The 123,720-nt window shown below is 47.7% G+C and overlaps 3 protein-coding genes across 5 annotated transcripts; 1 reads left to right on the top strand and 2 right to left on the bottom strand.

Moving 5' to 3' along the window:
• Nucleotides 1-7,400: 7,400 nt before the first annotated feature.
• CDC42BPG (CDC42 binding protein kinase gamma) lies at nucleotides 7,401-80,316 on the top strand (the record flags this gene model as incomplete). Its single annotated transcript, XM_081340392.1, has 37 exons — nucleotides 7,401-7,572; nucleotides 35,090-35,181; nucleotides 37,531-37,614; nucleotides 38,515-38,610; nucleotides 40,203-40,351; nucleotides 41,151-41,244; nucleotides 42,224-42,424; nucleotides 44,432-44,680; nucleotides 45,907-45,986; nucleotides 47,054-47,169; nucleotides 47,677-47,772; nucleotides 50,116-50,237; nucleotides 52,679-52,921; nucleotides 53,942-54,052; nucleotides 54,137-54,300; nucleotides 55,303-55,384; nucleotides 55,631-55,743; nucleotides 56,660-56,774; nucleotides 57,436-57,588; nucleotides 58,670-58,754; nucleotides 60,908-60,951; nucleotides 62,387-62,491; nucleotides 64,044-64,088; nucleotides 64,209-64,314; nucleotides 65,178-65,311; nucleotides 65,887-66,017; nucleotides 67,177-67,258; nucleotides 68,428-68,644; nucleotides 69,006-69,068; nucleotides 71,247-71,834; nucleotides 72,246-72,343; nucleotides 73,956-74,040; nucleotides 74,875-74,995; nucleotides 75,494-75,611; nucleotides 77,571-77,688; nucleotides 79,078-79,160; nucleotides 80,266-80,316. 37 exons carry the CDS (start codon nucleotides 7,401-7,403, stop codon nucleotides 80,314-80,316), a joined length of 4,806 nt encoding a protein of 1,601 aa, XP_081196518.1.
• A 668-nt stretch (nucleotides 80,317-80,984) lies between these two features.
• On the bottom strand, nucleotides 80,985-111,932 carry SCYL1 (SCY1 like pseudokinase 1). 3 transcript variants are annotated; one of them, XM_081340393.1, is made up of 18 exons: nucleotides 111,742-111,932; nucleotides 110,452-110,592; nucleotides 106,871-106,993; nucleotides 106,135-106,355; nucleotides 104,101-104,191; nucleotides 103,263-103,418; nucleotides 101,643-101,801; nucleotides 99,522-99,629; nucleotides 96,037-96,150; nucleotides 93,182-93,337; nucleotides 91,758-91,946; nucleotides 90,366-90,441; nucleotides 89,559-89,747; nucleotides 87,487-87,623; nucleotides 85,855-85,947; nucleotides 85,025-85,279; nucleotides 84,280-84,346; nucleotides 80,985-82,419 (listed from the first exon to the last, which is right to left on the bottom strand). In XM_081340393.1, exons 1-18 carry the CDS (start codon nucleotides 111,856-111,858, stop codon nucleotides 82,295-82,297), a joined length of 2,517 nt encoding a protein of 838 aa, XP_081196519.1. In that variant the 5' UTR covers nucleotides 111,859-111,932; the 3' UTR covers nucleotides 80,985-82,294. The 3 variants fall into 3 exon arrangements, with proteins under 3 accessions (XP_081196519.1, XP_081196520.1, XP_081196521.1); XM_081340394.1 differs by having other exon boundaries at nucleotides 110,557-110,592; nucleotides 111,742-111,889; XM_081340395.1 differs by having other exon boundaries at nucleotides 110,452-110,585; nucleotides 111,742-111,889.
• Nucleotides 111,933-115,503: 3,571 nt separating this feature from the next.
• Nucleotides 115,504-118,884, bottom strand: LOC308675580 (gonadotropin-releasing hormone II receptor-like; the record flags this gene model as incomplete). The annotated part of the gene is made up of 3 exons (XM_081341022.1): nucleotides 115,504-115,970; nucleotides 116,702-116,906; nucleotides 118,375-118,884. The coding sequence occupies 3 exons, from the start codon at nucleotides 118,882-118,884 to the stop codon at nucleotides 115,519-115,521; spliced, it is 1,167 nt and encodes a 388-aa protein (XP_081197148.1). The 3' UTR covers nucleotides 115,504-115,518.
• Between the last annotated feature and the right edge of the window lie 4,836 nt (nucleotides 118,885-123,720).

Below are 123,720 nucleotides of genomic sequence, written 5' to 3'. Positions count from 1 at the left end.
ATCTGCCCTTGGACCTCCTGAATCTTGGAAAAGCCAAAGAGTAAACAGATCCCTTACACCACCTACGAGCTTGTGTTTTCTACCACCGTGGTTTTGCACATCCGTCAGCCCTGCCCGTTTCTCAGCCTTGATCGCTCTGCTTATTTAAATATTTGCGTTTTCCCCAAACAAAGCATTCATTACATTGCAGAAATTTATTACAAATATCTTTTAAAAAAAAACACGCCCAAACCAACCCATACTATACTCCCCAAATCCTTGGAAAGTCCCAATTTAGAAAAAAAAGTTCATTTATGGTCTGGCTTAAAATAAGGAACATCTGTTTGTCAAAGACAGAAGTGGCTTCAGTCACTCCTTAGCTTGGAAGTCTACAAATGTGTAGAACTCCAGTTCCCATATTCCTTTCCCACTGTGCTGGCTGAGGATGATAGGGACTGTAGTTCCACCTCCTGGTTAAATTGGAGCTTATATGTTTGGGAGCACGGCCATCTGTAGCTTGCGATGCATTTTTATTCCCTCTGGAAGAAACAGCTTTGAGTGTGATTCCTAAGCACTTTTCAAACTAACCTATGATTAAGGTTAACCATGTTAGATCCCGTAATCGATCGACCTGTTGAGCGAATGAAGCCTGCTAACTATTTTGTGGAGAGCGGTGTCAATAGGGCCATGGGGAGGACATAGGACCTCTGGGTTTGATGCTATTTACCGTACTTTATCCTGGTTTCAGTACATGGATCTAAACAATGCACCAAACCAGAAATTAAATCACCAGGGTTGGATTCTCACAACTGTCTGACTAAACGTGACAGCTGAAGTTTGGTTTAGTGGAGAGTTTTTCAAGCTGGGCAACTTTTCAGATGCATGACTTCAACTCCCAGAATCCCCCAGCCAGCTATCTTAAAAGTTGCCCAGCTTGAAAAACACCAGTTTAATGTGGGGTGTTATATTTGTACACTTTTTTTTGCCCTCTGTAGTACGAAAGAGGCACCCTCTGGTGTTACATAGCAGGCAGGTCCAAGACAAAGGTTAATTTCGATTAATAAGATTGTTCCTCATTTATTTGGGTGTTTTTTTTCTCCTCACAAAAGTTGCTTGATACAAATATTTTCCAAGTGGCTCACCGTTATCAACCCCTGATCTTGGCTGACCTCAAAAAAGCCAGCCAGGGATGGGAGACTATGGTTAATCCTCAACTTACGACCACAATTGGGACCAGCACCTCAGTCACTAAGAGATGCGGTCATTAACTGAGTCACATCTAATTGAATCCGGTTTCCTCCACTGACTGCTTGTCCAAAGCCCCCTGGGTAGGCTTCAGATGGCAGTCACATGACGAACCGTCGTAAATGCATACCAGTTACTAAGTGTGTGAATTTTGATCACACGTACAGGGTGATCTGCAGTCGTCAGAAGCGTAAGGACTGGTCGTAAATATGAGCACTGATCGTAAGTGTAAGGACCAGTCACAAGTAAACTTTGTTCTGCATCTTTGTAACATCAAATGGTTGTTAAAGAAACGGTCATAAGTCGAGGACTGCCTATAGAAAGGAACTCCAGAGTTGCAGTCGAGATGGAGAAGTTGGAAAATTGGGGGAAAAACAAAATTATCTCTGTTTTTAACACCCAGAGGTCACCAAATTTTTGAAAGCAGCTGGATTTTGCCTCCAAAGAATCATAGAGTCCTAGGGCTGGAACGGGGCCTTGGAGGTCTTCAAGCAGGAGACCTTATATTAGGGGTGTCCTTACCTTAGGTGGCAACTATAAGACCTACGGACTTCAACTCCCAGAATTCCTGAGTCAGCATGACCGCTGCCTTATACCATCCCAGACGGCCTAGAATTGAATTCATAGCCAGGCTTCTGTCAAGGCCGGAATTTTCCACAGTGTCTGCTTCAGGGAAGAGAGATGGAGGATAAGTAAAGCTACTTGGGGATCAACCAGGATCCCTGCCCAGCTTCCTCTTTGCCAGGAATAACCAGGTTCCAGGGCACAGTTGCCGTGTGACTCATTTCCCTCCCCCCCCATCCATGTATAGCCTGGGTTTCCGGCATTCTAGTTTAATGTCTTTCCTGGTTTCCGGGCTAGCACTGAATGGAGGACAAAATAGGAAACGCGTGGAGAGTCAGATGCCTAATTTGGGCAGCCTCTTGAAGCTGTTGGCATCCCTAACCCTCTGCTTCTCAGCCTTGTTCAGCCTTGAACATGGGTGGACTTCAACTCCCAGAATCCCCCAGCCAGATTTGTGTTTTTCAGCCTTGGTCACTGGAACATGGGTGGACTTCAACTCCCAGAATCTCCCAGCCAGATCATTGTTTTTCAGCCTTGTTCACTGGAACATGGGTGGACTTCAACTCCCAGAATCCCCTAGCCAGATCATTGTTTCTCAGCCTTGGTCACTGGAACATGGGTGTACTTCAACTCCCAGAATCCCCCAGCCAGATCATTGTTTCTCAGCCTTGGTCACTGGGTGGACTTCAACTCCCAGAATCCCCCAGCCTGATCATTGTTTCTCAACCTTGTTCACTGGAACATGGGTGGACTTCAACTCCCAGAATCCCCCAGCCAGCATGCTTTAAGGCACGGGTGTCAAACTCACCACGTCACGTGACATGTCACAACATGTCGCTATTCTTTCTGCACTGCTGGCAATGGGTGGGTGCAGCTTCGGTATGATAAAACCAGCCCATGGGCCGGCAGTTTGACACCCCTGCTTTAAGGGGTCTGGACTTCATGGCTAGCTGGGGAATTGTGGGAGTTGAAGTCCACCAGTCTTGGAAACCCCTGCCTTATACCCTAAGGTAAGACACTGAACTGGAAGAGTTGTTTGTGGAACTCCTAGGAATCTCTTTCTCATCAACTCATCCAGCAGTTGGCAAACGTCTTGCCGGGCGGGACCTAAAGCACCCTAAGAATAAGGCAGAAAACCGGAAGCCTTTTCTATAGGGGAAATACCAGGAAATGCAGAAGGTTGGAGTTGGATTTGAGGACAGACTCACAGAATGTCTACACTGGTGGGGGAATTCTGGGAGTTGAAGTCCACGAGTCTTAAAGTTGCCAAGTTTGGAGACCCCTGGTTTAAGGAAAGGTCAAGTGGCCGAAGAATCTTTGCCGTTTTAAAAAGGTCAACCACGAACTGGAGCAGGAAAAGATCTGGTAAGTTTAGCCAAGCAGATTCTCAGCAAGAGCCTGGGGAACTTGTGATGGGTAGTCCTCAACTTACAATGGCAACTGAAGCTATCGTTTTTGTCACTAAGCGAAACAGTCTCTGGAACTGCATGCTCTGCGACACAGGTAGTCCTTGACTTATGACAATAACTGGCACTGGAATTCCAGTCGTAAGTAAGGCACCATGTGATGGAACCAGATTTTTCAATGGTTTTTTTTTTTACGGTGGTTGTTAAAGCAGGTCTTGCAGTCATATGTTGAATCCAATGTCATTTTTTGTTGTTAAATAACCTGGTTGTAAATTGAGGACTGCCTATACTAAAGTCTTTCAACGGGGAATGGATGTTACCCTGGGGGTTGGGATAGATGACCTCTGGCTTTCTTAACAAAACTGATTCTAGGATTTTGTACAATTGTATGCTCCCTCTTATTTAAAAAACAAAACAAAACAGTGCCATCCAACAGAACGGCTGGTAAAAACAATTTCTCCACAATTGTGAGCAAGGGAGACGAGTCTTGTTGGATTTAAGTTCCAGGTGTACGTGGCCTTCCCAAGATTTCAGATCTCTGGTAAATCCTTTCCCCCTTTTGCACACACACGTTTCCCAAACTGGGTTTCGGAAGTGCAAAATGACTCACCATGATGTCATCTGCAAATGGCTCTTCCTTTCACCTTTGCTCAGAACAATCGTACGAGAGGAAACTTAGGTTACCAGGAAGAAATATTTGGATGTGGAAAGTGGCTGAAATTTTTGGCTCAGGGACTAAGTTTGCACAACACAAACACACCAGGCTGGGACCAAATAGGTGTGAGAAGCAGGGCTGCTCTCTCTGAAGTCAGCCAGTGAATCAGAGCAACTTACTCAATCAAAATTTGGACACAAAGCAGTGTTTCCCAATCTCCGCCGTTTTAAGATGGGTGGACTGCAATTCACAGCCCACCCATTTTAAAGTGGCAGAGATTTGAGAAACACTCATCTAGGTATGTTGGCTGAATGGTAGATTCTGACAAATGCTTAACTTGGTTATTGAATTGACCTGTTGTTGGACTTGCGTAGCAGGCCGTGTTGGTGTGTTTAAAACTCTCACAATCCCCAATTTCAATTCCCAGAATTGTCCAACCAGCATGCGCCAAGCAGGGTTGGACTAAATGACCTCGGAGGTGCTTTCCAATTTTATGATTCTGATACTAATTCAGATTTAGTACACTGTACAGCAGGGGTCTTCAAACTTGGCCCTTTTTTGACTTGGGGACTTCAACTCCCAGAATTCCTCAGCCAGCATGCCTGGCTGAGGAATTCTGGGAGTTGAAGTCCACAAGTCATAAAAGGGCCAAGTTCGAAGACTCCTGCTGTACAGCACGCTAGCTGGGGAATTCTGGGAGTTGAAAGTAACCCATCTCGAAGCATATTGGCTGGGGAATTCTGGGAGTTGAAATCCACACATATTGAAGCCTGCTGGCTGGGGAATTCTGGGAGTTGAAGTCCACAAGTCATAAAAGGGCCAAGTTCGAAGACTCCTGCTGTACAGCACTCTAGCTGGGGAATTCTGGGAGTTGAAATTAACCCATCTCGAAGCATATTGGCTGGGGAATTCTTGGAGATGAAATCCACACATATTGAAGCCTACTGGCTGGGGAATTCTGGGAGCTGAAATCCACACACTTGAAGCCTGCTGGCAAGGGAAGTCTGGGAGTTGCAGTCACCTTCAAGTGGACACAGTTGAGAAACACTGTTTTAGAGACCACCAGGCCAGAATTAGATCCGGGCACTGCTCCTTGCCTGCTTGGAGCTGCTGGGTTAACTATGGGGTGAGGCGCTAGCCCTTTTGGCATGCTGATCATGGTTTACGGAAAGTCCTTGATGGCAAAAGAAAAAAAACAACAAACGTTAGGTGAGGTAACCCCTTGTTTACCTCACACTTTTGCCTTTGAATCACACGCAAGCTGGAAACTAGGCTGAGCGAGTGAATCACCTTTTATCGGCGTTGGTGTCATTTCATTCCTAGATGACTCAGGGTCTGAATAATTAGAATCACGGGATTGGAAGGGACCTCGGAGGTCTTCTAGTCCAACCCCCTGCTCAAGCAGGAGATCCTATACCATTCCGGACACATGGCTGCCCGATCTCTCCTTAAAAGCCTCCAGGGATGAAGCACTCACAACTTCCACTGATGAATTAGAACAGAATATTGTTGTTGTGTAACTCACAACAAAAGTTGTTTTTTTTTTAAATTGTTCTCACTTCCAGGAAATCCCTCCTTAGTTCTAGGTTGGGCTTCTCTTTAATCATCCTGCAAGATGCAGGAGCGTTGAAAGCTTTTAAAATCACTAAAACTAACAAGACTATGGTCAATTCACGGAAAGGAGACAGACTCTCTCTCTGCAGGGGTTGTGTAGAATATCTACCCCAAACATCTGGCTAGTTGTGGAACGAACTGGGCTCAGCAAAACTGTGGCTTAAAGACACGACAGCAATCTTCCAACGTCTGAGGGGATGCCACAAAGAAGAGGGGGAATCTTCCTATTCTCCAAAGCGCCCGAAGGCAGGACAAGAAGCAACGGATGGAAACTAATCAAGGAGAGAAGCAACCTGGAACTAAGGAGAAACTTCCTGATAAGAACAATTAATGGAATAGCTTGTCTCCTGCAGTTGCATTGGAAAGAGTCCAGAGAAGAGCAACAAGGGTGATCGGGGGACTGGAGGCTAAAACATAGAAGGAACGGTTGCTGGAATTGGGAGTGTCTGGTTTAATGAAGAGAAGGGCGAGGGGGGACATGACAGCAGCCTTCCAGTATCTCAGGGGCGGCCCCAAAGAAGAGGGAGTCAAGCTCTTCTCCAAAGCCCCTGAAGGCAGGACAAGAAGCAGCGGATGGAAACTAATTAAGGAGAGAAGCAACCTGGAACTAAGGAGGAATTTCCTGACAGTTCGAACAATTAACCAGTGGAACAGAAGTTGCTTTCAGAAGGTGTGGATGCTCCACTGGTGGGATTCAGCCAGTTTGCACCAGTTTGGCAGAACTGGTAGCTAATTCTTTTGTTGCCCAGGCCCAGAACGGACTTCCGGAAGTGGCATCCACACGCAGAGAACCGGTTGTTCCCATGTTTGAATCCCATCACTCCTTCCTTCCTCCCTTCCTTCCTCCCTCCCTCCCTCCCTTCCTTCCTTCCTGTGGTGGGATTCAACAACTTCACACCACTTCTGCAGAACCGGTAGCTAATTTTTTTGTTGTTGCCCAGGCCCAGAATGGACTTCTGGAAATGGCATCCTCGCAGAGAACCGGTTGTTCACATATTTGCCTCCCACCACTGGGGTGCTCCAATCCTGGAGGCTTTTAAAGAGACCGGACAGCCATTTGTCTTGAATTGATACAGGCCGGGTCTCCTGCACGAGCAGAGGGTTTGGGGCTAGAAATCTAGAAGACCTCCAAGATCCCTTCTTTCTGTGGCTAATTTATGTCCGTTTGCCTTGATATCTCCATTTTATTTGAAGAGAGACCCCCGCTAGGGGGCAGCAGATAACCAATCTTGGCTGAGAAAAGAACTTGGATGGTTAAGTAGAAGGGAAGAGGGGGGACCATCAGGAGATCCCAACAGAGGGAAAAAAATTCTTTTGCGGAAAGCCACTTTTACTACGAGGGAAACCCGCACGGCTCCACTCGGACGACGCTTGGACCTTTGAGTGTGTGTGTGTGTGTGTGTGTGTGTCTGTGTGTGTGTGAGTGTGTGTGTGTGTGTGTGTGTGTGTGTGTCTGTGTGTGTCTGGAAAAAAAAGTGAAGCAGGTCCGGCTTGATCCACCTTTTGGACATCTGGGAGGCAGGAGGGGAAGGGGCGGAAGAAAAAAAAAATCACCCACCTGCGCAAAAGCCGCGAGCAGAGCGACCCTCACCTGGCTGCCAAAGCGCGCTGGTGGGGCGAGCGGGGAGCCTTCGCGCAGGGCTGCAAGCGGGCGCCCGCGGGGTCCCGGGGTCGGAGGGAGAGGGCGGCGCTGGTCCGGCTGCGGAGGATGGGCGTTGTAGTGCGCCCGGCGCTCTCGGCGGGGCGCCCTCCTACCTGGCCAGGTGTCGGCTGGCGCCCAACCCCCCCCCCCTCCGAGCGGCGGGGCGGGGCGGGGCTGCTGGGCTGGGGCTGCTCCCATTCTGCGCTCCGCGGAGGATCCGGCCAGGTGCCCGCCTCGTCGTCGTAGTCGTCGTCGCGGTCGTCGTCCTCCGCCGGGCCCCCCCTCCCGACCCACCATGTGCAGCCCGGTCGAGCGGCGCCTGGCCGGCCTGCGGGGGCTGCTGGAGGGCGAGGGGGCGAGGGCGGCGGGGCTGGAAGGGCTGCTGGATCTCTTGATCTGCCTCCACCAGGAATGCAGCGCTGCGCCTCTGCGCCGGGAGCGGACCGCGCAGCAGTTCCTGGACTGGGGTGAGTACCGGCCGGAGTTGGGGCTCCTGGGCGCGTGCAGAGTGCCGGCACCTTCCGCCCGCCGACGGAGGAGCTTCTGGCTTCTGCGCCTAAAAGGGCCAAGGAAGGGAGCTAAATTGGGGGCTGGGGAGGGGGTCTCCTTACTTTAGCCCAGCGTTTCCCAACCTTAGGAACTTGAAGATGCGTGGACTTCAACTCCCAGAATTCCCCAGCCAGCTATGCTGGCTGGGGAATTCTGGGAGTTGAAGTCCACGCATCTTCAAGTTCCTAAGGTTGGGAAACGCTGCTTTAGCCCACCCCGCTTTTGCGGGAAAGGAAGTCCGCCCCACACCTAATGAGGAGGAAGGACTCACTGGAGAAGAGCCTCATGCTGGGAAAGGTGGAGGGCAAGAGAAGAAGGGGACGACAGAGAAGGAGGTGGCTGGATGGAGTCACTGAAGCAGGAGGCGTGAGCCTAAATGGACTCCAGAAGATGGCAGAGGACAGGAAGGCCTGGAGGAACGTTGTCCATAGGGTCGCAATGGGTCGGACACGACTTCGCAACTAACAACAACAACAACAAAGTCCGCCCCAAGGGGACGGAGTGTGGTGTGTGTGTGTTTGGGGGTCTTCGTTGGAAGAGAGCCCCTCTTTTGAAGCGCTCTTCCCATCTCCCAGGATCTATCTCTAAGTTCCCAGGAGATGCCCCGGGTTGGATGAAGGAGATCCGAGGGAAAGGTGTAAAAAAAAAAAATCAGACTTGACATTGGCTTGCTAAAGAAACCGCCTTTCGTTGGGGCTGTGAATCACCCTTAGCTGGGAGCTGAGGTTTGCAAAGAGTAGTTGCCGGGTTCCCACAAACAAACCGCAGTGTGGTGCGGCCCAGGAGCCAACAAGCCTGAGTTAAGCCTGCATTGGCCGACACTTTCTGACTGCCCTGGGGAGCCTCTGTGGCAATTCCGGCTTCTGTGTGTCAGGATGAGCAAACACCAAAAGGGTAATCGAGGCCTCGTTATTTAATCCGGGGGTGTCCAACTCTGGTCACTTAAAAGACCTGTGGACTTCAACTCCCAGCTGGCTGGGGAATTCTGGGAGTTGAAGTCCACAGGACTTCAAGAGGCCTAGGCTGGACACCCCTGACCTAAACATCGGCACCATCAATTAAATTGACATGCTGCTTTGAGAAAAAGTTTTTATTGTGTATGGCTTCCAGGCCCCAAAAAGCTCTGTCCAAATAATAATAATAATAATAATAATAATAATAATAATAATAATAATAATAATAATAATAATAATAATAATAATAATAATAATAATAATAATAATAATAATAATAATAATAATTAGTAGTAGTAGTAGTAGTAGTAGTAGTTGGAAGGGACCTTGGAGGTCATCTAGTCCAACCCCCTGCTCAGGCAGGAAACCCTGTACCATTTCAGGCAAACGGCTGTCCAGTCTCTTCTTAAAAACCTCCAGTGTTGCAGCACCCACAACATCTGGAGTCAGGTTGTTCCACTGGTTAATTGTTCTCACTGTCAGGAAGTTTCTCCTTAGTTCCAGGTTGCTTCTCTCCTTGACTAGTTTCCATCCGTTGCTTCTTGTCCTGCTTTCAGGTGCTTTGGAGAAGAGCTTGACTCCCTCTTCTTTGGGGCAGCCCCTCAAATACTGGAACACTGCTATCATCTCTCCCCTCACCCTTCTCTTCATTAAACTACACATACCCAATTCCAGCAACCGTTCCCTATAATCTTTTCCTGCTTTCTTTTATTTTTCGCCAAGAACAATTCAGATTTCCCTGCTCTTTGTTTACTACCTTGAGTGTTACACCAGCTGATTCCCACACGCGCCATCCCAGAAAGTAGTTTTTCTTTTAATTCTACTGCTGTAAAAAAAATGGAACAAGCCAGGAATAGTCTATTTAAGCTTCCTTCCCCCAGTCTAACGCATCCTCTGGCCTTTGGCTTGCAAACAAGCAAGGATCCATAAGTCAAGGCAAACCTTTGCTTTGCCATCCTTGTTGTAAGAGGTCTGTGATCCAGCTGGGTATGCAGGCCATTCTGAAGCCCAGATCCCCCAGATTGTTGGCTTGTCGTATCTCCATGTGTGCCTGAGATGAGAAAGACGAGGATCAAAAGTTGATTGCCAAGTACAAATTCAGGATGTTTGTTAAGACAAAGGCAAAGTATTTCAGCATTTAGCAGTGTTTCTCAGATGTGGCCCCTTTGAGACCTGTGGATGGTAGAGATAAACCCCTTTGCTCCCTCCCATCCAAGACATGGCATATAAGCATCCCTTGAGAAGGATCCACAAGATTGTCTGGGATGCCACACATCCTCTTCAAGACCTGTTTTCCTTGTCACCTTTGGGGGGGTTCAAAGTGACAGGTAAAGGTAAAGGTTCCCCGGCACATGCGTGCTAGTCGTTTCCGACTCTAGGGGCTGGTGCTCATCTCTGTTTCAAAGCCGAAGAGCCAGCGCTTGTCCGAGGACGTCTCCGTGGTCACGTGGCCGGCATGACTAGACGCCAAAGGCGCACGGAACGCTGTTACCTTCCCACCGGCCGTCTTCCTGCAAGCAAAGTCAATTGGGGAAGCCAGGCCCACTTAACAAACTACACAGTTCATTCGAATGGCCACGTTATTCCTTTAACGACTGGTAAAAAAATGGGGTCCGGTTGTCTTTAATGATCCATTTCATGGTCCCACCACTTAGTAACGGAGGTGCTTCATTGTGACTGTAAGTCGAGGACTACCTGTATTGGTTCTGCAAGGTTGGTTGAGGAATTAGAATAGAATAACAGAGTTGGAAGTGACCTTGGAGGTCTTCTAGTCCAACCCGCTGCTCAGGCAGGGAATCTGACGACCATTCAGACAAATGGTTGTCCAAAAAGACTAAAGTCCTTTTTAATTCGAAGATGCGAACGAGTGGTTTGGCTGTAGTAAAAGTTTTGTTTTTTTAAAAAAAAATCAGTCTATTTGGGATGCATCAAGGGCATACACCAGGGACTCCCCAATCATTGTTTCCGATGTATGGTTAGTGAAAATTGGCCTGTTAAGACAAGGAGAAGTAGCCACCCTCATCTTGTCTTGGTGGCGCAGTGGGCTAATGCCTCCTTAAGTAACACCAGCTGCCTGCAATTAGTGCAGGTTCGAGTCCCACCAGGCTCAAGGTTGACTCAGCCTTCCATCCTTCCCAGGTAGGTAAAATGAGGACCCAGATTGTTGGGGGCAATTAAGCTGACTTTGTAAGAATGCCGCTTGGGGGGTGGGCGAAAGCCCTAATAAGCAGGCATATACATAGAATGAAGGCTACTGCTAAGCACATTGGTTTGTGCTTCTTAGATTGTAAGCCGCCCTGAGTCTTCGGAGAAGGGCGGGATATAAATGGGATAAAAAAAATTAATCACGGGGTTATCCCAGAACAAAGGGAGCGACTCGTGGGAATGCATCTCAGGGGCCTGTCTGTGCCAGGAAGGACACAAGTGGGTGCCTACTCTGCTTCCAAGTGGATTAGAGAACATAGAATAATAGGGTTGGAAGGGACCTTAGAGAACATTTAGACCAGCCCCCTTCTCAAGAAGGAGGCCCTAACCAGTGATGGCGAACCTTTTAGAGACCGAGTGCCCAAACTGCAACCCGAAACCCACTTATCTATTGCAAAGTGCCAACACGGCAATTTAATCTGAATACTGAGGTTTTAGTTTAGAAAAAAACCCCTCATATATTAACATCTTTTGTCTTAAAAGAAAAACACAATAACAAAGCTTTGAATGATAGAAACAACTTTTTACTGAAAGGTAAAAGTTTGCCTTTGGCATGCTTCTGAATAATTCATGTGATTTTTTTTTTGCTGTTGTATGCATGCTGATAATTTGTCTAACCTTGGCTTATACTTCGTAAGTTTGAGAGCAACACATGCAGCACTCAGGTCATTTGTTAGTCTGTTTCTGGTGTCAGATTTGATATAATTCAAAGCTGAAAACAGTGCACTCACTCCAGAGGCTTGTTTTGGCTAGGAAGGGGCATGAGAAACAGCTTTTTCCTGCGGAAACATAGCCAAAGAGCAAGGCGCGCGTGCCCACAGAGAGGGCTCCAAGTGCCGCCTCTGGCACGCGTGCCATAGGTTCGCCACCACTGCCCGCTAGACTGAGCTGGAGGCTTTTTTTTATTGAAAAGTTTTAGAGTACATTTTATCTTTAACAATCCCCCCCTCCCCCCACCCCTACCTATCCCTCCCTGCCCCTCCCCCCCATTTCCCCCTCCCCCCCCCCGACTTCCCAGAGCTAAGTACAAGGTATAAAAACAAAGAACAATCATAAACATCCATATGCTAACAACAATAAACTCTTAAATCTATCTCTCTAGCTCATATAAGATAACTACAAGCAATATTAATATTACATATAAAAAGAAAGAAAAAAGAAAAAAGAAAGGAAGACCTATTCAAATGCTAAATGAAACTTTTTAGTCCCATATTTGTTCTGGATATAATCAATCCATTTTTTCCACTCCATAATATAACGTTCTTGCGAATGATCTTTCAAATAAGCCGAGATCTTTGCCATTTCCGCCAGATCAGAAACCTTTAGAGTCCATTCCTCTATAGTCGGCAGTTCCTCCTTCTTCCAATATTGACCTATTAAAAGTCTTGCTGCTGTAATTAAATTCAACATCAACTTAGTGTCCACAACAGTAGCATCTGTAATTATGCCCAACAAAAACAATTGCGGACAAAACTTTATCCTTTGCTTGAAGATCTTCTGCATATTCCACCAAATTTTTATCCAAAAAGCCTTAACCTTTTTGCAGGTCCACCATATGTGAAAATATGTTGCATCTTCGCCACCACACCTCCAGCATTTTGGCTGATAGTTCGGATACATACTTGCAAGCTTTTTAGGATCTAAATGCCATCTATAAAACATTTTATAAAAGTTCTCTCTTAAGTTTTGAGCTTGTGTAAATTTTACGTTCCTCACCCAGATCTTTTCCTACGTATCCATTGTAATAACTTCTTGGATATTCTGGGCCCATTTTATCATACAATCTTTAACAAGTTCTGTTTCTGAGTCAATTTCTATCAATGCAAGATATATCCGTTTGATATGTGCTGGACCCTGATTTCTAATTTGCTTTATCAAATTTTCGTCAGTCATTGCAAAACCAGTTTTCTGATCTTCTTTCCACCTGGCCCGTAACTGAGTATATTGAAACCAAGTTTGAACAATCTTCTCATCTCGCAAGAGGTTATACGGTTTTAAACACCAGACATTTCTTTCCAAGCTTAAAATCTCCTTATACGTAGTCGTATCATGTTTGAAACCAACATTTATGTTTTCTATTGCGTGTTTTGGAATTGCCCACAACGGCATCTTGTAATCTAACTTATGTCTATACTTCTTCCAAACTCTCAACAATGCCTGTCTTAAAATATGCACTTTAAACACATTATCTACCTTCTTATCATACAACAAATATGCATGCCAGCCAAATAAGAGCTGGAGGCTTTTAAGAAGAGACTGGACAGCCATTTGTCTGAAATGGTACAGGTCTCCTGCTCGAGCAGCGGGGGGGGGGGGGTTGGATTAGTTGACTTCCAAGGTCCCTTCCGACCCTGTTATTCTATGTTCTCTTCTTCAAAGCCTCCAGTGACGGAGCACCCACAACTTCTTGAGGCAAGTAGTTCCACTGGTTAATTGTTTTTCACTGCCACCTCTCTTGAGTTGTTACTTCTCTCTTTGATTAGTTTCCATCCGTTGCTTCTTGTCCTGCCTTCGGGTGCTTTTGTAAAGTAGGTGGACCCCCCCCTCTTCTTTGGGGCAGCCCCTCAGATATTGGAAGACTGCTATCATGTCACCCCTGGTCCTTCTTTCCATTAGGCTAGACATAGAGTAGTGGCCAAAATTGTGGCAAAGTCCTTTTGGGAAAAGTGTACAGTAGAAATGCCACCTTTGGTTAAGTTTCCACCCCTTTTTCTTTTAATTTCTTTGTAACTGCAGCCTTGTTCGCTGAATAATACTATTTTACATCGCTTTCTGGGCAACCAGTCAGGTCTTTGCACCATTGCTTTAATTTTATTACGTGTTACAAGCTCACTAAATGAAAGAACACACACACACACACAAACCCAACCAACTTGATAGCGATCACATCACACACTGACAAATGTCCTCCTCTTAGCTTCAATACGTGATGACATCAATAACCGGATCCTGCTGTGATCTGATTGGCTCATTGCCAAAACAAGATGACCCCCTGATAGGCTCTCTAAACACTCCTGCTCATTGGCTACGATCCGATGTTGGAAAGCTACCCGATATCAACCTAAGCAAGTTGTGCATCCTTTTTCTGGTTATTTGGCTATCACTTTTCATAGAACACAGTAGAGATAATTGAACAAACTTTCTTGCATTATATTCTTGAATAAATTATCTTTCCATTGATATATAATTTTACGGTACTACTCCAAAAAAAAAAAGTGGTGTTATTAGCCATCAAACCTCAAAAATACACTTTCCCCAAAAGGTTTCCACAATTTTGGCCACTACTGTACTCAGTTCCTGCAACCGTTCTTCGTATGTTTTAGCCTCCAGTCCTCTGATCACCTTTAACCATAGTTGAAATTAACCAGCATAAGGTGTTAATGTGCCAACAAACTGGGAAAAACTATTTTGGCTGGTGGAAGACGGGTGCAAGTAGTTCACTTGTCAGTCAGCCTCCTGTTAAAAACATTATTATTATTATTATTATTATTATTATTATTATTATTATTATTATTATTATTATTATTATTATTATTATTATCTTTGCTTCTGGTTCTTCGCTCCCCTTCAGAGCAGACAGTGTAAGTTTAATTAATGGATGGATTTAATCTCTTTAAAAAAGAAATTTACCTGATTTAAGTACAGGGCAACCTTGGAGTTTGCTAAAAGTAAATGATAGATTGCACTGAGCTTGCAGTTGGAGCAGATGGCCACGCCAAAGGAAAATATCCTTTATTGTATATTATTTCCAGCCTTATGATGGTTCTGGGGAAGCTGGTTTTTCACTGGGGCACAAGAAAGTCCCATTTCGGGACCACGTCTTAAAACTGGTGAAGCGGGGTTGTGTAACCTTGACAGCTGAATTGCTAGGGAAATCACAGAATGTGTACAACTGCTAAGACCAGTCATTCTCAACCTCGACAACTTGAAGATGGGTGGACTGCAACTCCCGGAATTCCTTAGACAGCACGCCGAGGTTGAGAAGCAGATTGGCTGAGAGAGGCAGAGGTTCAGCTATAGAGTAAGGATGGGAGTTGGGTGGGTGGAGAAATGGTCAAAGCTTTCTGGAAACTGCCTGCCAGATGAGTTAGTGACAAAATCTATTAATTTCAGTTTTTTGTTTTTGCAGATTTATCTTGTTTGATTCTACTTTGCTCTCATTGATACGAATCATTGTTCAAGTTCAGTTCACTGAGAGCAAGAACTTTCTTAAAGGTTTGCACAACTATGTTTTTGTCTATCATCTATCCATCTATCTCTTTCACCTCTCTCTCTCTCTATTTCTCTCTCTCTCTCTCTCTCTCTCTCTCTCTCTCTCTCTCTCTCTATCTATCATTTCTATCTCTTTCATCTCTCTTTTCTCTATCTCTATCATCTATTTATTTCATCTCTCTTTTCTCTTTATCTGTCCATCCATCATCTATCTATCTATCTATCTATCTATCTATCTATCTATCTATCTATCTATCTATCTATCTATCTATCTATCTATCTATCATCTCTTTATCTCTTTACTCTCTTTTCTATATCATCTTTATCTCTTTCATCTCTCTTTTCTCTATCTCTATCTCATCTCTCTTTTCTCTATCATCTATCATCTATCTCTTTCATTTCTCTCTATCTCTATCATTTATCTCACCTCTCTTTTCTCTCTATCAATCATCTATTTCATCTCTCTTTTATCTATCTCTGTCTGTCCATCCATCCGTCCATCATCTATCTATCTATCTATCTATCTATCTATCTATCTATCTATCTATCCATCCATCCATCCATCCATCCATCCATCCACCCACCCACCCACCCACCCATCCATCCACTCTTGATTTCTGTCTGTCTATCTATCTATCTATCTATCTATCTATCTATCTATCTATCTATCTATCTATCTATCTATCTATCTATCTATCCATCCATCCATCCATCCACCCACCCACCCACCCATCCATCCACTCTTGATTTCTGTCTATCTATCTATCTATCTATCTATCTATCTATCTATCTATCTATCTATCTATCTATCTATCTATCTATCTATCTATCTATCTATCTATCCATCCATCCATCCATCCATCCACCCACCCACCCACCCACCCATCCATCCATCCACTCTTGATTTCTGTCTATCTATCTATCTATCTATCTATCTATCTATCTATCTATCTATCTATCTATCCTGGAGTATTTGTTTTCCATTGGAATCTGTTTCTGGTTGCAATTGTGGGTCCTGTATCGATGTTCTCCTGTACATTACCCCAGCTGTAATATATTCATTTAACTTATTTTTAGCAATGCATACTTGTGGACTATCTCTAAATATATCTTTAGAAAATAATAATAATAGGCCATCCACATGCCAAACTCTGGCAAACCATGATTCCTCCGTGGGAATGAACTTTCAGTCTGAACACCTGCAGTTCCATAGTTTTGTGCCACAAGGCAAACGAAAGAAGCAGCAGCAGCAGCAGCGTCCGTTTGATCTCAGCTAATCCCAGAAGGCTGCCAGACTCGGAGTTCTGAATTAGTGCTGGGGTGGGGAGGCCAACAGGAGATCCCGTCAAGAAAAAAACAACAGGGAGAGCAGATCTGCAAAGTCACCCGGAGTCGAGCTTGGCTGTCAACTAGTTTCCTCTCCTGGTCTTTGCCACCTGTGTGCAACGTTCGCCCCGAGCGCTGTGGGGAGTGAACAGTTCACTTCTGGGTTGCACAACAGCCTGGTGCCCTTTTTGCACAGCCAAATGTTTAGTCTTTCTTTCCTTGGTGGGGTGAGGGGGAGTCCTGGGGGAGCGAGTTCGCTGACGTAATCCTTATCACCCCCTCCCCCTTTCCCAGTGGCGTCTCCTTCACCACATGAGTGGCGCTGCCAGCCAGACCTGTTCCTCAGGTTTGGGTGCTCCGTGGGTGTGTGCCCGCCTTGCAGTCGGGATGTTTTTCCTGGGATCCCAGAGGTTCACCTTGGGCTGAAGACGGTCCCCCCCCTCCAACAGGAGCCCTTCCAGGCTGCAAAGAGAGAGAGAGCGAGGCAGCCAGGGCACCTAACCACGAGACGGACGTGGCCCTGGATGGAAAACCAAGGGGGGCCATTGCCTTACGACCACAGCTGGGCCCAAAGTTTCTGTTGCTGAGTGAGGCAGCGAGGCGCGCGCTACTTTTTCGGCCATTTTTGTGAAGCAAATCGCCGCAGCGGTTAAGCGAGGAACACAGATCTAGCCTTTCCCCCTTGACTTTGACCGTCAGGAGGACGTTCAGTTGTTAAGTGACCCATGCACATCTGGCTTCCCCCACTGACTTTGCTCGTCAGAAGCAGCTGAGTAGGTTACAAAGGGTGATCACGTGACCCCCACACACCCCGGGACCGTCATAACTATGAGTCAGTTGCCAAGTGAGTTTTGATCACGTCACTGCGGAGATTCTGCAAAGGTCGTAAGCGTGAAAAACAGTCACGTCACCTTTTTCAGGGTGACATGTAAATTCGAACGGCCGCTAAGTGAACTTTTGTAAGTCAAGGACTACCTGTATTGTAGTTCTTGTATACGGGCGGAATCCACCCAGTTCCTGGCTTCATTAAATCATAGAATTGGGTTCTTAAGAGGTCTTCTAGTCTAGTCCATCCCCGGCTTAGTGCAACATCTGCTAGGTCTTTCAGAGCCAGCCTCTGTTTAAACACCTCCGGAGTCCTCAAGAACAGCCTGGAGTACCTAGATTTGACATTTCATCTTGTAGTGTTCCTTGAAAAGTATGGGCTTGATCCGGACATACAACATAACTACCTCTGGAAGACGAGGGTGTTCGCGTGGGAAATTCTGAGTACCAGGAATAAAGTATGAGAGACATTTTGTAACATCAGAACCTGCTATGCTAGTGGTGGTGGCCATAGTTTATTGGATTAAATCACTGTTTCTCAACCTTGTCTGTTTGAAGACAGGTGGATTTCAGCTCCCAGAATTCCCCAGCCAGCCTATCCTGGGTGGACACCAAAATCTTCCAATGTTTGATCTCCTCTTTGTTTGTTTGGGTCACCTTCAATTTCCTTAGCACTTCACTTCCCCTTTTATATTCCTTTGTATTTTCATGTTTGACTTTGAAACTTAACAAAGTTATTAATATGGGTTAGACAGCATCACCACCAGATGGATTGGTAGCTGGCTGACCGGCCGTACTCAGCGTGTGGTCCTCAGTGGAACCGCATCTACATGGAAGGAAGTGTGTAGTGGGGTGCCCCAGGGCTCTGTTCTGGGCCCAGTGCTCTTCAACATCTTCATCAATGATTTGGATGAGGGGATAGATGGGGAACTCATCAAATCTGTGGATGACACCAAGCTGTTAGGAATAGCCAACACTCCAGAAGTTACAGGCTTAAGATACAGGAGGATCTGGACAGACTCGAACACTGGGCACTATCTAACAAAATGGAATTCAATGGTGAAAAAAGTAAGGTTCTGCATTTAGGCAAGAAAAACCAAAGGCACAGGTATAGTATAGGTGGTACCTTGCTCAATAGTAGTAACTGTGAGAGGAATCTCGGAGTCCTAGTGGACAATCACTTAAACACGAGCCAGCCGTGTGCTGCAGCTGCCAAAAAAGCCAACACAGTGCTAGGCTGCATTAACAGAGGGATAGAATCAAGATCACGTGAAGTACTAATACCACTTTACAATGCTTTGGAAAGGCCACACCTGGAATACTGCATCCAGTTTTGGTCACCACAATGTAAAAAAGATGTTGAGACTCTGGAAAGAGTGCAGAGAAGAGCAACAAAGATGATTGGGGGACTGGAGGCTAAAACATATAGGGAATGGTTGCTGGAATTGGGTATGTGTAGTTTAATGAAGAGAAGGATGAGGGGGGACAGGATAGCAGCCATCCAATATCTCAGGGGCTGCCCCAAAGAAGAGGCAGTCAAGCTATTCTCCAAAGCACCCCAAGGCAGGACAAGAAGCCATGGATGGAATCTAATCAAGGAGAGAAGCAACCTAGAACTAAGGAGAAACTTCCTGACAGTGAGAACAATTAACCAGTGGAACAACCTGCCTCCAGAAGTGGTGAATGCTCCAACACTGGAAGTTTTTAAGAAGAGACTGGACAGCCATTTGTCCGAAATGGTGTAGGGTTTCCTGCCTGAGCAGGGGGTTGGACTAGATGACCTCCAAGGTCCCTTCCAACATTATTATTGTTGTTGTTGTTGTTGTTGTTATTATTATTATTATTATTATTATTGAAAATCCTTAACTTACAACCGTTTACTCAGTGACCACAGTTACAACGGCACTGGAAAAACCGACTTATGATCACTTTTCGCACTTATGACCGTCACAGTATTCACCTGGTCACGTGATCAAAATTTGGACGCTTGGCCACGGACTCATGTTTACGATGGTCTCAGTGTCCCGGGGCCATGTGATCCCCTTTTGCGACCTTCTGACGAGCGTTAATCAAAGAGGAAGCCGGATTTACTTAACAACTGGGCCACTAAACTTAACCACTGCTGTGATTCCCTTAACAACGGTGACAAGGAAGGTCACGAAACGGGGCAAAATTCACTTAACGGCTGTCTCGCTTAGCAGTGCAAATTTTGGGCTCCATTCTGGTCCTAGGTTGAGGACTACCCGTACTTTTAAAATAGAAAAACAAAACAAAACAAAACACAAAAAGAGAGCCAGGATGAGGGGACCCCCCCTTAATGGTGTGACGATGCTCTGGCTGTTTTTTTTTTATTTATCCCATTTATATCCCGCCCTTCTCCGAAGACTCAGGGCGGCTTACAATCTAAGAAGCACAAATCAATGTGCTTAGCAATAGCCTTCATTCTATGTATATGCCTGCTTATTAGGGCTTTCCCCCCCCCCCAGCGGCATTATTACAAAGTCAGCTTATTGCCCCCAACAATCTGGGTCCTCATTTTACCTACCTGGGAAGGATGGAAGGCTGAGTCAACCTTGAGCCTGGTGGGACTCGAACCTACACTAATTGCAGGCAGCTGGTGTTACTTAAGGAGGCATTAGCCCACTGCTCCACCAAGGCTCTTCCTGCCCCTCCTGGCAGGAAACGGGGAGGGTGTTGACGCAGAAACAGTCCACCCGTCTTGCAATTGAGCTGCTCTGAGCCCCATGCCAGTATTTCTCCATCCCTGTTGCTGGGAGAGTGCGGTTGTGCTCCGGGGGGGGGGGAGTACAGTCATATCCAAATGACCTGGGGCCGTCCCACCACCCTCAGCTGCTCCTCGAAAGGGTTCAAATTCCAGCAGCAGGATTCACTCCCGTCTTGGCCCGTGATTGGAGGCCGGCACATCACTGCAGGGGAAAACACACAGCCCAAATGTTTGTTGTCCCCGTCAGCCCGGCAACCTGGCAAGGCGAACCTGCTTTGGTGGGCCTGGTTTGCGAGCGGCATCTCGGTTGAAGCAGGGCGGTGTTGCCAAGTGGGAGGGGGGGAGCAAACGAAGCGGCTGTGATTAGACAAAGTTGTGCCGTCACCTCTGTTTCTCTTATCTAACCTGTCCAGCCACAGGTGAAGCCTGACTCAAAAGCAGTGACTGTGAGAAGGACCTGGGGGGGGTCATAGCAGACGGTCACTTCAGCATGAGCCAGCCTCGTGCGGCAGCTGCCGAAAAAAAGCTAATACAATCCTTGGTTGTATAAACACAGGCATAGAATCAAGATCGCATGAGGTGTTAGTACCACTTGATAACGCCTTGATAAGGCCACACCTGGAATATTGCATCCAATTTGGGTCACCATATTATAAAAATATGTTGAGACTCTAGAAAGAGTACAGAGAAAAGCAACAAAGATGATGGGCTGGCGGCTAAAACAAATGGAGGAATTGGGTATGTCTAGTCTAGTGGAAAGAAATGGGGGACATGATAGCAGTGTTCCAATATTTGAGGGGCTGTCCCAAAGAAAAGGGAGTCAAGCTATTCTCCAAAGCACCTGAAGGCAGGACGAGAAACAACGGAGGGAAACTCATCAAGGAGAGAAGCAACCTGGAATTAAGGAGAAATTTCCTAACAGTGCGGACAATTAACCAGTGGAACAGCTTGCCACCAGAACTTGTGGGTGCTCCATCATTGGAGGTTTTCAAGAAGAGACTGGACATCCACCTGTCTGAATCTAGGATCTTCTGCTTGAGCAGGGGGCTGGACTAGAAGACCTCCAAGGTCCCTTCCAGCTCTGTCATCTTGTTAATCTACGTTCCCGTTTTGTGGGTTGGTTGTCGTGGACTTTACTGGGAATGAAGGACGGGCCCCCAAGCAGCAAATAAGAATCATATTTTGCAATTGACTGGTGAGGGTTTTTGTCAATGCCAGTCAATTGCTAAAATCAGAAATGAGATCATAAGAGGAAGAACAGGCATAGAACCAGTTTTAAGCTACAGGCAGTCCTTGACGTATGTTCATAATTCTGCTTACAATTCTGCCGCTGAGCGAGGTAGCTGTTGAGTGAATTTTGCCCCGTTTTATGACCTTTCTTGCCACGGTGGTTCAATGAATCATTGCGGAAGTTAAAGTAGTCACACGGTTGTTAAGTGAATCCCATTGACTTTGCTTGTGAGAAGGTCGCAGGAGGGGATCGCGTGATCCCGGGCACACTGCAGCCATCACAAGGACATGCCAGTTGCTGAGCTTCTGAAGTTTGATCACGTGACCCTGAGGACGCTGCAAAGGTTGCAAGTGTGAAAAACGGCTATTGTAACTTGGAACGGTCACTAAACGAAGTGTTGTAAGTCGAGGACTACCTGTACACAGTAAAACAGCAAATAAAGACGTTTGCTCACTTTAGAGAGGATGTCATGGGACTCCATATCTTACAAAGCATATACAGAAAGAGAAGAAGGTCGAAGAACACAAGGCAGTCCCAGAAGAGCATCAGAGACACAATACAACAGCAACAGGTAACAATGAGGAAGCAGCCAATCCCTGTATCTCCCTTGAAACCCTGAGCGGCAAAACAGGAAGTAAAGAAGAAGTCAGTTGCTGTTTGGAGTAAGGCTGCCTTTTGCATTTGACTGGCATTGACAAAATCTCCCTCAGTCAATTGTGAAGGCAGTTTGATTTGGACCAAGAAATGACTGGCATTGTCAAAATCCATGTCAATCAATTGCAAAGTCAGCTTGCCATTGTCAAAATCCATGTCAATCGCAAAGGCAGCTTGATTTGGATCCATAAAGGACCGCCATTGTCAAAGTCCTTGTCAATCAATTGCAAAGGCAGCTTGATTTGGATCAACAAAGGACCGGCATTGTCAAAATCCATGTCAGTCAATTGCAAAGTCAGCTTGGCATTGTCAAAATCCATGTCAATCAACTGAAAAGTCAGCTTGATTTGGATCAACAGAGGACCGGCATTGTCAAAATCCATGTCAGTCAATTGCAAAGTCAGCTTGATTTGGATCAACAGAGGACCGGCATTGTCAAAATCCATGTCAATCAACTGCAAAGTCAGCTTGATTTGGATCAACAGAGGACCAGCATTGTCAAAATCCATGTCAATCAATTGCAAAGTCAGCTTGATTTGGATCAACAGAGGACCGGCATTGTCAAAATCCATGTCAGTCAATTGCAAAGTCAGCTTGGCATTGTCAAAATCCATGTCAATCAACTGCAAAGTCAGCTTGATTTGGATCAACAGAGGACCGGCATTGTCAAAATCCATGTCAGTCAATTGCAAAGTCAGCTTGGCATTGTCAAAATCCATGTCAATCAACTGCAAAGTCAGCTTGATTTGGATCAACAGAGGACCGGCATTGTCAAAATCCATGTCAGTCAATTGCAAAGTCAGCTTGATTTGGATCAACAGAGGACCGGCATTGTCAAAATCCATGTCAGTCTATTGCAAAGTCAGCTTGATTTGGATCAACAGAGGACCGGCATTGTCAAAATCCATGTCAATCAACTGCAAAGTCAGCTTGATTTGGATCAACAGAGGACCAGCATTGTCAAAATCCATGTCAGTCAATTGCAAAGTCAGCTTGATTTGGCTCAACAGAGGACCGGCATTGTCAAAATCCATGTCAGTCAATTGCAAAGTCAGCTTGGCATTGTCAAAATCCATGTCAATCAACTGCAAAGTCAGCTTGGCATTGTCAAAATCCATGTCAATCAACTGCAAAGTCAGCTTGATTTGGATCAACAGAGGACCGGCATTGTCAAAATCCATGTCAGTCAATTGCAAAGTCAGCTTGATTTGGCTCAACAGAGGACCGGCATTGTCAAAATCCATGTCAATCAACTGCAAAGTCAGCTTGATTTGGATCAACAGATGACCAGCATTGTCAAAATCCATGTCAATCAACTGCAAAGTCAGCTTGATTTGGATCAACAGAGGACCGGCATTGTCAAAATCCATGTCAGTCAATTGCAAAAGGCAGTTGTACTTGGAACAGTTTCCATCATGCTTTTAAGCCATCAAAGATCCACATCTGCCTATCCCAGGTCCTGGGGCAGGACTCCAGAGGTGTACAAAAAGGCCAAATCCACTCTCAACATTTGGCTGACTGTGCAACCAACTCTAATTTATTAAAGTTATAGGAAATTGCCTAATTCTGAGCAATTTTGAAAAGAAACAAAACCAAAATAAATATAAATAAATCTATGTAGAAGTAGACAAAGTGAACCAAGGAATTACATTGCCAGGACTATACGGTTAGTGCTCAAGGTACTGCTGCTCCTCGACTTACAACAGTTCATTTAGTCACCGAAGTTACAATGGCACTGAAAAATGTGACCTATGACCGTTTTTCACACTTACGAACGTTTGTAGCGTCCCCATGGTCACGTGATTTACACTCGGGTGCTCGACAACTGACTCCCATTTATGACGTCCCGAGTCACGTGATTCCCTTTTTGCGACCTTCTGACCAGCAAAGTCAATGGGGAAAGCGGATTCACTTAACGACCGTGTGACTAATTTACCGACTGCAGCGATTCTCTTTAACAACTGTGGCAAGAAAAGTTGTCAAACGGGGCAAAACTCAAACTTAAGGCATTTCTCGCTTGACAGCATACATTTTTTGGGGCTCAGTTGCGGTCGCAAGTCAAGGACGACCTGTGTCGTTGATCAGAAATTAACCACAAAACAAGGACATGTAGCAATCTGAACCATGTGAAGCAGGAATTGTGAGCGAAGGGCCCCAAATTCCCAGCGGTTTGTCTTCAAATCTGGCGAGTTTCGCTGCTCTGTGCCGAACCGGCAATGCAACCAGACAGAGACCCAAGGAGGACTGTGCAGAGGGGCTGCTGTTTCGCACTCGGAGCCAGACCCAACAGCTGTTTTGGAGTCAGGGGGGGGCACGACCCAGAAGGAAGAATTCTGTCACTCTGGGGAATCCGGGACTCAATCTCGGCACGGTCCCCACCCTGCTGGTTCCTGGAGGAATGCCGTCTGGCTGGTTTGGTGGGGCCTGCCTGGGCGTGAGCCGAGTTGTCCGTCAAGATCCAAAAGCCTTTTCAAGAGTCAAGGAGCCGGATCCAGATTCACAAGACCCAGCAAACCGGGGAGTAGAAGTTCCCACCGTTTTGCACTGGGCTGCTCCGTTCCGCCACCACGCTGGAAACCAATGCTGGCTATTCCTTTGCTGAATGCGTCCCCCTGGCAGGTAGTCCTCAAATTACGACCGTTCGTTTAACGGCCGTTCAAAGTTACGATGGCACTGAAAAAACTTGAGTTACAACCGTTGCAGTGTTCCCACGGTCAAGGGAATTAATAATAATAATAATAATGATGATGATGATGATGATGATGATGTTGGAAGGGACCTTGGAGGTCATCTAGTCCAACCCCCTGCTCAGGCAGGAAACTTGGGCATTTGAGAACTGGCCTGCATTTATAAATAACATTGGCTGCATCCCGAAGTCACAAGGTAGTTGCAGGTGATCCTCAACGTACGACCACAATTGAGCCCACAATTTTCTGTGGTTAAGCGAGACATTTGTTAAGTGAGTTTGGCTCCATTTTACAAACTGCAACCGTAGTAAATATGAGTCAATTGCCAAGCGTCTGAACTTTGATCACACGATCCTGGGGATGCTGGAAAGGTTGTAAGTGTGAAAAATGGTTCTAAGTCACTTTTTTTCAGTGCTGTGGTAACTTTGAACGGTCGCTAAATGAACTGTTGTAAGTTGAGGACTATCCGTATTGGCGACTTTCCCAGCCAGCTTCTGACAAGCTGAGTCAATGGAGGGAAGCTGGATTCACTGAATGACCGTGGGATTCACTTAACAAATGCAGTGATTCACTGAACTGCCCTGGCAATGAAGGTGGTGAAATTCGGCACGGCTCATTTTTTATTATTATTAAATTTATTTGCCGCCCATCTCATTTCTAAACGACTCTTAACGACATTGAAGAACTGCATCACTTGGCAATGGAAGTTCTGATCCCAACTTCAGGTGGTCTCTAAACGAATCATCGTACGTTGAGGACTACTGGTACCTGCCCAGTGACTAGCTAAGATCAATGAGGATCACACAGCAAATTAACCCAATCAAGGAGAAACATAACTGCTTTTTTTGAGTCTGGCTTACAAAATACCATAAACCCCACTCTAGTGAAATATTTCCGGTTGGCAAATACAGTTAATCCTTGACTTACCACCATTTGTTTAGTGACCGTTCGGAGTTACAACACATCACTGACAAAAACGACTTATGACTGGTTTTCACACTTAACGACCGTTGGCGGCATCCCCGTGGCCACGCGATCAAAATTCGGACGCTTGGCAACTGACTCACATTTGTGACGGTTGCCATGTCCTGGGGTCACGTGATCCCCCTTTTGAGACCGTCCGGCCAGCAAAGTCCACTCCGGTGATTCACTTAACAACCGTGGCGAGAAAGGTTGTAAAATGGGGAAGACCCCTTTGACAATGTCTCGCTCAGGAATGGAAATTTTGGGTGGGTCGAGCTGTAAAGCCATCTCTATCCCCCAAATCAGATTTCCCTTACGAAATTGGAGCGGTGTCCCTTGATCTGACCTAGATTAAGCAGGTTATGTAAACTGAGTTGCAAGATATAAGCCAAATATAACAACCACCACAGGTTAAAAAAAACAAAAAAACACCCCACACCAGCTAATGAGTGTTGAAAGGAGCTGATTTAATTCTATCACACTTCCTAGGGGAAGTGTTTGATTGTTTTCGGATCAAACAAAAACACGCTTTATGTGTTTATGCTAATATTTCCTGTAATGAAGTAACCCCCAGGCTTGCTTGCAGACAGAGGGATCACTGCTTGGTGCCTTTTCTAACGGCCGACTGTAATGTTATCATCTAAAAGAAACCGCCTTTTGCCTGATCATCTAACACGGATGATATACTGTATATCTTAGCTGAAACTTCTGGGTATATAAAATGAGAACGGTACGTTGTTGTTGTTGTTAGCTGTGAAGTCGTGTCCGACCCATCGCGACCCCATGGACAACGTTCCTCCGGGCCTTCCTGTCCTCCACCATCTTCTGGAGTCCATTTAAGCTCAAGCCTCCTGCTTCAGTGACTCCATCCAGCCACCTCCTCCTCTGTCGTCCCCTTCTTCTCTTGCCCTCAACCTTTCCCAGCATTAGGCTCTTCTCCAGTGAGTCCTTCCTTCTCATTAGGTGGCCAAAGTACTTGAGTTTTAGCTTCAGGATCTGGCCTTCTAAAGAGCAGTCAGGGTTGATCTCCTCTAGGACTGACCGGTTTGATCGCCTTGCAGTCCGAGGGACTCGCAGGAGTCTTCTCCAGCACCCTAGTTCAAAGCCCTCCATTCTTTGGCGCTCAGCCTTTCTTATGGTCCAGCTTTCACAGCCATACATTGCAACTGGGAAGACCACAGCCTTGACTATACGCGCTTTTGTTGACAGGGTGATGTCTCTGCTTTTTAGTGTGCTGTCTAGATTTGCCATGGCTTTCCTCCAAAGGAGCAAGCGTCTTTTAATTTCTTGACTACAGTCCCCATCTGCAGTGATCTTTCCCAGCATTAGGCTCTTCTCCAGTGAGTCCTTCCTTCTCATGAGGTGGCCAAAGGATTTGATACTTCAAGAATGGTACAGATAGTCCTTTACTTATGACCACAATTCAGTCAACCAAAATAGAGCTGGAAGGGACCTTGGAGGTCTTCTAGTCCAACCCCCCTGCTCAAGCATACCGTTTCAGACAGGCGGCTATCCAGTCTCTTCTTAAAAACCTCCAGTAATGGAGCACCCACAACTTCTGGAGGCAAAGCTGTTCCATTCGATAATTGTCCTCACTGTCTTCCGGTGCTTTAGAAAATAAATCGACCTCTTCTTTGTGGCAGCCCCTCAAATACTGGAATACTGCTATCATGTCCCCCCCCCCCAGTCCTTTCTTTTCTTTAGACTGGCCAAACCCAAATCCTGCAACCGTTCTTCGTATATTTTAGTCTCCAGGCCTTTAATCATCTTAGTTCCTCTTCTCTGAACTTCTTCCCAAGTCCCGACATCTTTTTTGTAATGTGGTAGCCAAAACTGGATGCCGGATTCCAGATGTGACCTCACTAAGGTTTTATACAGCCGGTACTAATACTTCACGAGAATTTGATTCGATGCCTCTTTTTATACAACCAAGGATGGTATTTGCTTTTTTGGCTGCTGCCGCACACGCCTGGCTCATGTTTAAGCGATTGTCCACTAGTACTCCAAAGTCCCTGTCATTTTTTGAGCCAGGTTTCGCCCTATCTGTACGTGTACTTTTGACTTTTCTTGCCTGAGTGTAAGATTTTACTTTTCTCTACGCTGAATTTCATTTTGTTAGATATCTCCAGGGCTTTTTTTGTCATAAAACGCTCAGAATGGAGTTCCGGCACCTTTTTTGGATGGAACCTTGTAGGGTAGGCAAGGCGGGTGTGTGAGTTCCGGCACCTTTTTCTTTTACAAAAAAAGCACTGGATATCTCCCAGTGTTCAAGTCTGTCCAGATCCTTCTCTATCTTAAGCCTGTAACGTCTGGAGTGTTGTCTTTTCCTGCCAGCTTGGTGTCGCCTGCAAATTTGATGAGTTCCCCATCTATCCCTTCGTCCGAATCATTGATGAAGATGTTGAAGAGCACTGGGGTTAAGATGCAGCCTTATCCCACTGCTTACTTCCCTCCACGTAGATGTAGTATCATTAAGGGCCACTCGTTGAGGACGGTTTGTCAGCCAGTTACAAATGGATCTGGTGGTGATGCTGTCTATCACACATTTTTCTAGTTTACCAAGAAGTAGGATGTGGTCTACTTTGTCGAATGCCTCGCTGAAGTCTAAGAATAATATGTCCACAGCATTTTGCTGGTCTACTAATTTAGTCACTTTGCCCAAGAATGGAATAAGATTGGTTTGGCATGCTCTGTTTTTTAAAAAACCCGTGCTGGCTATTACATGTTTGCAGATGATATTATTATTATTATTATTATTATTATTATTATTATTATTATTATTATTATTATTATTATTATTATTATTATTATTATATTTTCCAGTATCTTCCCAGGTATTGATGTTAGGCTGAGTGATCTAGTTTCCTGGGTCTGTTTCCCCCCCCCCTTTTTTTTTTTGAAGACGGGAACCACATCAGCCCTTTTCCAATCCTCAGGTACTTTCCTGATGCTCCAGGATTTTTTATTTATTTATTTATTTATTTATTTATTTTTATTTTAATTCCATTTATATCCCGCCCTTCTCCGAAGACTCAGGGCGACTTACAATCTAAGAAGCACAAATCAATGTGCTTAGCAGTAGCCTTCATTCTATGTATATGCCTGCTTATTAGGGCTTTCGCCCCCCCCAAGCGGCATTTTTACAAAGTCAGCTTAATTGCCCCCAACAATCTGGGTCCTCATTTTACCTACCTGGGAAGGACGGAAGGCTGAGTCAACCTTGAGCCTGGTGGGACTCGAACCTGCACTAATTGCAGGCAGCTGGTGTTACTTAAGGAGGCATCAGCCCACTGCTCCACCAAGGCATAAATCCACCAAGGATTTATGAAAGATGTGGCGCAATGGTTCTGAGATAACATCTGCCAGCTCCTTCAGAACTCTGGGATGTAATCTGTTGGGTCCCAATGATTTATATTCCTCAAGGTCAGATAGGTGTTCTCAACTGAGCCCCAATTTTTGTATTGCTAAGCAAGACATTTGTTAAGTGAATTTTGCCCCATTTCACAACTTTTCTGCCCGCAGTTGTTAAGTGAATCACTGCAGTTGGTAAGTTATTAACACGGTTGTTAAGTGAATCTGGCTTCCCCATTGGCTTCCCTTGTTAGAAGGTCCCAAAAGGGGATCGCGTGACCCCGGGAGACACTGCGACCGTCATAAATAGGAGTCAGTTGCCAAGTGTCTGAATTTTGATCACGTGACCACGGAGATGCTACAACGTTTGTAAGTCATTGGTCACATTTTTCAGTGCTGTTGTAACTTTGCAGGGTCACTAAATGAACTGTTGTAAGTCGAGCACTACCTGTAATTGCAAATTGTTTATCCACACAATTCTGCAAATTCACAGGCAGAGAGTGAGACAGATCAAAATATATCTACATTAAAGTCTCTGATTAAATTTTGGAGCAATTCTTCCCAAGATTAAGAAGACCAATTAATTCAGCTAAGACCAATTAATTCAATGGAGATCAATTAATTCAATTAAGATCAATTAATTCAATTAAAATCAATTCAGTTAATTAAGATCAATTAAAACTTTGCATTTTGCACGATCTGCAGAAGTCTGCCAATGTTTCCCAAATGTACATAGTCTGACCCCTCCTGCCTGGCAGATGTAAGAATAAGCTATTGATTGAAGTCTACTTCAAGTGAGTTGAAATGGAAATACAATTTTTTTTTCCTATGCAGGTAAAACATTCCTCATCTCCTTGTAATATTAGCATAGTAGCTTTTTAAGAAGCTCAAGCGGGGGCCACACCCCAAAAAGATTTATCCAAATAATTTAATTAGACCTTCTATGAACTTCTTGTTGTGTAGCCTACATTATTCATGGCATGGATAAAACGTCTTTTTAAATGTTTTTTTAAATGAATTATTTTAAATAATGCTTTAAAAACATGCTCTTATTTCAGTCATTAATTTCTCCTTCCTGGATCCACGAGGTCAGCTGAGCCTCCAAGCTTTCGGTGATAGTCATTTGTGTACTTGTGTAACACAGATATTGTAGTGATTGCATTCTGATTGCACTACCACGTGAGGTGGTGATTCTGTATAGTGTTGCATAAACAATACATTACTTTTACATGGGGTTTTACATGTTGCAGGGACTTAGTTTAATCTTTTTTAAATTGGTCTTAATTTTTGTATTAATGTTTTAAAATTATACCCTGTAAACCGCCCTGAGTCCTTCGGGAAAGGGCGGTATATAAATTCAATAAATTAAATTAAATTAAATTAAATACACGCAGTCCTTGACTGAAGGGACGCGGTGGCTCAGTGGGTTAGGACGCTGAGCTTGTCGATCAGAAGGTCGGCAGTTTGGCGGGTCGAATCCCGAGTGCCGCGTAACAGAGTGAGCGCCTGTTACTCGTCCCAGCTTCTGCCAACCTAGCAGTTCAAAAGCATGTAAAAATGCAAGGAGAAAAATAGGGACCACTGCGGTGGGAAGGTAACAGTGTTCCGTGCGCCTTTGGTGTCTAGTCATGCCGGCCACGTGACCACGGAGACGTCCTCGGACAAGCGCTGGCTCTTCGGCTTTGAAACGGAGATGAGCACCGGCCCCTAGAGTCGGAAACGACTAGCACGCATGTGCGGGGGAACCTTTACCTTTACCTTTAGTCCTTGACTTACAATAGTTTCTTCAAAGTTACGGCGGCACTGAAGGAAAGCGATTTGTGACCGTTTTTCGCCCTTACGACCATTGCAACATCCCCGTGGTCACGTGATTTCCATCCAGACACTTGACAACTGACTCATATTTACGACCGTTGCAGCATCCCAAGGTCACGTGACCCCCTTTTGGGACCTTCTGACCAGCAAAGTCAATGGGGGAAGCCAGATTCACTTTTAACAACTGGGTTACTAACTTAACGCAAGAAAGGTTGTAAAAATGGGGCAAAGCTCACGTCACAAATGTGTCACTTAGCAACAGAAATGTTGTGGTCGTAAGCTGCGGACAACCTGCATCAACTGATCAAGGGTTTGTCCCAAATGCTAAGCTATAAAACTAAACAGACTTGAACCCTGCCAGTTCTTCAATGGACTCGGATCAGGGAGCTGTGTGAATGGGACCACTGTTCTCCTGCTTGAGCAGGGGGCTGGACTAGACGACCTCCAAGGTGCCTTCCAGCTCCTGTTCTGTTCTGTTCTGTCAACGCTGTGACAATGGGATCTTCCCGCTCTGACAACTGAGGGGAATTGCCGCCATTTTTCCTCTGCTTTTAGCTTGCTTTTTCTTCTCCTTAGGAATTAGCTGTAAAGGGGGGATGGGGTGAATGCTTGAGCTCGGCTAGCCATAATAATAATGCAGCTCCGTGGGAACTCAAGGACACAAACTGACCACGTTTTGGCGCTTCAGGCTAATTGGAGAATGTGATTTATGACTGCTTCATGAGGGTGGGATTTGCAACTTGTTCCTTTGTATCCGGAGGAAGGGAAATTAGTTTTGGGTTCAACTGTGTAGTGCCGATAACTTTGTTTCCTGAATAAAATGTTTCTTTAAGGAAGAATTTTTGCCTTGAAGTTGTTTTGATGGGTTTCATCTATCGGAACCATTCTGTTCTGTTCTGTTCTGTTCTGTTCTGTTCTGCTCTATTCCTATTCCTATTCCCATTCCCATTCCCATTCCCATTCCATTCCATTCCATTCCATTCCATTCCATTCCATTCCATTCCATTCTATTCTATTCTATTCTATTCTATTCTATTCTATTCTATTCTATTCTATTCTATTCTATTCTATTCCATTCCATATTTTCTATTCTATTCTATTCTATTCTATTCTATTCTATTCTATTCTATTCTATTCTATTCTATTCTATTCTAATTTTCTTAGTCTATTCTATTCTATTCTAATTTTCTTAGTCTATTCTATTCTATTCTATTCTATTCTATTCTATTCTATTCTATTCTATTCTATTCTATTCTATTCTATTCTATTCTATTCTAATTTTCTTATTCTATTCTATTCTATTCTATTCTATTCTATTCTATTCTATTCTATTCTATTCTATTCTATTCTATTCTATTCTATTCTATTCTATTCTATTCTATTCCCATTCCCATCCCATCCCATCCCATCCCATCCCATCCCATCCCATCCCATCCCATCCCATCCCATTCCATTCCATTCCATTCTATTCTATTCTATTCTATTCTATTCTATTCTATTCTATTCTATTCTATTCTATTCTATTCTATTCTATTCTATTCTATTCTATTTTCCATTATTCTATTCTATTCTATTCTATTCTATTCTATTCTATTCTATTCTATTCTATTCTATTCTATTCTATTCTATTCTATTCTATTCTATTCTATTCTATTCTATTCTATTCTATTCTATTCTTAAAGAGAGAACCAGCAATTGTAGTGTCATCGTTAGGGTTAGTCCTTGACTTAACACCATTTGCTTAGTGACTGTTCGAAGTTACAACGGCACTGAAAAAAAGCAATTTACAACTGGTCCTCGCACTTACGACTGTTGCTGTGTCCTCGCGTTCACACGATCAAAATTCGGACGCATCCCAGGGTCCTGGGATCATTATTTCTGATCTTCCTAGCCAACTTCTGACAAGCGAAATCACAGCTGGGATTACATTAACCACCGTTTGATTCGCTTTATAACTGGCTGAGGAATTTTGGGAGTTGAAGTCCACACTTCTCAAGGCTGGGACCCAATCCTGGCAGCTCTGAGAGTTCCCTCAAGTTGAGCAGAACCAAATCCTTGCCGGGTGTGATCAAGGCCTACCTGTCTCTGTGCCAGGAATGGCTTCGCCCGCGGGCAACTGATGCGCCTGGGCACATTTCGCTCCCAGCTCCGTTGCCGGCTGGGAAAGGTGCAAACCAAGGGCTGAGTTGGTTTCCCTAAACATCTTGCAAAGAAAAGTTGCAAAGGGCCCAGAGGTCTCCCCACCTCTTCTCTATGAATCTGGTTTGGCCCACTGGGGGGGGGGGGCTGTCTATCACCTTAAGGACTAGAACCTTGATTTTATTTTTTCCCCCATAGCAACCAGCCAAGCTGCACCGAGGAAAGTGGCTTTCTTGCTCTGACCAAGGCAGGGCGGTGGGGAGGTGGCCTTCTCCTACATGGGGAGAGCAGGTTCACCCAGCCAGGCAGGACAGGACAGGCCGGCCGGCCGACCCACCCAGGGCAGCGGCCGAGCAGCTGCGGGCAGGAGAATGGCTCAATTCACTATAATTCTCACCATGGCTTCTGTGCGTCCAGAATCTCTCAGGGAAGGAAGAAGAGCAGCAGATAGGACTCTAGCTTTTGGAAGCCCCAAGGGCCTAGTGGTTAGAGCAGGGTTTCTCAATCTCATCAGTTTGGAGACAAGTGGACTTCAACTCCCAGAATTCCCCAGCCAGCATGCTTTAAAACGTGCAGACTTTGACTCCCAGAATTCTCCAGCTATGCTTTAAGATTAATATATGGACTTCAATTCCCAGAATTCTGGGTGTTTGCACATTTTAAAGCTGCCAGGGTGGAGAAGTTCCCTTGTTCTGCAACTTAGGAATAGAATAGAAATAGAAATAGAAATAATAGAAATAGAAATAGAACGGAACGGAACGGAACAGAACAGAACAGAACTGAATTGAATTGAATTTTGGAGGTCTTCTAGTCCAGCCCCCTGTTCAAGCAGGAGAACCTTTGCCATCTCAAGACAAGTGACTGTCCAGTCTCTTCTTAAAAATCTCCAGTGATGGAACACCCACAATTTCTGGGGACAAGCTGTTCCCCTGGTTAATTGTCCTCACTGTCAGGAAGTTTCTCCTTAATTCCAGTTTGCTTCTCTCCTTGGTCGGTTTCCAACCATTGTTTCTCGTCCTTCCCTCTGGTGCTTTGGGGAATAATTTGACCCCCTTTTCTTTGTGGCAGCGCCCCAAATACTGGAACACTGCTATCACATCGCCCCTTTTCGTTTCTTCTTTTCTTTAGAGTAGCCAAACCAAATTTTGCTAAGGATTGGAAGGGATTTGGAGCGGAGGCCACCAGGCGATCACCTAGATATGAGCTAGGGCTGTGTATTCCACAAAGCAAAAACAGCCCAGACCAGAAGAAAGCAGCGGGCAAATCCATCCCATGTGGCTGCCAAGAAAACCAGGGCTTGGTTAGTCTGGGTCTTGCACTTGTGTGAAGCCCGAACAACCAATAGCCAGATTCACTTTCTTATGTGAAGCAGGCAAACTTTTAAAAACGGAGGTAAAAATTAGGAGAAACTTAGCAGCTTTTTTAGCTGGGCCTGGCAGGTTCCTTACGTGAGTACAAGAATTAACTCTCTGTTATAGATACTAAGTTGATGTTGAATTTAATTACGGCAGCGAGACTTTTAGTAGCGCAATATTGGAAGAAGGAGGAACTGCCTACTATAGAAAACTGGACTTTGAAAGTTTCTAACTTGGCGGAAATGGCGTATTTGAAAGACCAATCGCAACAGAGATACATTGTGGATTGGAGAAGATGGATTGAATATATTCAGAATAAATATGGGACTAAAAAGTTTCATTTAGCATTTGAATAAGTACTGGATCTATATCAGGGGTCTTCAAACTTGGCCCTTTTATGACTTGTGGACTTCAACTCCCAGAATTCCTCAGCCAGCATGCCTGGCTGAGGAATTCTGGGAGTTGAAGTCCACAAGTCATAAAAGGGCCAAGTTTGAAGACCCCTGATCTATATGATGTATAACTAGTTAGTAGTTATTTTATTAATATTTTGACAATGGAGAGTTAAAGTGCGACAGAATTTAATGTCTTATTGTTGTTAGCATATTTTAGATTATGCTTGTTTGTATTTTTATACCCTGTATTCAGCTCTGGGAAGTCGGGGAGGGGGGAGGGGAGGGGAGGGAGGGGTTGGGGAGAGGGGAGGGGGAGGACGGGGGGGTTGTATTTAAAAATGTATTGTAAAACTTTTCAATAAAAAAAAAAGAATTAACTCTCTTCTGGGGGCGCCTGAGTCACCCAAGCACCAAACGGGCTACAGAAAAAAACAAACACAAAACTAACCAAGTTTAAAATGAATCAAGCTTGACACGCAGACCGGCTGGATCTTGAACGCATCCGGTTCAGCAGGTTTTCGGCTGGTGCCGTTGTGGCGAACGACTCCGTAAAACGAGTTTTTGGTTGTTGTTTTTTTAAAAATTTCTTCTCTCTCAAGCCTCCCCGTTGGTGGCCCGTGCGAAACAGCTGAGTTTGCGTCGTGAGGACTTTGAGATCCTGAAAGTGATCGGGAGGGGAGCCTTTGGTGAGGTGAGTCCCCAGAAGCGGGGGGGGTGGGTGGGTTTAAAGCCATAGATCACTCTGGAGGCACTTTGGGGTCAGGAGATGCTTGCATTCACACAATGGCCTGACCTGCATTACATTCGACGTTGTTACGGCACTGGAAAAAAGTGACTTAATAATGATCCTCACACTTATGACCGTCACAGCGTCCTCCGCGGTCACACGATCCAAACTGGGGCACTTGGCGACTGGCCTACGATTTATTGGTGACATTTGCCTTATCCTGGATTCATTTGATGGCCGTTGACGGCTTTCCCAGCCAGCTTCTGACACGCAAAGCAACGGGCGGAAGCTGAGTTGACTTAACAATTGCAGTGATTCGCTTTATCAACCATAGCAAAAATAAATAAATAACCATCATAATTACCGGGCCTGATTCACTTAACCATCTTGCTTAGCAACAGAAATACCAGTCTCAATTGGGGTTATATGTCGAGGACTTATCTGTACTCATTTTTCTGGCCTTGCAGTTGTGCATTAGTTCTGGCTGGGTTCACGCAATGTCCTAAGCCAGGGGTAGGCAACCTTGGCTCTTTTATGACTCGTGGACTTCAACTGCCAGAATTCCTCAGCCAGCATGGAGGAAACTTTGGCCCCTTCATGACTCACGGACTTCAACTCCCAGAATTCCTGAGCCAGCCTGGCTCAGCTTGGAAACCTCTCCCTTTCCCCTCAGCGTGGCTGGCTCAGGAATTCTGGGAGTTGAAGTCCACCAGTCATAAAGCAGCCTAGGCGTAGGCCAGGGGTAGGCAACCTTGGCTCTTCTATGACTCGTGGACTTCAACTCCCAGAATTCCTGAGCCAGCCTGGCACAGCTTGGAAACTTCTCCCTTTCCCCTCAGCGTGGCTGGCTCAGGAATTCTGGGAGTTGAAGTCCACGAGTGATAAAAGAGCCAAGGTTGCCTACCCCTGTGACCTAAGCAGAAACACTGACCAAGATCTACCCACTATTGGTGGCTGGGGTATTTGCAGAGGGGCAAAATCTCGGTCCACCGAAGCCAAGTCCTAGGTTGCATGAACAGAGGGATAGTATCAGAAGAACAGAAGAACAGAGTTGGAAGGGGCCTTGGAGGTCTTCTAGTCCAACCCCCTCCTCAGGCAGGAGACCTTGTACTATTTTGGACAAATGGGTGGCCAGTCTCTTTTTAAAAACCGCCAGTGATAGCGTACCCACAACTTCTGAAAGCAAGCCATCCCAACGATTAATTGTTCACTGGTTAATTGGATCAAGGTCCCATGAAATGCTAGTACCATTTTATACTGCACTGCTCAGACCACACTTGGAATATTGTGTCCGATTCTGATGACCCCTGACAGGAAAAAAAAAGTTGTTGATACTCTGGAAAGAGTGCAGAGAAGAGCAACAAAGAGGAGAACTGGAGGATAAAACACACAAACAGTTGCAGGAATTGGGTCTGTCTACCAAGGCAACCTTGGCTCTTTCATGACTCGTGGACTTCAATTCCCAGAATTCCTGAGCCAGCATGGGGGAACTATGGCCCCCTCATGACTCGTGGACTTCAACTCCCAGAATTCCTCAGACAGCATGAGGGAACTATGGTCCCCTTCATGACTCGTGGACTTCAACTCCCAGAATTCCTGAGCCAGCATGGGGGAACTATGGCCCCTTCATGACTTGTGGACTTCAACTCCCAGAATTCCTGAGCCAGCATGGCAGAACTATGGTCCCCTTCATGACTCGTGGACTTCAACTCCCAGAATCCCTGAGCCAGCATGGTTCAGCTTGGAAACCTCTCCCTTTCCCCTCAGCATAGTTGGCTCAGGAATTCTGGGAGTTGAAGTCCACGAGTCATGAAGGGGCCAAATTTCCCTCATGCTGGCTCAGGAATTCTGGGAGTTGAAGTCCACGAGTCATAAAAGAGCCAAGGTTGCCTACACCTGGTCTAGTCTATTGAAGAGAAGGACCAGGGGTGACAAGATAGCCTTCTTCCAATATGTGAGGGGCTGCCCCAAAGAAGAGGGAGTCAAGCTATTCTCCAAAGCACCTGAGGGTAGGAGAAGAAGCAATGGATGGAAGCTAATCAAGGAGAGAAGCAACCTGGAACTAAGGAGAAACTTCCTGGCAGTGAGAACAATTAATCGGTGGAACAACTGGCCACCAGAAGTTGTGGGCACTCCAACACTTGAGATCTTCAAAAAAAACAACCCAATTATCCAGAATGGTATACGGTCTCCCACTTGAGCACAGGGTTGGAGTAAATGACCTCCAAGGTCCCCTCCAGCTCAGTTATTCTATGATTCTGCATTCTTATTCTGCCCCCCCTTCTCCATCTCTGTCCTGCTTTCTCCCCCCAGGTGGCCGTCGTGCGGATGAGGCAGACAGAGAAAATTTACGCCATGAAGATCCTGCACAAATGGGAAATGCTGAAAAGAACCGAGGTGCCGATTCCCGTGCCATGAAATCCCCTCTGCCAAAGTTAAAAAAAGTGATCTCAACAAGTTAGGGTTAGACCTCAGATGGGAGACCACTAGGAGATCACAAAGCTAGCCCGGAAAAGCAGCTGGAGAAAGGCAGGAGGAAAGCATTTTTCTGACATTGTCAAGAAAGTGACAGATATGGAATCTGCCTTTTTTTTTTGGATTCCCCGGCTGCCCTCTAATTTTCATTTGATTCCTTCGTTTCATAAACCCAGAAACTTTCTTAGCGATCAGGTGGGCCGTTTGGTGGTAGGGAGATGGGAAAAAGGGGACGTCAACCCCGCCATACAGACAACAAAGACCCGGCTTTTCTTCGAATTAAAAATTAAATTATTATAATTTCTTCCTTTGTGGTGAGCCATGCAGAGTTATCGGGAGTCAGCATATCAATTTAAATGATTATTGTGGGTAACGAACAGTTAGATTCACAATCGAAGACCGGCGAAAACTTAATAATTCAAGTCCTAACGATGGATCTAAAGAATTATTTTCATAATTAGGATTTATTAAGGTGTTTTTATTAGTTTACTAAGGTTATTCATTAATTGCTTTCATATTAGTATTTTATATTTTGAAGTGCCCCAGCCAGTTTCCGATCAGCAAAGTCAATGGGGAAGCTGACAGGGAAGGTTGCAAGTCACGTTCACGTGATCTCCCACTTGACTGTTCCACTTAACGACCGCATGACGACAAATCATCCTTGACTTATGACCACACTGACTTGCCGTCAAAATTCCAGTCCCAAATGTGGTCGTACGTTGAGGACTACCTGTAGGCTTTGTCTGCACCTGGATAGCAGAGGTTTAAGTTGTAAGCAGAGATTTGCACCCAGCACCACGTTTTGTACCTGTCTCTTTTCAGACGGCTTGTTTCCGAGAGGAACGCGACGTCCTCGTGCACGGAGATCGGCAGTGGATTACCACGTTGCATTACGCCTTCCAAGACGAGCACTACCTGGTAAGACGGGAGACATTTTCGAATCCTGCGGGGCAGGAAATTTTGAACTGGGTTTCTTCTCGGATGTCGGTCTGTTGGGAACTGGCATTGGTGGTTTCCCTCTCTGGAATGGAGAATGGGGACGAAGTGATCAGAGAAAGGTGTTTTGTGCAATGGCTTCTGGCCCCATTTTGGCCTCTGAATTGGGTGTTTGCTTTGCAAACCTGATTTCCTCCATTCACATGACACCTTAAACCTAGCCCGGGTTCCAGGTTGCAGATTTTGGGTGTGGTGTGAATCAAGAATGTCAGGTGCCAATCGGTGTAGAAGCTGTTAAAATTTTGGACCCCCCTTTCAAAGCGGTGGAAGCTCTGATTGTTGCAACAGATTTGTTAGTGTTCAACTAAGAGGGATAATAAGGGTTTTTGATTTTTGTCCTTTTCAATTCACTTTTTTAATGTTCTTGTCTAGTTTTCTTTCGTCTTCGTTCGATGTTTTTTTTTTCCTTTTGGATTTTGCCTTTTAATCTTTTTTGAATATATATAAAAAAGTGCACTCAGCCAGTTGCTTGTATCTTGCAAGCATGGAGAATTAGCTATGAGGCTACATGTGAACGAGGGTGTTGCGCATGTGTGCACATGGAGGAAAATGAGGGCCAATGTCTTTCTATCCATGGTACATCCTCTCTCAAGCCCAACCCTTACAAATTAGGAGCATTTGTGGTGTTGCTGCTAAAAGAGCTGGAAAAATGGTCATTTCTCTGGAAAATTTCAGAAAAATCACCTGTCAGCTCTCTGCCCACGGATTATGACTGCCCAATTCTAGCATTCAACTCTTAAAAAGCGAGGTCTCTTGATGCCCTGCTCCCCAAAATGTGGTCTGTCTTCGAGTCAGTAAATCTAGAAACAATTGAATGTCATCTGGCTTAGCAGTTTGATTTGTAGCATCTTTCTTCACGATGGACTAGATACCTGAAAAGGCCACTAGCTTCAGGTTCTGAGGTAACCAGGTAAACCTAAGGTGAAAATGAGGGATTGGCAATGGCTGATTTTCCTCACCAATGTTTTTTTTTCAATCCGGGCAGCTTTAAGACAGAAGAGGGAAGTGTTCTGAACCAGCCAACTACCGGCCTTGTAATAAGGAAGGGGGGGCACTCCAACTCCCAGAATTCCCCAGCCAGCTTTAAGACAGGCGGACTTCAACTCCCAGAATTCCCTAGCCAGCACAATTCTGGGAATTGAAGTCCACCTGTCTTAAAGCTTCCCAGTTTGAGAACACTATTCTACACTCTGGCCCATGTGCAAATATTATCCCACAATTCTGTTGGCAGTGCAGGCTGAGGATGCTGGGCTTTGCAGTCCCACCAAAACATCCTGGGAGGCCACCATTATCTGAAAGTCAGGGAGGAAACAGCTTCAGTTCATTCAGTTAATGGGCCACGCGAGGCTTCTGTGTTTACCTCACCTTCCCCAACCTAAGGGAAGGGGTGAACTTCAGCTCCCAGAATTCTCAGCAAACCCCTCGCTGACTGAGGGATTCTGGGAGTTGGGAAGTTCACCCTTGCAGAACTCAGGTTGGGAAGGGATGCTAGAGGTTGGTGGTTCTTTTGCCAGTATCTGGTGATGGATTACTACGCCGGAGGAGACCTACTCACCTTGCTGAGCAAGTTTGAGGACCGTCTGCCGGAAGAGATGGCCTGCTTCTACCTGGCGGAGATGGTGCTGGCCATCCATTCCCTCCACCGGCTCCAGTATGTCCACAGGTAAGCTTCTTCTACCTGTGAACCTTGGCCGGCGATTCGGAGGGTCCCTGGGATGGGTCAGGCGGTGACTTGTGACTGCACTCTTGCGCTTCACAGATTGTCCTTGACTTACCACAGTTTGTTTAGCGTAGTAGTAGTAGTAGTAGTAGTAGTAGACCTTATTGTCATTTCAGCAATATACAGTACAGTACACAGTGAAACAAAACAACGTTTCCCCAGGACCAAGGTGCTACATCAGACGACACGAATCAAAAGAAGAACAGAACACAAACTACACATAACTCTAAAAACTTTTTAAAAACCCTACATAATTCAAGCATTTATAGTTCCAATTTCTTCGTGTTGAGAATTCTAATGGCTTGTAGGAAGAAACTGTTACACCATCTGGATGTCTGAGCGACCGCTCAAAGTTACTGGAAAAAGTGGCTTATGACCGTTGTTCACACTTACAACTGGTCACGTGTTCAAAATTCAGACATTTTAGGTTTACTGAAAGTGAGGGAGAAAAGGCACACAGAGATGTTGGAACCACCGTTGTAGGTTTGTTGTCACCATATTTGCAGACCCCAACCCAAGGATCGCCCTGGCTGGGAATCCCTGATGTTAGATTGGGAAAAAAGCTGAGATGGCCAGCCGAAACTGACCGGCTTTCTACTTTTTCCCCGCTTGGTCCATAAACGCCCACAACCCCCCCTCCCCCCCACCTGGTCCTTTCCTGAGGGCCCCACATTACTCCAGTCCCCCATCCCTACTTTTCTGAGGTCCCACGACTTACCAAGGCTGGCCCTTCCCTCCACAGAGATATCAAGCCAGACAATATCCTGATTGACACCAGCGGGCACATCCGCCTGGCTGACTTTGGCTCCTGCCTTCGCCTGGCGCCGGATGGCACGGTGAGCTTGGCCGGGGGTTGGGTGGCGATCAGGGTCCTAGCCCTGATTGGGGAAGGCTGGCCTGGATGGTGATGGGGTAGATAGGGGACCCAGGCAGTGCACAAGGGTCAGCGCGAAGAGGGTCGGGTCTTTGCCAGTGTGTTGTGGGCACCAGCTTGGGTGGGAGCCAGCTCGTTTCCTGAAGATGCTCTCCTCAGCTGCATGCAGCACGTTTTGTTAAACTAACACCAAGATTAGAGCATACCCAAGTTTAGAATTAAGCCAGCTTTAGAGTTAAACCAGGTTTAAAATTAAGCCAGGTTTAGAGCTAAGCCATTTCAGAATTGAGCCAGGTTTAGAGCTAAGCCAGGTTCAGAATTAAGCCAGGTTTAGCTAAACTAGGCTCAGAATTAAGCCAGATTTAGAGCTAAGCCAGGTTCAGAACTAAGCCAGATTTAGAGCTAAGCCAGATTTAGACCTAAGCCAGATTTAGACTTAAGCCAGGTTCAGTGTAAGCCAGGTTTAGAGCTAAGCTAGGGTTAGAGGTGAACCAGGTTTAGAGCTAAGCCCAGCTTAGCTCTAAACCTGGTTTAGTACTAAGCCAGGTTTAGAGTGAAGCCAGGTTTACAGAGTTAAGCTGGTTCTGAAAAAGAGCCAAATTTGGGGCCTACAGGGAGGGACGCAGCGAGGAGCGTGTTTGTGTGTCAAATGAGAACACACGTTGTGATGCTGTCATCAAGCAAACATGTGACTTATGTACGGGGCGTCATATAGGCTGCAAATAAATAAGCATTTGTAGAAAGCGACGTTTTTTCCAACCTTGGCCGCTTTAAGATGTGTGCACTTCGACTCCCAGAATTCCGTGCTGTCTGGGGAATTCTGGGAGTCGAAGTCCACCTTTCAAAAGTTGAAAAGAGCCTGAAAAGGGTCAGTTTGAAAGATGGCGGAACCTGAAGTGGGCCCTGCTTTGTCCTCCCCCTGCCCATCCCGTCCCCCCCAGGTGCAGTCTTCGGTGGCTGTGGGGACCCCCGATTACATCTCTCCAGAAATTCTACAAGCCATGGAGGACCGAAAGGGCAAGTACGGCCCCGAGTGCGACTGGTGGTCTCTTGGGGTCTGCATGTACGAGCTGCTCTTTGGGGAGACCCCTTTCTACGCCGAGTCCCTGGTGGAGACGTACGGCAAGATCATGAACCACGAGGTGAGTCCTACCTGGCGGGGGGGGGGGCGCGCGTAGGTGGGAAAAGCCGTAGGAGGCAGAGGGATGCACTTTATACGAGAGAGAAAAACTTTTAAAACCATTTTACCGGTCGCCTTCCCTTGAGCACAAAATTTCTGACAGTTTCTACACGAGGCAGTTGTTAAGTGAGTTTTGCCCCATTTTGCGACCTTTCTTGCTACCGTTGTTAAGTGAATCACTGCAGTGGTTAAGGTAGTAAGGTGGTCGTTAGGTGAATCTGGCTTCCCCCATTGGCTTTGCTCACCCGAAGGTCGCAAAAGGGGATCGCACGAATCGTGGGACACCGCAATTGTCACGAATACGAGTCAGTGGCCAAGCGTCTGCGACGGTCGTAAGCATGGAAAAGGGGCACAGGTCGCTTTTTTATGTGCCGCTGTCACTTTGAAAGGGACGCGGTGTCTCAGTGGGTTAGGACGCTGAGCTTGTCGATCGGAAGGTCGGCAGTTTGGCAGGTCGAATCCCGAGTGCCGCGTAACACAGTTGAGCGCCTGTTACGCGTCCCAGCTTCTGCCAACCTAGCAGTTCGAAAGCACGTCAAAACGCAAGTAGAAAAATAGGGACCACTACGGAGGGAAGGTAACAGCGTTCCGTGCGCCTTTGGCGTCTAGTCATGCCGGCCACATGACCACGGAGACGTCCTCGGACAAGCGCTGGCTCTTCGGCTTTGAAACGGAGATGAGCACCGGCCCCTAGAGTCGGAAACGACTAGCACGCGTGTGCGGGGGAAACTTTACCTTTACCTGTCACTTTGAACCTGTCGGAGGACAGCCTGTGTCACCTGTTTGCAAGTGTCTATGCACACAAGATCCCAAAATGCTCCTTCGCCACTGGTTTCCTCCTGCACACAGTCTGGGAGACACAACACAAGAGGAATGTGGATCAGGCGGGAAAACAAAAAGTGAATTCGGCAGGAGCAGGAAGAGATACAGAGCGAAGGGATGGTCCTTCTTTCCACCTTTTCTGTGAAATCTTCAGATCTAGGATGGGGAGAGGCCGCTTGGCAGCCAGGAGGACTACAAAGCCCATCTTCCACTGGTCTGGCACAACAGCCTGATTTTGCACCCGTTCGGTCGCTGACGGACCTTGCTTTTTTGCCTGAGGCAAAACATTTAGGCAACTCCCTCCCTGAGTCAAATTAGCTGCCAGCCCTGGGTGTGAACGCTCCCATTTTTCCCTCCCAACGCAGCTTGGCTCGCTTTCACGAATCACCTCAAATGATCCCACTGCAGGGCCTTTGTTCTCCGTCCAGTAGTAACACAAAGTTACAGGTAGTCCTCAGCTTACGGCCACGATTGAGCCCAAATTTTCTGTTGCTGAGCCAAGGCATTGTTAAGGGGGTTTTGCCTGGTTTTACGACCTTTCTTGGCCACCGCTGTTAAGTGAATCACCGCAGATGCTAAGTTAGTCACCCGGTTGTTAAGTAAATCTGGCTTCCCGTTGACCTTGCTTGTCAGAAGGTCGCAAAAGGGGAATCACGTGAGTCTGGGAGACACCGCAACCGTCGTAAGGATGAACCACTTGCCGAGCATCTGAATTTTGATGCTGTGGGGATGCTGCAACGGTCCTAAGGGTGAACACAGTCATAAGCCATTTTTTTAGCGCCGTTGTAACTTTGAACGGTCACTGAACGAAGTGTTGTAAGTCAAGGACTAGCTGTAGTCCGTTCTTATTCATCGTCATAGAGTTGGAAGGGAACTTTGAGGTCTTCTAGTCCAACCCGCTACTCAGGCAGGTTTTTGGTGGCTGAACATGCTCCTTCACTTCTGTTAAGGCAGGATGAATTCTAACAGCTGTGCAGCCCTCCTCCTCTCCTTGCGTAAACCCTGATTGTTGGTTTAATGATCTCAGTTACTCCAGGAATTTGGGTTTCCGGAGTCCCCGGCAGAGCACAGCTGCCAAGGGTAGCAGACAGACCCCCGAGATCTCCGCTCACCTTGCATCCCCCCCTCCTTCTGTTTCCTCTTCCAGGACCACCTGCAGTTCCCCCCGGATATCACCGACGTCTCGGAGAGCGCCAAGGACCTGATCCGCAAACTCCTGTGCCGTCAAGAGGTCCGTCTGGGCCGAAAGGGCATCGAGGACTTCAAGTGCCACCCCTTCTTTGAAGGCATCGACTGGGAGGAGCTTCACAAGAGCCCGCCCCCCTTCGTCCCCGAGGTGACCAGCCCGGCCGACACCTCCAACTTCGACGTTGACGACGACACCCTGAAAGAAGCGGTAACGGAAGCCTCCTGTCTGGGACGGGGCTGCGAGTCGGTGCTGAGGCCAAGCCCGCCCCCCCCCAGTGCTAGACTGGAGGGGGATGCAAGAAGACAGGCAGGGGTGCCTTAGCTGGCTGCAGACCCCAGAGGGCCAAAAAAAGCAAGACCCACCAAATATTTATTTTAAAAAATGTAGGACATTTAGCGCTTGGAGCAGAGTTTCCCAACCTTTTTTTTTTAAAATCCCACTTATATCCCACCCTTCTCTGAAGACTAGGGCAGCTTACAATTTAAGAAGCACAAATCAATGTGCTTAGCAATAGCCTTCATTCTATGTATATGCCTGCTTATTAGGGCTTTCAGGGGCCCCCAAGCGGCATTATTACAAAGTCAGCTTATTGCCCCCAACAATCTGGGTCCTCATTTTACCTACCTGGGAAGGATGGAAGGCTGAGTCAACCTTGAGCCTGGTGGGACTCGAACCTGCACTAATTGCAGGCAGCTGGTGTTACTTAAGGAGGCATTAGCCCACTGCTCCACCAAGGCTAAGCTTGACCTTAGCTGGCTGGGGAATTCTGGGAGTTGAAGTCCACGCGTCTTAAAGTGCTCAATTTTGGGAAACCTTAACGGAATGGAATGGAATAGAAAATAGAATAGAATATGGAATGGAATGTAATAGCATAATAGAATGGAATGGAATGGAATGGAATGGAATGGAATGGAATGGAATAGAATAGAATAGAATAGAATAGAATAGAATAGAATAGAATAGAATAGAATAGAATAGAATAGAATAGAATAGAATAGAATAGAATAGACTTCACTTGTCAGATGGTCACAAAAGGGGATCATGGGACCCCGCAATACTGCAACCGTCATAAATATGAGTCAGTTGCCAAGTGTCCAAATTTTGATTGCATGACCCTGGGGATGCTGCAACGGTCATAAGTGTGAAAAATGATCCTAAGTCACCTTTTTCAGGGACGTTGTAACTTTGAATGGTCACTTAACGAACCGTTGTAATCCGAGGACTGCCTTTATATGTGTGTATGTGTATGTGAGTGCCAGAGAAAAGGCTCCTTCACTTAATCTTGAATACAGGTCCTGCAATGGCAGAGGAAGGCCCCGCGAGGTCGTGACCCCCCTTCCGACCGCTTCTGACTTTGCGTACCCAGGAGGGAGGGACATTTTGGGGGAAAAATGGCGCCTGATCTTCCTCCCCCTCTGTTCCTGATTTTTTAGGAGACGCTTCCGCCAATCCCCCACGCCACGTTCTTGGCCCAGCACCTCCCCTTCGTTGGATTCACCTACATCTCCGGGATGTGAGTATGGCAGCCTTGCTCTGATTTGCAGCTTCGCTCCCAGGCAGCTGTTCCTGGAGCCTCCAGCTTCAGCAGCAAGCTACCTCAAAACTGCCATCAGCCAGCCAATAGGGAGCTGCAGTTGTCTCCTTTCTGCTTGGCTTCTGGGATGATCCGAGGAGAGATGTCAGGGTGACTTGATCTCTCTCAACCTGATGGGAATTTCTGATGCTTTCCATTAGTCTGATTTTTGCACCCGGAGGCTGCCGTATTCAAACAGCCAACTGTGCACGTACGAAGTGCTCCTGTGCACGTGTTAAAAAGAGCTTCAGAGTGTTAGTCTGGGCTGGTGATCTGCTTCCCCAGTTCTTACAATGTACGAAGTTTACAGCGCTGAAAAAGCGACTTATGACCATGTTTCACCCTTACGACCGTCGCAGCATGCCCAGGGTCACGTGATCCAAATTTGGCAGCTTAGCCCCTGGTTCATATTTACGACGGTCGCAGTATCCCCCGGGGTCACCCGATCCCCTTCTGACAAGCAAAGTCAGTGGGGAAGAAGATTCACTTAACAACCGTTGTCATTCAGAGGGAGGGTCTTCAGAACTGTGGCAAGAAAGGTCGTAAATTGGGGGCAAAACTCACTTAGCAACAGAAATTTGGGGCCCGGTTATGGTTGTAAGTCAAGGACGACCTGTGTTACAGCACAATATTGTGATTTTTTTTTTCCTTTTCCTTTTTTTTTTTTTTGCTGGAGTTTGCAAATTTCAGGCACCTTGACTGGCCTGACCTGTTTCCCAGCAAATTAAGTTTCCCTAAAACGAATTTACGGGAGCTGCATTATTTGGTAGCAAACCTGAACTTCAAGGGCGACTGATGTCGATAAGGTGTATTTTGGCGGGCGAGGGCGTGATCCCGGAAGGGGTGCCACAGCACCCCTCCGGGGACCCACATATTTCCCATCCGTGCGCCCCGTATCTGCTTTTTCCGGCAAGGAAATCCGTTTTGCCGGCCCTTCGGTGAAGGTGGATTCTCGTGGTTTGCAAAGATCAAAGCTCTGAGTTCCGTGTCCCCCCCCCCACACACAGAGCCTTCCCCGAGAGACCCCCGGTGTCTCCCCCCACCAGCTCCAGCATCAGCAGGCTTGAGAAAAGGATCCGTCAGCTGGAACAGGAGAAAGTGGATCTGAGTCGGAAACTGCAAGGTAGGTAACCCCCACAGGAGGAGGAAGCATTGCTAGGAGCAGAGGCTGAGAAGGGACCTTAGAGGTCTTCTAGCCCAACCCCACCAATCGAGGTTTCCCAGCCTTATTGGCTCCTGGCGCTTGGAGGCAGTGCAATTTGGGAATCGGGTGAGCTGGGAATAAGAAAGCTAAGCACAGACAGAGTGCCCACTCAGGCCGGTCACCCCACCCACTCGTGAGACTTGCAGCTGGTTTCTTTATTAAACGTATTATACAGCCCACTGAATCGGGCTGAGCCCAAGACACAGGAACTGCATTTGCACAACACGTTAAGCTTGATTTATTTGGCCCTGTTTGGCGGGTGGGGCGGCTCCACCCCGCTGTGTTGGCTCATGGTTCAGGGCGCGCTGCCAACCCCAAAAGGGATCGGGTGAGTAAATGCTATCCTAGCTGGACTGCTGCTATCCAGAAATCCATTAGGGACCTCTTATTATTATTTTACCATCTCATTGCCCTCGCCCTGCGCAGGTTCTCTGGCAAAATCTCCTTCCAAGACCTCGGCCAAAGACGCGGAGATCCGAAGTCTCCAAAATGAGGTGGCTACTTTGAAGAGACAGTTGACAGGTACCGGTCAAACAATATTTTTGGGGGGGAAAAAAAACAAGCCTCTTTCGGGTTCATTTTACCACCCGGAATAATGAATGGCAGCCTTTGATTGACCTTACCTAAGCTGAGAACGGGACGCAGTGGCTCAGTGGGTTAGGATGCTGAGCCTGTCGATCAGAAGGTCGGCAGTTTGGCGGGTCGAATCCCGAGTGCCGCGTAACAGAGTGAGCGCCTGTTACTCGTCCCAGCTTCTGCCAACCTAGCAGTTCGAAAGCACGTAAAAATGCAAGTGGAAAAATAGGGACCACTCCGGTGGGAAGGTAACAACGCTCTGTGCGCCTTTAGCATCTAGTCATGCCGGCCACGTGACCACGGAGACGTCCTCGGACAAGCGTTGGCTCTTCAGCTTTGAAAGGGAGACGAGCACCGGCCCCTAGAGTCAGAAACGACCAGCACGCATGTGCGGTGGAACCTTGACCTTTACCTTTAAGCTGAGAATTTTTTTTTAAAAAAGGGATTTGGTTTAGTTAGTGGTTGGATGGGAGACCACCAAGCGATCACAGGCTGGAGGAGAACTCAAAAAAAAAAAATTCAGCCCAGAAGAGCTTAGCAACAAACCGCTTCTGTACGATTGGCGAGAAAATTCACAACAGATGCTGCTTTGGGTTCGACAAAAGTCAATCTTGACCTCAAGGTCCCGTTAGAGAAACGCCTTGGGAATTTTGACAATTTCCTCGGCTCTCAAATGGATGGAAGAAACAGCTTCATATTCCCTCTCTCTCTCGTTGCGGGGTGTCAGCGATGGCCCCGGCCTCCTCACGCAAACGACACAACTGCATACTTGCATCATGTCCTCCTCGACTTACAACCACATTGGAGCCCAAGATTTCCGTTGCTAAGCGAGACAACTGTTGAGTGAGTTTTGCCCCGTTTTACGACCTTTCTGCCCACCCTTGCTAAGCGAATCACTGCAGTTGTTAAATTAGTGACGTGGTTGTTAAGTGAATCCGGCTTCCCCCTGACATGGTCACCAAAGGTGATCCCCCCTGACCCACGGGACACTGCAACCGTCGTAAGTACATGCCAGTTGCCAAGCCTTCGAATTTTGATCACGTGACCCTGGGGAGGCTGCCGTGGTCGTAAGTGCGAACATCGATTGTAAGTCATTGTTTTAGTGGCATCGTCACTTCAAACGGTCGCTAAACTAATGGCTGTAAGTCGAGGACTAGTTGTGCCTGCATGCTCTGGGTAGGTTGGCCACTAAAAGGAAGATGTGAAGGATGTTAATGTTCTCTCTCTCCTTCTTTCCCTCTCTTGCTCATTTTCTCTTTTTCTTCTCTCCCTTTCTCTCTGTCCCTCCTTCTCTCTCTCTTTCCCTCTCTCTCTCTTTCTTTTTCTCCTTCTCTCTCTCCCTCCCTCTCTCCCTCTCTCTCACTTTCTCTTTCTCTTGCTTTCTCTTTCTTTCTCTTTCTCTCTCTCCCTCCCTCTCTCTCTCCCTCCTTTTCTCTCTCCTTCTCTCTCTCTCTCCTTCTCTCTCTTTCTTTTTCTCCTTCTCTCTCCCTCCCTCTCTCCCTCACTTTCTCTTTGTCTCTCTCTTTCCCTCCTCTCTCCCTCCCTCTCTCCCTCCTTCTCTCTCTCTCTTTCTCTTTCTCTCTCTCTCTTTCTCTTTCTTTCTCCGTCTCTCCCTCCCTCTCTTTTTCTTTCTCTTTCTCTCCCTCCCTCTCTCTCTCTCCTTTCTCTCTCTCTTGCTTTCTCTTTCTCTTGCTTTCTCTTTCTTTTTCTTTCTCTCTCTCCCTCCTTCTCTCTCTCTCTCCCTCTCTCTCTCTCTCCCTCTCTCTCTCCTCTTTCTTTTTGTCTCTCTCTCCCTCTCTTTCCCTCCTCTCTCCCTCCCTCTCTCCCTCCTTCTCTCTCTCTTTCTCTTTCTCTCTCTCTCTCTTTCTCTTTCTTTCTCCGTCTCTCCCTCCCTCTTTCTTTCTTTCTCTTTCTCTCTCTCCCTCCCTCTCTCCTTTCTCTTTCTCTCTCTTGCTTTCTCTTTCTCTTGCTTTCTCTTTCTTTCTCTCTCCCTCCTTCTCTCTCTCTCCTCTTTCTTTTTTGCTTTCTCCCTCTCCCTCTCTCTGTTTCCCTCCTCTCTCTCCCTCTCTCCCTCCTTCTCTCTTTTTCTTTCTTTTTCTTTCTTTCTCTTTCTCTTCTTTCTTTTTCTCTGTCTCCCTCTCTCTCTCTCCCTCCCTCTCTTTCTCTCTTTTTTTTCTCTCTCTCCCTCTCTCTCTCTCTTTCTCTCTGTTTCTCCCTCCCTCCCTCCCTCCCTCCCTCCCTCCCTCCCTCTCCCTCTCTCTCTCTCTCTCTCTCTCTCCCACCTGGCAGAGAATCAGCTGGAGAATGACAAGATGCAGAAACAGTGTCACAATCGCGTTGCGCTGAGTCAGGTGAAGGCGTTGGAGGACCGTGTGTCGTTTCTGGAACAGGAGAAGACGGATGCTCTCCAGGTATCCGAACCAACCTTGGTCCCCCAGGGTGTTTCCCAGGCTGCAGTCAGGGCAATGAAATCAGACTGAAATATCCTGACAAATTGGGAGATTTAGTAAAGGATCGAAACAGTTAATGCCTGATCAGCCCCTGCAGAAAGCGGCAATATAGACTAACATGTTTCATTGTTTCAATTCTTCTTTCACGCATAAACCAGGGTTTACCGGTTTTGGCAACTTTAGGATGCTGGTCTTCAACATCCAGAATTCTCCAGCCAGCCAGCCAGCCATGCTGTCTGGGACATTCTGGGCGTTGAATTCTCAGCGTCTTAAAAGTTGCCAAGTTGGACAAAACCAGGCATAAAATCATTTCATTTACTCAAAGTTTCTTTCTGATAAGCTGGACTGACCACTTGAGTTTCCTAATCAGCACGCTGAAACAGTCTAGACAGGATTTTGAAACTGACTAGATCACATTCCTGTTTCTATTCGGTTTTGAATTTGAACACGATGGGCCAAGTACTCAGAACTGGTGTGGGGGGGTCAAACCCAATCCCTGCTTTCCCCAAAGGAATCTTTCAGATTCTGTTTTTCTTAAAGTTAGTTGGCCACACAATGTAAAGACAGAGGCGTTCTTTCAAGGAAAGGCCGTGTCTCCTGGCAGGCATTTTTATTTAATTATTACATTAATACGCCACCCATTATAACTGATAAAGCGATTCTGGGCAGCTTACAAAATGGTAAACAGATTAAATTTAAAAACAGTTAAAATTAAGAAAAATAAGAACCAAAATCATGGGAATTGGACCCAGGAGCAAATTGGCAACGAATGCAGCTTGCGCAACAGTGGTGTTATATACACCACTTTAAGGGGTCCCCAACCTGTGGGCCGCACCCACCACCGGGCCGTGGCCTCTTGGCCACCAGCCACGTGAATGGCTAGCCAGTGCGCGCACATGTGCACACACTCCCCCCCATTCTCTCTAGCCCTTGCCCAGTGTGGCATGGGCACTAGTCCCACCCCTAGCATCATGCGGGCACTTGCACTGCTCCTAGCATCGTGTGCGCACATGCATGCAACCCCATGCCTGCCCCGGGCCACCAACCTAGAAAAGTGTGGGGGCCCTCTGCCTTAAGGGCCTCCAGAACTGTCACACCACTGCATTCTGTACTAGTTGTAGCTCCCAAATAGTCTTAAAGGGTAGCCCCATATAGAGCGCACAGCAGTAATCCAGCTGAGTGATAACCAAAGGATTGAGTGACTGTGTGCAGTTATTTATCGTATGGCACACGCACATCACATTTCGATAGAAACACAAGGGATTAAAAATACAAAACATGAAGTATAAAATGTAAGATGTTACAAATTACGGATATCATGTCCAAATTACAGAGAAAATTTTTGCTTCGTTGGTCACGGTCAGGAAATCGGCAAAGTCTCCATTAAAGACTCTGTTTTTTGGCACTCTGATCCTATATGTTGGATAGTTTGTTTTTTCGCCCTGCAGTCACAATTCAGCCGTGGTGTCTATAGAGGGGTCTGCATATCTACCACGGCCAGTGCGAATTTGGTCCAGTTGTTGTCCATGTACCACATGAGGCTGGTCAAATCCAGGTGGTTTTCATGCAAGGCAAACTTCAGCCTTGTGGGGGGCAATTTTCTATCTGTACCCAATTTGGACTCCTGATCCTGCTGTTCCTTACCCTGTGCTGTACCTGGACAGGCTGCAGAAGGTGCTCCAAAATCACAGTTGGCGCCTGAGGCCTGCGTGTTTCACTGCTTGGCGACCCAGATGGAGCCTTCTGGGGGGTCAAGTACTCAGGCCTGTTCTGTTCCAGCCTACGACCGGCCCTGTTTGTGTGTCAGGGACAACCCCTTTTTCCTTTTTACAGTCAAAAGGCTGGAAAAACCCAACCCAAATTTATTTACAGTTCAAACAAAAAAGCAACAAAATATTTCCTTCAATAAATGAATCAAAATATCAAACAAGAGTCAACAAACAAGAGTCAAACAGAAGTAGCAAGAACAGACCAGGATTCCCTTAGAATGTCTCCAAACGGTTGCCTTCAGCAACCAGCCCCGCCCACACCTTCCCCTTTTCTTATCAGTCCCAAGGTGTGGCTTCTCACTGCCTTCTCCTCCTCTCACCGAGTTGCCTCATTGATTTTCTCTGCTCTGCTCTGCTGGATTGCCTTCTGCTTCTAGCGTCTCTGAACAGATTCAACTGTGACTCCTCTGAGTCCGACACCTCCTCCTCACACAGCTGAGCCTCATGAGGAACACGACTGGAGGGGCCAGGCTGAGAGTCCTGCAGTACATCAGAGCCTCCCTCTGACACCGAAGGCTCTCCCAACCCCTCCTCCTCCTCCTCCTCAGATTCCTCAGACTCAGCTGCTGGGAGCACAGGCTGACACTGAATCACAACAGGGCCAGCTGCTGATAGGACTTCTTCTCGTGGCAGGGACTGACCGAGCTGCAGGAGCAGCTACAGGCTCAGGCTTGGGAGCTGCAAGCGGAGCAGGAGCGCCACCGGGAGACGGCAGAGGAACTGCAGAGTGCCGAGGCCAAGTGCGGGGAGCTGCAGGCCCAGTTGCTGCGGCACTCGCGCCTGCTGCGGGAACGGCTGGAGGAGACGGAAGCTGCTGCCCGACGGGTGGAAGGGCTACGCAAGGAGCTGGCCCGCACTGAGAGTGGACGCAAGGAGGTACCTTCCTCTCTGCACACGCACGCACGCACGCACACATACAAACGCACTCATGCATACGCTTCTCACTGAGGTCCTTCCCAAGAGTCTGGCGTGCTGGTTCTGAATGATCAAAATGTCGATGCTTGGCAGCTGACTCATATTTATGACGGTTGCATTGCCCTAGGCCAGGGGTAGGCAACCTTGGCTCTTTTATGACTTGCGGATTTCAACTCTCAGAATTCCTCAGCCAGCATGGGGGAAACTTTGGCCCCTTCATGACTTGTGGACTTCAACTCCCAGAATTCCTGAGCCAGTGTGGGGGAACTATGGCCCCCTCATGACTCATGGACTTCAATTCCCAGAATTCCTGAGCCAGCATGGCTCAGCTTGAAAACCTCTCCCTTTCCCCTTAGTGTGGCTGGCTCAGGAATTCTGGGAGTTGAAGTCCACAAGTCATAAAAGAGCCCAGGTTGCCCACCCCTGACCTAGGCAACCTTCTGACAAGCAAAGTCAGTGAGGAAGCCAGATTCACTCCACAACTGTGCTACCAAGTTAACAACTGCAGTGATTCGCTTAACAACTGTGGCAAAAAAGGCCGTAAAATGGGGGCAAAGCTCATTTAAGAAACTGTCTCACTTAGCAACAGAAATTTGGGGCTCAGTTGTGCTCATATGTCAAGGACCACCTCTAGGTTCCTTTCCAGTGGGCGTCCCATGTGCCTCGGCGGATAGTCTTGCCGGCCACATGAGTACGGAAGTGTCTTTGGACAACGTTGGCTCCCTTGGCTAGGAGACAGAGATGCGCACCGCCCCTTCGGGTCAGAGATGACCAGACAGGGGAAATCTTCACCTTTTTTCCCCATTAAGGTGGGTGGACCACTCAGGTGCAGTCCTCTGCTCAGGCCCTCAGCTTAAGTAGGCATCCGGGAGCATCCCAGATTGCCTTCCGCGGCCTCTGGGCTGCAGGAATAGACAAGACAGTCCCCGTAAACCACCTTTCCCCCCCAGAAGATGAGAGACATCTGTTCTCTTCCTGCAGCTGGAGCTCCGGATGGAAAACCTGGTGGGCGAGGTGTCCAAGCAGCGAAAGGGACGGGAGAGAGCGGAGCAGCTAATGCGGAAGTTGAAAGAGGAGCTGGAGGAGCTGCGGGTAAGGGTATGCCGACATCGGAGGACCCTGATCCTAATGGCAGCCTTCGCCGCTGCACCGCATTGATTCAGGGCTCTCTCGTAGGCCAAGCCAAGCACGGGCCTCTTCCAGCGCTCCAGCTCCAGGAGACGTCCGGAGCCGTGCGGTGCGTGGACGGAGGAGCTGCAAGCCAAGGGGCGGCAGGTTGAGGCGCTGAGCAAGCAGGTGGCCCAGCTGCAGGAGCAGCTGGAGAAGGCCAGGAGGCAGCGGTGAGCAGCAGAACCAGACGCTGCGTGAAGCGGGCGAGAAAAGAGAAGAGGCGTCCCAGGCTGACGACCGATTGCCGTTCGCAATCTTCCCGGTTGGCTTTCAATAAGCAAAGTCAAAGGGGAAAGCGGGATTCACTTAACGGCTGTGTGATTCTCTTAACCACTGCGAAATCGGGTCTGGTCATGTGATGACTGAATGACCACATGGTTTAGAGATGGAAGTGGTGATCCCCACTGTCGAGGGTCTCTCCAACCATGGTAACTTGAAGACTTGTGGACTTCAACTCCCAGAATTCTCCAGCCAGCCACAAGTCATCCACTAGACATTCAGCTGTCTGAGACGGTATAGGTTCCCCTGCTTGAACAAGGGGCTGGACTAGAAGACCTCCAAGATCCCTTCCGGATTCTATTCTATTCTATTCTATTCTATTCTATTCTATTCTATTCTATTCTATTCTATTCTATTCTATTCTATTCTATTCTATTCTATTCTATTCTATTCTATTCTATTCCAGTCCTGTCCTGTCCTGTCCTGTCCTGTCCTGTCCTGTCCTGTCCTGTCCTGTCCTGTCCTTCCATTATTCTATTCTATTCTATTCTATTCTATTCTATTCTATTCTATTCTATTCTATTCTATTCTATTCTATTCTATTCTATTCTATTCTATTCTATTCTATTCTATTCTATTCTATTCTATTCTATTCTATTCTATTCCAGTCCTGTCCTGTCCTGTCCTGTCCTGTCCTGTCCTGTCCTGTCCTGTTCTTCCATTATTCTATTCTATTCTATTCTATTCTATTCTATTCTATTCTATTCTATTCTATTCTATTCTATTCTATTCTATTCTATTCTATTCTATTCTATTCTATTCTATTCTATTCTATTCTATTCTTCCATTCCATTTCATTCTACTCTATTGTCTTCAAGTTGCCAAAGTTGGAGATATTGTGGCCGTAAGTTGAAGCCTCCCCTGTACCATGATTATTATTTTTTTTTGCCTAGATGCGAAAATACGGAGCCCAACAGAGGAGGCCAAGCGGCCCCTGGCAGTAGCTGCATCCCCCAGAGGCCTCCTGGTGACCAGGTAGACGTGCTTTACGGTTTCCCAAATTACCCACCTGTCCTCCCCCTCCCTTTTTCTCCAGGAGCACTTGCCTGGCACCTTGCTCCACAACAACAGCCCTGCGAGGAAGGCCGGGCTGAGAAAGTCTGATGGATCAGCCGAGCTGTTGTGACTGGGTGGGACATGAATGTAGATACCCCATTCCTGCTTTAGCCCCTTCCCCAGGGTACCCCCAATGGCTCTTTCAAAGGCTCTGATCTGCAACAGGTGGATTCTCGGGCTAATGACGCCTTGTACCCGGGACCAGGCAGCTGCACGTCCGAATCCCACAAAGCCGCCTTCACCAACTGGGAGATTCAGATCGCCGACATTTTGAAGTGGTGAGCGTCCCTCCAGAGTTCGAATTGGCAAGGCCGCCTCTGAGGATGAACAGAGCGCCTTTTCTTCTCTCATCAATGACCCCAGCCACATAGTGCAGCCTTTCCCCAACCTGGCGCCCTCCCTTCAAAGGACAAGACCTCCTTGAACCTTTTCCAGTGGAATTCTGGGATTTGTAGTCAGAACAAGCTTGAGAGAACATCAGCTGGCGGAAATTATATACTGCTGAAAAAAATAAAGGGAACACTTAAACAACACAATGTACTGTATTTAATAGTAGGATGTCTTATCTTGTGTTCCCTTTCTTTTTTTGAGCAGTATATTTTTAGTTGCACAGTACCTTGTGGGGAAGGGACGCGGTGGCTCAGTGGGTTGGGACGCTGAGCTTGTCGATCAGAAGTTCGGCACTTTGGCGGGTCGAATCCCGAGTGCCGCATAACAGAGCGAGCGCCTGTTACTCGTCCCAGCTTCTGCCAACCTAGCAGTTCGAAAGCACGTAAAAAATGCAAGTAGAAAAATAGGGACCGCCCCGGTGGGAAGGTAACAGCGTTCCGTGCGCCTTTGGCGTCTAGTCATGCCGGCCACACGACCACGGAGACGTCCTCGGACAAGCGCCAGCTCTTCGGCTTTGAAACGGAGATGAGCACCGGCCCCTAGAGTCGGAAACGACTAGCATGCATGTGCGGGGGAACCTTGACCTTTACCTTATCTTGTGGGAATTAACTAAAGGGCAGTCCTGGACTTATGCCCGCAAACTGGGGCCAGAACTATGCTCACTAAGCAATGTGGTCGTTAAATGGGTGGGAACGGGGGGGGGGGAAGGTGCAGGAGTGGGCAGCCAGGGGATGTTTCTCCCCTCGCGCCCCCCCCCGTGGATTCCCTTGACCTTCCCTGCCCTTTTGCCCCCCCCTCCCCCAGGGTGAGCGAGGAGAAAGAGTCCAGGGGGCACCTGCAGGCCATGGCGACTCGCATGATGAACGAGATGGAGGGCCTGAAGCAGGCGGGGTCCCAGAGCCCGGGCCCCAAGACCCCGGTAAGAGAGCCCTGGGGGGAGGGGGGAGGGGTGTAAGAGGAAAGGGGAGGGGGAATCAGATCAGGGGTCTTTGAGCCTGGCTCCTTCCCTTCCTCCCTCCCTTCCTCCCTCCTTCTCTTCTTCCTTCCTTCCTTCTTTCCTCCTTCTCTCTCTTTCTCCCTCCCTTCTTTTCCTTCCCTCCTTTCCTTCCTTTCCTTCTTTCCTTTTTCCTTCTTTCCTCCCCCCTTCCTTTCTTTCCTCTCCCTTTCTCCCTCCCTTCTTTTCTTCTTTCCTCCTTTCCTTCCCTCCCTCTCTTCTTCCTTCCTTCTTTTCCTTTTTTTTCCTTTCCTTCCTTCCTCCCTCCTTTTCCTTTCCTTCCTTCCCTCCCTCTCTTCTTCCTTCCTTCTTTTCCTTTTTTTTCCTTTCCTTCTTTCCTCCCTCGGACCCTCCATGGAGGGAGGGTGGGGGGCACCTGTTGGGCAAACCCTTTGCTGCCTGGCAACGCCTGGCAGTGCCAACTCCACCATTTCGCCCACCCCCAAAGGTGCCGGCGTGGGCCAATCGTGGCCAGGTCCCCGTGCGAATCCCTTTTGCCCACCCCACCCCCCCCAGCCCAAGCCTGCCTCTTGTACGGTCCGCCCCCTCCCTGCGGACTGAGGCCCCCGCCCCTCTCGCCCTGCAGGACGCCGTGTGGAAAGCCCGGCGGTTGCAAAAGGTGGAGGCCTCGGCCAAGCTGGAGCTGCAGTCGGCCCTGGAGGCCGAGATCCGGGCCAAGCAGAGCATCCAGACGGAGCTGGAGAGGCTGAAGGTGGCCCACCTGGGGCTGGAACGGTGGGTGGGCCCTTCTTTGCAGGGGCTGCCGGGCCTGGCCGATGTCCAGTGCCCCTCTGGGCTCTCGGCACGACGCTGGGATTCAGACACATACATGTACAGGCAGTCCTCGACTTACAACCGTTCATTTAGTGTCCATCGTTTGATGGACACTAGGGCCGTTTTCCACCCTTACGGCCATCGCAGCGCCCCCCCCAGGGTCACGCCATCCAACTTTGAACCTTTGCCAACTGACTCGCATTTACTGTTAGGAATTGTTGTGCAGAGGGCTCCTTGTGCTACCAAGGAGTTGCACAGACAAGGAAGGGTACTGAGAGTAGTAAGAGTCACACAGTAACCACAAGAGTACACTGAGTTGTGAAAACAGAAAAGTACTTTACTTTTGAGGCGGTGTAAAAACAAAAAATGCACGGTCAACGATAAACAGTCCAGGTCGTACACAATAGCAACAGTCCAAGGAGTATTCCAAATACAAAGTCTTCTTACCGGTCCAGAGGTCAATACACAGTTATTCAGGTTTATCACAGTAGTAAACCAACAGTACAGCAAAACAGCAATAGTAGAGAGAGCAGTGAATTCAGAGAGATAGAAGCTACGTTCCTAGCTCCCTCTTATGGCCATGAGAACACTTACACACCCATTGGCCAATTAACATCTTAAAGTCACAACATCATGGTTTATATATTTTCAACCCAACTATGTAGGCTATCACCATATGCCTAACATTTACGACAGCCGCAGGGTTCCCCCTTTGCGACCTTCGGGCGAGCAGAGTCAGTGGGGAAGCTTAATGGCCGTGCAAACTAACTTAGCGACGGCTTTGGTTTGCTTAACAACCGCTTAACCAGAAAGGTCGTAAAAAGGGGGCGAAGGCTGCTGAACAACGGCCTCGCTCAGCATCGGAAAATTTGGTCGTTAGGTCGTAAGCTCCTACCTGTAGCGGGAGGAGGGAAAACTTGTCCGAGCGCCCTTCCAACACCTGGCCGAGAACTTCAGCGGGGCCCAGGGCAAGGGATGATGGGAGTTGGAGTCCCAGGGAACCACTCCCCAAATAACCTTGCTCTCTTCTCTTTCCCCAAAGACAGTTGCAGGAGGCAGCACAGCAGAACCGGACTCTGCGCCAGGAACTGGAGAAGACGAAAGGAGAGCTGAAGGCCCGCTCTCTGGAAGGTAAGGGGCCAGTCTGGATGGCCACTGGGTGCCCGCTCCGAGATCTCCCCCCCCTCGCCCAAGTTGGGTTTTCCCAGCCTCGCCTATTCATTGGTCTGCTGAGGGTCTTCGCGGCTTCCATTGGTAAGCGCCGAGGGTCCATAAAGGTTGGGGAACCGCTGCCCTAGGAGACAAGGTGGCCTCAGAGCATCTGCAGAGTGCTCTTCTCCACCGAGGATGTGGATTTGGATGGCCAGGCAGACGTGTCGCATTGTTAAAGGCATTAGCTGCATCAGAGGTCCCCAACCTTTTGGGCACCACCAGAGATCACCGGTTCGGTGGAGAGCGGTTTTCCCACGGACCGGAGGGTGCGTGGTTTTGTGTGCTGCCTGCATCCCGCGGATGGGGCTTTGCTTGTTCGTGCAGACCGGTTGCTGGCATGCCACAGCCCGGTACCGTTCCACGGACCGGGAGTTGGGGGACTCCTAAGCTATATCATCGCACTGAAGCACTTCTGGCGAACCAGTGAAGTTTATCCAGAAAAGGGTTTCCTAAGGATTTCCTTGTGGTACCCTATCCAAAATATTAACCAGGCCTAGCCCTGCGAGCTTTGGGGATCCAACCAGCTTAGGCAACTGCTCTTTCTGCTCAGACTTGACGGAACGAGTACTTGGACACAAATTACAAAAACAAACAATCATTGTCTTTGTTATAAAGAGACAATCTGGTCTGGTGCTTAAAGCACCAGGCTAGCAAATGGGGAGACCCTGAGTTCAAATCCTGCCTTAGTCATGAAAGCCGGCTGGGTGACTCTGAGCCAGTCTCTCAACCCAAGCTACCTCACAGGGTTGCCGTGGTAGGGGAAATAGGAGAATGAAGGTGCGTTCGGATATGTTTGCTGCCTTGAGTTACTTGTAAAAACAATAAAGCGGGATAGAAATCAATCCCTAAATAATAACCAAAATAAAAGCACTTACTTTCAGCGGCCAAGACGAGTCACGTTTCTTAAATTAAAATTAAATTACATTAAAATGGGGGTTGGCCATAGTAGTGAGCAAAAATAAAGTGGGAAGTGAGGGGCGCTCCTGCCCTTAAATATTTATTTCCTTTATTTTTACAAAGGGAATGCAGCTGGGAAGCGATTACTTTCGTTCCAAGCGATTTAGCAAACAGAAAGACATTTTCTGTCTTCTTAAGATGAACTTGAGAAGGCAAATAGAAGTGACTTTTTCTACCCATCCCATGATGCTGCAGCAGGTAAACCGTGAGCAGCAAATAAAATCAAACAAAGCCCAGAAGTTGCCCTTTGGAAATTGTTCTTTAATTAAAAGCTTCCCGTCCTAGGAGAAGTTGCTGTTTTAAGAATTAAAGGGAAACATTTAATTCTAGTCACCGCTCCAAACAGAGGCAACTCTAATCTGACTTAATTTTAGGCCATCTGGAAAGAGTTCAATTTTTTTTTTTGAGTCTTTTAACTTAATGTATCTCAACCTTGGCAACTTTAAGATATATATGGACTTCAATTCCCAGAATTCCCCAGCCAGCTGTGGTGCCTGGGGAATTCTGGGGATTGAAGTCCATATATCTTAAAGTTTGATAAGTTGGTAAGTTTGACAAACATTGCTTTGACTCCTACAATTCCCCTCCAAAATGTGGTTGAATTCGAGACTTCTGCTGCTAATCCAGGAAGGCCCTGTTAATTCCATTATCAAGGGATTATTTCAAGGTGTAATAATAGTTCAAGAGGGACGTGGCGGCTCAGTGGGTTAGGATGCTGAGCTTGTCGATCAGAAGGTCGGCAGTTTCGCGGGTCGAATCCCGAGTGCCGCGTAACAGAGTGAGCGCCTGTTACTCGTCCCAGCTTCTGCCAACCTAGCAGTTCGAAAGCACGTAAAAACGCAAGTAGAAAAATAGGGACCACTCCGGTGGGAAGGTAACAGCGTTCCATGCGCCTTTGGCGTCTAGTCATGCCGGCCACATGACCACGGAGACGTCCTCGGACAAGTGCTGGCTCTTCGGCTTTGAAACGGAGACGAGCACCGGCCCCTAGAGTCGGAAACGACTAGCACGCTTGGGCGGGGGAACCTTTACCTTTTAATAGTTCAAGACAGATCCAGGATCGTTCGGCACCACAGTCCACAAAACCTCTCCATTTTCTCTGCTTTTCTGAACAGGTATCAAGTCCCAAACACCTCTGATCTTCTTCCGAAGCACCAGCGTAAGTTCTCACCTGGGTCAGATACAAGCAGTCCTCTACTTATGACCACAACCGAGCCCAACATTTCTGTCGCCAAGCGAGACTGCTGTTAAGTGCGTTTTGCCCCATTCGCTTGCCACAGTTGCCAAATGAATGACAGCCGTTGTTAAATGAGTCACACCGTTGTTAAGTTAAATTCTGGCTTCCCTTTTGATTTTGCTTGTCAAAAGAGGATCACGTGACCCCGGGACATTGCAACCGTCATAAATATGAGTCAGTTGCCAAACATCTGGATTTTGATCACCTGAGAATGGGGATGCTGCAACGTCGTTAAGTGTGAAAAGCAGTCACTTTTTTCAGTGCTGTTGCAACTTCAAGCGGTCACTACATCAACTGTTGTAAATCGAGGGCTATCTGTATAATGAATTCTCACAAAGTCAAATGAAAATGATATGGTAATTTTAATCTAAAACTGAAAGTGAAAATTCATCCTCTTTGTCTCCTGGTTAATCAATCAAGCAGAATAGAGGTGGAAGGGACCTTGGAGGTCTTCTAGCCCAACCCCCCTGCTCAAGGAGGAGAATTACAAAAATGCTGTTCAGGTTACATCCTAGTAAGAGTAGAGGGGACCTTAAAATTTAACTAATACTGCTATTTTGCATTTTAAAAAGGAAATGCAGGAAAATTTTGCGCTAATCTGGATATAAATGATAATCTGCTCAGACTCTTAATTGCAGAGCACCTTAAACGTCAGCTAGGATTATTGTTTATATATATATATATATATATATATATATATATATATATGTATGTATATATATATATATATATATATATATATATATATATATATGAGGTATCAGGGCAACGTTTCGACGAAATCTCATCCGTCATCCTCAGGCTGGTGACTTCAGCTTCGTTCTTCTGGGAGAAGTGTCGAAACGTTGCCCTGATACCTCCAATTCTACGTGGGGAAAAAACCCGAATGACCAAAGATATATATATATATATATATACCGCCTTTTTCCTGAGGGACTCAAGGCGGTTTACAGGGCAATTAAAATAATACAATATATATACAGATAAAATAAAATTAATCCGGTCTCCGTGTTTTAGATATATCGGTGTGATAGATTTCTTGTTGATTATTTTTCCCTCCAGCCATTTGATTGGGTGGCTTAAAAACTTAAATTTGGATGACCGTCACCAATAATAAAACGCAGATGAACAAATAAATAACTTTACCCAGATTTGGGACACACGGTGTTAACGCTTGCCCGGAATGGTGAAAACCATTTCTATCAAAGTTTTAAGAGGATGCAAAACGATTAGATTGTGGCCTCAAAATTGCAGAGGGAAAGAGAGAGAAGAAAGCCTGCTAAGATTTGGGGCCTTTAGTGACCCAAATCCAGACACTGGACAAGCAACCAGGCCTGTCTGGCCTCTTGTTTTTCAGAAGGACACCATCGCTTTTGGGAACGGCCCCGACTCCCAGGAGGCGCGGAGACCATCTGTGGAAGTACAGCTGCACCCCGAAGGCAGGAGAAGTCTCCGGTCCCATGTAAGTCCTGCTTGGAATAGAGAGAGCTTTCCCCATACGGCTAGTCCCTGACTTACGACTACACTCTCAGGTTATTTTTTTTATTTATTTTATTTTAATTCCATTTATATCCCGCCCTTCTCCGAAGACTCAGGGCGGCTTACAAGCTTAGCAGTAGCCTTCATTCTCTGTATATACCTGCTTATTAGGGCTTTCACACACACCCCAAGCGGCATTATTACAAAGTCAGCTTTAATTGCCCCCAACAATCTGGGTCCTCATTTTACCTACCTCGGAAGGATGGAAGGCTGAGTCAACCTTGAGCCTGGTGGGACTCGAACTTGCACTAATTGCAGGCAGCTGGTGTTACTTAAGGAGGCATTAGCCCACTGCTCCACCAAGGTTATAAGCTGCCCAGCGCTGCCTTGTGGCGAGATGGGCAGCAAATCAATCAATCAATCAATCAATCAATCGTGACTGGAACAGGTACTGCAAAGCAGTGCAGTTGTTCGGTGAGTCACACACAACTTTATGACTCCTTTCCCCCCACGGTCGTTAAGCGAATCTGGTTCCCCCCACCCCCCATTGACTGGGCTTGTTGGAAGCCACGATGATGTGATCCCGGGATGCTGTGGCCGCTGTAAATGCATGTCAGTTGCCCAGCGCCCAAATTCTGATGACGTGACCGTGGGGATGCTGTCAGGGTCATAAGTCTGATGAACTTTGAATGGTCATTAAACAAAACGCTCATAAATGAAGGACTACCTGTCATGGGAACCCACTCTCCCTCCCTCCCTCCCTCCCTCCCTCCCTCCCTTCCTTCCTCCCTCCCTTTTTCCTTCATTTTTCCCTCCCTCTCTTCCTTCTTCTATTCTTCTTCTCCTTCCTTTTCCCTCGCTTCGTCCCTTTTTCCTTCATTCTTCCCTCCCTCTTTTTTCTTCCATTCTTGTTCTCCTTCCTTCCTTCTCTCTCCCTTTTTCTTTTATTCTTCCCTCCCTCTTTCTTCCTCAATTCTTCTCCTTCCTTCTCCCTCCCTCCTTTCCTTCCTTCCTTCCTCCCTCCCTCCCTTTTTCCTTCATTCTCCCCTTGTCTCTTCCTCCATTCTTATTCTCCTTCCTTCTCCCTTCTCCCTCTCTCCCTCCCTCCTACTTGATCAGAGAGGGTTGGACTAGAAGACCTCCAAGGCCCCTTCCAACTCTGCTATTCTGTGTTCTGTATGCCTCTTATTTACTCTGCCAGTTCTTGAATCCTCACTTCAGGGTCCAACTCAAACCCCAACTCAAAAGCAGAGACAGAAAGAAAGAATTCCCTTTGTTTTCTTTCTTCACTCTCTGCCCAGCTGGCATGGCTTAATAAATAATTGGGGCAAAATAATTAGCAAAGGGCCAATAAAAAATGTTGTTTGGGCCAGATGTGGTAGAAGACAAGCGGGGAGAGATTTCCCCTTGATGAGCAAAACACAGAAACCAGGTTAGCATGAAGTATTTCAGTCTTGGTTTTCTCCCCACCCCACCCACACAGACACACACACACACAAACTTTTTAAATATATTTTTTTGTTTTTCTCATACAGGCAGGAGCCTCCCTTGCAGAAAGCAGCCATTCTGGATGCCTCAAGGTGAAGACCTAGGGCTTAATTGTGAATTTTTTTAAAAAAAAAACTGTTGTCATTTTTCTGCAAAGAAAAAGACGTGCATTGCATCATTTTGCAAACTTTCTCCCCGCTGTGTTTTCCCAGCCCAGAACGCACAGCTTCAAAACCCACAGCTTCTCGGCCCCCACCAAATGCATGCGCTGCACTTCGCTGATGGTCGGGCTGGTCCGGCAAGGCCTGGCTTGTGAGAGTGAGTAGACTCTGGTGGGGCACAAAATGTGTGTGGGGGGGCAAGGAAAGGGGGCTAGGTTGGAAAAGACCCTTGTCTGGAGTTTCAGAGGCCCCAAAACACAGCAATCTCTTTACGTTCCTGTTTAGCACGTTTTCATTTTGGTGCATGAGGACTAGAAGCATAACTTGATTGCTGGAGAACAGACCACACAGCTCAATTAAAAGGCAGGGAAACGATTGCTCAGCAGGCTGCACCATCTGGTTCTTCAACTACAGCTTAGCTATGATAGACATCAAAATGTTTTGGGCAATTTCAAGCAAGATAATGGGTGGCTGGGGAATTCTGGGAGTTGAAGTCCACGCATCTTAAAAGTTAAAAAACACAGGTTGGAAGAGGGGCTACCAGCCTCTCTCTGATTTTTGGCCACTCTAAGACAACGCGGTGGCTCAGTGGGTTAGGACGCTGAGCTTGTCGATCAGAAGGTCGGCAGTTGGCGGGTCGAATCCCGAGTGCCGCGTAGCAGAGTGAGCGCCTGTTACTCGTCCCAGCTTCTGCCAACCTAGCAGTTCGAAAGCACGTAAAAATGCAAGTGGGAAAATAGGGACCACTCCGGTGGGAAGGTAACAGCGTTCCGTGCGCCTTTGGCGTCTAGTCATGCCGGCCACATGACCACAGAGACGTCCTCGGACAAGCGCTGGCTCTTCGGTTTTGAAACGGAGATGAGCACCGGCCCCTAGAGTCGGAAACGACTAGCACGCGTGTGCGGGGGAACCTTTACCTTTACCTGAAGACAACATAGCTCTCTTCCTGCAAGAGGGAAGAAATTTAAACATGCTAAAAAAAATATTATTTTTTGCTTGCTTTTCGCCCTGCTTCTTCAGCCTGCAACTTTGTCTGCCACATTTCCTGTGCGGCCGGAGCTTCCATTTGCCCCGTACCTCCGGATCAGCTGCAGAAAACCTTGGGGGTGAATCCGGTAAACGGAACTGGCACCGCCTTCGAGGGATATTTGTCGGTAAGAGACAAGCCTTCCCAAACTTACTCAGAAATGGCACTTTTTCAACTTCAGGATTCTCATCCAACGTTTCGTTGACCTGGAGAAAAAAAAGCTAAGGCTTGGGCTGGATGGGACACCACTAAGAGATCCAAGGGTGGAGGCTAGATTATGAATTCGGAAACAAAAATGAGCAAGATAGGTGTAAACCTCTTCCAGACTAAACATGAAATTACAGGGACAAGAAGTAACAGGTGGAAGATTATCAAAAAGAGACCCAGCCTAGAACTAAGGAGAAATTTCCTGACAGCGGGAACAATTAAGCTGTGGAAAGATTTGCCTTCAGAGGTTATGAGTGCTCCAACAGGGGCGGCTTTTAAGAAAAGACTGAACATCCATTTGTCTGGAATCGCAAAGTGTCTCCTGCCTCGAGTTGGGGTTTGGACTAGAAGACCTCTAAGGTCCCTTCCAGCCTTGTTATTCTATGTTTTCCGTTCTAAGTGGATCTCCTGCCCTGCGGGAATGAAAATATTTCTTGGACTTGCCCTTGCTCCTCTGGAGAAAACAAGTTTGCCTATTTCTCTTTTTATCCCAAGGTGCCCAAACCCTCTGGGGTGAGGAAAGGCTGGCACAAGGCCTTTGTGGTTGTCAGTGACTTCAAGATTTTCCTCTTTGACGCCTCAGAAGGAAAGATCTCCCCGGGTGTCATGCATGTCACAGATATGCGGTGAGTATATATTCTGGCTAGGGAATTCTGACAGTTGAAGCCCACCTATCTTCAGGTTGCCAAGGTTGAGAAGCTCTGGGTTAGATCATTGGCAGCCTTGTGACATGTCTTAGGCAAACCCAGCGATGATTCGTAGAGTGGCTCCGAGGAATTTGAGGCATGGGTCAAATTGATGGGCCAGATTAGGCTCCTGAGATGGAAGTTCCCGACCTCTGTGGTGTTTACCTTTTGCCATCTTCTCTACTCACTTATACTAAAAAGATGTTGAGACTCTGGAAGGAGTGAAGAGAAGAGCAGCAAAGATGATTAGAGGCCTGGAAACTAAAACATACGAAGAATGGTGGCAGGAATTGGGTTAGTCTAGTCCAGGGATGGTGGCTCAGTGGGTTAAGGACGCTGAGCTTGTCGATCAGAAGGTCGGCAGTTTGGCGGGTCGAATCCCGAGTGCTGCGTAACAGAGTGAGCGCCTGTTACTCGTCCCAGCTTCTGCCAACCTAGCAGTTCGAAAGCACGTCAAAATGCAAGTAGAAAAATAGGGACCACTGCGGTGGGAAGGTAACAGCGTTCCGTGCGCCTTTGGCGTCTAGTCATGCCGGCCACATGACCACGGAGACGTCCTCGGACAAGCGCTGGCTCTTCGGCTTTGAAATGGAGATGAGCACCAGCCCCTAGAGTCGGAAACGACTAGCACGCATGTGTGGGGGAACCTTTACCTTCACCTAGTCCAGGGGTAGGCAACCTCGGCTCTTTTATGACTCATGGACTTCAACTCCCAGAATTCCTGAGGAATTCTGGGAGTTGAAATCCATGAGTCATAAAAGAGCCGAGGTTGCCTACCCCTGGTCTAGTCTAATGAAGAGAAGGACAAAGGGCAACATGACGGTAGTATTCCAGTAATTTGAGGGGCTGCCACAAAAAGAAACTAAGAAGAAATTTCCTGACCATGAGAACAAATAATCAATGAAATGACTTTATCTTAAGAAGTTGTGGCTCCTGGAGGTTTTAAGAAGAGACCGGACAGCCATTTGTACAAAATGGTACAAGGTCTCCTAGAAAACCTCCAAGGTCCCTTCCTACTCTGTTCTTCGGTTATTCTTAGTCACACTTCAGGAGAAAGTGGGTACATTTTTTTTCTCACTTGTTTTTATCCCGACGACAGGGATGAGCAGTTTTCCGTGGTTCCTGTCTTGGCCTCTGATGTCATCCATGCCAGCAACAAAGATGTGCCTTGCATCTTCCGGGTGAGAACCAAAAGGGACGGGAGATGTCCAAAATGGGAATACCTTTGTCCGGTGCTATCTTATCTCAATGGGGACTTTGCTGATGCTTTGAGTTGCGGTTAATGCAAGACCTCAGAGGAATGAATGAGACCGCTCGAGTGGCCGACGAGGGCATTCCAGCTCACTTGCAAAAATAACAGGGATCCTAAGCTGAGGTTTCTCCATGTGGGGCAGCTGTTGAGTTCCCTCTCAGGACCAAGTGGGGCTTCCCAGAGTTAAAGCTCAAAAAGGGGGTCTGTGCCAGGTTTGGGGGCAGGGAAGCCTCTGAAAAAGCAGGATTTGAAAATGCCTGAAGGCAGTACGGTCAAAAGAAAGGCAAGATAGTGGCCACAAGAGTGTGGTCGAAGCCTCTGCTGTTTTCGGACATTCAAATGTTTACTACTGTATCAAAATATGAAGTACCAAGAAAAATGAAAATAACGGGAAAGTCGAGGAAAAAGAGAAGAGGAAAAAAGTGTAGGGGAAAAGAAAAAAAACATTGCTTTCCGACTCTTTTTTAGCACAATAGTATAAGGTAATAGCGTACAGCCTCAGCTTTTTATTTTTGCAAGATACTATATACAGGTAGACCTTGAACTATGACCACAATTGAGCCTCAAATTTCTGTTGCTAAGCGAAACATTTGTTAAGTGAGTTTTGTCCCATTTTACAACCTTTTTTGCCACAGCTGAGTGAATCACTGCTGTTGTTAAATTAGTAATAAGGTTGTTTAGTGAATCTGGCTTCCCCACTGACTTTGCTTGTCAGAAAGTCACAAAAGGGGATCACAATGCAACCATAATAAAGACTTGACAGTTACCAAGCATTTTGATCACGTGTCCACGGAGATGCGCCAAAGGTCATAAGTGTCCAAAATGGTCATAAGTCACTTTTTTCCAGTGCCGTTGTAACTGTTGTAAATTGAAGGCTACCTGCATATGCCAGCCATTTCTATAGCAACAAACAGAACCAAAATTAAAGTTTCATTCTTTTCCAAGTCAAACACAAAATCCAGAAGTGACCCGGGCTGTTTTTAATATGTGTCCACATTTGTTCCTGTGTGCCGTCCTTCTCCTTGGCTTGCAGTGTCCAGCTTGGGGCATTGCTGGGCACCAGTTGGCACCTGCTTGCTCACCCCATTCCTTCCACAGGTGACGTCCACCCAGCTCTCCTGCCCTTCCACCACCAGCTCCATGCTCTTCCTGGCCGACAGCGAGGCGGAGATGCGGAGGTGGACGCAGCTGCTGAGCGAGCTGCACCAGCTCTTGCGACAGAACCGGCACTGCGAACGCGCAGTCTATGTGCTGAAGGAGGCGTACGACAACGGGCTGCCTTTCATCCCCCATGCCCTCTCGGCCGCAATCATAGGTGCTGCGGGTCAGAGTGGGTGGGTCTGTTCTGCTCCTCCGGGGCATTGTCTCTGGAGCAGGAACAACGGCCTTGATTTGCGGTGGACCACCCTAGGAGTCTCCAACCTATCCAGTTTACAGACTGGCAGGGGGGGTGAAGGGGATGGCTCCGTGCAAGCAGTGGGTGTACATGCTCCCACGCACAGCTCAGTTTGCACAAGCGGTGGGTGCACGCAGGTGCTGCTCACCAAACGCAGCTTCTCGCATGAGTGCCCGCCCAGCTGCGAGAGCTCGCCCACCACTTGGGTGGCCCAGTTCCAAACAGGCCACGGCCCGGGGCTGGACTGCACTAATTGTGATGGTGTTGTCTTTTTTTGCAGACAGGGATCGTCTCGCTCTGGGTACGGATGACGGAGTTTTCCTTGTTAATCTCAGGACAAACGGTGAGCAGTCCACTTGGTCCCAGCTGATCTGAGCTATTTTTCTCTCTCTCTCTCTCTTTCTTTCTCTCTCTCCCCCTTCCCTCCCTCCCTCCCTCCCTCTCTCTGTCTCTGTCTCTCTCTGTCTCTCTCTCTCTCTCTCTCACACACACACACACACACACACACACACTGAGAGTTGGTTATGGTTGATCTTGGAGAGTTGCTTTTTCAGGCTTAGCATACAGGTTAGTCCTCGACTCACAACCACAATTGGCACTGGAACCTCCATCGCTAAGCGATGCAGTTGATAAGTGAATCCCATTTTGCAACCTTTTTTTGCTGTGGTCATTAAGTGAATCCTGTGGTGATGAGGCAAATCCAAGGTTGCAAAGGGTGATCATGTGACCCTGGGATGCTGCAACCATCGTAAATACACGCTTGGTTGCCAAGCGTCTAAACTTTGATCCTGGGTCTGCGGGGCAGGGAATGACGGCTGTAAGTGCGAGGACTGGTTATAAGACATTCTTTTCACTGCTGCCATAACTTTGGTCACTAAAAAAATGGTTTTACTTCGAGGCCTATAGGTAGTCCTTGACTGACAACCATTTATTTAGTGATCATTCAAAGTTACAACAGCAGTGAAAAAAGTGACTTATGACCCTTTTTCACACTTTGGACCGCTGAAGCATCCCTAAGGTCACATGATCAAAATCCAGAGACCTGAGAAGTGGCCTGTATTGATGACGGTTGCCCAGCCTAAGGGTTAGAGTCACTTGTGACCTTCCAGGCTGGCTTCTGACAAGCAAAGTCAATGGGGGAAGCCAGATTCACATAACAACAACAACAACAACAAACAATAAAATAACAATAAATAACAACAATAAAAAACTTGGAAGGGACCTTGGAGGTCATCTAGTCCAACCCCCCGCTCAGGCAGAAAACCCTATACCATTTCAGACCAATGGCTGTCCAGTCTCTTCTTAAAAACTTCCAGTGTTGGAGCATTCACAGCTTCTGGAGGCAAGGAGTTCCACTGGTTAATTGTTCTCACTGTCAGGAAATTCCTCCTTAGTTCCAGGTTGCTTATCTCCTTGATTAGTTTCCATCCATTGCTTCTTGTCTTTGCCTTCAGGCACTTAATTTAACAAACGCATGGCTCACTTACCATTTTCAGGGATTCGCTTAACCACTATGGCAAGGTTGTAAAAAGGTTGCACAACTGGCTTCACAACGGCAAGCAAAATTTTTCGGCTCCATTGTGGTCCTAGTAAGTCAAGAACTCCCTGTACTTGTATTGTGTACGAATTGTTGTGTGCAATGCTAGAAACTAGTCGATTTGGCAAAAGCAAGCTAAATCGTCCCGCTTGTTTTTTTTTAAAGCAACATGATACAGGGAGTCCTCGACTTAACGACCATGACTGAGCCGAAAAATTTGCTTGCTAACAAGACAGTTGTTAAGTGATTTTCCACCCCCACACCTTTTACTTGCCACTGTGGTTAGGTGAATGACTGCAGTCAAGTTAGTAACAACTTCCCCATTGACTTTGCTTGTAAATAAGATTGCAAAAGGGGATCACTTGACTTCGGGACACTGCAACCGTCATAACTATGAGTCAGCTGCCAGGTGGCCCAGCTGGTCCTCTCAGGAAAACACGACTCCATTAAGGTTAATCAAAAGAACATTTACTGAGATAAAGTAGATGCAGTAAAGTCAGACAAAGCGCCAAGCAATTTTTCCCATTCCAAAACCCAGCCCACTCTGACCAGACCCCTGGCAGGCTATGTGATGCCACAAGTTTGTTTTGAGAATGTTGAGGTGCAAGGCAGATAACAGGTTACCCTCAGGGCACAGAGGCCTTGGAACCAGGCTGGAACTGGCTGGGAAGGAGTCTGCTTCATTTCTGAAGACAATCCCCCTCCCTAATTCCCAAGCGGTTACAAAAGCGAAAGCATATGATGAATGCCAGCAGAGCCCCCCCCCCCCAACAGAATGGCAGGACACCAGCACTTTTTTCAGTGCCGTTGTAATTTTGGTCACTAAACAAATGGTGCTAAGTTGAGGGCTACCTGTATTTCCTTCGATTGTTGGCACCATAATTTTCCTGCTCCTGATTTTCTGCCTGTCTGCCCGGAGGGTGTTCTGGTGGCTGCGGCTGCCGATCCCTGACCACGCGTCTCATCCCCTTTTCTCCCCTCCAGATGTGCTGCAGCTGGGCGACTGCCGGCGGGTGCAGCTCTTGCTGGTCTCCCCTGAAGCTCAGCTGCTCTCTGTGCTCTGTGGCAAGAACCACGGGGTCCGAATCTTCTCATGGGCAGAGCTGGAGACTCCCGAGGCACCGGGAACCAAGATAGTGGAGGCCAAAGGTTGCCAGGCGGTGGCGGTGGGGCTGATCTGCTGCAACACGACCCCCGTGCTCTGCGTGGCCTGCAAACGCCAGGTCCTCTGCTTTCAGCTGACCGCCACGCACCCACCCCACCGTCGTATCAAGGAGATCCAAGCGCCGGGCTATGTCCAGTGCCTAGATGTGCTGGGGGACCGGCTCTGCGTGGGCTACCCATCTGGCTTCTCTCTCTACCCTCTGCTCAATGAAGGGTCTCCGGTCAGTCTGCCCCACGCGGACGATGTCCGGGCCTCAGCTGTGGCCCAGATGGAAGCACTGAAAGCCATGGAGGTCAGCCTGAGCGAATTCATCTTGTGCTTCAGCGGTTTCGGCCTCTACGTGGACACACACGGCCACCGCAGCCGTTCCCAGGAGCTGATGTGGCCGGCCGCTCCTCTCAGCTGCTGTGAGTGGGTTGCAGATTTTTTTGGGGGGGAGGAGCAGCTTTGGCTGGGGATGATGGGTGCTGCGGTTCATCCCTTCACGTGGGATCTGTCCACGCCCCTGGGCTCCCATGCAGTGCTGAGTGTACAATCGGCGTCTGATGCCGCTCGTTTTGAATGCATAGGAAGGAGCGCTATTAGGATGTTCATTACCGAAGAATAATTCCAACTGTAATTCTAATTTGATGTCAACGAAATGAGGCAAAGGCTGAAGTGGCCCTCGATTCCTCGGCTACGAAGCCCAGTGCATTGTGGCTTATTTGATAAACTAGCATTAAGCTGATTGCAGTGTAATTGGCAGGATGTGGGTAGCTGCAGGAATGAGGGGCAGACTGAGCACACCGGCGTTAACCCCGTCCCCTTTTCCATTTCAGGCTATAACGCCCCTTATTTGTCAGTATTCAGCGAAAACAGCCTGGATATATTTGACGTCCGGAAGGCCGAATGGATTCAGACCATCTGCCTGAAAAAGGTGCCTGCCATGTTTTCTATCCCCCGAACAACAACAATAGGTAGTAAATGAGAGAGGCACTAAATCAGCAATCAGGGTGCAGCCAGCCGTGAGCGCTTTCACAAAATGGATGCCGTGGGTGCGAGGTGGCTGCCCGAAAGGCCTGCATTCCTGGACATAGTTTGATAGGGTGGATGCCTTTAAGCCGAGTCCTTGATTTACAGTCATCTGTTCAGTGACTGTTTGAAGTTGCGACAGCTTTGAAAAAAGGGATTTTTCACACTTACGACCGTTGCAGCATCCCCGTGGTCACGTGATCAAAATTTGGACACTTGGCAACTGGCTCACATTTATGACGGTCGCAGTGTCCCGGGGTCACGTGATCCCCCTTTGGCGAACTTTCTGTGGCTAAGCAAGTTAAGTGAGTTTTGCGACCTTTCTTGCCGCAGTTGTTAAGGGAAATCACTGTAGTTGTTCAGCTAGCAACACGGTTGTTAAATGAATTTGGCTGCCCCAGTGACTTTGCTTGTCAGACGGTCACAAAAGGAGATCACGTGACTCCGGGACACACTGCGACCGTCATAAATATGAGTCAGTTGCCAAGTGTCCAAATTTGGATCGCCTGACCATGGGGATGCTGCAACAGTCGTTAAGTGTGAAAAATGGTCCTAAGTCCCCCTTGTCATGGTTCCGATAAATGAGACAGTTCAAACAAATTTCAAGCAAACATTGACACTCATTTTCAGTGCCATGGTAACTCTGAATGGTCAGTAAATGGTTGTAAGTCAAGGAAGGTGCCATGTCGTTGTACCCGGTCCTGCTTCTACCACGACCGGGTGGCTCCGTCTGCATCCGAGGGAGAGTGAGGTGTCTCGAAGGAGGTGCCAGGGGTGTGGTACGCAACCCATCTGTTCCATGGGTAGGATTCAGAAATGTGAACAACTGGTTCTCTGCATGGATGCCGTTTCCGGAAGTCCGTTCTGGGCCTGGGCAACAAAAAATTAGCTACCGGTTCTGCCGAAGTGGTGTGAACCGGCTGAATCCCACTACTGCATCTGTTCCCAAAACGTTTTTCTCTTTGATTCTGGGTTGGTGTAGAGCAGGGGTAGGCAACCTTAGCTCTTTTATGACTCGCGGACTTCAACTCCCAGAATTCCTCAGCCAGCATGGCTTAGCTTGGAAACCTCTCCCTTTCCCCTCAGCATGGCTGTCTCAGGAATTCTGGGAGTTGAAGTCCACGAGTCATAAAGCGGCCTAGGCCAGGGGTAGGCAACCTTGGCTCTTGTATGACTTGCGGACTTCAACTCCCAGAATTCCTCAGCCAGCATGGCTCAGCTTGGAAACCTCTTCCTTTCCACTCAGCGTGCTGTCTCAGGAATTCTGGGAGTTGAAGTCCGCGAGTCATAAAAGAGCCAAGGTTGCCTACCCCTGGTGTAGAGAAAGGAGGGGTTGGCTTGCTTGTGATAGGCAAGGATGGTTGTCCTTTATGTGTGTCCATTTGAGGTGTGTGTGTGTGTGTCCCTCCTTGATGTTGAAGCCATAGCAGGAGAGTGGAAGCCGTTGGCCCACTGGGGGGGGGTTGGGATTTGGGAGAGGTGAACGACAGCCGTTGATCCCTTTGTTCTCCGGTCAGGTGCGGGCCCTGAATCCCGAAGGCTCCTTGTGCACCTTCGGGAGCGAAAAAGTCCGTCTGACCTACCTCAGAAACAAAGGCGCAGGTAAGGAAGGTCCACGAAGCAGGTAAAGCGGGAGAACCAGGACTTTGCAGAGGGAATGGGAGCTGCGTTTGCACAACATGCTTGACCTGGGTCTGAACATACCTCGTTTGTGGGTCCCCAGATTTGTTTATTTATTAAATTTGCTTGCTCAAAATGAAACCAGAAATAAATGTGTATCGATGTGTGTATCTCTGTATGTATATAATATATAAATAAAATCACATTAAAATTGCAATAAAGTACAAACGACAGGTAGTCCTCGACTTACCACCACAACTGAGTCCATAATTTATGTTGCTAAGTGAGAAATGTTGTTAAGGGAGTTTTGCTCCATTTTACAACTTTTCTTGCTTACCTCTGTTAAGTGAATCACTGCAGTTGTTGAATTAGGAACGTGATTCTTAAGCAAACTTGGCTTCTTCCCCGCTGACTTTGCTTGTCAGAAGGTCGCAAAAGGGGATCACGTGACCCCCGGGGACACTGCAACCGTCATAAATGCGAGTCGGTTGTCAAACACCCGAATGTAAATCACGCGACTATGGGGCCGCTGCAATGGTCGTTAAGTGAAAAATGGTCACAAGTCGCTTTTTTCCGTGATGTTGAGACTTCAGTCCCTAAGTGAACTGCTGCTAAGTCGAGGATTGCCTGTATCAGACTGCACTGCCTCTGATGCTAATCAAAGTGGCTGAGTTTGTGATCACAAAAAAAGCCAATCCCAGTCCGAACGAGCCAAGCTGGCACGTTGCACGACTCACTTGAATCATTCACTAACATAAGCGCGTTGTGCAAGTCTAAATTCGATGTGAGGATCCTGATTTTCCTTCCTTCCTTCAGACCAGGATGAGTTTGAAATCCCCAAGACCACCGACAACAGCCGACGGTACCTCATGAGAACTAGACACAAGCGTTGCTTTTCTTTCCGGATCTCTGAGCAGGATTGGCAACATCAGAGGAGGTGAGGCTGATCCGAGAGGGGCAGCCTGGGGATTTTGTGACCACCGCTACTCAGAAATTACACAGGCTGTTGCAAAATCCGGTGCCATTCTCATTTACCTAGATCAGGGAAAAGTTTGCATTGCAGGCCAAATTTGGTTAATTGCAATCCTGGTTGTCCCAAAGGTGCTTTTTTGTCAGGAGGCAACTGGACTTCCTTGTTTTTCTTTGAAGAGGTTTCGCTTCTCACCCAAGAAGCTTCTTCAGCTCTGACTGTAGGGTGGGGAATGGAAGGATTTATACTCCTTGCAGACAGCTGGTCATTTGCCTTCTTTTTAGAGAGTCGTTGAGGCCACTTGGGGTTTATCTGTGTCCTCAGGGTCGCCCGAGTGGTGCAAATGGGTGTGGAACACACAGTCCTTTCAGCAGTTCCAATAAAGAGTCCACACCCATTTGCACTACTCAGGGCACATCAGTCTGGACATCCCCATGCTACATGCTGCCCCTCTGTCTCCCGCAGAGAGATGATGCGCAACCCCAGCCTCCGCGCCAGACTCATTTCTTCCCCGAGCAACTTCAACCACCTGGTCCACGTCGGGCCGAGCGAAAAGCAGCATCGACTACAGGATCTGCACTTGGTGAGTCACCGCGGCTCTGCTTACCCTTTACATCAGGAGTCCCCCAACCCCAACTGGTACTGGCCACAACCCATTTGGAACCCGGCCGTGCAAGGCGTGGTGCGCGTGCTCACCTGCCACTCGCACAGAACCATTTCCTCCCCACCCACAGCTGGTCTGCAAAGCCAGAAATATTTATTTATTTATTTATTATTTTAATCCCATTTATATCCCGCCCTTCTCCGAAGACTCAGGGCGGCTTACAATTTAAAGCACAAATCAATGTGCTTAGCAATGTGCTTAGCAATAGAAATATTGGGGACCATTGCTTTGCACGGTTGATTTCTCCTAATCTCTCACCAGCTTCCCTCCTGTTGGATCAGCCAGGTGATCTGACGGCTCAATCAGAGTGTGTTGCGCTAAGCCGCAACATGAGTCAGCTCACGTTTGACTGACAGGGTTGTGGGGGGGCAACAGAATAAGGTGGATGTGAATCTGCAACTGCAGGTGCTATTTGCCTGTTAAAACAGCCCCCCCCCAATTTGCAAAGGCCTGGCACCTCGTTCTGGGAAATCAGGGGGTGCCACAAAAAGACATATTTTGTGCCCTCTTGATTTAATGCCAGAGTGAAACCAATAGCTGTAATCCACAAGCCACAGTTTATTATAAGTATCTTGTATCACCTAAACCGCTGGGTGTCTCCAAAGTGAAATAAACCTTTTAAAACTTCTAACACAATAAATATCAAAGACCACGCTGTTTGTGGTCCTCCCATCATTTTTAAGAACACAAAGGGGCCCCAAGTCCAAAATATTCAAGAACAGCTGGTCTAGACCACGATTGATAGGCAAAACCCACAGTTGACCAAATGATGTTTTGGTTGTAAAGAGGCAAGCCCAGCCTGCAATTCTTCAGTTTTGCAGCCCTAGCACAGGAAACGAACAGCCCTGTTGTGATCTATGATCCGTTGGGCATAGAATCCAAATCAGGTGAAATAAATATTAGTACCACTTTATACCTATTTTGGTCACCACGTTAACAAAAAAAGATGTCGAGACTTTGGAAAAAGTTCAGAGAAGAGCAACTAAGATGATTAAAGGCCTGGGAGACAAAAACATACGAAGAACGGTTGCAGGATTTGGGAATGGCCAGTCTAGCGAAAAGAAGGACTAGGAGTGTCATGATAGCAGTATCCCAGTATTTGAGGGGTTGCCACAAAGGTGTGTGTGTGTGTGTGGGGGGGTGTTAACTTATTTCCAAAGCACCAGAGGGCAGGACAAGAAGCAATTGATCAAGCAATCAAGGAGAGAAGCGACCTGGAATTAAGGAGAAACTTCCTAATAGCGAGAACAATTAACCAGTGGAACGGCTTGCCACCAGAAGTTGTGGATGCTCCATCACTGGAGGTTTTTAAGAAGAGACTGGACAGCAACAGGGCAGGAATAGTATATGGCAGGGGTAGGCAACCTTGGCTCTTTTATGACTCGTGGACTTCAACTCCCAGAATTCCTGAACCAGCCTGGCTCAGCTTGGAAACCTCTCCCTTTCCCCTCAGCATGGCTGGCTCAGGAATTCTGGGAGTTGAAGTTCACGAGTCATGGTTGCCTACCCCTGGCCTAGGCCTAGGCCGCTTTATGACTTGTGGACTTCAACTCCCAGAATTCCTGAGCCAGCCTGGCTCAACTTGGAAACCTCTCCCTTTCCCCTCAGCATGGCTGGCTCAGGAATTCTGGGAGTTGAAGTCCACGAGTCATGAAAGCGCCATGGTTGCCTACCCCTGGTATAGGGTCTCCTTGTTGCACAGGGGGCTGGACTAGAAGATCTCCAAGGTCCCTTCCAGCTCTACGCTGATTGATTTTAAAGTTACTGCATGCCAGAATTTGGGCCTTTCTTAAAACTACTGCTGCAGACAATTCGTCTTGCAGTCCTTCCAACCCAACCTTCTTTATTCTCCACCCTGCAACCTTGAACCACGTCCAGGCGCAGGAAGAGAAGAGGCAGGAGGCCGACGTTCGAATGCGCTGCAACAGCCTCTCCGAGATGGGACAGCCGTTGCCCGAGGGCCACAACGGGCCCCCTCTGGCCCCTGCTTCCTTCTGTAAGAAGCATGTTGGGAAATAAGGGCCACATGGGATGTGCGCGGGGGGATTTGAAGGGATCCTAGATCAGGGCTTTTCAACCAGTGGTACGGGGACCACCTGTGGTACCTTGGCACCTGGCAGGTGGTACGCGGCCATCCTAGAAAAGTGGCAGCGGGGGAGGGGAATGAGCTGAACCGGTGGAAGCACCGCACAAGCCTGAGCGAGAGACGGCTGGAGCTGCGGGGCTGTCAGGGCTCAGCGGAAGTGCCAGGATCAGCGCCAGGATCCAGCTGGAGCTCAGCACCGATCCTGGCGCTTCTGAGCCCAGAAGAAGCACCGATCAGCTGGAATCTTGCAGCATCTCCAGGGTCTTGGGATTTACGTTCAGATGTTTGGCAACTGATTCATATTTAGAACGGTCACCGTGTCCCAGGGTCATGTGAAGTGACCAAAACCTGCTGCAATCACCCAGCGGAGGGGGGGGAATAAAAACCAAACACCCCCCACCCCTGCTGCCAATCCTCAACAGAAATGCTCACAACCATGAAAACCTTGGACAGGAGGAAGAGCGCTGCCGGGCGGGTGGGCAGATGTCTCGCTCAGCTGTGGCTTGGGAGCCACTTTTTTCAGTGCCATTGTAAACTCAGTCACTAAGCGAACTGTTGTAAGTCGAGGACTACCTGTACTTCATCACTTTTTTCCTTTTTTTTTGTTTTGTTTTGGTCATCAAGTTTTTGACCCCTTGCTAGGCGACTGGTGGTCCTCGGATGTTGCTATATCCTAGAAGTGGTACGATGGGTGAAAAAGTCGAAAAGCCCTGGCCTAAAGCAGCGGGGTGGGAAATACGGGTAGTCCTCCACTTATAAAAATTGAGCCCGAACATTCTGTGGCTGAGTTTTGCCCCATTTTGCGACCTGTCTTGCCACAGTTGTTAAGTGAATCATTTCAGTTTGTTAGGTTAATAACACCGTTGTTAAGTGAATCTGGCTTCCCCCTTGACTTGGCTTGTCAGAAGGTCACAAAAGGGGGTCACGTGAACACAGGACTCTGCAAACCGTCGTAAATATGAGTCAGTTGCTTAAGCATGTGAATTTGGATCATATGACCCTGGGGATGCTGCAGCGGTCGTAAGCGTGAAAAACAGTCAGGAAGGCACTTTTTTCAATGGCCTTGTAACCTTTAAAGGTCACTTAACAAACCGTTGTTAAGTCAAGTTACAACTGGCTGTAACTGCAGTTGTGGCCTCCCAGCTGCAGGGACTTTAAATCCCAGCATTCTCGGTAGTAGCCATGGTCTCTGGGGAATTCTGGGAACTGAAGTCCACTCATCCAGGGCCTCTCTTGGAAGACAGACTCCTGCAGTTTTAATCTCGTGCTAATTGCCCTCTCTGTTTTTTTGCCACACAGTCAGACTAAAGTCAGGCAGTTCGCTCTCCGACAACACTTTGTCTCCGCAGTCTCTCTCCTCCGACGTTTCGTCACTGGGAGAGGTAAGGGACGCAGAAATGGAAACTTGAGTTGCAAAACTGGTGTGTGTGTGTGTGTGTTTGTTTCCTGACCTGTCACAAGTGGCGCTTGCGACAGGTTTTTGTGGCGGCTCTGCTTGTGAGCAGAGCCGCCACAAAAAGCCAACGCAACCCTAGGCTGCGTTAACCGAGTGACGGAATCGAGTCCGCGTGAAGTACTAGTACCCCTTTACAAAGCCTTGGTAAGAATTCCACGCTTGGAATTCTGCATCCAGTTGTGGTCATCACAAAACTGGTCTCCTGCTTGGGGGGGGCGTTTGCACTAGAGGGCCTACAAGCGTGGTGGCGAACCTACGGCACGGCCAGCCCTCTCTGTGGGCACCGCGTGCCGTTGCCCCAGTCCTAGGCTTTCAGCCCCATCCACGAGCAACTACCCGTGCAGGATAAGGCTGCCGCACCCGCCCCTGCTTCTCCCAAGCGTTTTTTTTTTACTAACCTGAACCTGCCTTTCAGCTGCATTCCGTTTCTCCGTTCACTTCTCAGCCGTCGCCGCGTGTTTGTGGGAATATCGGCTTGTTCCGCGGCCTCACGGCAGCTGCGTCACCTCCAATGCACAAGGTGGCAAACAGCCACGTCATGCCAAAGCGAGGGGCCGGCGGGCTGTGGCTGCTGATGGGACCCAGTTGGCCTCCATGCGCTTGCTGTGTGCAGGCCACAGCCGTCCCAGCCCCTGCCTCGTGGCAATGGCACCCCTGCTCTGCCCCCCTGCCTCGCCTCACCCCGCAGGATAAGCCTCCTGCCCACCGTCCCACCCGCCCGGGACCCCCTGGATCTCCCCCAACCCTGCCTGGCCACCACAAGTGTCTCTCCCCACGAGCGACATCGTGGTGGCCAATCTGCTGTGACCACCGCAGCCACGCCCACCCAATGGGCCACGCCCACCCGGCACCCGACATACCTAAGTGGGTTTTGGGTTGCAGTTTGGGCACTCGGCCTCTACAAAGGTTGGCCATCACTGTCCTCGGCCCCTTCCAACTGTGTTCTTCTGTTTTCAGTTGGAGTCTCATCTCTAAAATAGTGCAAGCCAGGCCACTTCCCTCTTTTAAGATCTTGCTTTCCCCCACAACAGGTCTCGGATTCCAGTCTTCCGTCCAGCCCAAGGAGCACCAGCACCACATGACTAGGAGAGGTCCACAGCTTCCGGTGCCCAGCCGCACCGCCCGTGAAACACGTACGCTGGTGCCAGTTTGCAATAGAACATCCAGTTCGTTTGATGCACCTGCTTGTTGCTATCTAGGAATGGAGGGAGGCGAGGAAGAGGAAGGACGGGCAGCGACTGGACTCTGGGTCTGCTGCAAGAAAGCCGCATCTGTGCCGCACTTAATCCTGTGGTGGGACAGTGGATCTGTGTCCTTCCTGCACTACCCCCTCAGGGGATCCTTGAATCTTGGAGGAAACGGGAACTGCTGCTTTGTGGATCCCACTGCTGACACCAATTCTTCCCTGCCCTGCTTGTTGCACAAATAGCCATGAGTCAGGACCTTTGGTCAGGACCCTTTTAAAGACCTTTTTAATGTTTACTTTAAAAAAAAAGCTAAGCTATTCTCAGCCGTCTTCTAAACAGAAGAGGTCTAACCTCTGAGTGAATGCACATTAAAAAAAAATTACATTAACTGCCTGAAGGGCTGTTTCTTGAAATAATTCTGGAGTAATCCGAGGAGTAACAGAAGGTTGAGGACATTTTTCCTAGCCTGGTTTTCACCAAAATTTCAGCCCAGACCTTTGAATTAAGTGTGTCATTTTCCTCAGGTTGTAAAAGCAGTAAAATGATTGTGCCAAACCATCTCCTAGAGTTGTTTGCAAGCTATTTTACTAAAAGAAAAAAAACATGAGAGGGATTGAGATTCTCACTGCTGCCCCCCCCACTCCCCACTTCCAGCCATAATTCTCAATAGCCCTGAGGGGAAAAAAAACCAAAATATGCCCCCCACCCTGTTGCTGAAAACCAGCCAAATTTATGCCTGGAGGGGAAAAAATGCATCACTTTTTCCCTCTTGGAATTAACCCATTTTCCAGATTTGCAAACTACCACGTCGAGGCAGCTGCACTTTGCAGGCAAAACCACCCAACGATTAAGACAACTTTAACCAAGTTTGCCATGCCAAGCAAAGGCATTTGGTTTGCAAGTGCACACCAGAGGTGGGGGGAAGGAGAGAAAGAGACAGAGAGAAAGAAGAGAGAAAGACACACACACACACACACACACACACACACACAGAGAGAAAGAGAGAGAGAGAGAGACAAAGAAAAAGACAGGAGGAGAGAAAAGAGAGAAAGGAGAAAGGAGACAGACACAGAAAGACAGAAAAAGAGAGAAAAAAGAGAGTGAGCGAGAGAGACAGACACAAAAAGGAGAGAAAGAGACAAAGAAAGAAAAAGAAAAAGACAGGAAGAGAGAAAGGAGAAAAGAGAGACAGACACAGAAAGACAGAAAAAGAGAGAAAAAAAGAGACAGTGAGCGAGAGACAGACACAAAAAGGAGAGAAAGAGACAAAGAGAAAAAGAAAGACGGAGAGAAAAGAAAGAGAAAGGAGAGGGACAAAGAGAAAGACAGAAAGAGAGAGAAAAAAAAAGAGAGAGAGAGATTGGCTAGGGATTGTGGGAACCCTCTTGCAGCTTTTCATTCAAAGTTTTTTCCCCTCTGCTTCCGTGTCATGGATTATCACCTGCACACACACACACACACACACACACACACACACACTCACTCACTCATGTATGTACACATCCGCCTGGTACTTTGCCTCTGTGCAAAAGTCTGATTTTCTTCGCACACAGGCAGAGAGACCGTGCGATGGATCCAGCACTCTCTTTCCACCCACCCCCATCCCAAGGCTTCTGGAAGTCTACTTTTTCACTACTTGAAACCAGAGAAATCGGCCCGCGAGGGGCAAACGAAGGTCGGACGCAGCCGGGCCTGGCTGTGCGGATGGCCGTCCCCACGTCGAGCAAAACCGGATGGGGGGGGAAGAGCTCCGCGTTTCCAAAGTGCGTTGGGGAAGCGGAGTTGCAGGCGCGTCGCCTCCTTCTCGCAGCCTCTTTGACGGCGTCAGGCCGTCCAGACGAAACAGAGGAGAAGGGCCGAGTGGAGCAGAGTCTCAGTCCAATTTCCGGACCCCCAACTTCATAGGTCCCTTGGCTGCTTTTTTCTCAGCTCGCCGGGCCTCGATTTCCTGGCGCCTCTCTTCTCGCTTCTTCCGGGCCAGCTCGATCTTGCTGGGACCTGTGGATCCAGAGAAGAAAGAGAAAGTGGCCTGGGGGGGCGGCTGCCAACCCCGTCCGACCGTAGCCAAAGCGGAGAGGAACAGAACTGAATAGATTAGAATACTTTATTTGGCCAAGTGTGATAAGAGCCACAATGAATTTCTCTCCGGTGCAGAAAAACTCTCGAGTGCAGATTCAAAGGAACAGAATAATGATGAACAAAAAGAGGAATGGTAAACAACATAATAAGGATAACAGTAATACAGGTAGCCCTTGACTTACAACAGTTCACTTAGTGACAAATGAATGAACCTTTATTGTCAAAGTACAACCATGCATACATTGAGGCTGTCGGCAGGCCCAGAGGAAGAGAGAGAGGCTTTTGGAGGAGTTGGTGGCGGCGGCAGCAGCGTGCTCCAGGGGCGAAAAGAAGCAAGGCCTCTTTAAGGAAAGGGTGGAAGAGTCAGGATCAGAAAAAGGAAAGAAGGCGAGGTTGTCAGAATACAAGCTAACTTGAGGGCTAATCCACATGCAGCCCCATTTCCATCTGTCCTGTGTGCCATCGTTCACTCCCTAGAGACTAAAATGGACAATGTGAAATTTGAGCGGGCCACGAACAAGGAGTATATATCGGAGGTGGTGACCCTTTGAGAGCTGTATGCAATGAAATTTCATTTTGATGTATGCCGATTGGTGTACATTCAAAGTGACAATAAAGTTATCCATCATCATCATCAGATTGGCTGAGCCTCCCTTCATGCCCCCACCCCCCCAACTCACAGTGACAACAAACCCTCCACCTTGTTACACCCTCTGAGCTAATTGCACAACGCACCGGCCTCGCAAGTCAATCATGCATAAAGTTTATAAAAAATTATTTCCCGTTCAAGAGCCTGACAGCCCATGGATAACAGCTGTTCTTCAGCCTGTTGGTACGGCTGGCTATACTCCTGTATCTCCTACCCCACGGTAGGAGAGTAAAGAGGTACCGTCCAGGGTGTGAGTCGTCCCTGAGGATTTTCCTCACTCTTCCAAGGCAGCGGGCCCTGGCGAGGTCATCCAGTGGTGTCAGGGGACAGCCCACCATGTCTTGTGCTGTGCTCACTACCCTCTGTAATACTTTCCTATCCGCGGCTGTCAGACCAGCATACCAAACCACAATACCGTACGAGAGGACGCTCTCTATGGTAGACGGGTAAAAGAGGGTCATTAGCTGTTGTTCTGCCCTGTTCTTTCTGTTCTTCTAAGGTTACAATGACATTGGAAAAAGCAACTTGTGACCCTTTTTTGCACACTTATGGCCATTGCGGCATTCCCCAGGGTCATGTGATCCAAATTCAGAGGCTTGGCAACTGGTTCCTATTTACGACGGTCGCCGCATCCCGGGGTCACGCGATCTCCTTTTAAGACCATCTGACGAGCAAAGTCAATGGGGAAGCCAGATTCACTTAACAACCGTGGGACTAACTTAATGACTGGAGCGATTCACTTAACGACTGTGGCAAGAAAGGTCATGGTTAGGATGCAGTGGTTAGGATGCGGCACTGCAGGCTAACTCACTGCTCTCTGCCAGCGATTCGATCCTGACCGGCTCAAGGCTGACTCCGCCTTCCATTCTTCCAAGGTGGGTAAAATGAGGACCCAAATCGTGGGGGGGGGGGCGGCAAGAGGCTGACCCCGTAAACCATTTAGCGAGGGCTGTAAAGCACTGGGTGAAGCGGTATATAAGTCTATGGCTAGTGCTATACAATGGGGCAAAACTCACTTAAGAAATATCTCAGCAACAGAAAGTTTGGGCTCCCTTGCGGTCGTAAGTCAAGGATTATCTGTACTACATCCATACTCCATGAGTAAATGCACGGATGGGAAGGAACCATACCTTGATCCGAGTCCAGCGTGGCCCAGTTTCCTTCGAGAGTCCACTCATGCAGGGTGTCGGCATTTTTCTAAGGAAACCCAGAATATATGAATTTAAAGGCTGCTCTGACATTTGCACCATGCTACAACTCTACATTGGGGGTTTAGGGTGTGGTGGTGATCTGCTCAATCATTAAGAACAGAAGAAGTTGCATTCTCGTGGTTTCTAGTCCCTGTGGTTCAGCACAAAAAGTTGATTTTAGCCCCTGTTTTATCCAGGGAAAGAGATTCAGTTGGCTAGGTTTCCACATGGAAGAGTTTTAACCAGGGCTTACCGGATGAAACTCAAGTGGCTGCATTCACACATCACGCTAAGCAATGAAACAGGGTTTACTAACCACCATGGCTAACTTCACAAAGGAGGCTGGCGAAGCTACACACTAAACCAGGATGAACAAAGACACCAGTGTTACATTCATGGAATAGGGACGCCCAAATTGATAAATGGTGGGCTTGAGGGGAAGACTTGGTTTGTGAACGTGCTGAAATATAGGCTGGGCCTCCTACAAACTAACTTTGTGTGTTGTGTGAAACCAGCCAACCCGACTAATAAACCATCCCAACCACATTCTGGCTCAGAGGAAAATGAATACCCAGCCTGCGTTTTCCTCCCTCGTGCCAATTTCAGCAATACAGGTAGTCCTCGGTTCATTTAGCGACCCTAACCCTAACCGTGGTTTAATTCACCCATCCCCACAGCCACGCACCTCCCTCTCTGTTGGTGGCTTCCCAGCCAGACAGGAAAACGGATCGGATTTGTCCCCGGAGCCCACGCTCCCCCAGTTGTATTCGCTCGCCGGTTTGGCGTCTTGGTGGGGGGCTGTAGCGGCTTTGGTGCCGAGGCTGGAGTGGAGGGGTTCTGTGGGGGTAGTCCCCCCCTTTGGGGGGCTCCAGGAAGGCTCCAGATCCCAGGCAGAGCTGCTCCAGTCGGACTCCTGCCTGTCAGAGAATGTGGGGGTAACCTACGAATCGAGTTAGAAAAGCTGGATGAGTCTCTTTTTCTGCAACTGGAGGGAAGGGGGAAAAGGGCCCCTGGTTTTGGGAAGTTCATCTAGAGAAATGTTTAAAGCGGGAAGTTTCTAGTCCTCATGAAAGCGGTTCAGGGCAGAAACCTCTGGAACAAAGAAACAAAGGGGGGTGCTTTTCTGTATCGTTTCCAGAGGTTTGAGGGGGACACTAGATCCACAAATGCCTTGTTATCCCTGGAACGTTCCCCCCCCGGTGTCCCCCCAACCTCATTTTAATGAAAACAATCTCCAAGCCGAGCTTTTTTTGGGGGGGGGGATTGACGTTGGCCCATCCCAGGCAGTTTTCACACCCACCATCCGGCTTTCCTACGGGCTGTTTTTTTTTTTTGTACTTCCCAGTCTAGCCTGCTGCTGTGGCTCACCGTGTGGTCTCCCATCCCAATCCCAGCCTTCTGAACCTGGGCAAGGCAAGTCCCATTCTGCCATCTGCTGGCACGTTATTCTAACTACACCCGTGGAGAACGAGGAAGCCAAGCTGGTGAATCCGAGGCAGACTGAAGCAAACTTACTGTCCTACCGCTGGATGTCTGGGTCGGTTCTGACCAGCCGGGGCTGTTCCAGTCATCTGGACTGGGCTGCCTCTTGGGCTGCTCCGTTTCTTGCTGTGGACACAAAGAGGAAAAGGGGCATTCAGCTGTGCAGCAGCCCCAGCCATTTATCCTCAGCCTTGTGTTCAGGAGAAGCCATGGCTACTTTCGCCAATCTCCCCTGGCGTGTATGCCTGAGGTTGCTTATAGTTCTGTTGCGTCGGTCCGCGCTAAATTGTCCGGTGTTCATTGGCTAAGGCTAAAGGCTCCACTTTAGGGTAGGTTTGCGCTCTGGAGGCTGCAGAACTTTTTATACCATGTCGTAAACATCGCTGCAAGCAGTAGATACGAGCTGAGCTGAACTGAACTATTTTAAGGGTTATTCTACTGATACCCATCTTTTAACTGTTGAATTGTAATGCGATTTTCATGCCCTCACATTTCAACTAATTACCAGTTTTAAAGTAAATTAAGAAGCCACTGTAGTTCAGTTGCCATTCCCTTCCAAAATCTCTTTCAAGCTTCTATATCTATTATCTATCACCTATTATCTCTCTCTCTATCATGTCTATATCATCTATCATCTATCTATCTCTGTCTGTCTGTCTGTCTATGTATCTATGTATCTATGTATCTATCTATCTATCAATCTATCTATCTATCTATCTATCTATCTATCTATCTATCTATATCCCTCCATCATCTATCAATTATCTATCTATCTATCTATGTCTATATTTATTATCTATCAATCTATCAATCTATCAATCTATCAATCTATCTATCTATCTATCTATCTATCTATCTATCTATCTATCTATCTATCTATCTATCTATATCCCTCCATCATCTATCAATTATCTATCTATCTATGTCTATATTTATTATCTATCTATCTATCTATCTATCTATCTATCTATCTATCTATCTATCTATGTCTATATTTATCATCTATCTATCTATCTATCTATCTATCTATCTATCTATCTATCTATCTATCTATCTATCTATCCTCCATCTATCATCTATCAATCATCTGTCTGTCTGTCCGTCCATCCGTCGATACATCCATCTATCCCTCCCTCCCTCTATCATCTATCAATTAATTTATAGAACATATTCAGATAGTCCTCTACTTATGACTGTGATGGAGTCTGCCCATGACAGTCATAAATCATGATGGTTGTAAAACCAGGTCATCATATGACCAGAACTGATTTTACAACTTTACTGCCATGTTTGTTAAGCAAATCATTGCAGTTCTTAAGTGAATCACATGGTCATTAAGCGAATGTGGCATCACCCACTGGCTTTGCTGGTCAGAAGGTGGTTGGGAAGGTTAGAACTGATAATCATGTGACCCAGGAACAATGAAATACATGCCAGTTGCCAAGTGCCTGCATTCTGATTGTGTGACCACGGGGACGCTGCAACAGTCATTAAGTGTGAAAAACGGCCGTAAGTCACTTTTTTCAGTGCTGTTGTAGCTTCAAACGCTCACTAAACAAACAGTTGTAAATTGAGGATTATCTGCAAATGAACCGTGATCCATCTCAGCTCTTCATCTTCAGCTCTTCACGGGGTGGGTTGGGGGTGGGGGGTGTGACCTTTTACCTCCAAGCTGCTCCAGTCTTCATCATCCCACTGGTCTGCCGTGCTCTCCTCCCCCCCCAACTCCCCCTCCTCCTCCACGTCCCACCGGCTGGGAGGGGAGGGAGCTGCTCCCTCAGACGCGGGAGGGGGGCCAGTGCCTATAGATATATAAGGAGATAAATGCTTTAGATATAGACAGACAGACGGACAAATATAGAGAGATGATAGATAGATATTTTAGATATAGAGATGAAAGATAGATAGATAGATAGATAGATAATAAATAAATATATAGATACCATAGATGGATGGATGGATAGATAGATGATACATAGATAATATATGATGGATGGATAGATAGATAGATAGATAGATAGATAGATAGATAGATAGATAGATAGATAGATAGATAGATAGATAGATAGATAGATAGATAGATAGATAGATAGATAGATAGATAGATAGATGATAGATAGATAGAGATAGATAGATAGATAGACAGACAGACAGACAGACAGACAGACAGACAGACAGACAATAGATATAGACATAGATAGACAGGATGATTAAATATATATATACCATAGATGGATGGATGGATAGATAGATGATACATAGATAATATATGATAGATAGATAGATAGACAGACAGACAGACAGACAGACAGACAGACAGACAGACAATAGATATAGACATAGATAGACAGGATGATTAAATATATAGATACCATAGATGGATGGATGGATAGATAGATGGTAGATATATGATATATGATAGATAGATAGATAGATAGATAGATAGATAGATAGATAGATAGATAGATAGATAGATAGATAGATAGATAGATGATAGATAGATAGATAGATAGACAGACAGACAGACAGACAGACAGATGATATAGGTGATAGACATAGATGATACATATGATAGACATGATAGATTGATAGATTATAGATTAGATAGAGTGAGAGATGATAGAGACAGATAGATGAATGGATAGATACATAGATGATAGACATGATAGATTGATAGAGTAGATTAGAGAGAGAAATGATAGACAGATGAATGGATAGATAGATTGATAAATAGATATTTAGATACATAGAGAGAGAGATGGATGAATATAGATAGATGGATGGCTAGATAGATGACACATAAATGACACATTATAGATAGATAGATTAGATAGACAGATATATAAAGAGAGAGGGGAGATGATAAAACAGACGGATGGATGGATGGAGACAGATGGATGGAGATAGAGGGATAGGGATAGATAGATGGATGGATAGGTAGATAGATATAGACAGATAGATAGATAGATAGATAGATAGATAGATAAATGGATGATAAATATATAGATACTATATACTATATACTTTATAGGTAAAGGTAAAGGTTCCCCCGCACAGGCGTGCTAGTCGTTTCCGACTCTAGGGGCCGGTGCTCATCTCCGTTTCAAAGCCGAAGAGCCAGCGCTTGTCCGAGGACGTCTCCGTGGTCATGTGGCCGGCATGACTAGACGCCAAAGGCGCACGGAACGCTGTTACCTTCCCACCGTAGTGGTCCCTATTTTTCTACTTGCATTTTTATGTGCTTTCGAACTGCTAGGTTGGCAGAAGCTGGGACGAGTAACAGGCGCTCACTCTGTTACGTGGCACTCGGGATTCGACCCGCCAAACTGCCGATCTTCTGATCGACAAGCTCAGCGTCCTAACCCACTGAGCCACCGCGTCCCTTCGATATACTATATACTATATACTATATACTATATACTATATACTATATACTATATACTATATACTATATACTATATACTATATACTATATACTATATACTATATACTATATACTATATACTATATACTATATACTATATACTATATACTATATACTATATACTATATACTATATACTTGTTTTCTGAGGTTTATATATATAGAGGTATATATATATATATATATAGAGAGAGAGAGAGAGAAATGTTTTAAATATTCAGGTAGTCCTTGACTTACGACCACAATGGAGTCCAAAATTTCCATTGCTAAGAATTGTCCAGTCGTAAATCGAAGACTGCCTGTATTGCACTGACCTGATTTGGGGGGCTCCGATGGCATCTTGACAGGGGCGTCCTTGGCCACCTGCTCTGCCCCCGGCGTTGTGCCAGCGTTTGTCCGGATCAGCTTGGACGTCAGGGACGAGACCCCCGTCACAGCCCAGCCAGCCCAACTGGCTGCCGAGCCCACCGCGGGACTGGTGGAGGGAGCCTGGACATCTTTTTCTGAAGAGAGAGGGGGGAGGCAGAGTCCTGGGTTCAAGCTATACCGTTGCAATGCCAGGAAGTGCTTTTTAAGCAGTAGGTTGGATTTCAGGGCTCCTCCAAACTTGGCCACTTCAAGACGTGTGGACTTCAACTCCCAGAATTCTTGAAGTCCAGACGTCCTAAAGTGGCCAAGTTTGGAGGAGCCCTGGACAAGAAGATCTCCAAGGTCCCTTCTAGCCCTAGAATTCTATGATTCCAGCGAACCAGATCCATGAGGCCCAAATAAGTTGGGCGGGGCCTCGCATTCTAAGCAGGAGGCGTGGCCAAGAGCTCAAAGCAGGAAAAGGGAGAATGGGCGGGATTTGCAAAGTGGGCCAAGCCGGGCACACAATCCTTGGCTGCCAGTTGCCTACCCTGGTTTAGTCAAACCACAAGGCCCAGTGGTGGGATTCAAATATGTGGACAACCGGCGCTCTGTGTGGATGCCGCTTCCAAAAGTCCGTTCTGGGCCTGGGTAACAAAAAATGAGCTCCCGGTCCTGCCGAAGTGGTGCGAACCGGCTGAATCCCACCACTGACAAGGCCCAAAGTCCAAACCCAACAGCTTGGCCCTTATTGATTGTCAGGATGGTCTCACCAAGTTCTGAGAGCTGAGCCGGGTCTTCTGAAACCGTCTCCAGTTTAGTCAGGAAGTTGTGGATGGCTTTGAAGGCCTGGGAAAAAAAAAGTCACCCGACAAAAAATAGCAAAGAAAGAGACAGAAAGACGGGTTTTTTTTTAAAAAAAAGCCAAGAGTCAGAAGCTTCCCCGCAGTTCTACAAAGTACAGGCAATCCTCGACTTACAGCAGTTTGTTTAGTGACCGTTCAAAGTTACAACGGCACTGGGAAAAGCGACTTATGTCCCATGGAGAGGGTGACAAAGATCGTTAGCTCCATTTTAACCAGGGATGATCCAATGGCTAGGTTCCTGCATGGAGTTGCTTAACCTTGGTTTACTGAATAAAAACCAAGTGGCTGCCTTCACACCTCACGTTAAACAATGAAACATGGTTTACTAACCAGCATGGCTGACTTCGCAACGGAGGCTGGTGAAGCGACATGCTGAGCCTGAATTAACCATGGACAACCATGGTTAATTTAGGCTTGCCATGTCGCTTCCCAGCCCCTTTGTGAAGTCAGCCATGCCGGTTAGTAAACCATGTTTCATTGTTTAGCGTGATGTGGTTCACGGAAAGGGAATGCCCCAGACTCACAAACTTTATGGTAGCCTTAACCTTGGTTTCTGACGTGTTAAAATGCTGGTTGGTTTCCTACAACAGGCTGAATTATTCAAATCTTCTGAGACTCGCTTAGAGTGTCATGTGAACTCAACCACTGACTCGTAAACCATTGTAAGCACATTCTGGCTCAGGACAAGATGAATAACCAGCTGGTGAACAGCCAATTTCATCAATACAGCCAGTCCTCAACTTAAGACCTGTAGCAGCCATCTGAAGTGACGATGATGCTGAAAAATGTCACTGGTCCTCACACCTATGACCGCTTCAGTGTCCCCCAAGGTGATCAAAATTCAAGCTCTTGGTAAAAGGCCATTTGCGGCCTTCCCACAAGCAAAGTTAATGAGGGAAGCGAGATTCACTTCATGACCACACCATTCACTGAACAACCACAATTCTTTTAATGACCAAAGGGAAAAAAGGTAATAACATTGGGCACAGATGCAGCATCCCAGGGTCAGAGGGTCACCATTTACAAGCTCCTCAGTGGCTTCCCAAAAGCAAAATCAATGGAAGATGCCGGATTTACTTAATGACTGTAGCAAAAAAAAAGGTCATAAAATCAGGCCTTGGGCATGAACAACCCCACTGCTTAGCGACGGAAGTCCCAGGCCTAATTATGGCCGTTAAGTCGAGGACTGTATGCTATCAGGAATCCTTGGGCCTGCTTCCAAAGGCCCCCTCGGACTCAATTCTCCACCCATCCTTCAGAAACCCGCGAGGGGAGTTTGCCCTGCACCCCATTCCTCACCTGGTCCCGGACAGTTTTTTCAGGGTCCACCGTCAAGTTGCACAGCACTGGCAGGATTTTGAAGGCGCACTCTTTCATGGAGAAGAAATTGTGGGTGGCGGCGAAGCCCAGGACCCCGGCCGCCCGCGAGGGGGCAAAGGGGTCTTTGGTGGCCCGACTGAAGGCCGAGATGAGCACGTTCTGCCTCGTCTGTAAAGAGAACATCCAGCAAACAACGTGAGCTCACCTGTAATCAAAAACAGCAGCAGAAAAGGACTGAGGACTCCGGTCCAGGGTGCATCTCTCGAGTCCCCAAGGGGTTTTGACGCAGGCGGTCCTCAACTTAACAACAGCTCATTTAGCGACTGTTCAAAGTTGCAACGGCACGGGGAAAAAAAGGGACTTATGACTGTTTTTCACACTTACGACCATTGCGGCATCCCCGTGGTCACGTGATCAAAATTCAGGCACTTGGCAACTGGCTCATATTTACGACGGTCGCGGAATCCCGGGGTGATGTGATTCCCCTTTTGCGACTTTCTGACAAGCAAAGTCACTGGGCAAGCCAGAGTCACTGAATAGCTGGGCTAGTAAGAATGGTTGTAACATGGGGCAAAACTCACTTAACCGTCTCACATAAGAACAGAAATGGTGGGCTCAGCTGTGGTCATAACTCAAGGACTACCATATATCAGTGAGTCCAACATTCAAGGCTTAACCGTGGTACAAAAGAACTGTGGCACCCAAGATGCATTGCACCAAGCAGGGGGCTGGACTACATGACCTCTAAGGTCCTTTCGAATTTTATCATTCTAATCTTAACCCATATTTAACCCATCAATCTTTCACACATCACAGGCAGGCCTCAAATTATGACCAGTCCTTTAGTGGTCTTTCAAAATTACAACCACGCCGAGAAAAGGGACTGAGGTCTGGTCCTCGCACTTATGACCAATAATACAGCATCCCTGCAGTTCAGCACTCGTCACCCAGGCGCCTGGCATCCCGCATGCATTTACAATGCTTGCGGGGTCCCGAATTCATGTGATCATCAGCTGAGTCAATGAGGAAGCCGGCAGGGAACGTCATGAGTCACGATCATGTGAGAGCTTGCTTAATGACCATGGTGATTCACTTAACGACCATGGTGATTCACTTAACGACCAGGGCAAAAAAGGTTGTGAAATCAGGTGCAAGGCATCACACGACTTAAGCACTGCAGCGCTCAGCAACAAATTTTCCAGTCCCAATTGTGGTCGTAAGTTGAGGACTACCTGTGATCTCGTGTCCAGGCAACTCTCTCTAAAAAGAAGGGATGTCCAACCGTGGCCACTTTAAGACCTGTGGGATTCTGGGAGTCGAAGTCCCACAGGTCTTAAAAGTGGGACATCTGTGCTCTAACGCTTCCCACCGTCTGCTCCGAAAGCCTGCTGCTGCCCACTCACGCTGGCACTGAGGTACGGCCCAATCTTGCCCAGGCACACGGTGGTATTGCAGCGAATAGGGCCCTGGTCGTCCCGGGCCTGGAGGCGAGAGAAGTGCTTCATGAGTTCCACGTTCAGGTTGGTCTCGCTGAGTTTGGGAGCCAGGAGCAGCATGGACTGCGGAGGAGAACACAGGACAGGAGCCCCTTAGCCAGAGGCCGCAGGGCGGGCACGCAGGGGCAGGAAGAATGGGCCCCAGGGCAGGGATGCTGGGAGATGGGGATAGCTTGGAAGGAGGGTGGACATTAGGGACAGTGACACTTGGGATCACCTTGTGGTCTTCTTTTTCAGAGGGGAGGTCCCAAAGGTGCTTTTTTTCAGGAGGCAACTGGACTTTCTCGGTTTTCTTGGAAGACGTGTCGCTTCTCACCCAAGAAGCTTCTTCAGCTCTGACTGAAGGGTGGGGAATGGAAGGATTTATACTCCTTGCAGACAGCTGGTCATTTGCCTCCTTTTTAGAGAGGCATTGGTCTTCCCAGTTGCAATGTATGGCAGTGAAAGTTGGACCACAAGAAAGGCCGAGCGCCAAGGAATGGAGGCCTTTGAACTCTGGTGCTGGAGAAGACTCGTGCGAGTCCCTTGGACTGCAAGGCGATCAAACCGGTCAGTCCTAGAGGAGATCCACCCTGACTGCTCTTTAGAAGGCCAGATCCTGAAGCTGAAACTCAAATACTTTGGCCACCTAAGGAGAAGGAAGGACTCACTGGAGAAGAGCCTCATGCTGGGAAAGGTGGAGGGCAAGAGAAGAAGGGGACGACAGAGAATGAGGTGGCCGGATGGAGTCACTGAAGCAGGAGACGTGAGCTTAAATGGACTCCAGAAGATGGTGGAGGACAGGAAGGCCTGGAGGAACGTTGTCCATGGGGTCGCGATGGGTCAGACACGACTTCGCGACTAACAACAACAACAACAGAGAGGCATTGAGGCCACCTGGAGGTTTAGCTGTGTCCTCAGGGTCACCTGAGTGCGCAAATGAGTGTGTCCTTTCAAGCAGTTCCAAGAAGGCTCCACACCCATTTGCACCACTCGGGTGATCTTGAGAACACAGATGTGGATGAGAAGAAAAAAGTCCATTTTGCCTCCTGAAAAAGCACCTTTGGGACAACCATGACCTGGGTGAATCTCCACAGATATTCTGAGGGGAAGGTATAGATGACCTCACCAACTTCAGCTTCGGGCTTCTCCTACCTCCCACTTCCATCCCACCAATTACGTAAGATGCCCTCCTCACCCAGAACAAGCCTGGGGGATTGTGACTCCCAAGAGATGATAGGTTGTTTATCCCACCCAGCAGGGAGGGACATAAGGGGCACGGTGACCCCCCCCTCGACCCCCCCCCCCAAAGAGATAGAGAAATTGCCCTTGACATCTGTCAAGTCTTCCCAGGTAGACCAGTCAGGAGACACAACCAGATGAGTTAATTCTACTTTCTTGTAAGGTTACATTAACTGAATTTTGCAAGTCTGAAAGTATAAATCTCCCACCCTCTTTTACAGTCTGAGAAACTAGGGATATAATAATAATAATAATAATAATAATAATAATAATAATAATAATAATAATAATAATAATAATAATAATAATAATAATAATAATAGTAGTAGTAGTAGTAGTAGTAGTAGTAGTTGGAAGGGACCTTGTAGGTCTTCTAGTCCCAGGAAACCCTATACCAGGGGTAGGCAACCTCGGCTCTTTTATGATTCGTGGACTTCAACTCTAAGAATTCCTGAGCCAGCATAGCTGACTCAGGAATTCTGGGAGTTGAAGTCCACGAGTCATAAAAGAGCCGAGGTTGCCTACCCCTGCCCTATACCATTTCGGACAAATAGCTGTCCAGTCTCGTCTTAAAAGCTTCCAGTGTTGGAGTATTCACCACTTCTGGAGGCAAGGAGTTCCACTGGTTAGTTGTTCTCACTGTCAGGAAGTTTCTCCTTAGTTCTAGGTTGCTTCTCTCTTTGGTTAGTTTCCATCCGTTGCTTCTTGTCCCGCCTTCGGGCGCTTTGGAGAACAGGTTGACCCCCTCCGCTTCTTTGGGGCAACCCCTGAGATATTGGAAGACTGCTATCATGTTTTCATTAAACCCTAAACCCTTGCTTAGGCAGGAAACCCTGTTCCATTTCAGACAAATGGCTATCCAGTCTCTTCTTAAAAACTTCCAGTGTTGGAGCATTCACCGCTTCTGGAGGCAGGTTGTTCCACTGGTTAATTGTTCTGACTGTCAGGAAGTTTCTCCTTAGTTCCAGGTTGTTTCTCTCCTTGATTCGTTTCCACCCGTTGCTTCTTGTCCTGCCTTCAGGTGCTTTGGAGAATAGCTTGACTCCTCCCTTTTTGAGGCAGCCCCTGAGATACTGGAGCACTGCTATCATGTCCCCCCTGGTCCTTCTCTTCATTAAACTAGACACACCCAATTCCAGCAACCGTTCTTCATGTTTTGGCCTCCAGCCCCCTAATCATCTTTATTGCTCTTCTCTGCACTCTTTCCAGAGTCTCAACATCTTTTTTACATTGTGGTGACCAAAACTGGATGCAGTATTCCAAGTGTGGCCTTGCCAAGGCGTTATGCGGCTCTGGGCTTAGCAGCCTCTTATCTGATGGTCCTCTAAAACTATTGTACATTAACTGAATTTTGCAAGTCTGAAAGTACAAATCTCCCACCGTCTCCTTTTACAGTCTGAGAAACTGTTTAGGGTCCCCCCCAACTCTTTTTCTCCACCCGTTACACAGCTAAGGGCTAAGTTGTCCCTAATCTGGCAGGGTCTTCGCATCCCGCCTTCCAAGGTCTTTCTCACATGCCTTTTCATACCATCTTGCCTCACCTTCACCGTCTGCTCCCGAATGGCTGGATTGGTGTCCAGGAAGCCGTGGACCACATGGGGGAAGATCTGGGTGTTGACCGTGGGCTCATTCAGATACTGAATGAAGTGCTCCATCTGGAGGGGAAACACCTGCCGTCAGTTGGCGCTTGAGATACAAAACACATCGACAACTTCTCTCCCAGGTTCACACAACACACCGAACAGACCTATTTTCTAAAAAGGTAAAGGTAAAGGTTCCCCCACCCATGCGTGCTAGTCGTTTCCGACTCTAGGGGCTCATCTCCGTTTCAAAGCCGAAGAGCCGGCGCTTGTCCGAGGACGTCTCCGTGGTCATGTGGCCGGCATGACTAGATGCCAAAGGCACATGGAACGCTGTTACCTTCCCACCGGAGTGGTCCCTGTTTTTCTACTTGCATTTTTTACGTGCTTTCGAACTGCTAGGTTGGCAGAAGCTGGGACGGGTAACAGGCGCTCACTCTGTTATGCGGCACTCGGGATTCGACCCGCCAAACTGCCAACCTTCTGATCGACAAGCTCAGCAGCCTAACCCACTGAGCCACCGCGTCCCTATTCTATTTTCTAGATTTGCGCTAAAACCCCCATGGGCTGCATTCACACGATTTATTTATTTTACTTATTTGTATTCTGCCTTATTTATTTATTTATTTATTTATTTATTCATTCATTCATTCATTCACTCATTTATTTTTTAACGTCCCTGTAATCCCTTATTTCGGGGTGACTGAATAGAGCTGAGCGTTTACTGACTGGATGCCCTTCCTGACGCCTACGCGGAGTTCACAACAGATATTTTCTCTTTGGGCCAGAGAGAGAAAGATCTGCAGCTGCATAAGATTGAACTCACAGCCTCCTGATGTTCGAGGCGAGAGCTTCGCCTCTAGGCTACCCCACCCCTCGTAGTCTGCCTTTTATTATTTTGACAAACAACTCAATGTGGCGAACTTTCCTCCTCCTCCTATTTTCCCCCGCAACAACCTTGTGAGGTGGGCTGGGCTGAGAGAAGGGGGCTGGCCCAAAGTCTCCCAGATGATTTTCATGCCGAATGCAGGACTAGAACTCAGGGTCTCTTGGGGATTGGCCCAAAGTCTCCCACCCAGCTTTCATGGCGAAAATGGGACTTGAACTCACAATCTCTCGCTTTCTAGCCTTAAGTATTAGACCAGGGGTAGGCAACCTTGGCTCTTTTATGACTCATGGACTTCAACTCCTGGAATTCCTGAGCCAGCCACGCTGAGGGGAAAGGGAGAGGTTTCCAAGCCGAGACATGCTGGCTCAGGAATTCTGGGAATTTAAGTCCACGAGTCATAAAAGAGCCAAGGTTGCCTACCCCTGGCCTATACTCTAAACCAGGGGTCTTCAAACTTGGCCCTTTTATGATTTGTGGACTTCAACTCCCACAATTCCTGAGCCAGCATGGGGGACCTATGGCTCTTTTATGACTCGTGGACTTCAACTCCCAGAATTCCTGAGCCAGCCACGCTGAGGGGAAAGGGAAAGGTTTCCAAGCTGAGACATGCCTGCTCAGGAATTCTGGGAGCTGAAGTCCACAAGTCATAAAAGAGTCAAGGTTGCCTACCTCTGGGTCTCTACGCTCCCAAAGCAAGCAAGCATGTGTATGCAAGTATGCTGCTCCATAAATTTTTTTAGTAAATAAAAATGCAACCTAATAAAAAAAAGAGCTTCACTGCTCCATTTTTTCTGGCTTTCTAGTGGAAAATAACAGAAGAGTCTCACAAATGCTTTTTTTTTTGTTCAATTAACCTCTTCTTGGGTTTACACAGAATGCTGCACCAGTGATTTTCAAATTTGGTCACTCTAGGGCACAGGTTGGCAATCCGCGGCTCCAGAGCCGCATGCAGCACAAGACATTGTGGGCTGTTCCCTGACACCACTGGATGACATCGCCAGGGCCCGCTGCCTTGGAAGAGTGAGGAAGATTCTCAGGGATGACTCACACCCTGGACGGTATCTCTTGACTCTCCTACCATCCGGTAGGAGATATAGGAATATAGCCAGCCGTACCAACAGGCTGAAAAATAGCTTTTATCCGTGGGCTGTTGGGCTTTTAAATGGGACATAATCTTATGCAGAATTGACTTGGGAGACCGGTGTGTGGTGTAGTTGGTTCACATGGTGTGGTAGGATGGAGGGTTTGTTGTCACTGTGTGTTGGGGGGAGAGAGCACGGGGGGAGGCTCAGTTAATCTCAATGTACACATGTTGTAATTTAACAATAAAGGTTTATATATTTAAGCCATCTCCTGCGGCTTCCAGTCGCCCGGTGCACGCACACCTCTCCGAACGGGCAGTGGTGCGCGTGCACCTCTCCAAACAGAGTGGCGCCGCCCGTTTGGAAAGCTGCCGCGGCCCGTTTGCAAAGCTACCGCCTTCGGAGGAAGGCAGCAGCCTGCAAACGGGCCGCGGCAGCTTTCCAAACCGGCGGCAGCAGGTCTGCAAACGGGTGGCACCACCGCCCGTTCAGGCGGAGGTGCGCGCGCAGCTCTCGGAACGGGCGGTGGCGCCGCCCTTTTGGAAAGCTGCCACGGCCCGTTTGCAGAGCTGCCGCCTTCCTCCGAAGGCGGTATCTCTGCAAACGGGCCGCGGCAGCTTTCCAAACCGGCGGCAGCAGGTCTGCAAATGGGTACCACTGCCGCCCGTTTGGGCGGAGGTGCGTGCGCACCTCTCCAAAGGTTTGGAGAGCTGTGCGCGCACCTCTCCGAATGGGCGGCAGTTTGGAGGTCCCAGGGGTGGCTCCGGTGGCGCCTGGGCTGAAGGCGGCGCCGCAAACCAGCGCCCGTCACCAGGGAGACCTGTCGCCGCCGCTGCGCAGGTGCGTCCACATTAAAAAAAGTGGGAATCGCGCGCGTGCATCCACGCACATGTGCGGCTCCCACTTTTTTTATGTGTGATGGAACCGGTTCCCAGTGGCTCTTTTGCTTTTTCAGGTTGCCGACCCCTGCTCTAGGGATTTCAACTGCCAGAATTTTCCAAGCAGCATGTGCCGTATGTGCCGTGTGTGTGTGTGTGTGTGTGTGTGTTTGTGTGTGTAGGGGATGGACTAGATGACCTCTGAGTTCACTTCCAATTTTATGAGTCTAACATTAATTTCCATTTAGGACACCATGCAGTATGTTGGCTGGGAAATTCTAATTTAAACTGAGTTTAAATAATTTTGATTGAGCTTAAATACTTTAGCAGGCCATCGTTAGTTGTTGGTGAATCTGGCAGCTCCCGTTTCAACCAACGTTATTAAACAATTATTAAAAATTTAATAACAACAAAAAATTGTTATTAAAAAGAAAAGGGGACCACCAGGCGGTTGAGTTACAGGATTCCTTTAAAGCCCAATCTCTCAACCGACGCAGGACTCAATCTGAGACTCTGTTTGAAGACGTTGAAGGACGCTGCTTTCTCTAAGAAACCCACAACCCCAAATGCAACTATTTGATTTGGCCGCCTGCCAACCTGTTGCAGCAAACGGATCCTCATGGCCCGATCCGGGGAAGAGAACATTTTCACAATCACAGGGATGATTTTTTGCTGGTATTCCTGGCTATTCAAAAATTTGCCCACCTGGAAAAAGAGAAAAAAAAAGCAGAGGAGGGAGAGAGAGAGAGAGAAAGAGAGAGAGAGAGAGAGAGAGAAAGAGAGAGAAGGAGGGAGGGAGGGAGAGAAAGAGAGAAAAAGAGAAAGAGAGAAAAAGAGAAAGAGAAAGAAAGAGAGCGGGAGAGCGGGAGAAAGAGAAAGAGAGGGAGGGAGAGAGAAGGAGGGAGGGAGGGAGAGAAAGAAAGAAAGAGAAAGAAAGAGAGCGGGAGAGAGAAAGAGAGAAGAGAAGGACAGAGGGAGGGAAAGAGAGAAAGAAAAAGAGAAAGAAAGAGAGCGGGAGAGAGAAACACAGGAGAGAGGGAGGGAGGGAGGGAGAGAAAGAGAAAGAGAAAGAAAAAGAGCGGGAGAGAGAAAGAGAAAGAGAGAGAGAGAGAGAGAAGGAGGGAGGGAGAAATAAAGAGAAAGAAAGAGAGCGGGAGAGAGAAAGAGAAAGAGAGAGAGAGAAGGAGAGAGGGAGGGAGGGAGGGAGGGAGAGAAACAAAGAAAAAGAGAAAGAAAGAGCGGGAGAGCGAAAGAGAGAGAGAGAGAGGGGGGGAGAGGGAGGAACGGAAGAACGGGCAAATGTATTTATTGATAGAAAAATAAATAAATGCATCCCCCTCTTCTAATAAAGCTGCCCCAAATGGGTGGTGCTGCCCACAACGAAAACAGCCCCAGAGATTTTATTAATAGCCCAAGGCTGAAAAAATAAATTGCCTGTTTTCATACAGTGCACTGAATTTGAGGAATGTTAACATTGCTTACCTGTTTGTCTGTTTGTTTGTTTTTGGGGGAGGTTAGCATGTGGTGGGAATGCAGCCCAGTGTAATTACCGGCTGATCTCAGAAAGTGGCTTAATTAGGATCAATGACAGGTAGTCTTCAACGTACAACAGTTTCTTTACTGGCCAAAGTGAGAACGGCACTGGAAAAAGTGACTTATGACCATTTTTCACACTTACGCCCTTGGCAACAGCCCCATGGTCACGTGATCAGAATTCGAAGGCTTGGCAACTGGCATGTACTTACGACGGTTGCAGTGTCTTGGGGGTCACGTGATCTGCAACTATGACTTTCCCAGCCAGCTTCAGACAAAGTCAATGGGGAAATCAACTGGGAAGGTTGCAGGTCAAGTGGTGCCTCTCTTAACAACCACAATATTCACTTAACAACCAGAGCAAAAAATCAGGTGCGGTCGTACTTATGACTGCACTGCTTAACAACAAATCTTCAGCTCCCAATTGTGGCTGTAACCTGAGGACTATCTGTAAACAGGTCTGTTTACATTAATTCACAAACAGAATCCTAACCGAGATTTAGTATTTTGTACGACTGCGTTTGCTGGGACTTTTCCTACCTCATTAAGCATCTTGAACATACACAACACGTCTACTTATTCCTTTATTTGTGTCAGAAACATCACAATTAAAATAAGTCACGCTGTACGACATAAGCAGGCATATACATAGAATGAAGGCTACTGCTAAGCTTGTAAGCCGCCCTGAGTCTTCGGAGAAGGGCGGGATATAAATGGAATTAAAATAAATAAAAATAAAATAAAATAAAATGTAAAAAAAATTAAAATTTGAACTATAAAATACAAGCTACGTATAAATGCACAAGTTAAGCAGGTTGTGCCCAAAGTAAGCAAGATCTGCTTAATTTGAACAAATCTGGTATTTTGTAGTCAGACTCTCAATTTTTTTTATCGAAACTAGCAACATTAATTGCTTTGTGTAACGCTGCCATGAGGTCCTCAAGGATACGTTGACTGGGGCACAAAGGGCAGGTATACACATGTGATGTTGTCTGCATGTCACCACAATCGCAAAGAGCAGAAGCAAGCGGATGCACAACTGGCAGGCCAGGATTAAAGGAAATGAAGACAGCCTCATGGACATTCATAACCTTCATCCTTCCCCAACTTTGGGGAAATTACCTCTGTTTGTTTTTCAAGCCCCGGTGATCTGCGCCTCTTTCCTCGTTCCACAGAGCGGCCTACCTTAAAGAGCGGCGTGAGGATGATGGCGCCTGCATTCCCAAACTCAAAGGCCATCAGCAACTGAGGAAGGACCTTGTGGCAACAGAAATCCTCGGGGAAATTATCCAGGTTGTCGCTGAGCTCCTGGAAAAACTTCTGCCGCTCGGCTGGCTCCTTAATCTGTGGAAAGAGCGGTTACCCAGAGTTACGGGTTCAAATTGCCCCCCCTCGTCCTTTCCTGCTTGGAGACAGGGAAGGGGGAAGGTGGGGGGGTCATTCTGACCAGGAAACCAGATCTCCAACCAAGCTGGAGCCAGGGATTCCCACCCCACAGATCCCATGTGGGAAAGACCCCATTATCTGACCAGCCTCAACAAGAGTATCAGGATATTTGATACCTTTTATTGAAGTAACCAACTTTGGAGGTTTCGAGTTGAGGTTTCGTGCCTGTATATTCTACGGCGGTGTTTTCTGAACTTGGCCACTTTTAAGACTCGTGCACGTCTGGGTATACAGCTGTCAAATTTGACTCAACTCCATAGTTGCCTGCACCCGCTCTCACTCACAGTTTGCCAAACAGTGACGGGAGGAGGGCTGGACGCTGGCACATGGCTAGCCTTTTTCCTGTCGGGTTTGGACGGCTTTACCCGGATCAAACGAAGCAATTGCTGTCGCTTCGTGATCAACGGGGTGCCCCTTCTTCATGGTCACCTCTTCGGGGCGACTTCGGACCCATCTAGGGTCCCCCTGGCAGGGCAAAACTAGCCGTGGGGAACGGAGGTCCACTCTCACACGGCCATGCGCTACAGGCACAAAACCGGAAGTCCTCAGGATACAAGGCAATCTTGAAGTCTCAAGGCTATTTCAATGCTCCAGTTGTGATGGGTCATGGGTTCAAGTGTTGTTACCAGAAGAAAAATCACTTTTACACAACTTTACCAGTATAGGAAGCACTGCCTTATGGGATCTTGCATTTATCTATCTATCTATCTATCTATCTATCTATCTATCTATCTATCTATCTATCTATCTATCTATCGCAGTGATGGCAAACCTTTTAGACACTGAGTGCCCAAACTGCAACTCAAAACCCACTTATGTACCGTCAGGTCCCGGGTGGGTGTGGCCCATTGGGTGGGCGTGGCTGCGGTGGTAACGCCAGACTGGGTGGGCCTAAAAAGTTCAATCAATCAATTCCAACTTTGCGAGATCTTTTTTTTCCCGTGAGAAGTTGAAATTGATTGATTGAGCCTTTTTTTTTTTGCACACGGCGGTGGACGCCTAAAGTGAAAAGGTTTTATAAAACTCATCTAAAGGCCTAGGACTGGGGTGACGCGTGCCATAGGTTCGCCACCACGGATCTATAGTATGGCTCATTCACGTTATATTTCAGCAAAAGGGATCAGTACAAAATCAATTTTAAAAAATCCTGTATTTTACTGCGCTAATGTGTGAATGGCAAAACACCTCCAGATATGGAATTTGGAATCGGAAACGTTCCGGGTTCCAAAAAAGTTCTTTGACCCACAAGGAGGACCCCCTCCTCTAATTTAGCCCCACAGAAAGCCATAGTCATAAAATCAAGCAGACACAGGCCAAGACCCTTTGGGGGATAAGCCACTGGGGGTCCCCAGCTCTCACCTGGATTTCCTCCAGAAAAAGGTTGGTCTCCACAAACTTGTTGTCCATGAAACTGCCCATCTGGGAGCAATTTTGCAGGAATTTGGCTGGGCTGGGTCGAAGTTTGGGATTCGCACCCACCAGCTCACAGTAATGGGGCACCAAGGACTTTGGGATCTGGAAGAGAAGGAAGCAGGAAGCAGATAGGTCAGGGAAAAGGAGATGGTGGTCTCCAACGTAACGCTGGTCTACTCAGAAGCAGGAGAGGGAAGACAAGTTGGACACCGTTCATGTCTCGGGCAGTTCCAATGTTAACTGTGCAATCTGCAGCCTTCTCACTTTGCAACCTTACGGAGTAGACCAAAACACACTTCATTTCAGGGCACCGTTTTACAATCTTGACAACTTTAAGATGGGTGGGTGTGCTTCAACTCCCAGAATTCCCCAGCCAGGAAGAATTCTGGGAGTTGGAAGTTCACCCATCTTAAAGTTGTCAAGGTTGAGAAAACTGGTCCAATCCATTTCTATCTTTTACTCCTAATATGCCAGGCCACTCCTTTACATCTGGGGGGGAAAGAGGGGGAAAAAGAGAGAGAGAAAAGAATTGACACCACCCAGTGACTTACAAAGCTAGCCACCTCCATTTAGTCCACTCCATGTCCAGCCTAGAAGACCATTTTGTCCATTTGTATCCAGCCCATTTCATTCATCAGATGAAACCTGCATTCTCACAGCCAATCAATGGTGGGAACTATCAATCTCGGTTAGTTTATGGGGTTGTGTGAACCCAGGAAATGGAGTTAGCTCAGTCAACCACCGTTCAATGAACTGTGGGGAAAGGGTCACCAAAGAGACTCACTTTGTTGAGAGACCGCAAGGAGGACGATCGGGGCAAGGGACCGTTGAAGACCTCCCAGATGAGGCAGCCAAATCGCCACATGTCTGCTGGCCTATCACCGCACACAGGAAACAAGTTTGAGTCAAGTCAGGATCATGAGGACTAGCTCCATGGCCACCGGATAGTTTGTTTCCAAAACATATTTAACCCGCCCCAAATACGACACAGATCAGTCTATGCTGAGGGGGTTCCCACAAAAGACAAAACCAGGTTTGTGTCTTTGCAGAGAACCCTGATTCAAACAGAGAGCTGCACGTGAACCAAGCCATCACTTCAGCCTGGATGTAGTTGAGTTTACCGTATAACAGATGTGTGCATTCGGCCTTTAGTTAAAGTTAACACAAAGCTTAGCCGTTGGCCCTGTGTGGAACCTGCCTTGTTTTCAAGGAAAGACACCAACTATGGAAAGAATTTACAGGATCCACAGAACAACAGAGTTGGAAGGGACCTTGGAGGTCATCTAGTCCATCCCCTGCTCAAGCAGGAGACCCTATACCTCTTCAGACAAATGGCTGTCCAGTCTCTTCTTTAAAAGCCTCCAGCAATAGAGCATCCACAAGGCAAGCAGTTCCACTGATTAATTGTTCTTGACTGTCAGGAAGTTTCTCCTTAGTTCTAGGTTGCTTCTCTCCTTGACTAGTTGCCATCCGTTGCTTCTTGTCCTGCCTTTCGGCACTTTGGAGAAGAGCTTGACTCCCTCTTCTTTGGGGGCAGCCCCTGAGATACTGGAAGGTTGCTATCATGTCACCCTTAGTCCTTCTTTTCACTAGACCAGACATACCCAATTCCTGCAACCGTTCTTCATATGTTTTAGCCTCCAGGCCCCTGATCATTCCTTGTTGCTCTTCTCTGCACCTTTCCCCCCCCCCCCGAGTCTCAACATCTGTAGCACAGGACACACGAGTGGCTGATTTTTACCTTGGATCTTTGACCCACCGCCGCCCTCGTCAAAGCAAAGAGGCCGAAACTAAATTTAAGCGCTTTTAATTGAACTTAGCTTTTATTGATTATTAGATTCCCTGGAAACTGGTTAATAATTTCTTGCTTCGTAATGGCACAAGCTGATAAACAGTCTGCAAGGGGCACCTCAAAGCTTTCAGGACCCGAACTTGCATAGTTAGTCTCCAATCGGTGCAGATATTTCAGGCATTCCTGAAAAAGTTCCCTCCTGCAACGGATTTGGAAACTGGACTTGATTTCCCTCATGCAAATGGATTGTCTAAATCGGGTGGTAATCTGAATCCCACTGGGTCCCAATCTGACTTAAGCAACTGCATTTTGCATGGACAGCTCTCCTGTCTTTCTTCAAAAGCTGGTTGTCCTCCCCCACCCCTACTCCTTTGCCAGCCCCTCAAATTGTATTTGGGGGCTCTGGTCAACCCCACCCCCACCCCAACTAAGATCCTGCACGTATGTGCAGATGCGAGATCCACAAATCCTCCGATCAAACCAGTGCTTCTCAACCTTGACCATGTTAAAACGGGTGGACTTCAACTCCCAGAATTCCTTAGCCAGCACAGTGACCAAGCTTGAGAAACACTGTACAGGTACTCCTCGACTTACGACCACAATTGAGCCCAAAATTTCTATTGCTAAGCAAAACAATTTGAATTTTGGCCCATGTTTTATGACCTTCCTTGCCACGGTTGTTAAGTGAATCACTGCAGTTGTTAAGTTAGTAACACGGTGGTTAAGTGAATCTGAATTCCCCCGTGGACTTTGCTTGTCAGAAGGTCACAAAAAGGGGATCACCTGACCCCGGGGGACGCCGCAACCGTCATAAATATGAGTCAGTTGCCGAGCATCCGAATTTCGATCATGTGACCACGGGGACGCTGCAACGGTCGTTAAGTGAGAAAAATGGTCATAAATCACTTTTTCCAGCGCTGTTGTAACTTTGAATGGTCAGTAAATGAACCGTTATTAAGTCGAGGATTACCTGTATTTCAAGAATACTAATTTAAAACACGGCGAGAGAAAGAAAAGTAAACTCACCATTTCTCTCCAACGTTTTTGGTGTTATCGGATAATTCGGGAGGGTTGTATTTCTCCAGCTCGGGGATCCCCTTCCGTGGCACGGTGACGTCTCCCTGGGCCGGGCACATGTAATCTAACCCACCAAGTTTCCACTCGCCAGCACGGTCCACGTAAACCACCCCCATGCAGACGTTGTTATGGATCAGGTGACAGTCGTTGACCAGGAAACTGAGGGCTTTCTAGGAAGGAAAGGGCAGGGGGGACAGACGTCCGTCAAAGAAGAGGTCACAGGTCACAGCCAAGGGAGTAACACCACCCCCTTAACCTGGCCAAGGAGGTGGAATTCACACAACCAGGAAATGCACGATATAAACCTAACAAATATATATATATATATTTGGGAATATAGCCTCTTTGTGGTGGCGCAGTGGTTAGAATGCAGGATTGCAGGCTAACTCTGCCGACTGTCAGCAGTTCGATCCTGACCGGCTCAAGGCTGACTCAGCCTTCCATCCTTCCGAGGTGGGTAAAATGAGGACCCAGATTGTTGGGAAGGGCAAGAGGCTGACTCTGTAAACCGCTTAGAGAGGGCTGTAAAGCCCCGTGAAGCGGTATATAAGTCTAAGGGATATTGCTAGTGCTAACTTGGAATGGTCACTAAGCAAGCAGTCATAACTCGAAGACTACTTGTACTGAAAGTTAAGGTGTCTAGCCCAGCACTCCCCACCCTGATACCGGTCTCCCCAGCGCTCACTGCAATCTGATGAAGACCCCAGGATATCTCCGGCTCGCTCAAGGCCTTCCCGTCCCCCCGCGACTCCAAGTAGGCCGGCAGCGGTGTCACCGGCTCAGTCACCACGTGTAAACTTTTCTCTGTCTGGAAAATCAAAGAAGAAAACATGATTCTCATCATGGAGGAAGGGAAGCAAGTGGGGAACTGCAGGAGAGAGTGTCGTGAAATGGGACAGCTGGTTATTTTATTTTATTTATTTATTTATTTATTTATTTATTTGGATTTATATACCGCCCCTCTCCGAAGGGACTCGGGGCGGTGTACAGGGCAATTAAAACGCTATAAACAACACACAGTGTATAAAAATTAAAATGAGATTAAATCAAATAGCCCTAAACAATAAACATACATTCTAAAATTTAAAATTTTTAAAATTTAAGATCTAAAATCCCAATCCCCCAGTCCAGGCCGGCAAGTTCAAATAGCCAGGTCTTCAGGTCGCGGCGAAACGAGCGAAGGTCGGGAGCCATCCGGAGCTCAACCGGAAGCTGATTCCAGAGGGCAAGCGCGCCCACAGAGAATGCTCTCCCCCTGGGGGCCGCCATTCGACATTCCCTGACCGACGGCACCCTGAGGAGGCCCTCTCTGTGGGAGCGCACAGGACGATGGGAAGTTAACGCTGGCAAAAGCTGCTCCCGTAAATAACCCGGACCCATGCCATTTAGGGCTTTATAGGTCATCACCAGCACCTTGAATCTCACTCGGAAGACAACTGGAAGCCAATGCAGCTCGGGGAGCAGAGGTGTTACATGGGAGTATCGGGAGACCCCCATCACAACTCGCGCAGCCGCATTCTGCACCAGCTGGAGCCTCCGAGTGGTCCTCAAGGGCAGCGTTGCAGTAGTCTATCCAAGAGGTCACGAGCGCATGAGTGACTGTGCGTAGGGCATCCCGGTCCAAATAGGGCCGCAACTAGTGCACCAGGCGAACCTGGGCAAAAGCCCCCCTAGTCACAGCTCCTATATGATCTTCAAAATTGAGCTGTGAATCAAGGAGGACACCCAAGTTGCGAGCCCTATCTAGAAATGTCCTGGTTCCAATAGAAGAGAATATTTGTAGCTCGGGGTTCAACTGTGGCGTCCCTGGTGCTCTCTGAACTTGGCTGATTTTCTTGCAGACATTTCATGACCCAATTAGGTAACATTATCAGTGCTAGAAGGGGGGAGGAGGAGGAGGAGGACGACGACGACAACGACTGTGGGGTCCTTCGTGCTCCCTGAGCTTGGTGGTTTTCTTGCAGACGTTTCATGACACAACCAAGTAACCTTATCAGTGCTAGAAGGGAAGGGGCTTTGAGGAAGAAGAGGAGGAGGAGGAGATGGGAGGGTGGGAGAGGAGGAGGAGGAGGAGTACTATGGGGCCCTTGGTCTTCTCTGAGCTGGTTGGTTTTCTTGCAGACATTTCATGAACCAACTAGGTTGCTAGAAGGGAGTGGGGTTTACAGAGTGGAGGGGGAGATGGGAGGAAGAGGAGGAGGAGGAGGAGGAGGAGGAGGCCTATGGGATCTTTGGTGCTCTCTGAGCTTGGCTGGTTTTCTTGCAGACCTTTCACAGGGCTAAATCACATTCACACACCTTTGAAAAGAGACAGTGAAAAGGCAAGAAGGAAACGACAAGACCAGAAGACTTTGACTCCAGGCAAACAAGCAGGGATGAACACCAGACAAGCCATCAAGCAGAAAACAACAGCCTGATCCAGGAACCACCACGGGGAAAACTACACTCAGCCAACACTGACAGAGCAAGCGACTGTCCACAACCAGGGAACAAATTCCACATTCACACATTACTAATGATGTTGGGTCACGAAACGTTGGCAAGACAACAAGCAAGCTCGGACAACACCAAGGGACCCACAGAAAGAGAAACCCATAGATAAGCAGGCATGAACACTAGAGAAACAATCAAGCAGAGAACAATGTCCTAATCAAGGAACCACCAAGGGGAAAACCGTAACTCCCATCAAAACAAAGCAAGCGATTCTAGATAAACCAAGCAAACTCCACACTCATTTCCACCGACAATGTTACCTAGTTAGACAATGAAATTTTATTTATTTATTAATGGGACTTATATCCCACCCTATCTCCCAAAGGACTCAGGGCGGCTAACAACAATAACATATAACAGAAATTAAGATAAAATTAAAATTAAAGTCATCTGTGCAATAAATTAAAATTAAGAATTAAAAATAAATTAAAAATTGTAAACATAATTAAAATCCCTGTCAGTCCAGGTCAGCCAGGTGGAAAAGGAGTGTTTTGAGGCCACAGCGAAAGGACCGGAGATCTTGGGCCATCCGAAGCTCAGGGGGGAGCTGGTTCCACAGGGCTGGCGCTCCCACAGAGAAGGCCCTCCCCCTGGGGGTCGCAAGCCGACATTGTCTGGCCGACGGCACCCTAAGGAGGCCCTCTCTGTGTGAGCATACTGGGCGATGGGAATTCGTTCCCGGTAGCAGATGGTCCTGCAAGTATCCCGGGCCTAAGCCATGTAGGGCTTTAAAGGTAAGTACCAGCACCTTAAATCTCACCCGGAGGGCAACCGGTAACCAATGCAGCTCATGGAGCAGAGGTGTTATATGGGAGTATTGGGGAGCTCCCATCACTACCCGTAAATGTCTCAAGAAAGCAAAATACTTGTAGCTCAAGGTTGAAATGTGGAGTCCTTGATGCTCTCATAATAATAATAATAATAATAATAATAATAATAATAATAATAATAATAATAATAATAATAATTTCCTATTGCTCCCCAAGAGATTCTGCCCAGGTTTCAAAGGCCTGCTGCAAAATAGATCAAGAAATTGCAGTTTCCTGCAATAACTCCAGCAAAGCTACAAAAAACTGCGCTACTGAGAACATCTTACATTTTAAGGAGATACCTGGTTGACACCTAGGATGCTGGCAGCAACCCGTGTCAACCATTAGTGCCAGTCAATTTGAGTGTTCAGTTGACTGAGTTTCATGTTTTATGAATAAAAGTTTAATAATAATAATAATAATAATAATAATAATAATAATAATAATAATGATGATGATGATGATGATGATGATGATGATGATGATGATGTAAAGGTTCCCCTGCACATGCGTGCTAGTCGTTTCTGACTCTAGGGGCCGGTGCTCATCGCCGTTTCAAAGCTGAAGAGCCAGCGCTTGTCCGAGGACGTCTCCGTGGTCATGTGGCCAGCATGACTAGATGCCAAAGGCGCACGGAACGCTGTTACCTTCCCACCGTGGTGGTCCCTGTTTCTCTGCTTGCATTTTTACGTGCTTTCAAACTGCTAGGTTGGCAGAAGCTGGGATGGGTAACAGGCGCTCACTCTGTTACGCGGCACTCGGGATTCGACCCGCCAAATGGCCGACCTTCTGATCGACAAGCTCAGCGTCCTAACCCACTGAGCCACCGTGTCCATTTAATAATAATAATAATAATAATAATAATAATAATAATAATAATAATAATAATAATAATAGGGTTGCTATTGCTCGCCAAGAGATTCTGCCGTTTGAAAGGCCAGCAGTTGAAATCATCTTAAGATACCTCTAAGCCATCAATGTAGGATAAGATATTGGGGTGCCGGAGCGTCCTGAGGAATTTAAAGGCTGTTTTGGCAAGCTGGGTCTGCTCTTCGGAACTCGGCTTCACCTCGTGTACGAAAAGGGAGACCGGTTCTCCTGTGGTCTGCGAGAATGAAAATGAGCAGGGGTGAGAGAGAATGGCGGTTGCTTGCTAGCCACAATCAGGCCATAATCAATGGTCAAGTGGACAGTTCCCCAGATCCAAGTGACTCCCACTCGGCCATGTTTAAAGGAGGCATGAAATCCTAGCTAGTCACTAAGGAGGAGGAGACCTCCAGCTTCGTTGCCTTCATCTCTGTCTTTTCTGCTTTATCGATTTGATTGTCATTGTAGGACAATTGATAATCAACAGATTACCTAGCATAGCTGGCTGGGGAATTCTGGGAGTTGAAGCCCACGAGTCTTATGAAGTTGAAGTCCACGAGCCGAGCTTGCCAAACCTCCTGCCCTAACAACCCTAACCAAATTATATATACTCCAACGCCCAGAATTCCCCAGGCGGCCGGTGTTTCCCAATCTTAGCCACTTTAACCTCCCAGCATTCCCCATCTAGCATAGCTGGCTGGGGCATTCTGGGAGTTGAAGTCCTCCACTCTGAAAAGCGGCTGAGATTGAGACAAGCCCAGCCAGTGCTTGAATCCCACCGGATCACACAATGTTAGATGTTTTTGTGCCAGCCATGGCAGTTCCCCCAAAAGGTCATCAGATGGGAGCAAAGAGGCCTCTTTGCTCCCACTGGTGGGTCAGGGGTCCTCGGCCCCTGCAGCCCCATTGGAGAGAGAGTTTTATGGTAAGGGAGGGGCTGAGGCCCCCCCTAAAAACTCTCTGCTCAGGGGCTGCTCTCTCTCTCTCACTCCCTTGTTGTCTGCTTGCTTGCTCTCTTGTGGGAATGATCCATGAGCTCAATCCAGGCACGGATGCCTCCATGCCAGGGAACTCTTTCTCTTTACTCTAGCTTTAAATAAAGCTTTATCTGATTGCATCCCTGCGTGATGCCTTTTTACTTGGAAGCACCTCAACGAACCATCTGAGGCCATCTCACACACAAGGATGCAGATCGACCCATGCAGGGGTCCCAACCGCCCACCCCCACCCCCACCCCCCCCTTCACCGCAGATCCCCCTGCCCCAAAAGGAAGGGGGACCCCCGCCTTGCCCCTCTCCCCCCAGGGACACCCCCGTGCAGCCCCCCTCCCCGGATCGAGCCCCCTCCCCTGCAAAGACCCCCTCCCTTCCCCGACCCCCGCGCCCACCTTCCTCCGCCCGCGGTGCAGCTGCCAGGCGCCCCCCGGCTGCGGCAGCGGCGGCTCCGGCGGGGAAGCCGCCTCGAAGGGGAAGTCGCGGATCGGGTCCCGGGCGAAGAACCACATCCTGGGCCGGGAAGGGGCGCCCGGTGTCCGAACCACCCAGCCGGGCGACGTTGCAAGGAGGAAGCGCCGCTGGAGAGCCGGGCTCAGCCCCGGATCCTCTTGGCAACCCCGGAAGTGGTTGGGAGGAGGGCGCCGGCGAGCGTGTGCAGAGTGCCGGGCGCGCGGCGGGGGGCCTCCGGCTCTTGCATCTCGCGTGCACACGTGCGCGGGACCGACGCGCGTCTTCTTTCTTGCAGCGGTCTTGCAAGGCCAGGCCGGAACCCCGCGCTAGCCAGCCCCTTTTGGAGGCTGGGCTGGGGTTGTGTGAACGTGGTCCTGGGTGTGTGTGAATGCAGGTCGGGGGGAAGCTTCGGGGGGGTTGCATTTGCACGCGCGCACAGACACGGGATTTGCCCACGAGGGGTGGAGCGTGGGAAGCCAGGAGGATTCGCAACCGGAGGAGAGGACGGCGAAAAAGGCGGAGGGGACGGGGCTGCCCTCTGAAACAAGTGCAAGGAGACCCCTCCCCACTCCGCCCACCCGGCTTCTGCCCCGGGGTTGCCTGGAAAAATAAAATAAAAAAGCACACTTTTTTCCCCCTCCTCTTCTATCGGCCAGAAAGAAAACGGTGGAAAAGAGAGAAAAGAACAGATAAAATGGCCAAGAACAAAGTCTTGCAGCACTTTGTCAAGCTTGGAAGATGGCTGGACTACAACTCCCAGAATTCTCCAGCCTCTTAAAGTGGCCAAAGTTGAGAAATACTATTAAGATTGTGAGAAGGAAGGAAGGAGAGGAAAGAAGGAAGGAAGGAGAGGAAAGAAGGAAGGAAAGAGGAAAGGAAGGAGAGGGAGGGAAGAAATGAAAATGGAGGGAGGAAAGGAAGGAAGGAGAGAGGGAGGGAAGGAAGGAGGGAGAGAAGGAAAATGGGAAGGAAGGAAAAGAGGAAGGAGAGAGGGAGGGAAGGAAGGAGGGAGAGAAGGAAAATGGGAAGGAAGGAAAAGAGGAAGGAGAGAGGGAGGGAAGGAAGGAGGGAGAGAAGGAAAATGGGAAGGAAGGAAAAGAGGAAGGAGAGAGGGAGGGAAGGAAGGAGGGAGGGAAGGAAAATGGGAAGGAAGGAAAAGAGGAAGGAGAGAGGGAGGGAAGGAAGGAGGGAGGGAAGGAAAATGGGAAGGAAGGAAAAGGAAGGAGAGAGGGAGGGAAGGAAGGAGGGAGAGAGGGAAAATGGGAAGGAAGGAAAAGAGGAAGGAGAGAGGGAGGGAATGAAGGAGGGAGAGAAGGAAAATGGGAAGGAAGGAAAAGAGGAAGGAGAGAGGGAGGGAAGGAAGGAGGGAGAGAGGGAAAATGGGAAGGAAGGAAAAGAGGAAGGAGAGAGGGAGGGAAGGAAGGAGGGAGGGAAGGAAGGAGAAAGGAAAATAGGAAGGGTGGAGGGAAGGAAAGAAAAGGAGAGAGGGAGGGAGAAGGTGAAAATTGATTTCAACTCACCCCTTTAAAGGTCAGACTTTTGTTTTAGAGTGTCACAGACATTAAAAGAACGAAATGACATTTGGAGAGTTCTTCAAATCTTATTTTTATTCATAATTATTCAGCCAACCAAAATGTAATCTCAGTGGCGAATCCGAGATGCACTATTAGGAAACAAATCTTTCAAAGTAGCCTTGTCCAGAGTAAGGCCAGGACCTGTTTACAGGTAGTCCTCGACTTATGACTGTAAGGTAGCTCACCCACCATTATGGTTTGCCAGTCAAGGCAGATCATCTCATGTAGTGAACACAATTGAGTCCAAAATTTCTGTCGCTAAGTGAGATTAGTGGCCAAAGGAATCACTGCACTTATTCACTTAACACGGTTTTAAAGGGAATCCGGCTTCCCCCTTGCCTGCTTGTCAGATGTCGCACAAGGGGACCGCTTGACCCGGGACGCCACGACCGTCATAAATACAAGTCATTTACCAAGTGTCCAAATTCTGATCATGTGATTGTGGAGATGCCGCAATGGTCATAAGCCACTTTTTTCAGTGTTGTTGTAACTTTGAACAGTCACTAGGCGGCGAAACTGTGGAAGTTCCTGCAGTGTACAAAAGTCACCGGTACAAACATTCTTAACAAACATTATCTGACAATGATAGTTTGACCATTTAGCTTTTTAGCACTGGTTTTTTTTTTCTGCAAAGGATCCAGGTGTTCATTTTGGGGCTTCTATTTAGGATTTCTGGCATTTATTTTTTTTTCAGTTTGGAAACTTGAACACTTGAAAGATTTTCCCTGACTGCAATTGTGGGGATAAAAAACAAACACAGGTGAAAATATTTCTGGTTGGGGCTCCCCAAATTATCAAAATAGTCTGGAAATCCAGTTCAAGGCCAGTTCGGTTACATTGCCATGGAATTTTATTTTATTTTTATTTATCAAACATATGTTGTTGTTAGTTGTGAAGTCGTGTCTGACCCATCGCGACCCCATGGACAACCTTTCTCCAGGCCTTCCTGTCCTCCACCATCTTCTGGAGTCCATTTAAGCTCACGTCTCCTGCTTCAGTGACTCCATCCAGCCACCTCATTCTCTGTCGTCCCCTTCTTCTATTGCCCTCAATCTTTCCCAGCATTAGGCTCTTCTCCAGTGAGTCCTTCCTTCTCATTAGATGGCCAAAGGATTTGAGTTTTAGCTTCAGGATCTGGCCTTCTAAAGAGCAGTCAGGGTGGATCTCCTCTAGGACTGACCGGTTTGATCGCCTTGCAGTCCAAGGGACTCGCAGGAGTCTTCTCCAGCACTGTAGTTCAAAGGGCTCAATTCTTTGGCGCTCAGCCTTTCTTATGGTCCAACTTTCACAGCCATACATTGCAACTGGGAAGTCCACAGCCTTGACTATACACACTTTTGTTGGCAGGGTGACGTCTCTGCTTTTTAGTGTGCCGTCTAGATTTGCCATGGCTTTCCTCCCCAGGAGCAAGCGTCTTAATTTCTTGGCTACAGTCCCCGTCTGCGGTGATCTTGGAGCCCAGGGAAATAAAATCAAATGTATGTGGCTGCCCATCTCGAGAATGTGTCTAATTCATCAGATGAGACACCTAACAGTGAGGATACTCAGAATGCCTTCCAAGATGGCCAGAAACATTTACAGTTAGTCCTCGACTTACGACTATAATTGACCCCAAAATTGGGTAAGTGAGTTTTGCCCCATTTTACGAACTTTCTGCCCACAGTTGTTAAGGGAATCCCTGGAGTTGTTAAATTAGTAACATGGTTGTTAAGTGAATCTGGCTTCCCATATTGACTTTGTTCATCAGAAGGTTGCAAAAGGAGGAATCACATGACCCCGGGACTCTGCAACCGTCATAAATATGAGTCAGTTGCCAAGCGTCCAAATTCTGATCACGGGAGATGCTGCAACGGTCATAAGTGTGAAAAATGCTTGTAAGACGCTTTTTTCAGCGCTGTTGTAACTTCGGTCACTGAACGGATGGTTGTAAGTCAAGGACTATCTGCATTTTTCCCAATTGATTCAAAAGTCAGACTCAAATCTCCTTAGATCGTTTCATCTAAGCCTCAAACCCAGTCTTGTTTCTGCATCGTTTCCAATTCAGACATGCAATTTGATTTATTTTTCCCCCGCCCTCGTTCTGGAAATACTTCCTGAGCAGGAATTCACCGAAAAAGTGGGCGAGCGGTTCAAACAGCGGGATGTTCAGATGTAGCTCTCGGCCATTTTCTCCTTCCTGGCCCTGGTCAGCTTTGGACTCCGGGCACATCCTGGTTTGCACGCCCGGTGGGCTCCCGGCTCTGCCCTGGGGCTATTGCTCACGGTGGACGCCCACTCCAAGGTCATGCGGACAGACGGTGCTTTGGCCAACCTCTTGCCGGTCCGGTAGCGCGAACAGCAGAAGCAGTAGACCAGCGGGTCGAGGCAGGTGCTGAGGAGGCCAAAGAGGAAGAAGACGTGGCTTAGCGATGGTGGCACCTGCTCCCGCGTCAGCATCTCGGGCGAGAACCAGTACCAGAGGCCCAGCAAGTAGTAGGGCGTCCAGCAGGCGACGAACGTCAGGATTGTGACGGCCGACATTTTCAAGGTGCGAACCCGGATTTGGTGGATGTTATTGTGTGAGCAGCGCAGGTGGACCTCCGTGGATTTTGGGGAGGCTGCAAGAGGAAGAAAGCGACAACAATAGCCCCGTGTTTTACGGTTCATGATGGATTCCTGAACAAACCAGGATTGGCTCCATTCGGAAAGGACCCCAAGCCTCAATAAAACCAGCTGCATCAGGATGCAATGTCCTTCAAGGGTCTAATGGTGAAGATGCCAGGCTAGGAATCGAGAGACAGGGAGTTCTAGTCCTATCTTAGACATGAGAGCTGTCTTTCAGCCAATCACTAGGAAACAGGGAGTTCTAGTTCCACCTTAGGTAGGAAAGCTGGGTGGGGGACTTTGGGCCAGTCACCAGGAGAGGGTGAGTTCTAGTTCTGTGTCAGGCATAAAAGCCGGCTGGGTGACCTTGGGCCAATCACCAGGACAGGGTGAGTTCTAGTCCCACCTGAGGCACAAAAACCGGCTGTGTGACCTTGGGCCAATCACCAGGAGACGGTGAATTCTAGTCCCGCCTGAGGCATGAAAGCCGGCTGGGTGACCTTGGGCCAATCACCAGGAGAGGGTGAGTTCTAGTCCCGCCTGAGGCATGAGACCCACTTAGGAGACTTTGGGCCATTCATTTCCTCTCGGGCCAGCCCACCTCACAAGATTGTTGTGGATAAAAAAGAGGAGGTGACAGTGTGTTCCCCATCTTGAGTTATTTATAAAAAAACCCTTGCTGCTTAACCATGCACCCCTTTCCAAGGAAGTCCCCCCTCCACTGGTGCATGCCACGGAGGCTCACCCCGCGCTTGCGCCATCTTCCTTGAGATCTCGGCCAAGATGCGAGAGTAGCAGAGCAGCATCACCAGCAGTGGCACCAGGAAGAGGCAGGCAAAGGTGAACATGTTGTACAGGGTTTCCTGCCAGTGCGCCCCAAAGCTGCCCACCGTGGCACATTGGACGAAATGGATGGGCTGGGAGCGGCTGACCGTGTGGAAGACGAGCATCTGGAAAAAGAAAGGCCGTTTCCCATACAAAACACACACACACACACACACCACAGAGAGATTAAGGTCTAGATTTCAGTTCTGGTTAGGATAAGCCTTAAAGTACAGGAGCATTTCTCAAATGTGGCCCCTTTAAGATGTGTGGACTTCAACTCCCAGAATTCCCCAGCCAGCACAACTCCTTTCTGGGAGTTGAAGTCCAGAAGTCTTAAAAAGGGGCCAAGCTTGAGAAACACTGCCTTAAAATATGGTTGCCTAAACTGCATCTTCCTCACCAACTGCTAGAGTTCCTCTGATGGAGATTTTAAAATTGGATGACAGACAGCGGGATAGACGGACAGACAGATATACAGAGAGACAGGAGAGAGAAAAACAGACCAGAGATATAGAGATGATGGAAGGATAGGTTGATAAAAGCACGGAGGGAGGAAGGGAAAGACAGACAGATAGAAGTTAGATGACAGATAGATAGATACAGGTAATCTTTGATTTACAACCATTTGTTTACTGATTGTTCATTCAAAGTGACAGTGGTGGTGAAACAAGTGACTTCCAACTGGTCCTCGTGCTTGCAACCAACGCAGCATCTCACAGTCACAGGTTTAGAATTTGGGTTGACTCAGCCTTCCATCCTTCCGAGGTAGGTAAAATGAGGACCCAGATTGTGGGGGGCAATTAAACTGACTTTGTAATAATGCCGCTTGGGGTGTGTGTGAAAGCCCTAATAAGCAGGCATATACATAGAATGAAGGCTACTGCTAAGCTTGTAAGCCGCCCTGAGTCTTCGGAGAAGGGCGGGATATAAATGGGATTAAAATAAAAAAAACCTGGCATATATTTACATGCGTTGCCTGACGTCATGTGACCGCCATTTAACGATCTTCCAAACCAGCTTACAGCAAGTAAAGTCAATGGGGGAAGCTGGATTCGCTTAACAACTGCTCAATTCACTTAACGACTGCAGTAATTCATTTACCAACCATGGCACACAAAAAAATGCCTGCCATTAGATTTGAATTCCTCATCATGAATTTAGATGAGTTCATAATCCACCATCCAGAATACATGAGGATCGGATGGGTGGAAAGTAGAGCTAGACCAGGGGTAGGCAACCTTGGCTCTTTTATGACTCGTGGACTTCAACTCCCAGAATTCCTGAGCCAGCATGGGGGAACTATGGCTCTTTTATGACTCGTGGACTTCAACTCCCAGAATTCCTGAGCCAGCCATGCTGAGAGGAAAGGAAGAGGTTTCCAAGCTGAGCCACGCTGGCTGAGGAATTCTGGGAGTTGAAGTCCCCAAGTCATGAAGGAGCCATAGTTCCCCCATGCTGGCTCAGGAATTCTGGGAGTTGAAGTCCACGAGTCATAAAAGAGCCAAGGTTGCCTACCTCTGACCTAGAAGAACCATTTCAAAGGCTGGATGCCGGTCTTCTTGCTTTCTTAACATGGACAGGGGCTCTACCTACCTGAGGTACTGCTAGGAGGAAGCTGAGGGCCCACGCTATACACAGCATTGTCTTGTTCTTCCTCTTGGCTCTGCTGACCCTCAGGGGATGCAAGATGGCTGCCCAGCGGTCCAGGCTGATCACTACTGTCACGAAAGAGCAGGCGTACATGGCCACCAGCTTGAGGAACATCAAAAGCCGGCAGGCCAGGTCACCAGCGTACCACTGAATGGTCACGTTCCACACTGTATCCAGTGGCATGACCACGAAGGTGACCAGAAGGTCAGCCGCAGCCAGATTCATGAGAAGGATTCGGAGATGTGGCTTGCGTTGAAACTTCTTGGTGACACTCCACAACATGGCGGCATTGATGCCAGTGGAACAAAGGAAAAGGACTACAGTGATGGCCACACGGATTTTGGCTGCCGTGGAGAACGTGGGCAGTTGGGAGCTACCCCAGGGAACTTCACTTGGGCTGAAGGTCCCATCCATGCTGTTGGACCTGCCATGGTCCCAGAGAGTGGCGTTCATTGGCTCAACCAACGTCAAGCCTTCCCAAGGAAGGAAGACCATCCTTCACCAGAGAGGTCCATCAGCTAGACCAGGAGGGGCCCCCTTTGGTTCTCTGGGAAGCCCTACTTTTCGAAGAACGTGGAAGAAGCAGGAGAACATGGCTTCCTACTCAGACATAGCTGAGGTCATCTGATATGAGTCCTTCTTAAAGTTGGTAGTTATTTGGGGGTGAAATTAGCTTGGTCTTGCAGCAGAAAGACTTGGAAGACGTCATACTTTATTTGGGATGCTGGGTCTCCATGGCGAAAGGGGGCACCTTAGTCCACATTGGTGGCCGGGAACAGAAAAACAGCCATGGCTGTGCCACTGTGTTGACTTCTTCCTGGTGGCAGCCATCTTCAGCCTCTCGCAAAGTCCAGGGGTCCTGAAGTCACCCGACACCCCTGCAAGGTGACAGAAGCCAGCTCTCTTTCACTTGGTTGCACCAGCCCACCCACCCACTTTTCCAAAAGTGTTGAAATGCAAAGCTGTGGGTTGTACCCTGCAGGATTTTCACGGCCCTGAGCCTCCTTCAGTTCTGGCCATTGTGGCAGGATGTAGATCAGGGGTGTCCACCTTTGGCAACTTTAAGACCTTGTGGACTTCCACTCCCAAAATTCTGGGAGTAGAAGTCCACAAGATTCTGAGTTGAAGTCCACAAATCCGCAAGAAGTCCACAAGTCCTGTGGACTTCAACTCCCAGAATTTCTCAGCCAACTATGCTGGGAGTTCACGTCCACAAGCCTTAAAGTGGCCAAGGTTGGACACCCCTGACGTAGACGTAGGTGGGTGAGCTTCCATGAAACATGGTTAATGTCTTGCTTGGAAGGGGGCAAGTGAGTGCAGTTTTCCATAATCAGGTTTGAAAAGAAAGAAAGAACCGCTTAAAGAATGTAGAACAAAGTGGGGCAAAGGATTTTGGTTATAACATGTAAATGGATCAGTGGGAAAATGCAGGGTTCAAAGGGCTGAAATTTACTTTACTTTGTGATCTTAACAACACGTTTTATCAAACGAGGTGTCATTGGCAGAGGAGCCCAGGGAAATTATCCAGAATTTATCAAGGCCCTTCAAATGCAAGAAATCCTTGACTTACGACCCTCAAGGTCTTAATTCGTGACAGTTGCAAAATGAGTTGGTCACGCGACTGGCCCAATTTTATTACCTTTTTGTAGCGGTCTAGTCATAAGACGAGGAAGTGAGACTGGTTGTGAGTACGAGGACTTCTGCACTGGGCAAAGGGCTGGATTAGAAGACCCCCAGGGTCCCTTCTAGCCCTAAGTTTCTATGACTCAGTGATTACAGGCAGTCCTCGTCTTACAACAGTCTGTTTAGTGACCGTTCAAAGTTACAACGGCACTGGAAAAAATGTGACACATGACCGTTTTTCACACTTACAACCGTTGCAGCATTTCCCCTGGTCACATGATCAAAATTCGGTTGTTTGGCAACTGGTTCATGCTTATGACCATCACCGTGTCCCGGGATCACACGGTCCTTTTTTGCAGCCTTCTGACAAGCAAAGCCCGTGAGGAAACCAGATTCACTTAACAACCGTAGGGCTAACCTATCAACTGCTGTGATTCACTTAACAACTGTGGCAAGAAAGGTCACAAAACGGGGCAGAAAACTCACCTGACAAATGTCTCACTTAAGAACATAAATTTTGGGCTCGACTGTGGTTGTTAAGTTGGAAATGAGAGCCGCAGGAAGGGAAATTTTATCGTGTTTCCTGGACATGTAAAAAAGCTTTTTTAAAAAAGGGGATTCGCGTCCATACGTGGTGGATTTTAAAGATTAATATTCAGCTGAAGCCAGAAATCTCCCTTTTAGGACTGGTGGCTCAGGGTTAGAAAAGTGTCATGAAAGGTTATTTCAATACAGGCAGTCCTCGTCTTACAACAGTTCAAGGTTGACTCAGCCTTCCATCCTTCCGAGGTAGGTAAAATGAGGACCCAGATTGTTGGGGGCAATAAGCTGACTTTGTAATAATGCCGCTTGGGGTGGGTGGGCAAAAGCCCTAATAAGCAGGCATATACATAGAATGAAGGCTACTGCTAAGCTTGTAAGCCGCCCTGAGTCTTCGGAGAAGGGCGGGATATAAATGGAATTAAAATAAAATAAATAAATAAATTTAGTGACTGAAGTTACAACAGCACTGAAAAAAGTAACTTATGACCGTTTTTCACAGTTAGGACCGTTGCATGGTCATGTGATCAAAATTGAGATGCTTGGCAACTGGCACGTACTTATGACGGTCGCAGTGTCTTCGGGGTGTGTGTCACGTGATCCCCTTTTGCGACCTTCTGACAAGCAAAGTCAATGGGGGAATGTTACTAAAGAGCCGCAGTGATTCACTTAACAACTGTGACAAGCAAGGTCATAAAATGGGGCAAAACTCACTTAACAACGGCCTGGCTCAGCAACGGAGAGTTTGGGCTCAGTTGAGGTCATAAGGTCATGATTGCTGAGATTATTACAGGCAGAGAAATGGGAAGATTGGACGTGACCCTCAACGGAGGGACGGCCGGTGACGTTGACAGATTTTGCTGAAATTAACTCCTCTGGTGAAGGAAAAGGCATGATCTGCACTGACTGTCGCCTGGAAGCCTCTTGTGGAGATGTTGCATAAGAAAGAAAAATGATTTTGTGACTCACGGTTTTGACGGTTAGAAAAATTAGGTTAGAGAAAGAAGGGAATTGTGTTGGAGCCTTGGAGACAGAGATTTGTTTAAAATTGTGCACCTAACTGCCAAGAGAAAGATCAGAAGCCATTTCTTCCTAGGCATTTCTGTTTCTTCCTTTATTTTCTTTTTCCTATGTTTTTTTCCCCTTTCACATTTCTATATTCTTTCTTTCTTTGAATGTATTTCTTATTAGCTATCTAAAATTAATAAAAATATTTTTTTTAAGTGCCGAAGTTTTTTGGGGGGTGGGGAAGACAGAGCAACAATGAAAAGATGGGGAAGGACAGAGGGAAAAAACCCAGGAACTGGAGGAATATGCATGTCAAGGCAGTAACAGATAATAGCGTAATAGGTTTGGACGAGACCTCGGAGGTCTTCTAGCCCAACCCCCCGCTCAAGCAGGAGACCCCAGACCAGGGGTAGGCAACCTTGGCTCTTTTATGACACGTAGACTTCAACTCCCAGAATTCCTGAGCCAGCCACGCTGAGGGGAAAGGGAGAGGTTTCCAAGCTGAGCCAAGCTGGCTCAGGAATTTTGGGAGTTGAAGTCCACGAGTCGTAAAAGAGCCAAGGTTGCCTACCCTTGCCCTATACTCTAAACCAGGGGTCTTCAAACTTGGCCCTTTTATGACTCGTGGACTTCAACTCCCAGAATTCCTGAGCCAGCATGGGGGAACTGTGGCTCCTTTATGACTCATGGACTTCAACTCCCAGAATTCCTCAGCCAGCCACGCTGAGGGTAAAGGGAGAGGTTTCCAAGGTGAGCCATGCTGGCTGAGGAATTCTGGGAGTTGAAGTCCACGAGTCATAAAAGAGCCAAGGTTGCCTAGCCCTGGACTAGACCATTTCAGACAAGTCTTTTTAAAAGCCTCCAGTGATGAAGTGCCCAAACTTCTACAATCAAGCAGTTCTACCTCTGTTCTGTTGCCCAGGCCTCTTGAAATATTGACAGCAGTACAACTGACAACCATTCATTTAATCATCATTCAGGGTTACAACAGCACTGAAAAAAGTGACTTGCGACCATTTTACAGGGTCAGATTTTGGACACTTGTCAACTGGCATCATACCGGCAGTAACCGGTATGGTGGCTGCGGTATCCCGGGGTCACGTGATCCTCTTCTGACCAGCAAAGTCAACGGGGAAGCCAGATTCACTTAAGAACTGTGGGAATCATTTAACAACTGCAGAGGTTCCGTTCACAAGTGTGGTGGGAAAGGTTGTAAAATGGGGCCAGGCTCATTTAACCAATGTCTCATTGAGCGAGGGCAATTTGGGGCTCAGTTGTGGTGGTATGTCGAGAACTGCTTGTGTAAAGGCCTCCCACTTGGGCGACTAGAAGACCTCCATGGTTCCTTCCAACTCTGTTATTAAAATACCCTGTAAACCGCCCTGAGTCCTTCGGGAAAGGGCGGTATATAAATCTAATAAAATAAAATAAATCTAATAAAGAAAGAAAGGGCCGAAAGACAGTCCCAAACTTTTTCATCCTTCCCAGGGCTGCCAAAGGCAGGATCCTGCCAGCCCGTTCCCCTTCTCACGTTGAGACCGAACCCCATCTTCCCTGCCTTGACCCAGAGCCTTGGTGGAGCAGTGGGCTAATGCCTCCTTAAGTAACACCAGCTGCCTGCAATTAGTGGAGGTTCGAGTCCCACCAGGCTCAAGGTTGACTCAGCCTTCCATCCTTCCCAGGTAGGTAAAATGAGGACCCAGATTGTTGGGGGCAATAAGCTGAGTTTGTAATAATGCCACTTGCGGGGGGGAAAGCCCTAATAAGCAGGCATATACATAGAATGAAGGCTACTGCTAAGCTTGTAAGCTGCCCTGAGTCTTCGGAGAAGGGCGGGATATAAATGGAAATAAAATAAAATAAATCAACTCTGGGAACACCCTGGAAAGAGTGCAGAGAAGAGCAACAAAGATGATTACGGGGCTGGAGGAAAAAAAACCATAGGAAGAACGCTTGCTGAAAGCGGGCATGTCTAGTCTGGGGAAACGAAGGAGCAGGGGTGACACGATAGCAGTCTTCCAATAACTGAGGGGCTGCCGCAAAGAAGAGGGGAGGGTCCACCTATTCTCCAAAGCACCAGGAGGCAGGAGAGGAAGCAACGGATGGAAACTCATCAAG

This window comes from Vipera berus, assembly GCF_964194415.1.
Source record: "Vipera berus genome assembly, chromosome: 16".
NCBI classification, from domain to species: Eukaryota; Metazoa; Chordata; class Lepidosauria; order Squamata; family Viperidae; genus Vipera; species Vipera berus.
Note: the sequence above shows the minus strand (reverse complement) of the source record. Positions and strands in the feature narration are given on the sequence as shown.

Excerpts from the sequence above, each read along its gene's own strand:
- SCYL1 (XM_081340393.1), bottom strand. The coding sequence starts at position 111,858 with ATGTGGTTCTTCGCCCGGGACCCGATCCGCGACTTCCCCTTCGAGGCG. Across the intron at positions 103,419-104,100 it reads CCTTGCGGTCTCTCAACAAA|ATCCCAAAGTCCTTGGTGCC; the intron begins GTGAGTCTCTTT and ends CTTCTCTTCCAG. Across the intron at positions 82,420-84,279 it reads CACGCTGGACTCGGATCAAG|GTCCCAGCAAGATCGAGCTG; the intron begins GTATGGTTCCTT and ends CTGGATCCACAG.